Raw genomic sequence first — 144,179 nt, forward strand, 5'->3', positions numbered from 1 at the left:
CTTGGACCTTCACATTGACCATGAAACACAGAAATTGCATCGGGATCGAATTCAAAATGCACAATGCCGACTTAAGTACAAGAAGGGTGAATTTTCTAAGTGTCTGTGCTTGAGCGGCTCCTCGGCGTCCTGTATTAGATTTCGATGCATCAGTGCTGGTTACCTGTATCCCTTGGACCTTCACATTGACCATAAAACACATAAATTGCATCGAGATTGAATACAAAAGGGACAATGCCGACGGAAGTGCAAGAACAGTGAATCTTCTAAGGGTTTATGCTTTGAGCGGCAACTGGGAGTCCAGTATTAGATTCCGATGCACCAGGGCAGGTTTACTGTATCCCTTGGACCTTCACATTGACCATGTAACAAAGAAATCGCATCGAGGTTGAATACAAAATGCACAATGCCGATTTAAGTACAAGAAGAGTGAATCTTCTATGGGTTTGTGGTTTGAGCGACTCATGGGAGACCAGTATTAGATTCCGATTCACCAGTGCAGGTTTACTGTATCCCTTGGACCTTCACAGCGACCATGAAACACAGAATTTGCATCGGGATTGAATACATAAGGCACAATGATAACTTAAGTTCAAGAAGAGTGAATCTTCTAAGATTTTGTGCTTTGAGCGGCTCCTGGGAGACCACTATTAGATTCCGATGCACCAGAGTTAGTTTACTGTATCCCTTGGACCTTCACATTGACAATGAAATACAGCAATTGCATCGGGATTGAATACAAATGGGAGAATGTCAACTTATGTACACGAAAAGTGGATCTTCTAAGAGTTTGTGCTTTCAGCGGTTCCTGGGAGACCTGCATTAGATTCCGATGCACCACTGCAGGTTTTCTGTATCCCTTCGACCTTCAAATTGACCATGAAAGACAGAAATTGCATCAGGAGTGAATACAAAAGGGACAATGCCGACTTAAGTACAAGAAGAGGGAATCTTCTAAGAGTTTGTGCTTTGAGCGGCTCCTGGAAGGCCATTATTAGATTCCCATGCACCAGTGGAGGTTTAATGTATCCCTTGGACCTACACATTGACCATGAAACACAGATATTGCATCGGGATTGAATACAAAACGGACAATGCCGACTTAAGTACAAGTGGAGTGAATCTTCTAAGAGTTTGAGCTTTGAGCGGCTCCTGAATGTCCAGTATTAGATTCCCATGCACCATTGCTGGTTTACTGTATCCCTTGTACCGTCACATTGACCATGAAACCCACAAATTGCATCGGGATTGAGTAAAAAATGAACAATGCCAACTTTAGTACAAGAAGAGTGAATTTTCTAAGAGTTTGTGCTTCGAGCGGTACCTCGGAGACTAGTATAACATTCCGATACAAGTGTGCAGGTTTACTTAATCCCTTGGACCTTCACTTTGACCATGAAACACAGAAATTGCATCGGGATGGAATACATAAGGGGCAATGCCGACTTAAGGACAAGAAGAGTGAATCTTCTAAGGATTTGAGTTTTGAGCGGCTCCTGGGTGTCCAGTATTAGATTCCGATGCAGCTGTGCAGGTCTACTGTATCCCTTGGACCTTCACACTGACCATGAACCACAGATATTGCATCGGGATTGAATACAAAATTAACAATGCCGACTGAAGTACAAGAAGAGTGAATCTTCCATGGGTTTGTGCATTGAGCGGCTCTTGGTAGTCCAGCAATAGATTCCGATGCAACAGAGCAGGTTTACTGTATCCCTAGGACTTTCACATTGACCATGAAGCAAAGAAATTGCATCGGGATAGAATACAAAAAGCACAATGCCAACCTAAGTACAAGAAGAGTGAATTTTCTACGAGTTTGTGCTTTGAACGGCTCATTGGAGACCAGTATAAGGGTCAGATGCACCAGTGCAGGTTTACTGTATCCCTTGGACGTTCACATTGACCATGAAACACAGAAATTGCATCAGGATGGAATTAATAAGGGGCAATGCCGACTTAAGAACAAGATGAGTGAAGATTCTAAGAGTTTGGGGTTGAGGGCTCCTGGGTGTCCAGCATTACATTCCGATGCACCTGTGCAGGTTTACTGTATCCCTTGGACCTTCACACTGACCCTGAAACACAGAAATTGCATCGGTATTGAATACAAAAGGGACAATGCCAAGCTAAGTTCAAGAAGACTGTATCTTCTAAAGGTTTGTGCTTTGAGCGGCTCCTGGCAGACCAGTATTAGATTCCGATGCACCAGTGCAGGTTTACTGTATCCCTTGTACCGTCACATTGACCATGAAACCCAGAACTTGCATCGGGATTGATTACAAAAGGCACAATGCCAACTTATGTACAAGAAGAGTGATTTATCTAAGAGTTTGTGCTTTGAGCGGCTCCTCGGAGACTAGTATTCGATTTCGATGCACCAGTGCAGGTTTACTGTATCCCTTCTACCTTCACATTGACCATGAAACACAGAATTTGCATCGGGATGGAATACTTGAGGGACAATGCCGACTGAAGTACAAGAAGAGTGAATCTTCTAAGATTTTGAGGTTTGATCGGCTCCTGGGTGTCCAGTATTAGACTCCGATGAACCTGTGCAGGTTAACTGTATCCCTTGGTCCTTCGAATTGACCATGAAACACAGAAATTGCTCGGGATTGAATACAAGAGGGACAATGCCGTCTTAAGTACAAGAACAGTGAATCTTCGAAGCACTTGTGCTTTGAACGGCTCCTGGGACACCAGTATTAGGTTCCGATGCACCAGTGCAGGTTTACTGTATTCCTTCGACCTTCACGTTGACCATGAAACACAGAAATTGCATCGGGATTGAATACAAAAGCGACAATGCCGACTTAAGTACAAGAAAAGTTAATCTTCTAAGGGTTTGTGCTTTGAGCGGCTCCTGGGAGACCAATATTAGATTCCGATGCACCAGTGCAAGTTTACTGAATCCCTTGGACCTTCACATTGACCATGAAACACAGAAATTGCATCGGAATTGAATACAAGAGGGACAATGCCGACTTACGTGCCAGAAGAGCGAATCTTTTAAGAGTATGTGCTTTGAGCGGCTCCTAGGAAAACAGTATTAGATTCCGATGCACCAGTGCATTTTTACTGTATCCCTTGGACCTTTTTATTGACCAGGAAACACAGAAATTGCATCGAAATTGTATACAAATCGGACAATTCCGACTAAAGTACAAGAAGAGCTAATTTTCTAAGAGTTTGTGGGTTGAGCAGCTCCCGGGAGACCAGTATTAGATTCCGATGCACCATTGCAGGTTTTCTGTATCTCTTGGACCTTCACATTGACCATGAAACACAGAAATTGCATCGGGATTGAATACAAAAGGGACAACGCCAACTTAAGTGCATGTGGGGTGAATCTTCTAAGAGTTTGAGCTTTGAAAGGCGCTTGGGTGTCGAGTTTTAGATTCCGGTGCACCTGTGCTGGTTTACTGTATCCCATGGACTTTCACATTGACCATGAAACACAGAAATTGCATCGGGATTGAATACAAAAGAGACAATGCCGACTTCAGTCCAAGAAGAGTGAAGATTCCAAGAGTATGTGCTTTGAGCGGCTCCTGGGGGACCAGTATTAGATTCCGATGCACCTGTGCCGTTTTACTGTATCCCTCAGACCTTCACATTGACCATGAGACACAGAAATTGCATCGGGATTGAATACAAAAGGCACAATGCCGACTTAAGTAAAAGAAGAGTGAATCTTCTAAGAGTATGTGCTTTTCAGCGGCTCCTGGGAGACCAGTATTAGATTCCGATGCAACAGTGCAGGTTTACTGTATCCCTTGGGCCTTCACAGTGACAATGAAACACAGAAATTGCATCGGGATTGAATACACAAGGCACAATGCCGACTTAAGTACAAGAAGAGTGTATCTCTTCAGAGTTTGTGCTTTGTGCGGCTCCTGGAAAATCAATATTACATTCCGATGCACCAGTGCAGGTTTACTGTATCCGTTGAACCTTCACATTGACCATGAAACACTGAAATCGCATTGGGACAGAATACAAAAGGCTCATTGCCTTCTCAAATACAAGAAGAGTGAATCTTCTAAGAGTTTGTGCTTTGACAGGCTTCTGGGAGACCAGTATCATATTCCGATGCACCAGTGCAAGTTTACTGTGTCCCTTGTACTTTCACATTGACCATGAAACCCAAAAATTGCATCTGGATTGAATACAAAATGAACAATGCCAACTTAAGTACAAGAAGAGTTAATTTTCAAAGAGTTTGTGTTTTGAGCGGCTCCTCTGAGACTAGCATTACGATCCGATGCAAGAGTGCAGGTTTATTGTATCTCTTGGACCTTCACATTGACCATGAAACACAGAAACTGCATGGGGATGGAATACATAAGGGGCAATGCCGACTTAAGTAGAAGAAGAGGGAATCTTCTAAGAGTTTGAGCTATGAGCGCCTCCTGGGTGTCCAGTATCAGGTTCCGATGCTGCTGTGCAGGTTTACTGTATGCCTCGGACCTTCACACTGACCATGAAACATAGAAATCGCATCGGGATTGAATACAAAAGGGACAATGCCGACTGAAGTACAAGAAGACTGAATCTTCTAAGGGTTTAAGCTTTGAGCGTCTCCTGGGAGTCCAGTATTAAATTCCGATGCGCCAGTGCAGGTTTACTGTATCCCTTGAACCTTCACATTGACCATGAAACAAAGAAATCGCATCGGGATTGAATACAAAATGCACAGTGCCGATTTAAGTACAAGAAGAGTGAATCTTCTAAGGGTTTGTGGTTTGAGCGACACATGGGAGACCAGTATTAGATTACGATGCACCAGTGCATGTTTACTGTATCCCTTGGACTTTCACATTGACCATGAAGCACAGAAATTGCTTCAGGATTGAATACAAAGGGGGCAATTCCAAGCTAGGTTCAAGAAGACTGTATCTTCTAAAGGTTTGTGCTTTGAGCGGCTCCTGGGAGACCAGTATTAGATTCCGATGCACCAGTGCAGGTTTACTGTATCCCTTGTACCATCACATTGACCATGAAACCCAGAAATTGCATCGGGATTGATTACAAAATGAACAATGCCAACTTAAGTACAAAAAGAGTGAATTTTCTAAGGGTTTGTGCTTTGGGCGGCTCCTGGGAGACCAGTATTGGGTTCCGATGCACCAGTGCAGGTTTACTGTATCCCTTGGGCCATCACATTGATCATGAAACACAGATATTGCATCAGGATTGAATACAAAAGGGGCATGCCGAAATAAGTACAAGAAGAGTGAATCTGTGCAGAGTTTGTGCTTTGAGCGGCTCCTGGGATACCAGTATTACATTCCGATGCACCACTGCAGGTTTACTGTATCTACTGGACCTTCACATTGACCATGAAACACATAAATTGCATCTGGCTTGAATAGAAAATGCACAATGCCAACTTAAGTACAAGAAGAGTGAATTTTCTAAGAGTTAGTGTTTTGAGCGCCTTCTCGGAGACCAGTGTTCAATTCCGATGCAGCAGTGCAGGTTTAGTGTATCCCTGGTACCGTCACATTGACCATGAAACCCAGAAATTGCATCGGGAATGAATATAAAATGAACAATGCCAACTTAAGTACAAGAAGAGTGAATTTTCTAAGAGTTTGTGCTTTGAGCGTCACCTCGGAGACTAGTATTACATTCCGATGCAAGAGTGCAGGTTTACTGTATCCCTTGGACCTTCACATTGACCATGAAACACGAAAATTGCATCGGGATCGAATAGAAAATGCACAATGCCGACTTAAGTACAAGAAGAGTGAATTTTCTAAGTATCTGTGCTTTGAGCGTCTCCTCGGCGACCTGTATCAGATTTCGATGCACCAGTGCTGGTTACCTGTATCCCTTGGACATTCGCATTCACCATGAAACACAGAAATTGCATTGAGATGGAATACGAAAGAGACAATACCGACTTAAGTACAAGAGGAGTGAATCTTCTAAGAATTTTTGTTTTGAGCGGCTCCTGGGGGACCAGTATTAGGTTCCGATGCACCAGTGCAGGTTTATTGTATCCCTTGGACTCTCATATTGACCATGAAACACAGAAATCGCATCGGGATTGAATACAAAAGGGACAATGACGACTCAAATACAAGAAGAGTGAATCTTCTAAGAGTTTGTGTTTTGAGAGGCTACTGGGAGACAGGTAGAAGATTCCGATGCACCATTGCAGGTTTACTGTATCCCTTGTACCGTCACATTGACCATGAAACCCAGAAATTGCATCGGGATTGAATCCAAAAAGAACAATGCCAACTTAAGTACAAGAAGAGTGAATCTTCTATGGGTTTGTGCATTCAGCGGCTCCTCGGAGACCAGTATTAGATTCCGATGCACCAGTGCAGGTTAAGTGTATCCCTTGGACCTTCACATTGACCTTGAAACACAGAAATTGCATCGTTATGGAATACATAATGGGCAATGCCGACTTATGAACAAGAAGAGTGAAGCTTCTAAGTGTTTTGGCTTTGAGGTCACCTGGGTGTCCAGCATTACATTCCGATGCACCTGTCCAGGTTTACTGTATCCCTTGGACCTTTGCACTGACCATCAAACACAGAAACTGCATCGGGATTGAATACAAAAGGGACAATGCCGACTTAAGTGCAAGTTTGGTTAATCTTCTAAGTGTATGAGCTTTGAGCGGCTCGTGAAAGTCCAGTACTAGATTCCGATGCACCTGCGCAGGATTACTGTATCCCTTGGACTTTCACATTGACTACGAAACACAGAAATTGCATCGGGATTGAATACAAAAGGCACAATGCCGACTTCAGTACAAGTAGAGTGAATCTTCTAAGAGTTTCTACTCTGAGTGGCTCCTGGGAGACCAGTATTAGATTCCGTTGCACCAGTTTAGGCTTACTGTATCCCATGGACCTTCACATTGACCATGAAACACAGAAATTGCATCGGGACAGAATTCAAAAGGGACAATGCCGACTTAAGTACAAGAAGAGTGAATTTTCTAAGAGTTTGTGCTTTAAGCAACTCCTGGTAGACGAGTGTCAGATTCCGATACACCAGTGCAGGTTTACTGTATCGCTTGGACCTTCACATTGACCATAAAACACAGAATTTGCATCGGGATTGGATACAAAAGGGACAATGCCGACTTAAATACAAGAAGAGTGAATCTTCTAAGAGTTTGTACTTTGAGCGGCTCTTGGGAGACCAGTATTAGATTACGATGCACCAACGCAGGATTACTGTATCCCTTGGACCTTCACATTGATCTTGAAACACAGAAATTGCATCGGGATTGAATACAAAAGGGACAATGCCGAGCTAAGTACAAGAAGGGTGTATCTTCTACGGGTTCATGCTTTGAGCAATTCCTGGGAGACCAGTATTAAATTCCGATGCACCAGTGCAGGTTTACTGTATCCCTTGGACCTTCACATTGACCATGAAACACGAAAATTGCATCGGGATCGAATAGAAAATGCACAATGCCGACTTAAGTACAAGAAGAGTGAATTTTCTAAGTATCTGTGCTTTGAGCGTCTCCTCGGCGACCTGTATCAGATTTCGATGCACCAGTGCTGGTTACCTGTATCCCTTGGACATTCGCATTCACCATGAAACACAGAAATTGCATTGGGATGGAATACTAAAGAGACAATACCGACTTAAGTACAAGAGGAGTGAATCCTCTAAGAATTTGTGTTTTGAGCGGCTCCTGGGGGACCAGTATTAGGTTCCGATGCACCAGTGCAGGTTTATTGTATCCCTTGGACTCTCATATTGTCCATGAAACACAAAAATTGCATCGGGATTGAATACAAAAGGGACAATGGCGACTCAAATACAAGAAGAGTGAATCTTCTAAGAGTTTGTGTTTTGAGAGGCTTCTGGGAGACAGGTAGAAGATTCCGATGCACCATTGCAGGTTTACTGTATCCCTTGTACCGTCACATTGACCATGAAACCCAGAAATTGCATCGGGATTGAATCCAAAATGAACAATGCCAACTTAAGTAAAAGAAGAGTGAATTTTCTAAGAGTTTGTGCTTTGAGCGGCACCTCGGAGACTAGTATTACATTCCGATGCAATTGTGCAGATTTACTGTATCCCTTGGACCTTCACACTGACCATGAACCACAGAAATTGCATCGGGATTGAATACAAAATGGACAATGCCGACTGAAGTACAAGAAGAGTGAATCTTCTATGGGTTTGTGCATTGAGCGGCTCCTCATAGACCAGTATTAGATTCCGATGCACCAGTGCAGGTTAACTGTATCCCTTGGACCTTCACATTGACCTTGAAACACAGAAATTGCATCGGGATGGAATACATAGGGGGCAATGCCGACTTAAGAACAAGAAGAGTGAAGCTTCTAAGTGTTTGGGCTTTGAGGTCACCTGGGTGTCCAGCATTACATTCCGATGCACCTGTCCAGGTTTACTGTATCCCTTGGACCTTTGCACTGACCATCAAACACAGAAATTGCATCGGGATTGAATACAAAAGGGACAATGCCGACTTAAGTGCAAGTGGGTTAATCTTCTAAGAGTATGAGCTTTGAGCGGCTCGTGAAAGTCCAGTATTAGATTCCGATGCACCTGCGCAGGATTACTGTATCCCTTGGACCTTCACATTGACCATGAAACACAGAAATTGCATCGGGATTGAATACAAAAGGCACAATGCCGACTTCAGCACAAGAAGAGTGAATATTTTAAGGGTTTCTGCTCTGAGTGGCTCCTGGGAGACCAGTAATAGGTTCCGTGGCACCAGTGCAGGTTTACTGTATCCCTTGGACCTTCACATTGACCATGAAACACAGAAATTGCATCGGGATTGAATACAAAAGGGACAATGCCGACTTAAGTACAAGAAGGGGGAATGTTTTAAGTGTTTGTGGTTTGAGCGGCTCCTGGGAGACCAGTATTAGGTACCGATGCACCAGTGCAGGTTTACTGTATCCGTTGGTCCTTCACATTGACCATGAAACACAGATATTGCGTTGGGATTGAATACAAAGGGGACAGTGCCGACTTAAGTACAGGAAGAGTGAATCTCCTCAGTGTTTGGGCTTTGAGCGGCGCCTGGGATACCAGTATTACATTCCGTTGCACCGGTGCAGGTTTAGTTTATCCCTTGGACCTCCATATTGACCATGAAACACAGAAATCGCATCGGGATTGAGTACAAAAGCGACAATGCCGACTCAAATACAAGAAGAGTGAATCTTCTAAGAGTTTGTGCTTCGAGAGCCTTCTGGGAGACCAGTATTAGATTCCGATGCACCAGTACAGGTTTACTGTATATCTTGTACCGTCACATTGACCATGAAACCTAGAAATTGCATCGGGATTGAATACAAAATGAACAATGCCATCTTAAGTACAAGAAGAGTGATTTTTCTAAGAGGTTGCGCTTTGAGCGGCACCTCGGAGACTAGTATTACATTCCGATGAAAGAGTGCTGGTTTACTGTATCCCTTGGACCTTCACATTGACCATGAAACACAGAAATTGCATCGAGATGGAATACATAAGATGCAATGCCGACTTAAGTACAAGAAGAGTGAATCTTCTAAGGGTTTGAGTTTTGGGCGGCTCCTGGATGTCCAGTATAAGATTCCGATGCAGCTGTGCAGGTTTACTGTATCACTTGGACCTTCACACTGACCATGAACCACAGATATTGCATCGGGATTGAATACAAAATGGACAATGCCGACTGAAGTACAAGAAGAGTAAATTTCGTAAGTGTTGGTGTTTTGAGCGGCTCCTGGGAGACCAGTATTAAATACCGATGCACCAGTGCAGGTTTACTGTATCCCTTGGGCTGTCACATTGACCATGAAACTAAGAAATTACATCGGGATTGAATACAAACGGGACAATGCCGACTTAAGTACAAGAAGAGTGAATTTTTTACGAGGTTGTGGGTTGAGCAGCTCCAGGGAGACCAGTATTAGATTCCGATGCACCAGTGCTTGTTTACTGTATCCCTTGGACCTTTTTATTGACCAGGAAACACAGAAAGTGCATCGAAATTATATACGAAAGGGTCAATTCCGACTAAAGTACGAGAAGGGTGAATTTTCTAAGAGTTTGTGGGTTGAGCAGCTCCCGGGAGACCAGTATTAGATTCCGATGCACCATTGCAGGTTTACTGTATCCCTTGGACCTTTAATTTGACCATGAAACACAGAAATTGCATCGGGATTGAATACAAAATACACAATGCCAACTTAAGTAGAAGAAGACTGAGATTTCTAAGAGTTTGTGTTTGAGCGGCTCCTCGGAGACCAGTGTTCGATTCCGATGCACCAGTGTAGGTTTACTCTATCCCTTGGACCTTCACATTGACCATGAAATACAGAATTTGCTCTGGATTGAATACAAGAGGGACAATGCCGACTTCAGTACAAGAAGATTGAATCTTCGGAGGGTTTGTGCTTTGAGCGGCTCCTGGGAGACCAGTATTAGATTCTGATGCACCAGTGCAGGTTTACTGTATCCCTTGGACCTTCAATCTGACCATGAAACGCAGAAATTGCATCGGGATTGAATACAAATTACACAATGCCAACTTAAGTACAAGAAGAGTGAATCTTCTAACAGTTTGAGCTTTGAGCGGCTCTTGGGTGTCCAGTATTAGATTCCGATGCACCTCTGCAGGTTTACTGTATCCTTCGGACCTACACATTGACCATGAAATACAGAAATTGCTCTGGATTGAATACAAGAGGGACAATGCCGACTTAAGTACAAGAAGATTGAATCTTCGGAGGGTTTGTGCTTTGAGCGGCTCCTGGGAGACCAGTATTAGATTCTGATGCACCAGTGCAGGTTTACTGTATCCCTTGGACCTTCAATCTGACCATGAAACGCAGAAATTGAATCGGGATTGAATACAAATTACGCAATGCCAACTTATGTATAAGAAGAATGAGTTTTCTAAGAGTTTGTGTTTTTTGCGGCTCTTCGGAGACCAGTGTTCGATTCCGATGCACCAGTGCGGGTTTACTGTATCCCTTGGACCTTCACATTGACCATGAAACACAGAAATTCCATCGGGATTGAATACATAAGGCACAATGCCGACTTAAGTACAAGAAGAGTGAATCTTCTAAGAGTTTCTGCTCTGAGCGGCTCCTGGGAGACCAGTATCACATTCCAATGCACCAGTACAGGTTTACTGTGTCCCTCGGACCTTCACATTGACCATGAAACACAGATATTGCATCGGGATTCAATACAAGAGACACAATGCCAACATAAGTACAAGAACAGTGAATTTTCTAAGCGTTTGCGTTTTGAGCGGCTCCTCGGAGACCAGTGTTCGATTCCGATGCACCAGTGCAGCTTTACTGTATCCCTTGGACCTTGACATTGACATTGAAACACAGAAATTGCATCGGGATGGACTACATAAGGGACAATACCGACTGAAGTACAAGAGGAGTGAATCTTCTAAGAGCTTCAGATTTGAGCGACTCCTGGGAGAAAAGTATTAGATTCCGATGCACCAGCGCAGGTTTACTGTATCTCTTGGACATCCACATTGAACATGAATCACAGAAATTGCATCGGGATTGTATACAAAAGGGGCTGCCGACTTAAGTACAAGAAGAGTTAATCATCTAAGGGTTTGTGCTTTGAGCGGCTCCTGGGAGACCAGTATTAGATTCCGATGCACCAGTGCAGGTTTACTGTATCCCTTGGACCTTCACATTGACCATGAAACACAGAAATTGCATCGGGATGGATTACATAAGGGACAATGCCTACTTAAGTACAAGAAGGGTGAATCTTCTGAGAGTTGGAGCATTGAGCGGCTCCTGGGTGCACAGTATTTGATTCCGATGCACCTCTGCAGGATCACTGTATCCCTTGGACCTTAACAATGACCATGAAACACAGAAATTTCATCGGGATTGAATCCAAAATGGACAATGCCGACATAAGTACAAGATGTGAGAATTTTGTAAGAGTTGTGGTATCAGCTGCTCCTAGTAGACCAGTATTAGATTCTGATGAACCGGTGCAGGTTTATTGTATCCCTTGGACCTTCACATTGACCATGAAACACAGAAATCGCATCGGGATTGAATATTAAAAGCACAATGCCGTTTTGAGAACAAGAAGAGTGAATCTTCTAAGAGTTTGTGCCTTGAGTGGCTCCTGGGAGACCAGTATTCGATTCCGATGCACCAGTTCATGTTTACTGTATCCCTTTGACCTTCACATTGACCATGAAACACTGAATTAAATGGGAACCAATACAAAAGATACAATGTCGACTTCAGTACAAGAAGAGTGAAACTTATAATAGTTTGTGATTTGAGCGGCTCCTAGGAGACCAGTAATAAATTCCGATGCACCAGTGCAGGTCTACTGTATCCCTTCGACCTTCACATTGACCATGAAACACAGAAATTGCATCGGGATGGAATACATAAGGGACATTGCCGCCTGAAGTACAAGAAGAGTGAATCTTCTAAGAGTTTGAGCTTTGAGCGACTCCTGGGTGTCCAGTATTAGATTCCGATGCACGAGTGCAGGTTTACTGTACCCCTTGGACCTTCACATTTACCATGAAACACATAAATTGCTCGGCATTGAATACAAAAGGGTCAATGTCGACTTCAGTACAAGAAGAGTGAATCTTCGAAGGCTTTGTGCTTTGAGCGGCTCCTGGGAGACCAGTATTAGATTCCGATGCACCAGTGCAGGTTTACTGTATCCCTTGGACCTTCACATTGACCATGAAACTCGGAAATTCCATCGGGATAGAATACATAAGGGACAATGCCGACTCAAGTACAATAAGAGTGAATTTTTTAAGAGTTTCTGCTTTGAGCGGCCCCTGGGAGACCAGTATTAAATTCCGATGCACCAGTGCAGGTTTACTGTATCCCTTTGCATTTCACAATGACCAAAAAACACAGAAATCGCATCGGGATTTAATACAAAAGGGACAATGCTGACTTAAGAACAAGTAGAGTGAGTCTTCGAAGAGTTAGCGATTTGAGCGGCTCATGGGAGACCAGTATTAGCTTGCGAAGCACCAGTGCAGGTTTACTGTATCCCTTGGCCCTTCACATTGACCATGAATCACAGAAATTGCATCGGGATTGAATACTTAAAGCACAATGCCGACTTAAGTACAAGAAGAGTGAATCTCCTAAGAGTTTCTGCTCTGAGCTGCCCCTGGGAGACCTGTATTCGATTCCGTTGCACCAGTGCAGGTTTACTCTATCGCATGGACCTTCACATTGACCATGAAACACAGATATTGCATCGGGATTGAATACAAATGGGACGATGCTGATTTAAGTACAATAAGAGTGAATTTTCTAAGAGTTTGTGGTTTGAGCGGCTCGTGGGAGGCCAGTGTTAGATTCCGATGCTCCAGTGCAGGCTTACTGTATCCCTTCGCCCTTCACATTGACCATGAAACACAGAAATTGCATCAGGATTGAATACAAAAGAAACAATGTCGACTTAAGTACAAGAAGACTAAATCTTCTAAGAGTTTGTGCTTTGAGCGGCTTCTGGGAGACCAGTATCAGGTTCCGATGCACCAGTGCAGGTTTACTGTATTCCTTGGTCCTTCACATTGACCATGAAACACATATATTGCGTCGTGATTGAATTCAAAAGGGACAATGCCGACTTAAGTACAAGAAGAGTGAATCTCTTCAGAGTTTGTGCTTTGAGCGTCTCCTGGGATACCAGTATTAGATTCCGATCCATCTGTGCAGGTTTACTGTATCCCTTGGGCCTTCACAATGACCACGAAACGCAGAAATTGCATTGGCATTGAATACATAATGGACAGTGCCGTCCTAAGTACAAGAGGAGCGAATCTTCTAAGAGATTGTGTTTTGTGCGGCTCCTTGGAGACCAGTATTAGATTCCGATGCACCAGTGCAGGTTTAGCGTATCCCTTGGACCTTCATATGGACCATCAAACACAGAAATTGCATCGGGATTGAAAACAAAAGGCACAATGCCGACATAAGTACCAGAAGAGTGAATCTTGTAAGAGTTTGTGTCTTCAGCGGGTCATGGGAGACCAGTATTAGATTCCGTTGCACCAGCGCAGATTTGCTGTATCCCTTCACCCGTCACATTGACCATGAAACACAGAAATTGCGGTTAGATTGAATACGATCGGGACAATGCCGACTTAAGTACAAGAAGAGTGAATTTTCTAAGAGGTTATGGGTTGAGATACTCCAGGGAGACCAGTATTAGATTCCGATGCACCAGTGCTGGCTTACTGTATCCCGTGGACCTTCACATTGCCCATGAAACACAGAATTTGCATCGGGATTGAATACAAAAGGGACAATGCCGACTTAAGTACAAGAAGAGTGAATCTTCTAAGAGTTTGTGCTTTGAGCGGCTCCTGGGAGACCAGTTTTAAATTCCAAAGCACCAGTGCAGGTTTGCTGTATCCCTCGGACATTCGCACTGACCATGACACACAGAAATTGCGTCGGGATTGAATACAAAAGGTACAATGCCGACTTACGTACCAGAAGAGTGAATCTTCGAAGAGTATGTGGTTTGAGCGGCTCATGGGAGACCAGTATTAGATTCCGATGAACCAGTGCTGGTTTACTGTATCCCTTGGAACTTCTCAATGACCATGAAACACAGAAATTGCATCGGGATTGAATACAAAAGGCACAATGCCCACTTAAGTACAAGAAGAGTGAATCTTCTAAGAGTTTGAGCTTTTAGCGGCTCCTGGGAGCACAATGCCAACTTACGTACAAGAAGAGTGACTTTTCTAAGAGTTTGTGGTTTGAGCAGCTCCTGGGAGACACGTTTTAGATACCAAAGCACCAATGCAGGTTTACTGTATCCCTTGCACCATCAATTTGACCATGATAAACAGATATTGCATCGGGATTCGATACAAAAGGGACAATGCCGATTTAACTAAAAGAAAGGTGAATCTTCTATGAGTTTGTGTTTGGGCGGCACCTGGGAAACCAGTATTAGATTCCGATGCACCAGTGCAGGTTTACTGTATCCCTTGGACCTTCACATTGACCGTGAAACACAGAGATTGCATCGGGGTTGAATACAGAACGCACAATGCCGACTTAAGTACAAGAAGAGTGAATCTTCTATGAGTTTGTGGTTTGAGCGTCTCCTGGGAGACCAGTATTACATTCCGATGCAACAGTGCAGGTTTACTGTATTCCTTGGGCCTTCACATTGACCATAAAACACAGAAATTGCATCATAATTGAATACAAAACTCACAATGCCAACTTAAGTACAAGAAGAGTGAATCTTCGAAGAATTTGTGCTTTCAGCGTCTCCTGGGAGACCTGTCTTAGATTCCGATGCACCAGTGCACGTTTACTGTATTCCTTGGACCTTCACATTGACCATGAAACAAAGAAATTGGATTGGGATTGGATACAAAAGGGACAATGCCGACTTAAGTATAACAAGAGTGATTTTTCTAAGAATTTGTGGTTTGAGCGGCTCCTGGGAGTCCAGTATTAGATTCCGATGCGCCAGTGCAGGTTTACTGTATCCCTTGGACCTTCACATTTACCATGAAACACAGAATTCGCATCGGGATTGAATACAAAAGGCACAATGCCGACTTAAGTACAAGAAGAGTGAATCTTCGAAGAGTATGTGGTTTGAGCGGCTCATGGGAGACCAGTATTAGATTCCGATGAACCAGTGCTGGTTTACTGTATCCCTTGGAACTTCTCAATGACCATGAAACACAGAAATTGCATCGGGATTGAATACAAAAGGCACAATGCCCACTTAAGTACAAGAAGAGTGAATCTTCTAAGAGTTTGTGTTTTTAGCGGCTCCTGGGAGCACAATGCCAACTTAAGTACAAGAAGACTTTTCTAAGAGTTTGTGGTTTGAGCAGCTCCTGGGAGACAAGTTTTAGATACCGATGCACCAGTGCAGGTTTACTGTATCCCTTGGACATTCACATTGAGCATGAAACACAGAAATCGCATCGGGATAGAATACTTAATGCACAATGCTGACTTAAGTACAAGAAGAGTGAATCTTCTAATGGTTTGTGGATTGAGCGGCTCATGGGTGACCAGTATTAGATTCCGATTCACCTGTGCAGGTTTACTATATCCCTTGGACCTTCACATTGAGCATGAAACACAGAAATTGCATCGGGATTGAGTACAAAAGGGACAATGCCGACTTAAGTACAAGAAGGTGAATTTTCTAAGAGTTTGTGGTTTGAGCGGCTCCTGGGAGACCAGTATCTCTGAAACCACAAACTCTCAGAAGATTCACTCTTCTTGTACTTAAGATGGCATTGTCTTATTTGTAATCAATCCCGAAGCAATTTCTGTGTTTCATGTTCAATGTGAATGTCCAAGTAATACAGTAAACCAGCACTGGTGCATCGGAATCTAATACTAGTCTCCCAGGAGCCGCTCAAAGCACAAACTCTTAGAAGGTTCACTCTTCTTGTACTTACGTCGGCATTGTGCCTTGTGTATTCAATCCCGATGCAATTTTTGTGTTTCATGGTCAAATTGAATGTCCAAGGGATACAGTAAACCAGCACTGGTGCATCAGAATCTAATAGTGGTCTCCCATGAGCCGCTCAAACCACAAACCCTTAGAAGATTCACTCATTTTGTAGTTATGCCAGCATTGTGCATTAAGTATTAAATCCCGATGCGATTCCTGTTTTTCATGGTCAATGTGAAGGTCCAAGTAATGCAGTAAACAAGCACTGGTGCATCGGTATCTAATACTGGTCTCCCAGGAGCCGCTCTAACAACAAACTCTTAGAAAAGTCACTCTTCTTGTACTTAAGTCGGCATTGTCCCTTTTGTATGCAATCTCGATGCGATTTCTGTGTTTCATGTTCAAAGTGAAGGTCAAAGGGATACATTTGACGTGCACTGGAGCATCGGAATCTAATACTGGTCTCCCAGGAGCCGCTCAAACCACAAACTCTTTGAAGATTCACTCTTCATGTACTTAATTTGACATTGTGCCTTTTGTATTCAATCCCGATGCAATTTCTATGTTTCACGGTCAATGTGAAAGTCCAATTGATACAGTAAACCTGCGCAGGTGAATTGGAATCTAATACTGGTCTCCCTGGAGCCGTTCAAAGTACCAACTCTTAGAACATTCACTCTTCTTGTCCTTAAGTCGGCATTGTGCTTTTTGTATTCAATCCCGATGCAATTTCTGTGTTTCATGGTCAATGTGAAGGTCCAAGCGATACAGTAAACCTGCACTGGTGCATCGGAATCTAATACTGGTCTCCCAGGATGCGCTGAAAGCACAAACTCCTAAAAGAATCATTCTTCTTGTACTTAGGTCAGCATTGTCCCTTTTGTATTCAATCCCGATGCAATTTCTGTGTTTCATGGTCAATGTGAAGGGCCAAATGATACAGTCAACCTTCACTGGTGTATCGGAATCTAACACTGGTCTCCCAGGAGCCGCTCAAAGCACAAATTCTTAGAAGATTCACTCTTCTTGTACTTAAGTCGGTATTGTGCATTTTGTATTCAATCCCGATGCAAATTCTATGTTTCATGGTCAATGAGAATGTCCAAGGGATACAGTAAACCTGCACTGGTTCATGGGAATCTAATACTGGTCTCCCATGTGCCGCTCAAACCACAAACTCTTAGAAGATTCACTCTTCTTGTACTTAAGTCGGCATTCTGCCTTTTGTATTCAATCCCGATGCAATTTCTGTGTTTCATGGTCAATGTGAAGGACCAAGGGATACAGTAAAGCTGCACTGGTGCATCGGAATCTAATACTGGTCTCCCAGTGCACCAGTGCAGGTTTTCTGTATCCCTTGTACCTTCACATTGACTATGAAACACAGAAATTGCATCGGGATTGAATACAAAAGGGACAATGCCGACTTAAGTACAAGAAGAGTGAATCTTCTAAGAGTTTGTGCTTTGAGCGGCTCCTGGGAGCTAACTCATTACAATACACCCAGGAAGTGGAGAGCAACCCGCACTGAACACCTCAAAAGGCAGAACATTGGGAATTATTGTAGGTGTAGCTAAATGGAATATCTGAAGGGAAGTAACAAAATAATGTGTACTAGGAAGGGACAAACCTGCCCAAGTCCTCTACAATGGGTACCAAGGGTATAAATAATGTTTTGATAACATTTTGTATTTAAAAATATTTGTGTGTATAAATTGTTCATGTTGATGTAAAATTGGCAATTTAAGAAATGGTTATGCTTAGGAACAATGTAAGAAATAGGTGTTATGTAAAAGCCAGTGTGCTTTTGTTTGAAACGAAAATGGCCGTGGGGAGTGGAAAAGGTGCGAAAGGCGAATTGGCATGCTACCTTGAGCAAGTGCAGGAAGTAAGTCACACAGTCTGTAGGGAGCAGTGATTGAGGTAACTCCTTTGTGGAGCAGAAGCTTTGCCTGCAAATTTTCATAAAAATGCCTCGGTTGAATACTGCAAACAGCTTACAGCATAGCTGCGAGTTGTTGAGCTACTGTATGTAAAACTTAATGAAGCCAAGAAGAGAAATTGAGCCCATACAGCAAGAAACTTGCAGGCCGTAGTGTGGGTAGTTTAGCTGTCATAACTGTTCGCCACACCCAAGCCTACAGCCACCAGATAAGATTTTTTTCTATTTTTACCTTTTTACAGCATGAACCATTAATTTAAACTGTGTTTTAATAATCATTCTTGTACTTTACGGAAACTGGCTCACCCTGTTATTTCATTCTAATCATACATCTGTATAGGGTTCCTTCCTGGTGTTTGATTAATCCGAGTGTCCTGTTTTACAGACTTATGAAGTTCCAAGTTAATATAAAGAGGCACCATTTAAATAGCTTTAGTGTAAATAATAAAAATGCTTTCTTAACTATTGCAAAGTGTTGTAGTTTGCTTACATAAAATTCAATCAGAGTGAAGCCAAGTTACTAAAACCTGTTAGATGGCTATACCGAATTAGTTCAAAGAATAATAGCTTTTGAAAGTAAATTCCACCAAGAAAGAGGTTTTCTTTAAGTGAAATGTTCAGTTAAAAAGTGTGTACTTTAGTGTCTAAGTATGTTAGTTTCTTGATTATGGAAAGTGCTTTTCTAAAGGTTGTCCCCCCCACCCCGGCTAATTTTTTTTTACCTTCTTTGAAGTTATCTACTGGGCTTTTTCTTTTTTAAAAACATAATGTATAAAGATGTAGCCCAAAATTGTTTAAGTGGGGTAATTTATTTGAAGAGCCAAACTAAACAGTAGCAAGAAAGTAGGCAAAATTCACATTTCTGCTTCTCCAATACTTCACTATTTCATTGCCAGGATAGGTTGGTGACCATTAAGTACATGTTTTAAACCACTAAATGAACTTGGAAATGAGTTGTCCTAGCTTCAGTATATTATTATTCATACTGTGTTTCTATCTAGCCCCTGGGTAAGATCTTAGGAAAAGAAGTGAATAGTCCAATTTACTTATCCATTAGACGCAACACATGGTAAATCCTGTAAGAAGGATAACTCTGTTGATTATCTTTTCCTATAAACAGGACTAACCTTCCATAGTGTATTTTATTTGGAAACTATACTAAATTTTAGTCAGAGGGTTATACGTGGCAACATAGAGACAGGGTTTCTGTTATTTACGTAAAAGCATACTAATATCATAATGGTAGTGTTATAAGGTCCTATTAATGTGTGGGCATGACATTTGTTAAATGTCTCACCACATTCCTATTGAAACTATTTACTCTTCTTGTAAATAACACCTATGACAATTTTATACAAATGTCCACTAAGACTTTGCTCGTCAACTTTCATTTAGGTAACAGCGATCTTTTAGATGTATTTAAATCAGTACTGTTAAGAAATACTGACTAGCTTTATTTTCAAGAATCTCAAGTTATACATACTGTTATCCTCCAATAAGAATCATTGGCCGATTCTTCATTTTTGACAGGTTCAGCATGCCTGCAATGCAAAACATTATCTTTTGTATTAACAGATGAAATCCAACTTTTAAATTTAATAAATGCTTATACAAACATAAAGTTTCTTCAAAAAATGTATTTCTGACAACTTCCTGTCACAGATAATTTTCACTGAATGTTGCAACCCAGTTATATTGCTGATGAGAAGCAAATGTTGATCTTTTCCCTCTCTTCCTTCACCATCTCCTGTTTTGTTCACCTTGACATATTTCTACCAAAAAGACTACCCCAATGGATCCACTGCTTATATTTAACACACAGTAGATTCAGTTCAAATATTTCCTTAACACAGGATGTGCATTGACGAGCTTGAATTAATCAGAAAAATATAAACAGATACTAACCATTCCACAGCTCTTACAAAATACTTGCATTAAGTAATCATCAAAGCTACTTTTTGTACAGCAAGAGGACTAACAGTCAAAATGGTGCTACATGCTACAGACAGTGCAATACAATTTATTTTACTCATTGCTACAGCAATAAATGTACTTATAAAAATATTCAGATTTAGACTATAATCAAATACAGAGAGAGAAAATATTCTAACTAAAGAGATATAGCAGCCATAGGCAGATACAAATAAAAAAACTGATACTAATCTTAGCTTTGAGGATCAAAAGTTTCTTCATCTGGAAAATGTAAAAAGAGAAATGAGACTGTTCAAGAATTAAGGATGAAAATTCAGGATCTTGGGTCAAGGAAGATGGATGGTTAAATGAATGAAAAAACTAGACTGGACATGATGAAATTCAGTTGCGAAAGAGCAGCAGATGATGTAATTTTAAATGCTGAGAAATAAGATCTCTTCAAGAGGAGCCACCAAAAGGTCAAATAAGTGAAGAACAAGCTGAAAATACCGGTAAATGGGCTAAAATGGCGGCAAATAGATAAAGGAAACAGAAAGGAAGTGCTGAAGAACAGGCAACCAAACAACAACAACAACAACAATAATAATAATAACAGCACATTGTAGCAATACATAATAGCATTCCCACAACATCTGGAGGAAGATTTTCCACTAACAGAGCAATAAATTCATGAAGCCATCAAATCATTCCAAGACTTCAAAGCAACAAATGAAGACTCCACTACAGAAAAATTATTGAAATAGTCAGAACACACAAATGATCTACAACTGCTGTTTGAGAACATTTGGAAAGCTGAAGAGAATATGGAAAGCATTAATCCACAGCTATGAAAAAAAGGGGACACACAAAATGTCAACAATTGCAGAGATGCCTCACTTCTGCCAGTTGTATACAAAATATTATCAAAAATTCTCTGGACAGAGTTGTAGAAACTTTAGACAAATAACTGGGAGAATCTCAAGGAGCTCTAGAAAGGGAACACCCTGCACAGAACAGATGTTTATTAGAAAATCGATAATTCTCCACATACTGTTAATCACCAAACCTATAAGAGTATCATGTATTGGTTTCAAGAAAACATTTGATTTGGTAGGCAGAGAAATTATAGGTAAAATCATCAAAGAATTTTGTGTTAAAGCAAACATAATCCTCAAAACACTAGCAAATAGGATGACTGAAGCTAAATTTATGGGAGAAGTATCTCAACCATTTGAAATAAAAACTGATGTTAGACAAGGGGACAGTTTATCATCTTTACTGTAACACTGCATTCTAGAAAAAATAGAAAGTATCTGGAATTTGGAGAAAAAAAATCACAAAATTGAACCAATAATTTTAGGACGAATAACAAATGGAATTAAGGTAAACTGCCTGGCTTCTGCAGATGATTCTGGTATACTTTCAAAAAATCTGACAGACAGTTATTGAAAGAAATCTTTTGGAAGAAATGGCAAAGAGAGCTGGTCCCAAAATTTCAGCCGAAAAAACAACATTGATGACAATTTCAAACAATGCATCAACATTCTTAGAAAAACAAAAATGTAAAATAGCATTAGTAAGTAAATTTAAATATATTGGACAAACTGCACAACAAAATGGACTAGAAGAATTAACAGTAGATGCAAGAGTCAGCAAACTGGAGAGAGCAAATCGTTTGACAAAGGATATTTACAACAAGAAATGTACAACTAAAAAAACAAAACTAAAACACTATCCCACAGTGGTATGACCAGGATGTTTATATGGATGAGGATGCCTAATGATGAACTATAAGCTGGACAGAACAGAGGTTCCTCAAAGGAGCATTATTAGAAAATAATGGTTGCAATACAAGCTACAGATGGCTGTAAAATGAGAAGTAATGAGGAGATCTACAAAAATTTTGAGAAAATATCAGAAGAAATATCTAAAAGAAGATTAATCTTTTTTTTTTTTTTTTTTTTTTATTAGAGACCTCTACTGAATGAGTAGTTCTGGAAGATGGAATCAATGATAGCATGGATTACAGAAATAAGAAAGAAACAACATCAAACAATCAGAAATAATAGAAAGAAACCTTTTTACAGATAAAATACTGAATTTAAAAGGATCATCACCTCTCCAAGATCAAAATTAATTTCATCCCTCTCAATAAGACCATGAAAACCGGAAATAAAATTCATAAATATGATATTGCAAAGCTCAAAATCAATCAAAACATATTGGAACAATGCCACCAGTAACTGACAGTTGAATCCCATAAATGGGCAGACATTGACTCCATGATCCAACAAGCAGCTAATACTAAAATCCTGACAGCTAAAAAGAGGAATCATACATGGTGGAATGAGGTTTGTGGTGAGGTGGTGGCCCAAACAGCAAGTATATGGAAAAAGTGGAACTCTACCAGGAGACCTGATGATTTTGATGTATTCCATGAAGTTCGAAAATATGCAGCCAGAACTCTACGAAGGGCTAAGCAGTTGCATGAGAAACAGCAGTTAGAACAGATCGATCAGCATTTCCAGATAAACAATGTCAGAGACTTCTATCAGACGTTCAAATCGAATTTGAAAGGATACCAAGCCCCTAGTTTTTGTTTTAGAGACGAAAATGGAAAGCACAGTGTTGTGTGCATAGTTCCGCGTATTCAGCGCGTACACAAATTTCCTACTAGAGTGCGCCCCGCTAAGCACAACAGCGCAGGTGCAGCACTCGTCCATCTCCGCACTACGAGATGGCGCTGCCATAGAGACGGACCAAATTCTGCTTCCGCCGATCCGCGTATTAATATGTAACGCAGCCAATGAGATTGCTGCTAACATAGAACACTTTCTCCTCGCGCATCACACTCACGCAGTGATACATGAACGTGCGAGGTATTATAACGAGTGTAAAGACCTTCGATCAGTCAGTCTGCATTTGTCTGCACCAGTCTGCATTAGTCTGTACCAGTCTGCACGAGTTCTACAATTGTCTGTACCAGTCCATAGTCAAGATTCAGTCTGCGCCTAATAAAATTACCATATTCCTGTACATAGCCATGAAGATAAATGTATAGACACTTTTGTCAAGTATCCGAGATATATGTGAGAATAAGATTAATGTATCAATACCAAACGAACTTCAGATTGTCAATTGTAAATAGCATCCAGAACCAAGTTAAGTAATTTTTATATTTGTTATTATTTTAATAAATGTATGTGAAAATTAATCAAGTTCTGTTTAATGTTGGTCACCGTCAATCTGCTACTCTAAGTGTGCAAGTGGCATTTCTATCGTCTGACCTAATGGCAGAAGATAAACACACTATGATAAGACCACGAGACATATTGCTGACACTCGCTTACTTTGTTAGAGCAACAAGTCAAATAATCTGATGGTGTGTGTACTGAAGGTCTTACAGTACGCACACCACACTCGGCCTGACCAACAAAAAAACCTGCAAGATAATGTCTCGTCACTTTGAAAACCTACTTAATTGTGATGAACCAAAAGAAAGATTCCCTGTATGTGCCCCAATCCACAAACTACCCCTCATCTCCATCTAGTAAAGAGGAGACCAAAGAGATCATCAACAACTTTAAGAATAATAAGGCAGCTGGAGAGGATTCAATAGTGGTGGAACTACTGAAGCTGGCAAATAATGAAACTCTAGATATACTAGTCCAACTTTTTGAGGAGATCTGGAGAGCTGGGATGATACCAACTGAATGGCAGTCAGCTTTAATCCATCGTCTACACATGAAAGGTGATAAATACAATGTCAATAACTATAGGGGTACCTCATTAGTATCTGTTCCATATAAGATTCTCTCCAAAGTGATACAGAATAGAATAGAAGATCATTGTAACCAACTGATTGGGGACTATCAAGCTGGTTTCCGAAAGGGCGATTCTTGTGCAGAACAGATCTTTAACCTGAAGAACATCATCAGGTACAAAAAAAATTGGAAGAAGTAACTATGTAGTCATGTTTGTTGATTTTCAGAAAGTATATGACTCCATCGACTGACAGGCATTAATGAATATTTTGGAAAAGTTTGGGGTGGATAATACATCAAGAAAGCTGATCAAACAAAATCTTGCTAACACAGTGTCAAAAATTAATTTTATGGGTGAGGTATCTGAACCCTTTACAATCAGAATGGACGTAAGATGAGGAGATGGACTATCTCTCTCCTTTTCAATTGTGTCTTGGAAAAGGTGATTCGAGAGTGGAGAAAGTTATTAGCCCAAGAAGAAACAAATGAAGAGTGGTTCAGACTTGATCCTAAGAACAAAGGGGTGTGCATTGACTGCTTAGATTTTGAGACTGACCTGGCCATTTTTGCTAACAACATAGAGTCAGCAGTCAAGAAGATAAATAGGCTGTCAGAAATTGCTGAAAAAAGTTAGACTCCAGATCTCTATTCAAAAGACAAAATATATGACGAACATCTGTGATGGACCTGAATGGATGATAACTAACCTGGGAAAAAATCGGATGAGTTAAGAATTTCAGGTATCTCGGTGAAGTCATCCACCAGGAGAATGGATTAAAAGAAGAAGCAATTGTCGGGATGAGGAAGTTAGACCAAGCATACCAACTGACAAAGAATACTTATAACAAAAAGTCTATGAGTATATGGGCCAAGTTCCAACATTATAATACAGTTGTACAACCTGAGGGCTTATAAGCATCCAAAACTTTGACCACGAGTAGACAAGGTCAAGCTGAGCGGCTGGAAAAGCGTGAGTGTAGGATATTAAGGAAAATCCTAAGGTAATAGATGGGTCGATGGACAATGGCGAATGAGAGCAAATGAGGACTCGTGCAGCAAGACAGAACCTATCACAGCATCCATTACGAAGAAATGATTGTTATTTTATGGTCATCTCATGAAAATAGACGGTGATCGACTAACAAAAAGAATATGGATTTTCATCCTATCTAAGAAAACAAGGCCGATATGGTTCAAAGAATGTGAAAAAGATCTTAAGCAGATTGGTATCTCAGAGAGAAATTCCTGAAAGGAACAAATTTAGAAGATTGGTGACCAACTACCAAGATTTTAACATGGCATCAACATCCGAAAGACAGTGAGGACCATTATCTGAAGAGCATATAAAGGCACTTCTTGGAGGGGCTCAGAAGATACTGGCAGGAAGTCAAAGCTGGAGCAAGAACAAGACCTGGACACTAGAGTGAAGTCGGTTGTTACCACGCAGTCTGTAGAGACTCACCTCGATAAAAAAAAAAGTAAATAAAAATAAAAGGCTTTCAATGCAGAAGAAATACGGGATTGAGAACAACACGAATAGAATAAAGGGGGAAAAACATGAGGAGGAGATGGACAAGTACTGGAAAAACAGGAGACGACAAGGGAAGAAGAAGAAGTGAAGTTATTACATGACGAGAGATGGTGATTGGATTTGATTTGATTCAGTTTTCGTTACATACACCGAAAAAATGAGATGATTCTATAATGAATACTACCCTGATCATTTGTCACGAGATTGTCAAAATAGGTGAATACAATACAGTAAACTGGAAAAGCTAATATTTACATAATTAATACGCTGTCAGAATGAAACATTGTTACGCACTATTAATAAATTTATCATACACAAAATACTTAATATTGACTGTTGCAACCAAGTGCTGTCAAAACTTAAATCTAACATATTTTTACTTAAGCTGGCCTAACAGTCTCTGTTAGGATATTCATCTATAGAGTAGAAGGCATTGCCTATCAAAAAGTCTTTCAAACTCTGTTTAAACTGTGCTTTATCTGAAACCAAGTTTTTAATGGTTGCTGGTAATTTATTGAAAATGTGTGTTCCTGAATATTGGACCCCCTTTTGGACCAACATAAGTGATTTTAGGTCTTTATGTAGATTGTTCTTATTCCTAGTATTGATAATATGTATTGAGCTATTTGTTGGAAATATAGATATATAACTTGCAACAAATTTCATTAAGGAGTAAGTATACTGAGAAGCAATGGTCGGAATTCAAAGTTCCTCGAATAGGTTCTACACGATGTTCTTCAAAGACTGGTCCCAGATACTCCATTGCACGATTCACCAAACCTGATAACCCCGAGCCGTCAGTAACAAAAATTAAGTCTTGCTTAAGAGATTTACAACACTACATGCACTTGTTACCAAAGTCTCATTTACTTTTAGAGCTATCTGTTCCACTTCCTTTTTGGCCCCACTTCTCTCTGTCTTCACTGTATCCCATACAGTTCTTATTTTGTTGCCCTATACAATTATCTTTTTCTCTTAATAAAGCTACTTCGATTTCTGGATTACTTGATTCAATATTTTGCAGTATTCTTTGTAATGCATTACAATGCTAATATCAGAAATGTTCCTAGATAGTAGATACAGTCTCCTTTTTGCCCCACATGATATCTTTATTCCTTGTGTAATCCATGGTTTATCTTTTGACTTCTGTGTGATTTGAGATACCTTTAGGGGAAAACAATTTTCAAAAGAGGAGGTAACTTTATTAATAAATGCTTTGTATTTTCCATTTGAGTCAGGTAAACATCTCTCCAGTTCATGTCTTTGAGCAATTTCCTGAATTCCTCAATTTCTGGCTTATTTATTATCCTCCTGTACTCAGATTTAATATTTTTTTTATCCTGACAAGTTTCAACATTTAACACAAGATGCTGCACGTCATGATCAGATAGTCCATTTACTATTGGTTTTGTGATATGACTTTTTTCCCCTAGATTTGTTCATAAAGGTATTATCAATAGCAGTCTCAGAGCATTTACATATCCTAGCTGCAAAGTTCACAATAGGAACTAAATTGAATGATAGTGTTAAAAACACCAGCAACCACTATTTCCTCTTCTTCTTTTTTTTTTTTTTACACAAGCCATTCCTTTCGCTTTGTGAAATGAAGCACTGCCTAGTTCCAAAACACAGGACTACTATGACAAGATGAAATGTTCTCAGAGTGCTACATGTATGATAGTAAATGTAATCAGCACTATAGTTGTTTTCTGAGTAGTTATGCTGTGTGTGTTTCATTCAATCAGATGAAATGGAATAAAATCATCAATTTATTTATTTGGGCTCTTTATCACCAAGATACATTCAACGTTGGTTGAGGTTTATCTTTTGAATTCACTCCAGTGTAGATTGTCAAAATTTTATGAGTTGTCAAAGTACTTGTAACACAGTTTCCGAATTTACTGCCATCCAGGAAAGTCTCGCACTCAAATTATTCTCAGAGACTGAGAGCTGGCTGAAACCCATAGTAGAAAGCTCTGACATATTTAGTGATTAATGGAATATATATCGGAAAGGCAGGTTAGACACTGTAGGAGAGGGAGTGTCCATTGTCTCTATTGAGGTCAAAGCTGATTGTGACAGTGAAGTTATCTGGTTGCGTATAACAAGTCTAAGTGAAATCACGTTAATTAATGAATGTTTTAATCAACCACCCGGTTCCACTATGACAGTTTTGGAGCCATTCAAAGAAAGTCTACAGACAGCAGCACGTAAATACATAGATCATGCAATACTAGTTGGAGGTTAATTTAGCCTACTGAGTATAGATGGTAGCCTATGGCTTCATTGCAGGGGGTGCAGTCAATCTTGTTAAGCACTTTTGAATGTGGTTTTCGAAAATTGTCTTGAGCACCTAGTTTGGCACGCCACATGCAATGGAAATATCTTAGACCTTGTAGTTACAAACAGGCCAGATATCATCAATGACTTCAGCATAGAGATGGGGATTAATAATCATGATAACATCATAACAACTAAGGTTACAAAAATTAATAAATCAGTCAAGAAAGCTAGGAAAATGTTCATGCCAGAAAGAGCAGATAAGCAGATGTTAGCATCGCACTTAGACAGAACTGACATCACTTAGTTCCATTAAGATGGACGTAGAGAGATTATGGTCAAAGCTTAAACAGATCGTGAATTGCACTCTCAACAAGTCTGTACCTAGTAAATGAATTAAGGATGCAAAAGAGCCACTGTGGTTTAACAATGAAATTTGGAAAATACTGAGGAAGGAAAAGCTACTGCACTCTTGGTTCAAAAGAGAATGCCAAATGGCAACAAGGAAAGGTTACTACCACTGTCATACCTCAGCAAAAGATCTGGCTGAGAAGCAGGGGAAATTATTGTCCTATGTAAAATCACTAAGTGAGTCAAAGGTTTCCATCAAGTCACTTGACCAGTCTGGTGTGGCAGTAGGAGATAAATGTTTTAAATTTTGCATTTAAGAAATCATTCATGCAAGAGAATCATATAAACATACCGTCATTTGACAATAACACAAAGACACCTAACAACAATCACCACAAGAGGCCAGCACTAGCACAAGTTGTTCACATGAGTTTCGTTGGACTGTTGCCTGTAAACCCGTCCCATGTCAGTGCTCTTGGAAGAGAGCTGTGGCAGTGACATGGCTCTGTTGTTGTTCCTGTGCAGTGATCTGCAAAGACGCGACGATACGGGACGGAGGGTCGGGTCGAGATTCAAGCAGTGATTAAATACTTCATAAAGAAAGGTATGAAAGCGAAGGACATTCATGCCGATTTCCAGAATACACCAGGGGCTGTGCTCCTTTGTCTTCAACTGTTGCCAAGTGGATAAATGAATTTCAATTTGGTCAGGAGAGCTTATATGATGATCATCCATGAATAGGTCAGCCAAGATGTGTCACTACTCTAGAAATCGTTGCAAAAGTGCACATAATGATCAAGGAGGATCACCAATTTAGAGTGCATGAAATTGCTCACGCTTGCCAGATGTCATCTGAAAGGTATACACAAGATGGGTGCCGTGACTCTTGACGCTGGGTCAAAAACGCATGAGAATGGACATATCACAACAATGTTTGGCCTGTTTTAGGAGAAACAAACAAGATGTTTTGTGCTGGTTTGTGACCACGAGGAAACTTTGGTTTACTACTATACCCCAAGGACAAAGCAACAATCAAAGCATTGGAAACATGCTGAATCTCCGCCGCCAAACTCCTTCAGCGGGGAAGGACATGGCGTCAGTGTTCTGGGATGCGCCACCAAATTCCTTCAGCGGGGAAGATCATGGCATCAGTGTTCTGGGATGAGAAGGGGATTCTGTTTGTACTTTATCTCCCCACTGGGCAAACAATTACTGGAGAATACTATGCTAACCTTCTGGACAAATTGCAACAAAAGATATACAAAAAAGGCCAGGTTTAATAAGGAAGAAAGTCATCTAGCATCAAGCCAATGCACGCTCGCACGCATGTGCCATCGCCATGGTAAAATTACACAAACTAAGGTATGAATTGTTGCCACACGTGCCTCTTCCCTAAACTGAAAATTTTTCTATGTGGGTGAAGATTCACTTAAATGAAGAATTGATAGCCTGAGTTGACAACTATTTTGTAGGCCTGGAGGAAAATCATTGGCGAGATGGGGTAAAGGTATTGGAACACTCTTGGACCAAGTGAATTAATCTACAAGCAGGGTACATTGAAAAACAAAAAAGTTTCAGTGACATAAGTACTTTTTTTCTATTCTGTTTCAAGAACTTTTCAAACCACCCTCGTAAGCATTCCTGACACCTGAAATAATTAAAAACAAATAAGTCGCCAGTTGCAGATGGAATCTCAATTTGGTTTTACAAAGAGTGCTATATGGCACTGGACCCTTACTTAGCTTGTATTTACAGTGAATCTCTCACCCAGCAGAAAGACCTAAGCAACTGGGGAAAAAATACAGAGGCGTCTCCTGTATATACGAAGGGCGAAAGAACAGACCCGCGAAATTACAGACCAATACCCGTCCGTAACATCAGTTTGCTGCAGAATTCTTGAACATATTCTGGGTTTGAATCTAATCAGTTTCATAGAGACCAATAAGTTTATGTCCACAAATCAGTACAAAGCATCACTCATGGGCAACTCAGCATGCCCTTTTGTCATACAACGTCTGTTCAAAAAATTCCAGAACTTTGTCCACAAAATTTTCTATGCTTATCTTTTAGTTACTATGGATTGTCTCCTTCGAAATACTCTCCTCCACAATTGATATACTGCTCCCAATATCATTTCCACTTCCGGGAGCAGTCTTGACACACATCTTGCTGGGTTGCATAAAGTGCCGTCTGCGAATTATCTTCTATTTCATCTACCATTGCAAAACTTCATCCTTTTCACCTTTGGAAATAAAAAGAAGTCTGCAGGGGTCATACTATTCTCGCAAGGAACATCTCAGTCTCATTTGTGAGATCCAAAAGGTTTTGTTGGTCTTGACTCATGAGCCGTGGAATGAACTTCATGGCAAAACAATGCATTCCAAGATGCTGTGTCATTTGATAACATGATCCAATTTAAATGTTACATTCTTCTACAATCTCTCGGACAGTGAATCTTCGACTGGCACACACAATTTCGTTGACGTTCTTGACACAAGCATCATCAGGGGACATCTAAGAGCGTCCTGAACAAGGATCATTTTTGACTTTTGTAAAGCCATTTTTAAAACGTGTGAATAATATGTAACACCGAGTATGGCTTAAGTACTCATTGCTATAGGCTCCCTGCGTCATTTGGTGTGTCTCTGTAAAGGTTTTCTTGAGTTTCACACAAAATTTAATGCAGATGCATTGCTCCTCCAACTTTGCCATCACAAACTTCACAAACCCAGATTCCATATTCCTTGATTTCCGAGAAGCATTTGACATAGTGCCTCACTGCAGACTTTTAACAAAGGTACAAGCAAATGGAATAGGTTCCCAGACATGTGAGTGGCTCAAAGACTTCTGAAGTAATAGAACCCACTACATTATCCTGACGCTGAGTGTCCATCAGTGACTAGGGTATCATTAGGATCGTTCCAGGGATGTGTGATAGGAGCGCTATTACTCATATTTTCTATGAGCATAACTGATCTGATGGACAAAGTGGACAGTAATCTGTGGTTGTTTGCTGATGATGTTGTGGTGTATGGAAGGTGTCATCGTTGAGTGATTTAGGAGGATAAAAGATGACCTGGACAAAGTTCCCAGTTGGTGTGATAAATGACAGCTAACCCTAAATGTAGAAAAATATAGGTTACTGCAGATGAGTTGGAAAATCAAATCCATAATGCCAGAATCCAGCATTAGTAGTGTCATGAATGAAGAAGTCACATTGTTTCAATATCTGGACATAACATTGCAATGTGATATGAAATGGAACAAACGTGTGAGGGTCATGGTAGGGAAGGCGAATAATCATCTTTCGTTTGTTGGGTGGATTTTACTACAGTGTGGCTCAGCTGTGATGGACATCACATATAGAATGCTAGTGTGATCTCTTTTTGAGTACAGTTTGAGTGTCTGGGATCCGCAAAGGGTCAAATTAAAGCAGACATTGAGGTAATTCAGAGGCAGGATAATAGATTTGTTAACAGTAGGTTGAAACAACAACATACAAGTATTATGGAAATGTTTCTGGAACTCAAATGGGAGTCCCTGGAGGGATTTTGAGGAACACTGTGCTGACTGCAGAACAATTCTGCTTGCACCAACATACATTATGCATAAGGACCACGAAGATAGGAGACGACAAATTAGGACTCATAGAGAGGTATGTAGACATTCACTTTTTCCTCACTCGATTGGCAGATGGAACGGGAAAGGAACTGACTACAGTTGAAATAAAATTACTTGATAGTTGGCACTTCAAACGCCAATAAGAGTAGTCAGCGTCACACTTGAACTGTCTGCTGTTGCCAAACTCCACCAAAATTGGCCAGTCACTTCCAATTCCTGGTTCAGCATTCTTTCTTGATGTATTTGTATCCCGAATTACGAGCCCGACACTTTTATTATGTATTTCATGACACGCGATAGCTACACCAAAAACAACACACATTAACAATGCTAATGAAAGACACACATTTCATTCATAGCACTAACCAAACACTACCAAATAACTCAGCACAAGGTGTAATTCAGTATCATACATATAGTTATCATATTCACAGTGATCATCTTACATTAGATAAGCTTTTCACTACACTGCGTGAAACTGAAATTTTTAAGGTTGCAATTCATAGTTGCAACTGGGTCACTACATTCACATATATAAATACTTCATGCAGTGCTGTGGCATAGCACAATGGTTGGCAGAGTAATCTAATGTGTGGCATGTCGTAGGTTTGAATCTCATCAATGTAGCAAAATTTTTATTTCTAAATCTAACCAAAAGAGTGTGATTATTATTTTCATTCAATTAATTGGTTTAAATATATTTTTTTTATTTTTCATAATTTGCTGCATCATTTTTCATCATTGTTTTGACTGTTCTATTTGGTCTTATTTTTCTTCCTGTCATTATTTCTTCATTTGGAATCTGCCTCAGTCATCTATAATCCACGACCAAGTGCCCACATGGACTGTTCACTGGTTTCTAACATGGCAGCATGTGCAGCTAGTGTAAGGATAGTTACAGGTAACAAATGACACGGAGAAATTTCAATTTGCTTTCAGCCCTGAAACTGAGTTTTTGTTGTCTTGAGTTTACCCTTAAGGGTTAGCTTTAATCGCCATGAACAAAGCGATCATGATATTAGTACTGCTGCAGACTGTTGACCACAATTATCTCGGATGGGTTAGGACACAAGTTTACAGTCAGGGATACAAAACGGGTCGTCTGCCCCAGTTCAGTCACTGGTCACTTTAAATCAACAGTCGACAGAGTATCCAACATTTCTGACATACCTTGCACCAGCCACTAGAAAAATTCCTCTGTGTTAAACATTTAACATAATTTGTGAAGTGAGCTGCTTGTTTGTTGTCACCTGTAACCAAACGGTAGCTGGTAGCCAATGTGGCAACATTGTTGCAGCAAGTGATTGATGTCAACTATCAAGTAATTTTATTCAGACTATTGTAGTGAGACAGGGTACCTTCAGCCATGCACCATATGGTGGCTAGTGGAGTATGTATGTAGAAGTGCAATCACATCCCATCTGGAAAGTCAGCCCTTGATCTCCAGTTCTGGGTAACTTTCTCAAAATCTACCCTTTTTCCTAGACCTATCCTTCACCCCTCTTCCTTCCACTTCCACCCTTCTGCCTGAAGAATGAGCTACTGGCTCTGGAAGCTCGCCTAATTATAATCTTCTTTTATGTGTGTGTTCTGCCACCACTTAGCGAGTAGATTGTTTATCTATCCAATTCAATTATCATGTAATCAAAAGCTGCATTTAACACACCAAGTCTCTTTTACCAATCACTTTTAATATGTCCTACAGAATGTACTGTCTATCCTGTCCTTTTTTGAGATTACTGTTTTGTTGTACTTTTCTACAGGCATCATCTTACTTATTAGGACTCAGTTCCTTCATGTTGTTGTTGTTGTGGTCTTCAGTCCTGAGACTGGTTTGATGCAGCTCTCCATGCTACTCTATCCTGTGCAAGCTTCTTCATCTCCCAGTACCTACTGCAACCTACATCCTTCTGAATCTGCTTAGTGTATTCATCTCTTGGTCTCCCTCTATGTTTTTTACCCTCCACGCTGCCCTCCAATACTAAATTGGTGATCCCTTGATGCCTCAAAACATGTCCTACCAACCGATCTCTTCTTCTAGTCAAGTTGAAGAGCTGCATGTCCTCGGGAAAAATTATGGCTGTAGTTTCCCCTTGCTTTCAGCTGTTCGCAGTACCAGCACAGCAAGGCGTTTTGGTTAATGTTACACGGCCAGATCAGTCAATCATCCAGACTGTTGCCCCTGCAACTACTGAAAAGGCTGCTGCCCCTCTTCAGGAACCACATGTTTATCTGGCCTCTCAACAGATATCCCTCCATTGTGGTTGCACCTACGGTGCGGCCATCTGTATCGCTGAGGCACGCAAGCCTCCCCACCAATGGTAAGGTCCATGGTTCATGGGGGGAGTTCCTTCATAGTCAACAGTTAAGGAATGGGTGGCTGAATTCATATGTGGCATATGTCTCTGTAAGATGACTCATGAACAACTTCCTAGAATTACAATCAAATATGAAAATGCTGAGAAAGAACACAGTGTGATATTGCAAGATCAGTAATTAAAAAGATGTGCAAAACAGTTGATGCCGTCTCCATACCAGAAAGTGAGTGGCATGTCTGTTGAAGCCTCACTACAACCTAATGTGAAAAACAATTTGGGACAATCTGACGCACAACTGATTCTATGCACCAATCTGTTCCCGTGGATGAGAGATGACTGAAATGAAACAGCAGTTGCACAAAAATAGCCAAGGTGACTTCATCGGAGAGAAAGAGTGCTCATTGTTTTCTAGGATGCAAAAGGGATTGTATTTTAGATTAGCTTGCAAGACTGAAACAATACCTCACAAATACTATGCAAGTATTCTGACTCAACTGGATGCAAAAATATGGAGCCAAGACCCAGGGGGAAAAAAAAGTTTATCATCAGTGAAATGCATATGGTCACAAAGGCACTTTCACAATAGGAAAACTGGGAGTTTCAAGTGTGAAGTCTTCAAATATCTATTCCATTCTCCAATTTTTTCACATTCTGATTTTAGTTTCCTCTCCTTTTCTTTTTGTATGAATGATTCACTTAAGACTACATGCGTCACAGCTCAAAACCGTTTTGTGAGTCAACAACTGGATATGTTTTCACTGCTCTGTCTCTTGTAACTCCATTGGACATGGAGGTAGCAAATGAGGATGTAGGATGTCCATGACATACTGCTGTGCTGTCAGAGTGACCTGAAGTCATATCCGATGCTGCCTCACACGCCCTCTCCCTATGTCGTTGTCATACTCACTGACAACTGTCATCGCGGGTCTTGCAGGATGTGACTCACTGCTAATCACATGACAGGTGCAGGTGTGAAAGGGTTACAATGTGCTCAGCGTACTTACAGCAATTCTCCCATGGGCTCATCAGACATGGTCAACCGGAAGCTTGCTGACAAGCATGCCACCCTTACGTACCCAAGCAGTCCAACATGGGGACACTACCACATCTGAATGTCTCACAAATCTGCATATTGCATAATTCAATCAGCCTGGCAAATGGAGACACACAATTAGGCCCCTTCAAATTTTGTTACGTGCTGATAATGCTGACTCACAGAAGTACAGGGCATCTGTGTCCTTCACAGGGGTCACTCAACATCTTACGCTCTTCACATCTCTTATAGCTCCTACCATTCACGGTAATAATCCGAGACACAAACAAAGCTAATGCAATCTGGTGGCCTTTGAATCCATTTCAGAGAGTTGCGACTCTCATAATTTACCACTGGTATGCACACTTGTGAAACTACGTTGCTTCAGGGAGCTTCCCTTTTTTTTCTTCAAGCAGTTTAGTTCTTTGAATCCATTTTTCTTGTAGCTCAGAATAATTATTTTATTATGTAGCAAACTTACAGACTAACATTCTGGCCTGAGCTGTCGGAGTTGGCGGTCATGTGTGTGTGAGGTGTGCTTGCTTGTGTGAATGAATGGCGTGTATTTCTATTTCTTTTTCTGATGAAGGTTGTGGCCAAAAGCTTATGTGTAAATGTCTTAACTGTGCCTGTCTGCATTTTAACGTGCCATCTTTATGGTAATTAGCACTCTATCTTTTCCTACACTGCTGATATTCCAACCTGGAGTTTCCATTGTTTGAACTTACGGTCTACTGTTTTATGTTGCAGTGCACTTCTACAAGTGTAATACACAAATGTTGCCTTAGGAAAGAGTCACAATAACATCCATGTCTACCGTTTGCTATTTTTTACGAAATAGCATGTCACACTCGAAATTTAACTTAGCCAATGAAATAAATTTGAAGATTTATTGTGTGTAAAAGACACGAGGGCCCACTGTGTGGGAAATGTGGGAAGTTCTGTGCAGAGACGGAGTTATCCACAGACGTGGTAAGTCTGGGGAGCTATACGGGTGTTAAAACATCACCACCTGCTAGGATGAGGGGCCACTTACTCTGAGGTGGCGCTGTGCCAGCAACGAGCTCGACCCATTGATTAGCACCACAGATGACAATGAGCAACCAGCTGCTTCTCTGTGCAGAGAGATAAAATTTATCGATTTTGGACATCAGGTGACAATCTGTCACATGGATAACAGTGTTTACTCTGGCAATGTTAACACTAATCTAGTGTTCTGCAACATATTAATGTGAAATGTTGTCTATGATGTTGAGGAGTGTAAGTTAAACTGATATCTGAGAATTTGTTGTTTTTGTGGCACTATCTGGAAAATGACCTCTCTTGCAGCACCAAGCATAAATGTATAGTGAAGAAGAATAATTAGCACAGCACACTGGAACCAAGTAGGGATCCGGTTTACTGCTCGGCCACTAAATTAGCATATTGTGAGTACACCAGAAGAGACGCTGTACACACTTGTATATACTACATGCACAAGTACAAGCATCGATCAAGCTACTGTGAAACTGCACTCTGTGTGACTCATCACTACATCAGAATACTGTAAATGTGGTGATTCCAATTTCTTAAGGTCTCTTCCTGTTTGTTTTCATCAGTTGGATCTTATTTTTCAAGTATGTGGGAATCCAATGAGCTGCCTGTTTGGTTACATTCTTTCTGTATGTCCCACAAGTTGGATTCTTTGGAGACACATTGTAACAAGAGTTTTTAGGAATTTGCCTGGAGATTTCACACTGGGTTCTGTGTGATGTATTCCATCTTTTATTCTTGGACCTAAGATTTTTACTACAATTTTACATTCTTCTAATTCAGTTTGCTGTTTTCATGTCTTGTGTTGGACAAAGAGTCTCTCTCATGCATAAAGAAATTCTAATTTGATCACTGTTGTACAATGTTAGATTTTTGAGTTCCAGGAAAAATACTTTTAGTTAACTGAGAGACAGTTTGTATTTTCTGAATTCTGGATTCTATGGCCTTCTTTTCATTATGATGTTCAGTGGTCTTTTTCACCTAATTATTTAAACTCTTTAACACCGAATACTATGTCGTTGCCTATATAAGTTCACCCAGTGCCATTTTGGTATCAGCCAAGAATTTTTTCTCCAGGTGAAATTAGTAGTCCAATTTTCCTAGCTTGCTCCCTTAATATTTCAAATTGCTTTAGCACATCAGTGATGTTTTTGTCAATTAGTATTATGTCATCAGTATAGGTTACACAATATAATTCTATCTTTAAGTTTACGTTCTAGTCAGTGTAATAGTGCACCTGCTCTTCTCCATTACCTTACAATTTTCTTAGGGGCATAGTTGAATAGCAATGTGATATGCCATCCCATTTTCATATTCTTATGTCTGTCTTAAATTACACTGCTTGAAAAAAAGTGAGACACTCAGAAGGTGGGGAGAAAACAAATTGAAACATAGCTAATTTAGAGGGTATGTGATGTTATTTCAGTGATAACAAAACAGAGTCAAATTTACACAGAACTTATCAGTTTGAGCCCACTTATCAATACAGCAATGCACCCTGTCTGGCCTGGACAGTGCGGGAGGATGTCGTAAAGCTGCTGCATACCCTCCTGAGAAAGGTGATCCACAACTGTTGTAACTGGACATTGCAATCATGGATACAGGCAGTGGGATGGCGTTGACGTCCATGTTGGTCCCATAATGTTCTATCGGGGACAGATATGGGGACTTTGCTGGCCACAGGAGTATATCAACATCACGCAGACAATTTAAAGAGACACATACTACATGTGGACAAGCACTGGCCTGTTGAAAAATAGCACCACAATACTATTACACACTGCTGTACCATCAGAGTTCCCTCGGCCATTACAAGCCGTGACCTGAACTCATACCCAATGGCTCCCCACACCATGGGACTGCTTTGTGACCCTCCCTCCCCTCCCCCAAAATGTGGAAGAATGGGACCTCTCCCAATCTCCCCGGTTCACTGTCAAACTTCTCCACAATAGTCATTTGGAGCAGTGCAGGACTGGGACTCATTAGTGAACATAATGTGACACCATTCATTAGCAGTCCGTACTTCTCGATCATGGCACCACTTCACATGCAGTCATTTGCTTGGGTGTTAATGGCAGCCTATGCGCAGGACGGCAATTCCATAGTCTGGCTGCTCCTAGCTGTATGACACAGCATGTTGCAAGGAGTCTATTACAGTGAACTCCTGTTTATCCAAAATGATTGGGACGGTGGCCGGTTCCGATAACGAAAATTTCAGATAAATCAAAGTCCCCCTGTTTTCACATGTGAACACTCCAAATTTCATCAATATTGCGAAATACGATCATAAAACGTGGGTAGAGTATGTAAAACGTTACTGATACGGTTGCAAATAACCCTGCACTTTTTTACTGAAAAAATTGTGTTGACATGTTAAAAGGCACCAAACTATGATTGAAAACTCAAAGTTTTTAAATGCTGTATAACAAAGCTCGTTTATTTTGCATTCCTACAGAAAAAATCTCCCTTATTTGGCAGCAGGAAAAAACACTAGTTTTAATTTTATTACCTACTCTTTTGAGTAAAAAATAAACTACTGAACAAAATTATGAAACAAATCTAGAGATTACTCAAAGGAACGAAAAGTCAGTCTAGAGGAACTTTCTAGAAAATTAAAAAAGAAAAAAACTTTTTAAGTTATGGACATAGAAGTTCTAGGATGCTTCATTAGAGTTTATTTTTTGGTAACGAAGTCACAAATGTCTTTTTTTGTTTTGTTTATTTGCTTGAGAAACTATTGCTGCAACAATACATCTCCAACGTTGAAATCAAACTATTTCAGGATAAATCGTCTCCTCCTGTTGGCTGATGTACTTCAGGGCAGTTTGGATAACATCGTAAGAGAATGTGCGAGGAATATTTTTCTCTGATTCATCATCAGAAACATAGTCTTCTGACGCTTTATGATCGGTCACAATTTGGACGATTTCATCCTCAGTCACATGAAAAAATGCCATTTTCCATCCACTCTTCAATGTCTTCGAAGTGTGTGTCTTTACAACCAGCTTCTCCAGTAAAATCACCAAAATTATGTCAGCTTGAGTTTCGGTGTTGCCTCCTCCTTCCCACCACTTAGGTTGCCTTACGATCTAAGAGTTTTCTCCAAGACATAACAAGAGGAACTGGAGGAATTAGATTCCAAGCTTCAGCAATCAATGAATGACACTTAAAACATCGATTTTTTTAAGAGCTTCCACAAAATCATCTGGAGCATCAATCACACCTATTAAGTATTCCAGCATCTTGTGTCTGTAATGTTTTTCCATCGCCTCAAGAATACCTTGGTCCATCGGTTGACATAGAGATGTGACATTTTGTGGGAGAAATACAACTTTGATATCCCCATCTTGCAGATCACTTGGGTGATAAGGAGCACTGTACACAAGAAGTAGCGCTTTTCAAGGAAGTCCATTTCCTTCCATGTAATTTACTACAGTTGGAACAAACTCTGCCTGGAACCACTCTCTGAAGATGGCACTGTTCATACATGCCTTAAGACTGATTCATGTACCTCAGTGGCAAAGCTGGTTGGTTGGTGTCTAAATGCTCTTGGTGTTTTGGATTTGCCAATTAAAGTAAGACACAGTTTATGATTGCCAGTGGCATTACTGCAAGTGAGGACAGTAAATCTTTCTTTGATTTTCTTGTATCTGGAAGCCATTTCTTCTTCTTTAGAGGCAAGGGTTTTCGTTGGCATCATTTTGTAATTCAACTCAGTTTCATCACATTTGTAAAGTTGATTGCCAGTATAACCTCCTTTATCAACGATTGTGTACAGTTTCTTCTTAAAATCAGCGTAGCAGCTTCATCCCCAGATAATGATTTGGCACTGATGGCAATTTCATGAATGCCATGCCGCTTCTTGAAACGATCCTGCCGGCCATTACTTCCGAGGAATTCTTACTTCTTTCCTTCAATCAGCTCATCAGCTCATTTTGACAAAGTAGAGGACCTGAAACTGACACACATTTGGCTCTTATTTATTCGTGCCACAAAAATAATGCCTCTTCTAACTGAGGATGTGCACCTTTTCTCATTGTTTTTCAAGATTTCACTGCGCTGCCCAATGCTTGGATGGAACAAAATTTTTCAATTCCTGATCGATTTGTCTTCCGTTCAGTAATTGTACTCCTACTCTGCAGCAACTTTTGTGGGTGGCTCACCAGCATCAATTCTCTGCAAAGTGTGAAGCTCTTTTTCCAACAAGATCACATTCATTTTATGTTTTGTGCCCGTAGTCACGTTCAGTGTTCTTTTTACAGACACTCAACTGAGTCACTTATGGTTTTTGGCCCCTTTTATCTCTGGACACTTTAAGGCACATAGTGGGAGCACAAAACCTCAAATCAGAAACACACAGATGCATAACTTGACAACACTCGAGATGCACTAGACAAACTTTTGACTTTTGAAACCAGGCTGTGGCAGCCATCAAATGAAAGCATTCGATACATCTATGCCATTTCCTCTGTTCTACCCAAGCCCACGTGGCAACACAACAGGGTGTTGTACATTCACTGTTAAACACTCAGCTTTGATGTACCAACAACAAGTGGAAAGTGTTAGGCGGTGCACTCTAATTGTCGGTTTTGACAGGGCTACGTTGCGCTGCATAGAACAATACTGTATGTACTGTACTTCCAAGGAGTTCCAATAGGTGGCATGAAACCATGCAATGCGAATAAGAAACACACTAGAGCTTCAACAAACACATGCACGAATTGACGATACTTGGACTTTTGACACGCACCAGTGCACTGATTAGCAGTAGATTGCCAAAAAACACCAGCAAATGCTTGGCTCCAGGTGCACGCAAATTGAAACTTGTCAAGTGTCAATCTAGCTAGCCAAAAGTGTAGCTGCACGAGAGTTTACTGTACTTGTTCTGTGAGTGTTTCCTTTATGATGTTTTCTGCATTTTAGCTTTTTTTTAAAAAAGGAAAAAAAAGAAAGAAAGAAAGAAAAAAAAAGAGATTTGTTGCTGGAAAACTTCTGAAGTCCAATAAAGGAGTTACAACAGCCATATATGGTTATCTGGTGGACCTTGCAGAACCAAATTCTAGGGCTGAAATGTACTGTTGACCAATGGGCATTAATCAGAATGAATACTAAATAAAAATTAAATCCAAGTTACACAAAAAACACAGGTTCTATCACTGTTGTTTTTCGTTCTATTTTGCTCTTATGTTTGCTATGACTTGTTAAGCAGAAATTTTTTTCTATCTATAGAGTTACATTTGCTGTAATGTATCTTACCTCCATGTTGTTTCTTCTTTCTTCTCACTGCTGCCCCAATCATGGCAAGCAAGTCATCCTCACTGCATTTGCTTCGTATTGCATCTCTGAAACAACAGTTAAAACACCCGTTAAACAGTACCAGGCAATTACCACACAGTGAAATGTTGGTACACTAAAAAGGAAGAAAAACTTTGCAGAAATCTTCAACAGTAATCTTGTAGTCTGCAGTAGGCAACAGCAGGGAAACAAACCCACTGGACAAGAATGGGAAAGTCATGATAGAAGTTACTTTTATTTTTATAAATAAACAGGTATCTTACACAAATACTCAAGAGTATACATAGGATCTCGGGCTGAAGAGGTGGAGCAGAAACTGACATTAGCTTTGTTGAAGAGGGAGTACTGGAACACAGCACAATTTCTTGCAAAATGAAGCCAAATTTATTGATAAACTGTTAATTAATTGCCAAGCTCACTAATGCGACCATTTTACAACAGGTACTTACTGCTTGGAGTATATGTGACTTTTCAGACTTGCCTGATAGATCTGTTGCAAAAACACTTTGGGTTCCCCACCAGATAACATTATGCAAGTCCCTCCCTCAATATTTCAGTGACACAACATTTTGGCATCTTCAGGTGGTGGTGATTTCCACCATCACTGCTGCAAGATGCAACTGGCAATTTCCACATGACAGCTTTGAAATTTATCATGTGGATGACTATGACCATCATATTTAGAATTCAGAGGATTTCATAGAACACCTGAAGATGCTTAAACTAGAACTTTCAGATCTTTTAGTTAGCTCAAATGTTATATCATTACTTACAAAAGTGCCCCTGCAGCCCTCATTAGAGGTTATTAGCAGCAAGTTTGAGAAAGAAATTGTGGTGCTGTTTAAACATGTGCATACCTCATCCTATTTCTTATGTAACACCAACTACTTTGATCATCTCCCATGGGAGATCCTCTATTTCCCTTAGTAAATATCCAACATACCTCCTTCTGGCAGAATGCTGAAGAGACATTTGTGGTGTGGCCCACATAATACAGACACTACCTATGTCCCTGCAGCATTTGCACTCGTACCATCTGAATATTCAGTTCACTGTGGAAGTACAAAAAGATAGCAGCTTACCATTCTTGGATGTCACAGTTAGAAGAAAAGCTGACAGAACACTGGGGCATAGTCTCTACTGCAAACTGATACACGCAGAGTTATATTTGCGGTCCAAAAGTTGCCGTCACCCTGCACAATGTGGTAGTGTCTTACACTCCCTGGCATATAGAGCACACGTGATCTCAGATACTGACAGTCTGCCTGGTGAACTGTAACACCTAAGAACAGTGTTCCAGCAGAATGTTTATTCTCGTAAACAGATTTGCAATGTGTTCTGAGCAAAGCAAGTTCAGTGTAGGGATGTAAATGAAGATACTTAGACAAGCACTGCAAATGGCTTTCTTGCCATATTTCTGTGGCATGTTTTCAAAAATAGAAATAATTGCTAAGAGAAACAGAATCAAGTGTGTTTTTCGTCTACCAGCAAAACTAAGGAATTGTTTGTGTTCAGTTAAAGACAATCTTGACCTTAGAAAACACAGATCATATATAAGATCTGATGCCATTATGGGAAATCTTATATAGGGCAGACACCTCACATTGTGCAAGAACACTGTGTTCAACAGCGCTGACAAAAATGCCACCCAGTAAATTAGTGGTAGCAGAGCACTGCCTGAATACAGGACACCACATGTTTCCCAAGAGGACTGAAATTTTATCCTCAGCATCATCACTCTAGGATTGTGTTTTTAAGAATGAGGCATGTATCCATACAGTGGGCAATCTTACCAACAGGAATATGGAATTTTGACTAAGCACTGTCCAGAATCCAGCACTGACTGCCATGAAATTAAAACAGTAGAAACCAGATCCTCCGATGTATGACCTGATGCAGCACCTTGCAGAGAGTTAATTCAGCTTTTAACCACATGAGTGTCCAAAAGTGCAGTCATTGCCCACAACACATAAGCAGAAGGCTACCATGAATGGCATTTCCATCCAACTGGGAGTGCCTGTCCACACATCCGTACTCCTGCTTCTAGCCTGACAAATTTCAATTCTGCTGTGCGAATATCACCAGCCACATCTTGCAGCAGTGATGACAGGACCCACCACTACCTGAAGATGACGAACAGTTGTGTTGGTGAAATATTGTGAGGCTTGCACAAAGTTATTCAGTGGCAAATCTGAGAAGATTTGTATACATTATTTTTCTGTGACGCAGGTAACGTGCAGCAAAATGTGATAACTTTCCGCATTTGCCTTTTTGTACATTTCAAAATACCCCCAAAAATTGGTGAGAAACACTGAACATATGACGTAACCAGATGACATACCCCACAGCATGTGCAGCAGTCGGGGTTGAGTGTAAAGGAATGATTGAGCAGTGCAATACTTTCATTTGAGCAAACAGAGCAAATTTCGAAAACATTTTGTAAATATGATCTGTTGTAAATGTAGATGTTACAAAATTATTGTCCCTGCTGTAATCAAGCAAAAGCAGTTCTGATTTTGTGTTTTTTGCTTCTGTCACTTCTCTTTTTGTTTACAGACATTAGTTAGTAAGGAAAACAAAGGTCATTTAATGGCAATGATGCTATTCTGAAGTTTATACTCATCTACTTTTTATGCAATATGGTAGGTTTTCATTGTACTGTACTTTGCAAGAAATCAAGGAAACTGCAAGACCGGTAAATAAAATAATAAACTTCAATATAAATACATAATTGTTTAACACAATGAAAAAATACTGCCTGCCAGATGCAAGACTCAAATCCTGAACGCCATCACTTAAGTCGCACACGTGTGTCCGTAGCCACAATGATATGAATACTTGACTTGGGTTGGGATGATCAAGTGTGACAGACCAAGAGGCTCTACCACTGCAAGCATGGCAAGGTACATCATCTGGTGACATTTGTCATTCGCTTTTGACACATTTCCCAACATTTGTATCGTATCCAACATTTGTGATCCCATGTGTCTTGTATTAAATTACTTGTCTCAGGGTCATCTACAGTGCTTTGGAGGTTTTTAAATGTTAATACGCATCACTCTGTGTGTGTGTGTGTGTGTGTGTGTGTGTGTATGTGTGTGTGTGTGTGTGTGTGTGTGTGTGTGTGTGTGTGTGTGTGTATGTGTGTGTTTATATATATGAAACAAATACTAACAAAGAGATAGAGGGCCTGGCCAGTACTTACCTCAGCTCAGTACAGCCGATACATACACAAAACAGAACAGAAAATTGACGTATCCTAGCTTTCGGAACTTCGTTCCTTCATCAGGGAGGAGAGAGGGGAAAAAAGGGGAAGAAGGGAAAGTGGATTCAGTTATTCACAACCCAGGTTATGAAGCAACAGGGGAAAGGTAAACAGGGAGGGTAGCAAAGATGGAGGGATGGATGTCAGAGGGAAGCCAAAGATATTCTACTGTAATTACTGTGCCAGCTTCAAACCAAGGAGGATGAATACAGAAGTAAAGAGGTACATAGTATAAAGATAAACACAACTATGTAGGATGAAAAAATGCGTGAATGGCTAAAGAGGAAAGGGAAAGAGGAGAAGACTAAAGAGTAAATGGGAGTGAGGTTGGTTAACATAGGTTCAGTCCAGGGGGATGGCGGGATGAAAGGATGTGTTGGAGTGCAAGTTCCCATCTCCGCAGTTCCGAGGTACTGGTGTTGGGTGGGAGAAGCTAAATGGCACATATGGTGTAGCAGGTTCCTAGGTCCCTATAATTATGCTGGAGGGCATGCTCCGCTACTGGGTATTGGACATCTCCTAGGTGGACAGTTCGTCTGTGCCCATTCATGCACTCAGCCAGTTTAGTTGTCGTCATGCCAATGTAAAAGGCTGTGCAGTGCAGGCACGTCAGCTGATAAATGACGTGTTGTCTCACATGTGGCCCTGCCTTGAGTTGTGTGTGTTTTACCAGTAGCGGGGCTGGAGTAGTTGGTTGTGGGGGGATGCATGGGGCAGGTTTTGCATCGGGGTCGGTTACAGGGGTAGGAACCGCTGGGTAGAGAAGGTGGTCTGGGAATATTGTAGGGTTTGACAAGGATGTTACGGATGTTAGGGGGTCGGCAAAAGGCAACTCTGGGTGGTGTGGGGAGAATATTGTCAAGGGATGATCTCATTTCAGGGCTTGACTTGAGAAAGTCATATCCCTGGCGGAGTAATTAGTTGATGTATTCGAGGCCAGGATAATATTGGGTGACAAGGAGGATGCTTCTGTGTGGTCTGGGGGTAGTAACATTGTTGTTGGGTGGGGAGGAATGTATTGCTTGGGAGATCTGTTTGTGGACAAGGACTGCAGGATAGTTGTTGGAGAGGAAAGCACTGATATATAATATAATACAGGGAAACATTCCAAATGGGAAAAATATATCTAAAAACAAAGATGATGTAACTTACCAAACGAAAGCATTGGTATGTTGATAGACACACAAACAAACACACACACAAAATTCAAGCTTTTGCAACCCACAGTTGCTTCATCAGGAAAGAGGGAAGGAGAGGGAAAGACAAAAGGATGTGGGTTTTAAGGGAGAGGGTAAGGAGTCATTCCAATCCTGGAAGTGGAAAGACTTACCTTAGGGGGGAAAAAGGACAGGTATACACTCGCACACACACACACACACACACACACACACACACACACACACACACACACACACACATATATCCATCCGCACATATACAGACACAAGCAGGGTATATGTGCGGATGGATATGTGTGTATGTGTGTGTGTGTGTGTGTGTGTGTGTGTGTGTGTGTGTGTGTGTGTGTGTGGCATACTGATCTGAACTATGCAGCCTTAAAATGGAAGTTTTTTGATCACTCCTTATTTTTCTCCCTGCCACCTTGGCAATATGTACCGCAAATCATCAGACAGACGACCTTCCTGCATGCTTCGAGCATCCCCTGGTGCTGTTCCGAACCAATGCTAATCTTTGTAACTGTGATGAGCAGTGTGCAGATTGCATCTTTGTATCCCACAAAGAGGTGACAGTTCCCAGTGGCATGAATGGTTATTGTTTATTGACTGTCACTGAGTTGGTGAGTCATTTGCTACATTGTGGCCCACCTGTTCGCTGCTAAAGCCATGCTAGTCAGTGGTAACCCCTGTCAATGATATCCTGTTGCCCATAGCAGTTCACTCTGCTGATTGTGGTAGTATTTTCCTTGAATAAATCTGCTCACAGTACACCTTTGACACTGTGGTTTAAGAAAGCCCAATGACTACACACCCTTATAGAATAAGTGTCTCGGGTCATGGGTACCCACAATATGGCAGTGATAAAATCACCCTGTGATCAACTGTCACACTGCAGCTGTAAGCTGCACCTCCTTTTTCAGAATACTCAGGTTTATTAATTTGAAGTAAATCAGATCTTTTGAAGGAAGATGCACATCCAGGAAAGGATGAAACCATGTCCAATTAACTGGAACACAAAATTGATAATTAGTGGTGACAAAGATCCTCTGCAATAAAAAATAATGTCCACTTACTTCATGTATTAGTCTTCAAGTGACAGAATATATGTAACTGTGTCCTTCTTATTTACACTGATTAAACAATGGAAATTCCAGGTAGGAATATCAACAGTGCAGGGAAAGATAGATCACTATTTACCGTAAAGAAAACAAAGTTGCACACAGGCACAACACACAAGCAAGCACACCGCGCATGCACGCACGCACGCACACACACAGAGAAAAAAAAACTTCCAAGTCCAGCAGCTAGGGGCAAGCTGCTGGAGTTGGCAGTCATATGTGTGTGACATGTGCTTGCCTGTGTGTATGAATGTGTGTGTTTCTCTGTATCTCTTTTGCTGATGAAGGCTGTGGCCGAAAGCTTTGTGTAAGTGCCTTTTTAATTGTGCCTGTGTACAATGTAACATGTCTCCTTTACAGTAAGCAGCAATCTATGTTTTCCTATATTTTTCATTTACACAGATGTAATTAACAAATCAGAGTCTATTTATTCCAGAGAAGTGACAGTTTGTTCATGACAGTTCAGCACAAATCTGATTTTTTATATACAGCAAGGCTACCTATAAATTATTCTGTGTGCCAGTGTTCATGCTGACTATAGGGATTCACACTGATCATGTGTAATTTGACATCTGGTCCTGTAAACTTACTTCTGCTCAACGTGAAAAATTCTCCAATCCACATTTTGTAATTAACCTTAACATATCAAATAATGCACCCTTTGATATAACTGCTTATTGTCCACTTCCCATCACTCTATTCCCAATGTCAACCCAGCTGACCTCTACTTCTAATCCAAAAACCATGGTTGACTCAATGTTTGCTATTGCAAGCTATTGCTATTGCAACACAAAAGTGCCAGAGGCATCAGTAATGATATATAATTAAAAATATTAGAAAGTAAGGCTCACCGGTTAGTACATGCTAAGACAAACACTACAAGTGTCTAAGACACTGCGCTCTCACACAACAAGTACGAGGTCTGAATACATTCCATTTACGATACACTAAACTGTTTCGTTCACGGTGGCAATATACATACTCTCTCCCCATTAAACAGAATAGTTATAACTCAATTGTTCACAAGTGTATATTATGACTCTTGCCACAGCTATGCAGTCAGTATGCCACAGGTGTGCCATAGAAAGGGATCAGGTTCAATTCCTTGTAGAGCCAGGAAATTCTGCTCGGTGGACGGACTGGAATAGGGTACACTCTGCTTGTAGTTCCAGCTGAGGAGCTACTCAAGTGAGAAGCAGTGTCTTCAACTTCTGGAAGTTGATAACAGCCTGGAGAGTTGTATACTGACCCCCTAACTCTCCATAGATATATAGTAGAGGACATCTCTCGAAGAGCATTGCGTGGTCTTCTGGGCCCAATGCAAAGTTCCTTTATCAATGTATATTGTATATCACCACTCGTACACACTCATCAGCACAGTACCATATTGTCTCTTCACGTGGCAAATTTTTATTCCCTTGTTTTCAGATCAAGACTTTTCCTCTTCCTCTTCTTCGTTTTTTTTTTTTTTTTTTTACTACCATTACTTGTACCACACATATTCCACACGGTTTATGCTCACTCCTTCAATGATACTTCCCATCCTCCTCTAGTGTGCGAGTTGTCCCTGCTTTCCTGCGTGTTTGTTGGTTTAAACACCCTTGTTTCAAAAGAGAGTGACAGCTTAGATACAGTCTTGTCAACATTTTGTAATTTTATTTAGCAATTATTGTTTGAGCCTTATAGGCGAATGTCACAAGATATTGTCAACCACTGGATTCACTAGATTGGAATGGGGTTCATGGTAACTTATCAATTCATTTTTTAAGTTGCTGTTATCTTTTTCTTCCTATCTTGGACTAGCTTTTCCATACTTCCACTCTATTTTACGTAGTCAAACAGTTATCTGCCCTTGCAAACTTGCTCCTTTACTACCAAGTTAACTAATACTGGGCAGCCTAACAGAAGTTCCAATATCCAGTCTTTCACCACAATTCACCTACACACACTTTTCACTCACTGATTTTCTTTTTTCAATGTCATAAATATTTTGCTTTCACTGACTGCTGTGCTTTGAACATAAAATTGTAGGAACATCTGCCTCACATGTCTTTTTTTTTTTTTTTTTTTTTTTTTTTTTTTTTTTTTTTTTTTTTTTTTTTTTTTATTAAAGAATATGTTCCTTGCTTATTCCTATTTGCTTCTGATACATTTCCATTCTCACTTTTATTTTGTTTTGATCCATTTCTTTTTTCTTTGATAGACAAGTCAAACAACAACGGCAATATGTTGCAGCCCCCTGTGTTTCACCCTACTTACTACGAACTTATTTTCCTTAGCTTCTAATTTTATTAGTCATTTGGTTTTTAAGATACTTAAATTAATTGTTTGACCCTGTATTTTTACATCTTATTTTACCTTCGGTTGATAAAGGATTTCTGGTATGCTCACAAAGAGAGAGATGATTCTTCCCACCCCTCACCCCCCTTACCTTGTCCTGAAACAAACTTATCGCCAAGTATCTTGCAGTTTTTTTTCCTATTATTAATCTCTTAGTCTAGTCATCAATTTAAAAGTGTCAGTTGTTGGTCCCATTGTCTAATAATTTGTACATTTATACACATGAAGTTCCGATTTTTATTTGGAACATATAGACTCTGATAATCATGAATCACAGTTCAAATGGCTCTGGGCACTATGGGAGTTAACATCTGAGCCAAGGCAGGATTCAAACCTGCGACTGTAGCAGTCACGCGGTTCTGGACTGAAGCGCCTAGAACCGCTCGGCAACGGTGGCTGGCAAATCATAGTTACCATCACATGGACAGAAATACTGTGTTAACTTCATTAAACATAGGGACATAGCTAAAAATGTCTGTACATAATTTCCAGTTCTGATTACTTTCCTTTAATTTAATCTCACAAATAGGTTAGTGTAACATGATGTTGACAGAGGCAAATTATATATACTCACAAATTATTTAGCTAGAGGTATCTGGTTTGTATGTCTGGGAGGGAGGAGGGTGCAAGCTGAAAACTTCAAGAAAAGATTACTCATTTCATACCTGCTGGATTTAACTGCAGTTTATCTCTTCCATATACCAACCACATACCTAATGTGCATGGCAAACAGTTTGAAAGTATTATTCTATACTCAGCATTTGGAACTATCAGTTCCTTCATGAGAGAGGAAAGAGGGATAAGTTTCTGAAGGTCTGAAAGGTCACTCGGACTCCACGACTAATGTGAGGACAAGTGGAACGAATGTGTCTATAAGAAGTTTTGGAATTTCACCTCCTGAAGGTAAAATACTGATCAGTCTGTCAGTCTTCTAGTAATTTTATGGTTTCCTCGCATGAATTTTCACTTGGACATGATTATTCTATGTTTCATCACTCACCTGAGAGATATCTCTGAATTCCCAAAGAGACACACTTTCAAATTGCCATCAGCTGTTATCCATAAACGGTTGCACGTGCCACAGAAGTGTTCACTCATTGAGGTAATAAATCCCACATGTCCCTTGAAGCCCGGGACATGGTATGCCTGCAAAAAGAAATTGTAAGAAAATAGCTACTGCTGTTGTGAAAATACTATAAATGTGTTGCTCACCAAGTGGAGGAAGGAGAAAATGTGCATTAAGGGGAGTTTGAACGCCCTATCCTGACAATGTTAAATTTGGTGACTTAACTTCCCCGTATTTCAGGAACAACTGTAGCCATTGACAAGAAACTTTTACAGGACATTAAACTATATGTTCTGAGTCTTACAATAATTGCATTTCAGCCACTGCTTTTGGAAATACAATTGTTTAATTACACAGTTAAAATTTTGTGTACTTTTTTGTATGTTATTCTAAATAATTTTATTTGTACATAACATTATGTTCTTCTTTTAGTTCACAAGACTCAGGATACATATGTTATTACTCCCTGAAAATTTGAATTCGCTACTCGAAGTAGTTTCTGAGATTTAGGGAAAAATGCAAGAGAAAATGTAAATTTTCAGGAAGAGTTTTTAAAGTTTTAATAGACTGTAACTCAATATATGCTTAACATTTTATTTTTAGTCACTCAGAAGCACCCTGCACCATACTGTATATCATCCTCTTGATCTTTTTTAAGTTTTTTCTTGTTTTCTTCTTTCTGGACTCCGTAGTGGCCAACTGTGCTGCATACTCTGCTTTACCAGTGCAAACCTTGTCCATCCATTCAAATTCTCTGATGCAGTTTGCTCCAGAATTAATTCCCATATGTTGTAGCACTTTCACGCTACCAATGTTGCCATCATTAAAAGCAATAACAGCATGACTGACCCCCACTTTAGTGTCTTCATTACAAGAAAAACATTTTTTGGTCTACATCTACATCTACATCCATACTCCTCAAGCCACCTGATGGTGTAGGGTACCTTGAGTACCTCTATTGGTTCTCCCTTCTATTCCAGTCTCGTATTGTTCGTGGAAAGAAGCATTGTCGGTATGCCTATGTGCGGGCTCTAATCTCTCTCATTTTATCCTCATGGTCTCTTCGCAAGATATACGTAGGAGGGAGCAATATACTGCTTGACTCCTCGGTGAAGGTATGTTCTCGAAACTTCAACAAAACCCCGTACCGAGCTACTGAGCGTCTCTCCTGCAGAGTCTTCCACTGGAGTTTATCTAACATCTCTGTAACTCTTTTGCGATTACTAAATGATCCTATAACGAAGCATGCTGCTCTCTGTTGGATCTTCTCTATGTCTTCTATCAACCCTATCTGGTACGGATCCCACACTGCTGAGCAGCATTCAAACAGTGGGCGAACAAGTGTACTGTAACATAATTCCTTTGTTTTCGGATTGCATTTCCTTAGGATTCTTCCAATGAATCTCGGTCTGGCATCTGATTTACCGACGATCAACTTTATATGATCATTCCATTTTAAATCACTCCTAATGCGTACTCCCAGATAATTTATGGAATTAACTGCTTCCAATTGCTGACCTGCTATATTGTAGCTCAATGATATGGGATCTTTCTTTCTATGTATTCGCAGCACATTACACTTGTCTACATTGAGATTCAATTGCCATTCCCTGCACCATGCATCAATTCGCTGCAGATCATCCTGCGTTTCAGTACAATTTTCCATTGTTGCAACCTCTTGATATACCACAGCATCATCCGCAAAAAGCCTCAGTGAACTTCTGATGTCATTCACAAGGTCATTTATGTATATTGTGAATAGCAACGGTCCTACGACACTCCTCTGCAGCACACCTGAAATCACTCTTACTTCGGAAGACTTTTCTACTTTGAGAATGACACACTACATTCTGTTATCTAGCAACTCTTCAATCCAATCACATAATTGTTCTGATAGTCCATATGCTCTTACTTTGTTCATTAAACGATTGCGGGGAACTGTATCGAATGCCTTGTGGAAGTCAAGAAACACAGCATCTACCTGGGAACCCGTGTCTATGGCCCTCTGAGTCTTATCAACGAATAGCTCGAGCTGGGTTTCACACGATCGTCTTTATCGAAACCCATGCTGATTCCTACAGAGTAGATTTCTCGTTTACAGAAAAGTCATAATACTCGAACATAATACATGTTCTAAAATTCTACAACTGATCGACGTTAGAGATATAGGTCTATAGTTCTGCACATCTGTTCGACGTCCCTTCTTGAAAACGGGGATGACCTGTGCCCTTTTTCAATTCTTTGGAATGCTACGCTCTTGTAGAGACCTACGGTACACTGCTGCAAGAAGGGGGGCAAGTTCCTTCACATACTCTGTGTAAAACTGAACTGGTATCCCATCAGGTCCAGCGGCCTTTCCTCTTTTGAGTGATTTTAATTGTTTCTCTATCCCTCTGTCATCTATTTCAATATCTACCATTTTGTCATCTGTGCGACAATCTAGAGAAGGAACTACAGTGCAGTCTTCCTCTGTGAAACAGCTTTGGAAAAAGACATTTAGTATTTCGGCCTTTAGTCCATCATCCTCTGTTTCAGTACCTTTTTGGCCACAGAGTGTCTGGACATTTTGTTTTGATCCACCTACCGCTTTGACATAAGAGCAAAATTTCTTAGGATTTTCTGCCAAGTCAGTACATAGAACTTTACTTTCGAATTCATTTAACGCCTCTCGCATGGCCCTCCTCACATTACATTTCGCTTCGCGTAATTTTTGTTTGTCTGCAAGGTGTTGGCTATGTTTATGTTTGCTGTGAAGTTCCCTTTGCTTCCGCAGCAGTTTTCTAACTCGGTTGTTGTACCACGCTGGCTCTTTTCCATCTCTTACGATCTTGCTTGGCACATACTCATCTAACGCATATTGTACGATGGTTTTGAACTTTGTCCACTGATCCTCAACACCATCTGTACTTAAAACAAAACTTTTGTGTTGAGCCGTCAGGTACTCTGGAATCAGATTTTTGTCACTTTTGCTAACCAGATAAATTTTCGAACCTTTTTTAATATTTCTATTTACGGCTGAAATCATCGATGCAGTAACCGCTTTATGATCGCTGATTACTTATTCTGCGTTAACTGTTTCAAATAGTTCGGGTCTGTTTGTCACTAGAAGGTCTAATATGCTATCGCCACGAGTCGGTTCTCTGTTTAACTGCTCAAGGTAGTTTTCAGATAAAGCTCTTAAAAAATTTCACTGGATTCTTTGTCCCTGCCACCCGTTATGAAAGTTTGAGTCTCCCAGTCTATATCCGGCAAATTAAAATCTCCACCCAGAACTATAACATGTTGGGCAAATCTACTCGAAATATTTACCAAATTATCCTTCAGGTGCTCCGCCACAATAGCTGCTGAGCCAGGGGGCCTATAGAGACATCCAATTACCATGTCTGAGCCTGCTTTAACCGTGACCTTCACCCAAATTATTTCACATTTCGGATTTCCATCAATTTCCTTCGATACTATTGCACTTCTTATCACTTTAAACATGCCTCCCCCTTCACTGTCCAGCCTGTCTCTGCGGTATACATTCCAATCTGATTTTAGAATTTATTACTATTTGAATCGGGTTTCAGCCAACTTTCTGTCCCTAGTACTATGTGGGCATTGTGACCATTTATTAATGAGAGCAGTTCTGGGACCTTTCTATAGACGCTCCTGCAGTTTACTATTAGCACATTAATATTGTTATTCCCTGTTGCATTTTGTCTACTCCTACCTTGCCGCATCTCAGGAGGTGTCTTGTCGGGCCTAGGGAGGGAATTCTCTAACCTAAAAATCCCACATGTGCACTCCACACATACTCCGCTACACTTGTAGCCACTTCCTGCATGTAGTGCACGCGTGACCTATTCAGGGGGACCCTACATTTCTCCACCCAATAGCGGAGGTCGAGAAATTTGCACCCCAGATCTCCGCAGAATCGTCTGAGTCCCTGGTTTAAGCCTTCCACTCGGCTCCAAACCAGAGGACCACTATCGGTTCTCGGAACGATACTACAAATAGCTAGCTCAGATTCCACCACGCGAGGCTTTCCGCCTTCACCAACTCCGCTAACCGCCTGTACGAACTGAGGACGACCTCTGAACCCAGACGGCAGGAGTCATTGGTGCCGACATGAGCAACAATTTGCAGTCGGGTGCACCCAGTGCTCTCTATCACTGCCGGCACAGCCTCCTCCACATCTCGGATGAGACTCCCGGCAAGCAGACAGAGTGAACACTGACCTTCTTCCCCGACCTTTCCGCTATTTCCCTAAGCGGCTCCATCACCCGCCTAACGTTGGAGCTCCCAATAACTAATAAACCCCTCCCCCCATGTGCCTGCTCGGACCTTGCTGAAGAAGTGGCCACATGTCCACTCACAGGCAGAACGGGCGATGCCACACAGCCAGCCTCCACACTGACCCTCTGCCTCGTGCGCCACGAATGCCGCTGAACCCGCCACTCCCCTTGGGAAGAGGGTGGCCCAACCGTGCCCGGTACCCGCAAAGATGTGTCGACAGAAGGGTCAGTGGGTGAAGCATGTAACACCTGGGGTGTACCATGCAAAGCACCAGACTCCCCACTGCCGCTACACTCCGAGGCAGCAGCCTGAAGACAGCTAACCGATGCCATCAACACGTTCAGCTATTCGCGAACAGTGGCCAGCTCCTCCTGTGTCCGTACACAGCAGTCACACATCCTATCCATCCTAAGAAATCAATTTACTGTAGAGAGTTAATCAACTTATAACTAGACTGCTAATTCACTAAAGGCGGCTGATAGTTGACTAAACTGTGGTTACTAGACACTTCCTGTAGAAAACAATGAAAATAGCACTACCTTTCTCTGGCCTGTATTGAAAACAAACACTAGCACTACTGGCACTATGGCTTACTAAACGGACTCTCTCTGACTGTATTCAAAACAAACACTAAATCTATGGAACACTATTACTAGCACTCGACAATTAAAGCTTCCTAAAAGCAAAAACACACGGAAGAAGAAGTGACAAGTAAGAAAAATAGAGTTAATACTTATATTAGCGTAGCTCGCTGCACAGCAGACATGACGCAGATGGCAGTTACGACAACACTGACACTATAAGATTATTGAACGACTCATTGGGATTTTGAGTCTGACAATGCAGACACTTCTTCAATAATTCAGGATTGCCAAGTCTCTGTAAACAGGTTTTATGATATCCACAACTGCTGCTGGGATAGAATGTATGTGGCTGTATGACCTGTTTGAGTACTGGGCATTGCGGTAATTGCACCATGAACCAGATCCAGGAGGGCAAAGATGGTGTACTGGTTTATCATCAGCTGACAGTCTCTGGAAGAAGGTAGCCCATACTGCCTGCTTCATTTTCAACAAATCATCAGTATTATTTCTATGGCAATCTCATAATACTGTTGTAGTTGATCAATCATTTTGTCTGTCAGCCTGCTTCTTATGGTCTTACCACCTGAAAGTTTCTTGTATCTCAAACTTTGTTTCAACTTCCTCAATCTGGTACCCATCCTCTTCTGGACATGACCAACACATTCCAGTTCTGTGATAAGCTTCTCACCATAAGGCTGAGTGGCTACTACACTGTTATATGCATTTGAGTCTGCATAACCTAAGAACTTAGTGTAACACACTCCCATTTAGTTTACAGATCGATTATAAATTTCAACAGCTGCACAGGCCTCTGTACGACTAGTTGTCCTTCATAATTTCTGTCACAGATATGCCCTTCTTCATTCCCTGATTTATACTTATAACAATGTTTGGTTAAAATCTGGAAATCTATTAGCTTTCCAGTATCCACACTGGTCACTGTAGCAACAGAATTCTTAGAACTGCAGCTGCGCTTCTACCAAGTGCGCCAAAAGCTACGGATATGTCAATCATACCATCATTTATTTCAGCAGCTTCGTTTGCAGCACCCTTAATTGACTCACATGCAGCAGATTTCACAGCAGCTCCAATAAATCCTGCATACTTGTCCATTTTACAAAGTGGGCGTGGCATATACATCATGACACACATTGTTTCTGCTGCAGTGTGTCCTTTGCCAATATCTCTCAATCCATAAAACCACCTAACATTTATTTCAAAATAATTGTCTTTACAATTATCAGAACTCCAAAATGAATGAGTATATTTACAACCGGCAGAATTAATGATAAGTTTCCTGGCTAGTCCATTTGATACCTCAATGTCTTCATGTAAACTAACTGGCCCTCCACATACATACAGCACACACATTCAAATAACACCCCTGTTAGGATGTGTAAATGTATCAGAATATAACCTAACCTACCATTTACATGAGTTTTGTTTTGAGATAACTGTGTTATCACTATGTTTCATTTTAATCTTCGAAGCACTAATGGGTGTTTCGCTAGATACTCATGAGTTTGCCAGTATTTCATTGTCTGTAACTTCACACACCACATGCTGAACACAATGTTTCTCTTTATTCAAAAATTTATTACCATGAAACCCACATTTCTTAAAAACACTTCATTTTGGAGTCATACTTTTTGAGAGATTTACCAGTTTATTCGTCACTTTTCCTCGGAAAAACGTTAGCACTTCGATATACAAAGCATGTTTATACTATGAAAAGATATGATACTATTTTTGACAGTGCTACCAATACAAACACATAATTTAACATTTATAACACAGCAATCCACAGCTTTCTACAGGGTGGTCCATTGATAGTGACCGGGCCAAATATCTCACGAAATAAGCATCAAATGAAAAAACTACAAAGAACGAAATTCATCTAGCTTGAAGGGAGAAACCAGATGGCGCTATGGTTGGCCTGCTAGATGGCACTGCCATAGGTCAAACTCATATCAACTGCATTTTTTGAAAATAGGAACCCCCATTTTTTTATTACATATTCATGTAGTACGTAAAGAAATATGAATGTTTTAGCTGGACCACTTTTTTCGCTTTGTGATAGATGGGGCTGTAATAGTCAAAAATGGTTCAAATGGCTCTGAGCACTATGGGACTTAACTTCTGAGGTCATCAGTCCCCTAGAACTTAGAACTACTTAAACCTAACTAACCTAAGGACATCACACACATCCATGCCCGAGGCAGGATTCGATCCTGCGACCGTAGCGGTCACGCGATTCCAGACTGTTGCGCCTAGCACCGCTCGGCCACTCCGGCCAGCTGCTGTAATAGTCACAAACATATCAGTATGTGGTATCACATAACATTCCGCCAGTGCGGATTGTATTTGCTTCGTGATACATTACCCGTGTTAAAATGGACTGTTTACCAATTGCGTAAAAGGACGATATTGTGTTGATGTATGGCTATTGTGATCAAAATGCCCAAGGGGCGTGTGCTATGTATGCTGCTTGGTATCCTGGACGACAGCATTGAAGTGTCCGAACCATTCACCGGATAGTTACATTATTTAAGGAAACAGGAAGTGTCCAGCCACATGTGAAACATCAACCACGACCTGCAACAAATGATGATGCCCTAGTAGGTGTTTTAGCTGCTGGGGCAGCTAATCCACACATCAGTAGCAGACAAATTGCGTGAGAATTGGGAATCTCAAAAACGTCGGTGTTGAGAATGCTACATCAACATCGATTGCACCCGTACCATATTTCTATGCACCAGGAATTGCATGGCGATGACTTTGAACGTCATGTACAGTTCTGCCACAGGGCACAAGAGAAATTACGGGATGATGAAAGATTTTTTGCATGCGTTCTATTTAGCGATGAAGCATCATTCACCAACAGCAGTAACCTAAGCTGCCATAATATGCACTATTGGGAAATGGAAAATCTACGATGGCAGCAACAAGTGGAACAGCAGCGACCTTGGCAGGTTAATGTATGGTGTGGCATTAAGGGAGGAAGGATAATTGGCCCCCATTTTATCGATGGCAATCTAAATGGTGCAATGTATGCTGTTTCCTGCGTAATGTTCTACCAATGTTACTACAAGATGTTTCACTGCATGACAGAATGGCGATGTACTTCCAACATGATGGATGTCCGGCACATAGTTTGCGTGCAGTTGAAGCAGTATTGAATAGCATATTTCATGACAGGTGGATTGGTCGTCAAAGCACCATACCATGGCCCACACGTTCACCGGATCTGACGTCCCCGGATTTCTTTCTGTGGGAAAAGTTGAAGGATATTTGCTATCGTGATCCACCGACAATGCCTGACAACATGCGTCAGTGCATTGTCAATGCATGTGCGAACATTACGGAAGGCGAACTACTCACTGTTGAGAGGAATGTCATTACATGTATTGCCAAAGTCATTGAGGTTGACAGACATCATTTTGAGAATTTATTGCATTAATGTGGTATTCACAGGTAATCACGCCGTAACAGCATGCGTTCTCAGAAATGATAATTTCACAAAGGTACATGTATCACATTGGAACAACCGAAATAAAATGTTCAAATGTACCTACATTCTGTATTTTAATTTAAAAAACCTACCTGTTACCAACTGTTCATCTAAAATTATGAGACATATGTTTGTGACTATTTCAGCACCATCTATCACAAAGCGAAGAAAGTGGTCCAACTAAAACATTCATATCTCTTTACGTATTACATGAATATGTAATAAAAAATGGGGTTCCTATTTAAAAAAACACAGTTGATATCAGTTTGAGCTAAGGCAGCGCCTTATAGCAGGCCAACCATTGCGCCAGCTGGTTTCCCCCTTCGAGTTGACAAATTTCGTTCTTTGTAGTTTTTTCGTTTGACACTTATTTGGTGAGATATTTGGCCCGGTCACGATCAATGGACTACCCTGTACATAAAAAATTACCGATTTTATTAGGTCTTGAAGTAAAGCATGTAAAAATTTTAACATTTTCAACTGGTGTAGATTACATTTTAGAAAATAAAATAAAATACTTCCCACGCAAGTTTATAAGTAATATACATTTCATTTTATTTGGAAAATTGAAAATTTTATAATCAGATAAAAACCCGAAAAAGTGAAAAAGAATGTTTTCCCCTTCTAACTCCCCTTAAAGTTACGGAAATGTGCAAACTTTTGGAGTCAGTGGCTTCTTCTTCTGCCAGAAACAATGAAGGGGAAGGAAAAGGGAAGAAAGAAAAGGATTGTCAAGGTTTAGGAAATGGGGAGAGTTGCAGAAAAGCTGCAGAGAAACACAGGCCAGGACAGACTTACTGAATGGGATGAGAAATATGTAACTAAACCAGTCCATCTCTCATACCACCAGCAGATGTGAAGTATTCTTGTGATTGGTAGTAAGTCATAAACATTAAATTATTTTCAATGTATGTTCATATGTAATACTGCACGTACCTTTGAGGTATCATTGGGCCCATTGGGAAGAGGATCAAAATCAGGCCACTGCTTTCTAATTATTTGGAGCATTTCGCTAAATGAGACCATCTTCCCATCGTTCCATTTGTTGCCGCTGAAAGGCATGTACTCGATAAATCTTACATCAACATTTTTCCCTTTTGTTAACTCCACAAAACTGCACACTTCATCTTCATTAAAACCTCGCATTTCAACACAATTTATCTGTGGAAGAAAGACACCATTAAAAACTTGGTATCAGATAAAGCATGGTTTAAACAGAGTTTGAAAGACTTTTTGATTGGCAACTCATCCTACTCTATAGATGAATATCTTAACAGTGGCTGTTAGGCCAGCTTAAATAAGAATGTCTGTTAGATTTCAGTTCTGAGAGCACTTTGCCATAACAGTCAAGATTATGTGCTTTTTGTTTGATAAATTTATTAATAGTGCATAACAATGTTTCAGTCTGACAGCGTATCAATTCTGAAAATATTAGCTGTTCCAGTTTGTATTGTATTCACCTAGTTTGACAATCTCCTGACAAATGATCAGGGTATTCAAATGTTTTATATTTTTTATGTTATACTTTCTGGCATGTTACTCACCCATGAGAATCATCTCATGTTTTGGGTCTTGGAACAAAAGCTGAATCTAATCTAATCTAACCTACAAAATAATGGTTCTACAAGTCTGTTGTTATATTTGTATACCTCACTGATTCTGTTAAATTAATCTTTTTCTCTCTTTTTAGAGAATGTGGGAATTTATCTTAGCATGTGAAGCTGTTAACCTTCTTCACAATTTAAGAAAATTAAACTACATACATCTCCAATCCTTTCTCCCACTCCAACGCACACATCTTTTGCTGAAGGTATTATTTTAACTATTACATTAAATTATGAAGCTTTCTTGAAACTGTGCTGCCTTTTGTGAAACAAAGTTAAAAGTGTTCTCAAGATAAAAGGTCTTCACAAAAGGAGCATTTAGTATCTGTGCAGGTGGTAACACTGACAGCCTTCATATAAACAAGCCCAAATGGTATAACATCCTGCTTTACACATACACGCAATGGCAGAAAAAAGGAAAAGAGCACACCTTTCATTCAAGCATTGAATATATAAACTGATGAGACAAAACACTATGACCTCCTGTTTGATAATGTGCTTGTCCACTGTTGGAACACAATACAGCAGTGATTTTGTGTGGGACAAGTTCAACAAATTTCAGGTATGTTCCCAGCATTATGTGAGGTATGTTCCCAGCATTATGCAGCACCGCATGTCTAAGCACAGGTCATGTAATTCCCATAAATTGGAGATCAGTGGTTTCTGGGTGCAGAACTGGTATCTGATAGCATCGCAGATGTATTCCATCAGATTCAGAAGGGGTGAATTTGATTCTGGCCTCGTGACACTGAAAGTCATATTGTTGAAACATGTCACCTTCATTAGGGACAGGGTGCGGACAGTGCACAATAATGTTCACACAGAACAAAGCTGTTATGGAGCCTTCAGTTACTACCAAAGGACCCACAGAAGACCAGGTGAATGTCCTCCATAGCATAATATTGCTCCCACTGGCCTAAGTCCGTAGCAAAGTGCACCTTTCAAGCACCAATTCACTCTGTTGACAGTGTATGTGCACAAAACCGACAAGCAGGTGTAATGCGAAACACGAATGATTCAACTAGATGACACATTTCTATTGATTCACTGCCCAATCTCAATGCTCCTGAGCTACAGAAATTGTAATTCAACAGTGTTGTCAACATGGGAACATACAGGGGTAGTCTACAGCAGAGCCCTATTTTTAACAATGTGCAATGAATGGTGTGCTCTGAAATACTCGTGCTTCCACCAGCACTGTGTCATCAGATGTGCCACAGAAATTAGCTTCCTCAGCTGAATGTCATCTTTTTCAAAGGAACCATCCCAGCATTTGTCTTAAATCATTTAGGGAAATCAAGGAAAACCCAAATTTTGGTGGCCCCATGGGACTCGGGTCCGTTGTCCTCTCGAAGGCAAATCCACTGTCTGACCACTGTGGTGGCATGACCTAGTCTTAATTAAGCCAGAAAATCCTGGGAAATGCTGACATACTTATTGATTTAAGATATAACAATTTAAAACAATCCTTTCATGAATTTCACTACAATTTTCTGCTCTTTTGAAAAACAATTTCTTTTGACTGTTTTGATGTTGTTTAGTATGTTTAAATAATAATGGCAGTCTCTATAACAGGGCAGTTTGACTTTTAAGTTGAGTTATACTGTTTTAAACTACATCCCTCATCTATTTGTCCACCCAGAAGTGCTATAGGATATAACTTGAAGACTATGGTGAGGTGGTGGGGGACAGTCATGTGTTGAGAAGGAGGTGCTGCCAGAAATGAAGTGTGTGAGGTGACGTTATTGACACTGCATACAGGGAGAATAAAAATACTCTATTCCACATTCATTTACAATCTACATCTGGCCCCCATATGGTTTTACTTTTCTCCAATAAGAAAAAAAGAAATTGTCAGTAACTGTCTTTATAAGGTCTTAAAAGGAAACAAACAATAGAAAATCTAGGCTGGAATAATGACCATATTATAAAAAAGATACATTGCTATTCACTGTATACAGGAGATGTTAGGTCACAGACAAGCACAACAAAAAGACTACTAAACATGTAAGCTTTCGATCAGAAAGTCTTTTTCCAAAGTGGACAAAACACACACACACACACACACATGCACACACACACACACACACACAGACCCACACACACACACCCACGACCGTTGTTTCTCCCATGATGCACAGTTGCTCCCAGTCTGGCCCTAGCAGCCAGAGACGGTGGTCATGTATGTGTGATCTGCATTTGCGCGCATGTGTGTGTGTGTGTGTGTGTGTGTGTGTGTGTGTGTGTGTGTGTGGGAAAGGGGGGAGGGGGTTTGCACCAAAAGCGTACGTGTTTAATAGGTGGTGTCTTCCCCCCCCTGCAAGCAACACATCTACACTATACAGTGAGTGCCAATCTATCCTTTTCATAATACTGTCGTTACCACCTTGCCAAGAGGCATATTGTGGAGTAATCCGAAGGGCTCTACTAATTTGTACAAGAGGAAGGAGAGCACAATCTCAATGTAAGTTTTTAGAAAACTGGTATGTGCATTACTTCTGCAAACCTTTCAGAAAGGACACGGTATGCACTTCATTCAGCAAGTTGAGTAATAAACAATATTAGCAATACTGCATCAAACTTGTTCACTTTCATCTTTGGATTAAACATTCGATTTCAGAGAGTACAGAATTTGGCAGAATCAAATTTTCGGGATATGTGGAACTGGGACAATGGCATATTTTTTACCCATTCAACAAATTAAGCACTGCTGATTGCTACTTTTATTGTGTCTGCTGTTGCAATGCATATATGAAACTGTAAGTGCAGCATCTATGATGGAATAAAATGTTATACAAATGAAACAAACAGGTACAGTGAAATAGAGTAGTATGGCTCATCATTTCAGTCTCACAGATTAGCAGGTATTGACTTGAAAGATAATACTTAAGAAGCTGAATCCAAAGGAAAGGATGTACCGTTTTTACTCAAATCTAAGCCGCACTTTTTTTCCGGTTTTTGTAATCCAAAAAATCGCCTGCGGCTTAGAATCGAGTGCAAAGCAAAGCGAAGTTCTGAAAAATGTCGGTAGGTGCTGAAACAACTAACTTCTGCCATCGAATATATGTAGCGCTACACAGGCATGCTTCGTAGGCACAAAGATAAATACTGGCGCCAAAACCTCTGCGTCCATAAATAAATTCAAAAAAAAGGTGGAAGACAATTTTCATACATTATCCAACGAAGTAAATACAAATTCTGTATTGTTCATCTTCGAATGTAGCAGAACTTCAATGTATTACGAAAATCCGACTGGCAAGGCTGTTTGGGAAGTTTGTCAATATGGCCATCTCTACGTTCTGAATTTTTTCCTACCTGTGAGAAGAGATGGTTGCTAATAGGAACCTGATGAAATGTGAATCACATGCAGTATTCTCTTCATCATAAGAGTAATACGAATATAAACATTTTGCCACGTATTCTTTCGTGTTTGCTGCTATCTTATTTAAATCCTGTCTGCCTAATAAACTACGAAACTAGAGTGAGACAACAGCAAATGCAGAAGAATATACGTATCGTGTCATGTTTATATTCGTATTACTCTTATGCCTAATAGTGATACAGTCAGAAATGAAGCACGGCAACTGACTAAACTGACTAGATTTTTATATCTAAGATGACTCTAATTTCTGTGCAGAATTTGATGTACTAAAGAAGCGGCCGCAAAGATTTTCAAATGGAGAAAAATTTTCGCCTAACTCTCGTTCAGAACATGTTCTATCATACGCAGTCTATTATTTGGTTCTTGTTGATCATTATCAAAGAAAGCAGCAGTGTAAGTAACAACAAATAGTAGTCTCTTGCCATTGTTTCGCTAATGAGATGATTTCTCTCTCTTTTTTTTTTTTTTTTTTTTTAATTGTACGCAGCGGTAGCGTGCACAAAAGCAAGCCATGCCGCGAGCGACGACAGGCCGCAAACACGCACTATCAGAATGCGACAAACAATGCATGACACAGTACAGTAATGCATTTTCAGCTTAGAGTGACATAAACGCCTATAACAAGGAAAACGGCACTTATGAGATCAAAGCAAAATAAGCAATCGATTCAAACCAGACGAAGCACGTGAAAAAGGAAGGGTACCAGTATAAATACGGACGGAGCGCCTGACGCATAGCAAAGGCTACCTGGTAAAGCTTAAGTGCTAAGCTTACGACTCGAACCAAACTACTGTAGCTGTATCGTCATTCATTCGACCTAAATTGTGTCTCATATTACAATGGACTGACTTTGTTTCGATTTGGAGGTGCAGCCTAAAACTTTTCTCTCCCCTTTAACTTCGAGTCTCAAATTTCAGGTGTGGCTTAGATTTGGGAATTTTTTTTTTTTTCCTTCCCTTATTTCGAGTCTCATTTTTCAGGTTTGAGTGCGGCTTAGATTTGAGTAAATACGGTAGGTGGTATTTCAACTAATTCTGACTATGAAATAAAACAAAGTACAGCAGGGCGCTCTTACGAATCAAAGAGCAGCGATGAAGATTCTGATGAATAGTAAAGTATGAGTTAAGTAATAAGATGCTACTGAGATCGTAAATTTTTGTTGTGTTGATGAATCTGTTAACAAACATATTCAAAAATGCACTGAAACATTGGCACATGTAGTGTTGGGAGGTGATAAACTGTTATTACTGTTAGAGGAGCTACGTATTTCTTGCTGTTCTACTCCTACATGACACTGTATCTGAAGGTATAGAATGAATCTTCACTGGCTAGAGAAATGGGTAACACAATTTTACAAGTCTCTGCTGTCATGTAATCTCTTCAGGGAAATCATGACTGTACTACGATTCGGTTTGTGGTTGACAAGGTCAGAGTCATTAAGAAATGCAAGGCAGCTACCATGTCAGTCCTAGAAGAGAGAGACGTAGCAAACTGTCAAAGCATGTACATTCCCGGTCCATATGTTTGTGATGATGTACTAACCAAGTAATACTGAAGTGTGATCCAAGTCGCACAAATATGGCTTTAATAATAACCTCCGAACAATATGCCTCTAAGGACTCAACAAGACACAGAACATTGACGTGCACATTACAAACTAGAATCACACAGAGAGTCAGTCAGCACTGTTCCACACTTATATATGTGCAAGTCGCCAGCAGATGGCACGGCAGGGACCGCACGGCACGCTTGGCTCCCAGAGACGGCCTCCAGCAGCCAGCCTGCAATGATCAGTCAGTGACCAATTTAAAGACACATGTACGGCAACACCACTCTCGGTGCACTCACACTGACATGTACTAGTTGCACGATACAGCAGTGATGAGCAGTAGTACCCCTCCTGTCTTGCGCGCCTTTTATCTGGCTCTACAATTTACTTTCATAGACCCACACAAATGCCTGATCCTCCTAATTCAATTTGCTCTGCAGACTATTTAAAATTCATAAAGAAAAAGGAGCCACAATTGCACTTTGTGTGCCAGTTACTTTCCAATACATTGGCACCAGCTGATCTTATTTAAGAATACTCAACTTTCGTAGCCATACTTACAGCACATCCTTTGCTTCCTGGTCTAAATCCAAGTTAACTCCCAGCCCCCCCCCCCCCCCACACACACACACGCCCCTCCCCCCCCCCCCTCTCCCCCCTCCCAATCAGCTAGTTGTGTGCTGTTATCTCATGTCACACCCTAGTCTATGAGTGCCCAGCTGTCAGTCGCCTGACTCCTCTACCTGCACCCCTAGCTAGCCCACAGATGGCTCCACGAGCCACTAAATGCTTCCCTCCAAACCCCTCCCATCTTTCTCCATCCCTCACATTGCCTCAACCCACCCCATCCTACCCCACTCTATAGCCCCACCTCACTCCAGAACACTCAACGTGGGCCAGTAAAGAGCTGGCAGTTGAGCGACCACAACATAAGGAGACATGCATGCGCATGTGAGTGTGTGTGTGTGAGTGTGCGTGCGTGCGTGCGTGTGTGTGTGTGTGTGTGTGTGTGTTTGTGTGTGTGTGTGTGTGTGTGTGTGTGTGTGTGCGCGCGCGCGCGCGCGCATGTTTTCCCTACAGCTAGAAAAAGAAAGTGCATTCTGGAAGCTCGCCAAGCAACGTACCTTTTAGTTTGGAAGGTAGAAGACGAGGTACTGGTGGAAGTAAAGCTGTGAGGTCGGGTCGTGAGTCGTGCATGGATAGCTCAGATGGTAGAGCACTTGCCCACGAAAGGCAAAGGTCCCAAGTTCGACTCTTGGTCCGGCACACAGTTTTAATCTGCCAGGAAATTTTCATATCAGTGCACACTCCACTGCACAGTGAAAATCTCATTCTACATACCTTTTGTTCATGTGCCTATCGATGAGACAGTGCTTCTGCCTTTTGGTGAGCCATCTCCTTTATTCCTAAATAATTCATAATTTTCAACAGAAACTTTCCGTACGTTATTATTGCATCCTACATTATAATATGCAATTTCCACAATATGTGGTCATCTATGAATATAATGGGGGTAACAACTGTAGGAGACCAAAAACTGACTGCAGTAAGCAAGTTCAAGTTATTGTACGCTGCAGTAGTTATGCAGAGGTGAAGAGGGTCACACAGGATGGGCTAGCATGGGCTACTCTATGAAACCAATCTTCAGATGGAAGATCACAACAATAAAAACACTTGATTCAGCATACACCAGACTCCAAACAGCGTACACAACCTGTATGCTCAAAAAACACAGAAAATCATATTGGTTCCATCAGCAGGAAACTTCAGCCCGTAATTGTTATGGAATACTGCGGCGATTTTGTTCATTAATAAAACCCATAACTGGGGAGTAATAAGAGAGTATTGTTGTAACTTCTTATCAACCTGGTTACCAAAATACATATTAAGAAGACTGGTAAAGTGTTATTTTAAAGGGGTCACTCCAAAGCGCCACGAAAGTATTTGAGCAATGTATAAAATTAGAGAATCAGTGCACAATATTGAAAGCCTATCTACATTATCTATATCTGCATGACTAGTCTGTAATTCACAATTAAATGCTGGCAGAGGGTTCAGAGAACCACCCTCAACCTATTTATCTACCATTCCACTCCCCTACAGCATTTGAGGAAAAACAAACACTTCAATATTTCCGTACAAGCTCTCATTTCTCTTATTTTATTACAATGATCATTTCTCCCTATGTAAGAGGACTCTAACGAAATATTTTCACATTCGGAGGAGAAAGTTGATGATTGAAATTTTAAGAACCTGCTCCAGCAAAATGCTTTCGCTTTGATGACTGCCACCCCAATTCACATGCGATATCTGTGGCATGCACTTTCCTGTTTGCCAATAATACAAAATGAGCTGCCCTTCTTTGAACTTTTAAATGATGTCCTCTGTCAGTCCTATCTGGTAATGATCCCACACCATGCAGAATACTCCAAAAGAGGACAGACAAGTATAGTTGTAGATAGTCTCTTTAGTAATCCTAATCTTCTAAATGTTTTACTATTAAATCACAGTCTTTTGTTTGCTTTCAAACCACATTATCTATGTGAGCATTCCAATTTAAGTTATTTGTAAATGTAATTCCTAAGTATTCAGTAGACTTCACAGCCTTTAGATCTCCGTGAATTATCATGTAACCAAAATTTAGTAGATGCCATTTACTACTCATGCGGATGACATAACAATTTTTATTATTTAAGGTCAGTTACCACTTTTTGCATCATATGGATAGGTAGCCTAAATCATTTTGCAGTTCATTTTGATCATCTGATCACTTTACAAGACAGTAAATGATTTGCAAGACTGTAAATGATAGCATCATCTAAGAGGACTGCTCAGATTCTATCTTAAATTGTTAATGTAGATCGGCAACAGCAGGTGGTCTATAACACTTCCTTGAGGAATGTCAGATATCACTTCTGTTTTACTTGACGATTTTCCATCAATTACTATGAACTGTGACCTTTCTGACAGGAAACCACACATCCAGTTGCACAACTGAGACAATACGCCATAGGCACACAATATGATTAGAAAATGCTTGTGAGGAACTGTTTCAAAAAGTCTTCTGGAAATCTACAAATATGGAATCAATTTGAGATCCCCAGTCGACAGCACTTATTACTTTGTGTGACTAAAGAGCTAGCTGTGTTTTAAAAGGTCGATATTTCTCATACTATCTTGGCTATTTATCAATGAATCTTTACCTTTCAGATAATTCATAATATTCAAACACAATATATGTTCCAAAATCCTAATGCAAATCAACATTAGTGATATGAGTCTGTTATTTAGTAGATTACTCCTCTTTTCTTTCTTGAGCATTGGTGTGACCTGAGCAACTTTTCAGGCTCTAGGTATGGATCTTTATCAAATGAGCGGCTATATATGATTTCTAATGGAGCTATTGTATCAGCATTCTCTGAAAGAAACGTAACTGCTTCATTACACCGAGGAGAGCTACTACTAAGTTACTCACAGTTGCAGTTGTTCTTGATTTGAATACTGCAATATTTACTTTGTTGTCTTTGGTGAAGAAATTTCAGAAATCCATGTTTAGTAACCCTGCTTTAGTAGCACTGTCATCAGTAACATTACCACAGCTATTGCGCAGTGAAGGCATTGGTTGTGTCTTGCCATTGGTGTACTACACATGCAACCAGAACCTCTTTGGATTTTCTTCCAGATTTCAAAATGAAGTTTCACTATGGGAACTATTAATCACATCTTGCACTGAAACCCACCCTAAGTTTCGAGCTTCAGTAAAACATCGCTAATCTTGGAGATGTTGCATTCTTTTAAATTTTGACATGCTTTTTTTCATTGCTCCTGCAGCTGAGTTTTGACATATTTTGTGCACCACCCTTTTAATTTATTTGGTATCCTTTCAATTTATTTGGTATATATCTCTTAATTGATGTCGATACTATTTCTCTGAATTTAAACCATCTCTGGTCTACACTTACATAGTCAGACATGAAGGAGTAGAGACTTAGTAGAGACCGTCTCCTTGGAAGGCATCAAGTTAATTTTTATCTGCTTTATCATTAAATGCCCTATTGTGTACGGCTGAAAATTAATAGAGATAAGGCAAACAGAATGTGCAAAGTAAGTGGAAATTACTCGTCTCTTCCCCGATTACAGTGCAATAGAAGATACTACAAGATGTTGACAGATTGCCATATCTCGGTAGCTTTATATGTAATAATGAGGTCACAGATGCAGAAATCACCAGCAGAACTGGAAAATCAGTCCATATGGTAATTAGGTCTGTAATATGTCAACAAAGCTTTGACTGTACTCCTTTATCATTTATATGTGTGAGACTTGGAAAATGTCAGTAAAATCAGCACACAGTCTCCATATTTTTCACCAACAATGCTAGAGATGAATTCTGAAGATGTTAACCCAACCAAGTTACAAATGAAGAAGTGCTGAGAATACGAGGTCTACACAGCCTGCACAAAATTATTGTTGAAAGAAGACTGAAGATTGCAGGTTATGTTCTACGCATGTAAGGTGGAAGAATCCCAAAATCAACACTGTTGTGGAAATCAATGGACACATACAGATGTACAGGAAGACCTTTTAACACCTGGAACTTTTGCAATGAATCTTCAATGCATGGACACAAACTTGGAGGAAGGTGAGAACTTGGCAGCTGATCGAGTGAACTAGTGGAAACCAGTTCCTTGTATGGTACACAGCAAATCTGGGTAAGTTAGTAAGTAAGTAAAGTAAGTACAACTGGGGATTTTGCAAAACTGTTGGATGATCGATATTATTGTCTAGATTTGACACTGATGAACTTCTACCTTTTCCTTGATGTGTATTCTTCAAATTGTGAGTTTTATGAGAAAGCTGATAAGTAATTACCAATCAACCTTCCCTCACACGAACTGACATTGTCTCTTTATAAATTCTACTGTGCTAACAATTATCTACTGAGAATCCTCGACTAGGTCTCCGCAGCTCAAATGAGCCAGTTTCTTTTAAATTTCTGTCTTTGGCTATAATTGTCTTCCAAGTATGGTGACACAACATCCTGTCATGAAACTTTTGCCTTTACACTTATTTACTTTTCTGGACACTGCCTTTTTCTGCACTGTGCACTAAATACACTATGTGAGTAACGCCCAATCTCCAACAACCAATCGTGAACTGTAAACAGTTGTAAACTCTACCAGGGCACATAACAAACAATTAACATTTGCGTTTTAGTGTTCTAAGCTGTGAGGTCATCAGCGGACAAATAATTTAGTACCTATTCCTGGACAGCCGGAGTGGCCGTGCAGTTCTAGGTGCAACAGTCTGGAACTGAGTGACCGCTACATTCGCAGGTTCGAATCCTGCCTTGGGCATGGATGTGTGTGATGTCCTTAGGTTAGTTAGGTTTAATTAGTTCTAAGTTCTAGGTGACTGATGACCTCAGAAGTTAAGTCGCATAGTGCTCAGAGCCATTTGAACCTATTCCTGACATGCTGTTGCTTGGAACAACAACTGACATGATCCAAAATATTACTTTCTTTTATTATAGCTTCACTTTTATTTTGTCTAATGATTACTAATTTCAGTATCAAATTCCATCATCAAGCCACTATATGATCAGAAAGCATAGTGTATCGTTAAAATATTGTTTAATAAACAGATTACCATTATATCATCATTCCTTAAAGTAATGTCCAAAGTGGAAGGACAGATGATTAATTTTGAGTATATACTAAAGTCAGAGTACTGAACTGGATATGAAAGAAGGAAAACCAGAAGGGCAGTGAGAGACGGGTGCCTTCTATCACCTTACTTCCTTAATATGTTCATCAAGGAAGTAATAACAACAACAAAGAAAAGATGACAAGAATCAAAAGGTAATTTCTGGAATACTGCAAGGAAATCATTACATTTACAGTGTATATAAATGATCCAGTAGAAAGTGTCAGAGGCTCCTGAATATTGTTCACAGGTACTCCACTTGTCCATCAGAAAGTAGCAACAACAGAAGGCAGTATCAATTTGCACAATGACCTGCAGAGGATTGGTGAATGATGCAGGCTCTGGCAGTTGACCCTGCACATAAATAAATGTAACATATCACACACACACACACACACACACAGGAAAAGAAATCCAATACTGTACAACTTCACTATTAATGACAAATTGCTGGAAACAGAATTTACCGTAAAATATCAAGAAGTAACTATCCAGAGCAACCTTAAAATGGAATGACCACATAAAACTGCAATAGAAAAGCAGATGCCAGACTAAGATTCACAGAAAATCTTAAGTGAATGTAAATTACCCCTGTGTCCTTACCCAGTAGGACTGACAGAAGAGAGAAAGAAGATCCAACGAAGTGCGGAGTGTTTTGTCACACGATCATTTAGTCACTGTGAGATCATTACAGAGATGCTCAGCAACTCCAGTGGTAGATGCCATAAGAGAGCAGTTGTGCATCACGGAAAGATTTACTACCCAAATTTTGAGAGAGTAGTTTCCGAGAAGAGTCTGACAACATAATAGTTTCTCTCATATACAATTCACGAAATGATCACGTGAAGAAAATTTGAGAAGTTAGAGATAATACAGAAGCATACTGACAGTCATTCTTCCCAAGCACTGTTCACAAGTGGAACAAGGCAGAGGGGATCAGTTGGTGGCATGAGACGTACCCCCTGCCACACACAGTTAGGTGGTTTTTGGAGCATGATGTCGATATGGAAACTTAATTGCATGCATATACACTGCAGATTGATGACATCACAATAGTAAATCAGAGTAGGAACTAAATAAAATGTTTCAGGCCTTAAATCAAGAAATGGTAAAACTAAAGCTAAAAATGAATACAAAGAAGGCAAAAGTTATGGCTACAGACAAGAAAGGAGGTGGAGTTAGGACTGACACAAGAACAGGCAATGAGCAACTCAAGAAAGCAACTGAAATTCAATATCTCAATAGCATTTTGCAAGAAAACAATCAATATTTCAAGGCATTCAAGAAAAGAATAGCACAGGTGAAGAGTTCCTTCCAAAATAAGAAGAAGCTGCAACTGAATAAACATATCAGCTTCCACATTAAGAAAATATTTGTAAAGACCTTTGTGTGGAGTGTTCTGACACACAGATGCTAAATCTGTACATTACAAAAGCCAAAGGAAGCTTGCCTCAAACCTGCTGAAATGTTGTTCTGGAAGACAAGTACAAGAACTAGCTGCATTGACAGAAAAATTAAAGGAAATAGGAGAGGAGAAAGAACCACTGAAAGTTATAGGCCAGGGCAAAGCAAAATACACTGGACACTTAACTGGAGATGATTATCTGAAGGCAAGATCATAGGTAAGAAAACAAGGGGATGACTGAGAACATCCTGCTTAAACAATATGATCAATGAATGGGATTTTCTTCACACATGGAGATGAAGACAACTGCTGAAGAGAGGAAGCTGTGGCTGCAGAGACAAGGTTTAACCTTTTGGAAGAGTAAGGACAAACTAATACAAAATATGAGTCCGCATGGTAGCTACATATGGAATAAATGGCAACTTCTTGTGTGCAGTCATCAAGTCACTTACCCCAGTAGGTGTCTTATCTACTAAGAGTAAAGGTCACTTTTGTGCTTTCAATAGATGTGAACTGCACCCTGAAAATGGTATGTCTAGTTTGCAGTTGTACAGAAGCTTTTTATTTTGCAAAATGGTTCAAATGGCTCTAAGCACTATGGGACTCAACATCTGAGGTCATCAGTCCCCCAGACTTAGAACTACTTAAACCTAACTAACCTAAGGACATCCCTGCCTGAGGCAGGATTCGAACCTGCGACCGTAGCAGCAGCACGGTTCCGGGCTGAAGTGCCTAGAACCGCTTGGCCACAGTGGTCAGCTTATATTTTGCAAAGAAATTTTTGATAATAAGATGAACTGATGCTGGTACTTGCTACTGAAACCAGTAGTACTTAGACACAACAAAAGTGTGACTATAGAATTAAGAATAATTTTTCCAAACAATCGAGTAATTTTTTCAAAACAACACCACAATAGGGAATACATATTTTAAACTAAAGACACAAAAGAAAAAAAGAGAAACTGTAAAGATCTTGAGTTTTATAAGACTCTCTTGGGAGGAAAATATAAGATACCAATTAGAAATTATTTGTTTCAGTTCCTTTAGAATAATTTCCTGTTTCACAGGTGCCTTGAAGAAAATAAAAGATCTAGAAAGTGTCTTAATGACAACCGATGGCCTCATGTTGACAATAATTGGTAAACTTGCAAGGCATACTTTTTTATGTAGTATAAACTACGAAACTGTTGGCATCGTCAGCTAAAATTTACTTCTTCTGTCTTAATATACCTTCCTTCACTTACAGCTGCAGTGTGGAGACAGGGGTGAGGGTGGGAGCGGGGATGGGGGCGAGGGTGAGGCCGTACTGCTTTAAAATGGTGATTCTTGTATTGATATTCTTAACAACAGATTTATATCTTTTGCTTATGAAAGTCTGCATGTGATGACAGCTGCACTAGTAATACCTTCACAGGTTCGTATTCAAGTTGCAAGGCTAGATCTATGCCAGCCATTACATGCTCCCAGCCTTTCCTCCTTGTGATCTGGTTGTAGCGTCGGGACTGCAGGGTGTCTAAGCTGATGTTCAGACCGTCAAGCCCTGCCCTCTGCAAGGCAACCAGCTGTCTTGTCAACATGAGGCCATTGGTTGTCATTAAGACACTTTTGAGATCTTTTATTTTCTTCAAGGCACCTGTGAAACAGCAAATTATTCTAAAGAATCTGAAACAAATAATTTGCTACATTGCTGCTGCATATGAAACAAAACTCCAGTTGATAAATTGAAAATACAAATTTCTTAAAAGTTAACTGTACATTTGCCCTAATACAAAGAGATATGAAGTGTTAATAAACTGAATTGAAGAATGCAAGTTAAGATAGCAATGAAAAAATAATTAGAGGCATAAGATCACCTACTGCAACAGGGAAATGGGAATCAATATGAACCATTACCCAGCTACTATCACCTGATTCCATGTCTCCATGCACACTGTATAAACCACTGTTGGTTTGTCCGACAAAGTACATTGTTGTACCACACATTATGGTTTTTCCCCATTCAATGCTCATGTAGAATGTGGGAAGAATGATTCTTTAAATGGTTCTGTGCATGCTGTAATTAATCTTGCCTTCATGGTCCCTATAGGAGTGATACATATGTGGTTATTGTATAATCCCTAAATACCTCGCTTAATACTGGTTCCTGAAATTTTATAAGTTGGGTTTTGTCATATATTTGGCGTCTATCTTCACTTGTCTGGCATTTCCAATTTTTAGTAGCTTCTTGATGCTCTCCCATGCATCAAATAAATCTATGATCAATCATGCTACACTATTTTGTATACATTCAATGTCTGCCATTAGCCTTACTTGTTATGGGTCATACTTAAGCAATATTCTAGAATGGGCCACACAAGTATTTTGTAAGCAATGTCCTCTATAGACTGATTGCATTTTCCAGTATCTTACCAATGAATTAAAGTCTGCATTCTGCTTTGCCTACAAGTGAGTCTATGTCACCATTTCATTTCATCCAGATATTTGTATTAGTTGACCAATTAAAACTGTGATTATTTGATAATGTAGTCATACAATACTGTCTTTTATTTGTTTTGTGATGTGCTCCAATTTACATCTCTGAAAACTTCAACTCAGTTGCCTATCTTTGGACCAATTTGAAATGTTATGATCTGACTCAAATTTGTGCAGATTTTTTTCCGGTAATAATTCATTATAGACAACTCTATCATCCAGGAAAAGTATGAAGTTCCTTATAATATCGTCTTCCAGAACATTAAGGTACAACATCAATGTAATGGTATAAATTACTATAACTGTATAAATAAGTTTATAAGTGTGTAAAATACATTGAACTATTTGTTACAACAAAACATTGTACTGGTATACTCAGCAAGATGTTAAATCAGCAGATAGCTACATTTTATGTTCAACATTTTGTGTACAGCATATATGCTGGAAAGGATCTATACCCAAATTAAATAAATCTGAAGAAATGGTAGTGTGTCTCTGGAAAAAAAAAATCCATAAAAACTCATACAGTCCAATTTGCTATTATGTCACTGTTACTGAAATATAATACAAAGTAACTGAATTCGATGAACATTCTCAGAGTGCAATATGCCTCAGAGTGAAATGCACAGTAATGTCAACATTATTTTTCAAGGCTATGTTTGTGAAAATGGATGAAAGCAAACCACACATTTTGTTCTCAGTCTGCGGAAGCATTATGCACTGTGAAACATTGTACTGCTGTTCTACATAAAAGCTGTCTCATTGCCAACATCTTTCCCCTGCTGGCTGTTCTACACTTCTCATCACTGATTCAACACGTTGTAAGATATTTTATGCTGTATGACACCACAGTCCAGTCTGGTTAGGACAGCATAAAAATAATATATGAATTTCAGTATTGAAAGTGGAACAGCAGAACAGCTCTCATCACACTGGATATCAAATCGAGGTTGGATTACAGCCATGGGTACATCATTTCATGCTACTCAACTGTATGTCATATGTCAGAGTTCATCAACTGTAGTGGATGGCGACTGGTGGCTGGCGACTGGTGGCACACCCATCTCTTGGCATCCTGTGAACAGACTTTCTCCACAGGTGACAGATTTGAAGAAAATGCTGGATACGGCAACAGTGGAACACTCTCTGTATCGAGGTAGCACAGTACAGCTCAGGTGATGTGTAGTATTGCATTATCTTGTTAAAAGATAACATCACGGAGCCCTTGAAAATAGGGCACAGCGATAGGCCTTAACAAAACACAAATGCAATGGCTGCTGTCCAAATAACTGGCTATGTGAACCAGAGGTTGTGACATGTATCCAGTTGCACCCCATACCATCACATCACATGCTGGACCCGCATGTGAATGACAGGTACAATCTGGCCAGGTCTGTTGGCATCAGAGCCTCCACACACAAGTACATCAATTGTGACGATGTTGCAGAACCGAGACTCATCTGATACGATGACACAGTGCCATTCCTGTGTCTGGCATTGTTGTCAGCTGCACCGCTGTCAGTTCACCTCTCTCTAGAGCTGCATTAAGGGCTTGACAGTCTGTGCTGCTCCAGATGCCATCACATTGTCTGTGTGGATACTTGTCTCACTGTATACAAGCCCACTTCCTCACTAAATGTACACAACTTCACTGCAGGATCACGTACGCATGAGCGGACACTTGTCTGCCCTCTCAGGTGCTAGTTGGGTGGCACTACTGAGGCCCTGCAAGGCATTTAGCATGGCCCACCTGAACCTACCAATTCTATGTTTGCACAAAATGAGATTCTGTGCAATGCAAGCAGCAATATAGTGAAACAATAAACCAGAGTCTCAGCAGACCATGAGCCTGCCACTGCCAAATCTGGAATGCTGATAAACATTTCTCCTTGTTCCATTATGCTTAACACTGAAATAGAATTTCTGAATGAGAAACCTGCTCCATAAGCTTTTCTTGCATACAGAATATGCATGGGAGTGCTGAAAAGTAATGCCTCTGAATTTTTTATTCTGTTCTCAATATCGGTCGAGGTATGACACGTCACGCATATTACTTGGTCAACTTTCCCACTTCACTGACTCATGGCACACCCACCTCCCACAAACAGATGGAGTCGGAATAGGCAGCCCAATCTGACCAGAGATTGTGAATATGTTTACGGTGCACTTCGAGGAAGAGGCCCTGATGTTATCCAAATGGAAATCCATCTTCTTCTTCTTTTTCTTCTTCTTCTGTTATGTGGATAACACACTTGTCATCTGGCCTCTTGGAAGAGACAAACTTCTTGACTTCTTTGTACATCTGAACTCCACACGCCACAAAATCAAATTCACAATGGAGACCAAAGAAGAAGGAAGACTACCATTCCTGGACATCATAGTCAGGAGAATAACGGACAGCACCCTGTGCCACAGCTTGTATCTGACTCTATAAAACACATAAACTCAGTTCTCCCTATGGCACTGTGAATAATTTCAATAACAAAAAGTGAGATGAATGTTGCAGCGTACATTTAATTTCCACTTTGGCTTTGCATTCAAGATCAGTCTTACCTGAGAGTGCAACATTACATCTTTGGTTAATTTAATTATATGTTCATTAGATTTTGGTTATAAAGCATGTTTTGCTGCCTAATGTTTCATCTCCAAATGCTGGAAACAATCCATGGAGGAAGAGGAGTATGTAAGACATTGGTGGACCAGGTTGGAAGAATCTGTGAATTTCAATACTCTGTAGAAGAGCTCAATCATTTGAAAATAACTTTCAGACCTTGTGGCTATTCTAACAGATATACATAGGGCACTACATTCTAAAATATTTGCATCTTTCAGTGAAAAACAAGCAACTAGAGGAAAAGTTCTCTTGCCACTTGTAAAAACAGTCGCAGATGGCGACCTCCGAGTGCTATAAAGAGAAGGTATTGACGCAGTGCTTAAACCAAACTGAAGACCAGAACAGCAGCCATACTCAAGCAAATTGCTGTGCAGTAGTTCCAGTGAATTTGACAATGATGTGGCTGCTTTCATGGTGGCCCAGTCATATTGTGGGGTAGGGAATGCCAGTGACAGAGCTGGAATTGTAGGTGACAGATGGGTTTTTGGCAAAGCCTTGTATCAATACCTCCTTAATTATTGAGCTGAAAAACTGTAAAAAACATTCATACAGTAAAATCACACAAAAAAATTTCCTATTTCTGCAGGTATTGTGCCTTCTGTTTCTTTTTCATTACAAAAACATGTTGATTCAAGTTTATAAAGTCACAACTATGTCACTGTGATTTGTGTAACACACATTCTGGAACATGTTCCAGGAATGTCATGAAACAAACAGCTTTAAATACTTACTCTAGCTCATCTTTCAAGACTTGCATGCCAAAAACAACACCATCTGTCCAATCTGTTTTTAATTCACCTTCATGTAAAAATTTCTCCACAAAGGATATCATCTGCCATGTAGGCAGTGCAAGAGGAAATTCCACACTCACATTTGGGTAACCAAGTGGATTCTGTGTCTTGTCAGAACCAAGTACAATCAACCCAATTTCATCTTTACCACTGGTAAATATCTGGAAACATATTAAATGGTAAAAATAAGTTTTGTTTATAACAAGTTGTATACCAATAAAAACATCATGCACAGATACCCTTTATAAATTATTTAATTCGATAGATAAAAAATCTACTCACCAAGCAGTGGCAGAACACACACATAAAAGACTGTTGTGATAGGCAAGCGTTTGGAGCCAGTGACTCCTTCTTCAGGCTGAAGGGTTGCAGGGGAAGCAAGAAGGGTGTAGGAAAAGGACTGGAGAGGTCTAAGAAAAGGGGTAGATTTTGGGAAAGTTACCCAGAACCATGGGTCATGGGTGACTTACCTTACAGGATGAGAAGGAAAGACTAATTGTTGGGGACTGCATCGGGCAAGATTCGGAAACCTGAGAGCTTAAAGGTGGAAGACAGGGTAATATGCAAGACAGAGATTACTACTAAAACTGTACATGAGTTAATAAGAGTGAGAAGCTAAGTGTATTGTATGCAACAACTGTGGGAGGGGGCAGTGAAAACAGACGGGAAAGACAATGAAAGATGTAGAAAGCTAAAACAGTGTGAAGCAAAGAGTAATTACAGTAAAGAAAAGCTGAGAAAGGAGAAATTAACGTAAATTAAGGCGAGGTGGGTGGTGAGAACCAAGGACACGTTGTAGTGCTAGTTCCCACCTGCAGAGTTCTGAGAAACTGGTGTCTGGCGGAAGAATCCAGGTGGCATGTGTGGTGAAACAAGTGCCGAGGTTGTGTATGCCATGTTGTAGAGCATGATCTGCAACAGGATATTGCGAGTTCCAGGTATATACACTTTGCCTATTCCCATTTATCCTAACTGATAATTTGGTGGTAGTCATGCAGATGTAGAAAGCTGAACAGTGTTTACATAATAGCCGGTATATGACATGTGTCGTTTCTATTTTTCGCCTGATCCACAGTTCTGTGTGACTTTCCCAAAATCTACACCTTTTCCTGGAACTCTCCAGGCCTTTTCCTTTACCCTTCTTCCTTCCCCTTCAACGCTTCTGTCTGGAAGAGCCACTGTCTTTTATGTGTATGTTCTGCTGCCGCTTGGTGAGTAGATTTTTTATCTATTCAGTTAAATAATTTTATCAATAATTCATTGTTTTTGTTGTTACAGTTACTCTTTATAACCTACTTAAAATACATCATGTACCCTCCTCTCCACAATTCTTCGGACACATAGTTTTGCCTTTTGTAAAAAATCACTGCGTTTCTGTATAACATACTTGGAGTCAAAGTGTCCAACATCTGTTACAATTATAAACAGATGAAAGAAAGTCATTGTATTTATTGGCAGTATTACGCAAACAAATATTTTGAAAGAGTTCCAGTGGTATAAATTTACAATATCTTACAAATAAATATATACGTTTATTCTTTAAATCAATTCTTAGCAATAACATAATAGTATAAATTGCAGAATCAATATAGCCAATTTTAATGTAATGACTACAATACAAATACAAAATAACAGTGGTAAGTTATAACAAATGAGAGAGAGAGAGAGAGAGAGAGAGAGGGAGAGAGAGAGAGAGAGGCATTTAGACAATGTTTCATTACAGTGTGAAACTTATTAGAATTAAAATGAAGCCATAGTGAATTATTACATTCCAAAAATAATAATTATTGTGTTCTTTCACCCCAAAATAATACATTCATTAGGCAGTATATACTTTTAATTTCAGAAAATTTTACAGCAGCTCTGAACTTCACTGCTTCGATGAATTTATTACATGTGTCAATGAATGAGGGTTGATAACACTGCTTTAGTCATTCAATTGTTCATCATGTGATATTCGCAATGTTCTTAATAACTTCTTATGCAAAGTTCTGTCATCAGAAAGATAATCTACGTAAGTTTTAAAAGTCGCGAATCTTTAAACAACAATTTGAAAATGGGTATATCAGTATTCTGTATACATTCTAGCATTGCTAGATTTACTTTTAAATTTTAAAGTATATGAGCAGATTGAGCGAATTTACATCCAGAAAATTTGGTGTTGGCAAGACCTCACTACAAAGAAAAATGGTCTTTCCGGAGTCAAATGCAAAAAAATTCATAAATACCAGCATTGTAAGTGATACAAACAGGTATTAAGCACTGGGCATAAATATCGTTCTGCTTGATGAGAAAAAAAGTAGGTAGATGAAAGAGTAAATTGGGTGCAAGGATTGAACATAAACTCACCCAAATTGCAAAGGTTAAAAAAAAAAAAAAAAAAAAAAAAAAAAACAAGAGGGTCACTGCTCAAGAAGTGAGAACTGCCCCCCCCCCCCCCCCTCTTTTCTTTTACAGGTTTGTTTTCACTTTTCAGATGAGACCATGTCCCCCATATGTGAAGGAAATAGCCAATATGTAAAGAGAATTACAGATAAAGAGTTTTCTAGAATGAGATTTTCATTCTGCAGCATAGTGTGCACTGATATGAAACTTCCTGGCAGATTAAAACTGTGTGCTGGACCAAGACTCAAACTTGGTGATCGTAACCCCAGACCTGTGTTGCCATTTTGGGAGGTAGATCTCGTATCTGGAAAGAGGAGATGACAGTTAGGGTACTATGGGTGAGCAGCTGCCATCAATTTTTGATGGTGCAGAACCCACAATAGTGGAACTGCTGCCTAGTCCAAAGGCACCTGTTACCAGTCTTACCCCACAATAGTGTATCAAATCCAGACGTAATGTTGAAGCTGATAAAAAGTCATATGAGAGTTTCCTGTAATCTAGGTGTGACTGCACCAATGCTGCATACAGCCATATCAAAGTAGAGTGGACCACACCGTGGTCGGTGTTGCTGAGGCATAGAAGTGCATTCAGGTGCGACCTACATGTCTGCTTTAGTTGACAAAGACGGGGAAGCCATGTCAACTAGGCATCAAAGACTGGTCCTAAAAAACACAATGACAGAAATGCATAACGTAGGTCATGGCAGCCAAAAAATGGATGCTATGAGTGAAAGGCCAGGATTGTGCTTGGTGTATTGCTCCCTGCATTCTGCCTCCAGCAATAGCCGTTGTGGATGAACAGAAAAGATGGGGACACCAAATGTCATGCAGCTGCTGGCAGATCATTGATAGCCACAAAAAGGAGAGCGACACTCAAAACAGAACCTTGTGCAAGCCCCTTCTCCTGCAGGGGGGGATGCTACAGGAGGCACCAACCTGTACCCAAAAAGTGTGACATGGAAGAAAGTTATGGATAAAAATCAGGAGTGGGCCATGGAGGCCGCAATCCTTTAAGGTGGCAAGGACGTTATGGCACCATGTGGTATCATAAGACATATACGCAGATCAATGAAAACTGCAAGAAGGAAATGATGCTGAGCAAAAGCTGTTCAGATAGCACACTTCAAGTGGACTAAATTATCTTCAGTAGAGCACCCTTGGCAAAAAGCACCCTGGATCGAAGCCAAAAGATCCGGGGATTCAAGGACACAATACAGCCTTCGACTAACCATACGTTCAAGTAACTTGCAGGACACTGAGTAAACAATGTGGACGGCAGCTGTCTGTTTGAAGAGGCAATTTATCTGATTTCGAAATTGGAATAACGGCATTTTCTCGCTACTGGGAAGAGAATTCTGCATTGCACCAGGGATGGTTAAAGAAAGGCCAGGTACACTGACGGAAAAATTTGCAACACCAAAAAATAATTAATGTAGAGTAATTAAATACCAGGAATATATTTGTTGAGACAACGTATGTAAAGTGATTAACGTTGCAGGATCAGAGATCAATGTGAGTGTGAGATACGCCACTTCAAATGTAAATGTAAATGCTGGTACGCTGTTGTACACGTGTCATGTGTCAGTTTGTGGCATGGAGTTCCATGCCTGTTGCACTTGGTTGGCCAATATAAGGACAGTTAATTATGTTTGTGGATGGGTTGAAGCTGTCATCAGATGATGTCCAATATGTGCTCGATTGGAGGTAGAGCTGGTTATCGAGCAAGCCAAGGCAATATGTTGACACACTATAGCATGTTGGCTTACAACAGCAGTATGTGAGCAAGTGCTATCCTGTAGGAAAACACCTCCTGGAATGCTGTTTGTGAATGGCAGCACAACAGGTCAAATAACCAGACGGACATACAAATTTGCAGTCAGCGTTCGTGGGATTCATACAGACAGTTTTGTCAGTGGAAAAGCGAAAGCCATTGTTGATGCTCCAGGAGTAAAGACAATCAAGACATTGCTGAAGATGCCACTAAGTGAGACAGGTTCATAGAGAACTGCAATAGAAGGCAAAATTGTCAAAAAAAAGGGAGCCGGAGATGCCCAGTGGGAGACAGGCCATTATAGGGTTAATGGCGATAGCAAAGAGAATGACACTCAGAATGGAACCCTGAGACACACCATTTTCCTGGATAAAGGTGTCCGACAAGGCAGACCCTTCATGCACCTCGAAAACTCGGTCTTTTAAAAATGTCTGAAGGAAACAGGGTAGGTGGCCACGGAAGCATTACACGTGAAGAATATGGAGGGTACTAGCTCTCTAGCAGGTGTCATAGGCCTTCTCCAAACCGAAAAACACGGCGACAATCTGGGATTTCTGCAGAAAACCATTCATGACATGGGTGGGCAAAATAATGAGACGGTCCACTGCAGAATGACGTGTTGAAAGCCACACTGTGCATTCATCAAAAATTGTGAGACTCGAGCCACCATATCATCCGGGCATGAATCATATTTCCCATCACCTTGCGAACACACTGGTAAAAGAGATGGAGGGGTAGCTAGAAGAAAGTGTGTGTGTTGTGTGTGTGTTTGTGTGTGTGTGTGTGTGTGTTTGTGTGTGTGTGTGTCAGAGAGAGAGAGAACTAATTTCGGCAAGAGCTGGATTTCAATCAATAAACTGAGTTGAATTCTGCTTTGTGGTCTTCATCCAACTACTGCTTTGGTGCATCTCACCAGCCTATTCCAGCCTTTGTAAGCCTCTTAATCTCTGCATAGTATTTCAACCTAAATCCACTTAGAATGGTGAACCACCATTCAGAGAATAACATTTTAACAACACAGTTTGACTTCTGTAAAGGCTTCTATACTGAGAATCCACAAATTCAATTCCAGTAGAATTAAATAGTGGAAATTATCCCCTCTGTCATCTTGCCAAAGCGTTTGACTGTTTAGATTAAAAAATTCTGTGAGGGGAAGCTAAAATAGTATGGCATTAAAAGTCTTCCCCTTGCATGGATTGAGTTGTACTTTAACTACAGAAAATGGAAGGTCACATTAACAAATAATAAGACAGGAATAAGATTAAACTCAAAAAGGGAGAACATAAAATATGGTGCGGCACACAGTGTTTGCTGCCAAGTCCACAAAAATGATTTACTTGGGGCACTGGAGGGCTTTGGAAAAACTCTAAGGTTTTGCAGTGTCACAAACTTATTGATGCAAGATCTAAACTCATCCATACCAAAAACATCCAGGAGAATAACAGAACAGGCTTGTACTGATCCACAGGTACCAGCTTAATGCCTAAAAACTTGTATTGTGCAGTTCTAAAGAAATAAAAGTGATTTGCATGGATTGAGTTGTACTTTAACTACAGAAAATGGAAGGTCACATTAACAAATAATAAGACAGGAATAAGATTAAACTCAAAAAGGTAGAACATAAAATATGGCGTGGCACACAGTGTTTGCTGCCAAGTCCACAAAAATGGTTTACTTGGGGCACTGATAAGAATATCAAAAATAGGGATAAATGGGCAATTAGGCTCCTGTGTTCTAAGTACCTGGGTATGCAGATACCACTCACGTGTGAGACCAGCATGTGAGTCAGTTAACCGAGAAGCTCAGTTCTGACCAATTTGTGCTTAGAAATCTCTTACTGAATGAAACTGGACAAAGGATTGCTAACACACTTTCACTCAGTTTACTCATATGGCATAATCTTCTGAGGTACTTCAGCTAAGCGGAAAAAAATATTTATTCTACATCTTGAAAAAGCTTCTTCAGGGACCCATGGATTCTCACACTTACATGCCTATAGAAGTTATATTCCCTAATGGTATTTGTGATTAATAACAAGATTTAGTTTAAGATAGACTCAGCAATTCAGAACTGCAATACTAGAAGCAAAAGTAATTTCCATATATAAAAACCTAAAATCAGGGTTGCCACAAGTTTCTCCAAGTGAAATTCCCTGATATTTCTCTGATTCCACAGACACATTTTAGAATTTTTCCCCAACAAATTTTGAGGTCTCAAGGGGAGGTAAGGACATAAGTTGACAAAAGAATGTAAGGGCTTTGTATTTCTCCCCCATTTTGTTTTAGGGCACAAAAACAACTAGGGTCATATGTGTCCATGCCAAAACTGTGAAACACAAAGATGAAGAGAGGAGTTAAAAATGATTACATGTCAACGTTTAATGACAGGAGAGAGGACAGCTACAATCATGGATGTGGAGAAAGGTCTATGAAGTACACAATAGGGAAATGGAGGCCCAGAACTAAAAATTAAATGGCCTTCACCATATTGCTACAACTGATAAAAAGTAAAACACGGTCGACAGCCCACGCATTGTTCACTAAAACGGCCAATAACTCAGATGGCAAACCCAAATATGAACGTAAACGGTAATAAAAAAGGGCATCCCCTCAGGAAACAGCAGACAGTTAAAAGTTGGGTGCAATGTACACAAAGTAGTGGGGGAGCACCACTTAACAAATGGTTATGGCTAAAAAGGCAGTGCCCAATATGCAACCTAGTTAAAATGACCTCCTCGCCACAGGAGGACTGAGAGGAGGTTGTCCAAGCCACTGGAAGAGGCTTAAAACCCAGAGCTTATTCCTATGAATGGAGGACCAGTGGCGATGCCAAAGTGACACCACCTCCTGACAGAAAGCAACAAGAGATCATCAGAGGGAATGCAAGAATTATTGGGCTGATGTACGAGGAATGCAGCTTTGGCAGCAGTGTCAGCAACCTCTTGGACCGATATGACCTTGGAACCGACGTAAACATCACAGTGGCTCCACAAAAAGTGAGCAAGTGGAAGCTTACCTGGAACCGGTGCACTAAGGGATGGACAGTCTACAGTGCACAGAGGCTTTGAAGGATGCCAAGAGAGTCTGAGCAGTGACACAGTTGAAAAGAGTATGTCACCAGATGTACTCCATGATCTGATACAGGGTGAAGAGCTCTGCTGTAAATACTCAGCAATGTGCCGGAAGTCAGTACCAAAAAATGTTGGTTGATGTTGAAGGCACACCCGACACCATGGTCAGTCCAAGAGCCATCAGTGTACACAAAGATACTGTTGCGAAATTCCATGCATAGGTCGTGAAACTGAAGGCAATTGAGCAAGCCTGGTGCAGTGTCTTTAGAAAGTGAATGAAGGTCAAGGTGAAGATGGGCTGCCGCACGAAGCCAAGATGGTGAAGGGTTCACACCCATCGAAAAAGCTGAAGGGAGCATGAAGTGGGAGGACCAAGATAGTTTTGTATAAAGCACGAGCCTCAGGAATTTTGTAGTTTCAATGAATGGAAGAGCAACAGGCGCAAGATGTAAAAATGGTGGGAGAAACCAGCTGTGCTGCCAGAAATTCATACAAATGTTTTTGTCAGTAGAAAAACAAAAGCCACTGTCAATGCTCCGTGAGTAAAGACGATCGAGACATTGCTGAAGACACCACTCAATGAGACAGGTTCATGAAGAGTAGCAGTAGATAGCAAAATTGTCAACAAAAAGAGAGCCAGAGATGCCTGGCAGGAGACAGGCCATTGTAGGGTTAATGGCGACAGCAAAGACAATGACACTCAGGACAGAACCCTGAGGTACACCATTTTCCTGGATAAAGGTGTCCGAGGAGGCAGACCCCATACGTACTTCGAAAACTCGTCTTTTAAAAATTCCTTAAGGAGATGGGGCAGTTGGCCCCATGTGTAGAGAGTACAAACGATACTAGTCCTCCAACAAATGTTGTAGGCTTTCTCCAAATTGAAAAAAAAAGCCAGTCTGGGATTTCCACAGAAAACCATTCATGACATGGGTAAACAAGGTGGGTGATAGCCAGAAGGAAGTTGTTTGTCCTTACCGGGCTTAGGTGTGGGTATGACAGTGCCTTCACAGCAGTTGCTGGATAACATGCCCTCTGCCCAGGTCTGGTTGTACGTATTAAGCAAAAAGTGCTTGCCCACAAGAGAAAGGTGCTGCAACATTTGAAAGTTAACAGTGTCTGGTCCAGGGCGGAGGATTGAGATGAAGTGAGAACGTGATCTAGCTTCCTCATAGTAAAAGCAGCACAGTAACACACACGATTCTGAGAAGAGGAGGGTATTGCCCGAGTCTTGTCTGCTCATTTCCAATAGAGGTAGGCAGGATGATAGTGGGAGGAGCTCAAAATTTCTGCAAAATGGCGACCCAAGGTGTTGGAGATAGCAATATGGTACACGATGATATTGTCTGCTACTGTCAGGCCAAAAATTGGGGAATGGATCTTGCTCCCAGAGAACCGTTGGAGATTGGTGCACACGATGGAAGAGGGGGGTGAAACTGTTAAAAGAACTAGTGAATGAAGTTCAGCTACCTTTTTGGTTATCCCAAAGAATGCGAATTGCATCGCAGCAGGCTTCAGTCCGCCAAAGGACTGGGACACAGCATGGTAAAGAGGAAGTGTGAGGAGTGGAATGTTCTGTGATGGTAAGGATAATGTTTGTAAGAAATTCCACCTGGTCGTGACAACTGCAGAAATCGTGTTCGTTGAAGGTCGCCAGGTAGGGGTAAAGTCTCCAGTCAGCCTTAGTAAGCTGCCATTTTGATGTGCATGGAGGTGGGGTAGGAATCAGCAAATGGATAGCACACAGGAAATGGTCGCTCGAGTAGGTGTCAGAAAGAACGGACCGTTCAAGATGATGTGCAGGACGGGCAGTGAAGACGGAAAGGTCCAAATGGGAATAGGAGTGTGACGAGTCTGAAAGCAACATGGGTGCTTCTGTGTTAAAGATGAAAAGGTTAAGTTGATTAAGAATGGCAGCGAAGACGGCACCTCTCGGATAGGTTCGGGAAGAGCCCCAAATGGGATGGTGTGCATTAAAGCCCTCAAGCAGCAGAAATCGGCGAGGAAGCTGTCCAATAAGCTGGAGGAAGTCGAACCTGGTGACATCGAATGACGGAGGGATGTAAATGGTAGAAAGGGAAAAGTTCAAGTGAGGAAGGAAAAGACAGACTGCAACAGCTTGATGACAGGTAGTCAGGGAGATGGATGGGTTGACTATGAATGTCATCCCATATGAGCAGCATGACTCCCCCATGAGACAGAATGCCAACCTCGAGCGGAAGGTCAAAACAGACCAGGAAGAAATGCGAAAGCTCAAAGCAGTCGTGAGGATGCAATTTTGTTTTCTGAAGGCAGAGTACAAGTAGAAGCTGCGATTCTAAAAGCAGTCATAAATCCTCTTTGTTGGATCAAAGGCTGCAAAAGTTCCATTGGAGGACAGTCACGATGAGGACAATATGAAGGAGTGTCACCTCGGCAGCTGCCGAGTGCCAGTCTGCGAAAACTCGCTGCTACAGGGCACAGAGGCAAGAGGATCCTGCTCCATGAGGTCCTACAGAAGTGTCGGCTTTCTTCTGCTGTCGACATGAGGAATCCAGGGCATGATGTCTGTAGTTCAACAATGCCTAGATGATCTTTACTACAGTTCGATTGCATCTGCATTATTACTTTGTGCCAAGAAGGGCTCTCAGCAAGGGTAGCGTCCAGGCATCGTGGAGTGAACCGTGGCAATGTTGTTCGGGCATGGAGGAGATACAGAGGGACAGGAACTGTCAGTGACATACCTTGCTCAGGCCACCCGAGGGCTACTACTGCTGTGGGTGCCTGCTACCAATGGATTATGGCTCTGAGGAACCCTGACAGCAATGCCACTGTGTCGAATGATGCTTTTCGTTCAGCCACCGGACGTCACGTTACAACTCAAACTGTGTGCAATAGGCTGCATTATGTGCAGTTTCACTCCAAACATCCATGGTGAGGTTCATCTTTGCAACTGCAACACCGTACAGCACGGTACAGATGAACCCAATAACAAGCTGAATTGGACTGCTTAGGATTGGCATCACGTTGTCTGCACCAATGAGTGTCACATATGCCTTCCGACGATTGTCAGATATGTGTTTGGAGGCAACCCAGTCACGTTGAACTCTTAGACACACTGTCAAATGAGTGAAGCAAGGTGGAGGTTCCCTGCTGTTTTGGGTGGGATTATGGGGGGCTGATGCACACTGTTGGTGGTCATGGTAGGCACCATGACAGCTGTGCTATAAGTGAATACCATCCTTATATTAGAACAAATAAGCCCTCGGTCACAAATATTAAGTCAAAATTGACCAGGTTTCGATGCTACTATGAGCGTCGTCTTCAGAATTAGACTAACTGTTCTAAAACATATTAGGTATATAATACATTAATAAAATTAAAGTTTGTACTGACTGGAAAAGATGAAGTACAAACTTTAATTTTATTAATGTATTATATACCTAATATGTTTTAGAACAGTTAGTCTAATTCTGAAGACGACGCTCATAGTAGCGTCGAAACCTGGTCAATTTTGACTTAATATTTGTGACCGAGGGCTTATTTCTTCTAATATAATTCTGACACGGGCACTGAACCTTACCAGCTATGTTCAAAGTTTTACGAATGCCATCCTCCGACCAATAGTGCAGTCGTATTGGCAACATATTGGCGAGGCATTTGTCTTTGTGGATGACATTTCGCATCCCCATTAGCACATCTTGTGAATGACTTCCTTCAAGATAATGACATTACTAGAGTGGCCAGCATGTTCTCCAGACATGAACCCTATCGTACATGCCTGGGATAGATTGAAAAGGGCTGTTTATGGGCAATGTGACTTGCCAACCACTCTGAGGGATCTATGCCTAATCGCCGTTGAGGAGTGGACAATCTGGACTGACAGTGCCTGGATGAACTTATGGATAGTATGGCACGACGAACACAGGCATGCATCAATCCAAGAGGACGTGCTACTGGGCATCAGTGGTACCCGTGTGTACAGCACTCTGGACCAACACCTCTGAAGTCTCCCTGTATGATGGTACAACATGCACTGTGTGGTTTTCATGATCAATAGAAAGGGCGGAAACGAAGTTGATCTCTATTGCAAATTTCTGCACGGGTTCAGGAACCGAGGTGATGCAAAACGTTTTTTGATGTGTGTATGTATGTATGTATGGGATGGGCATCAGTTGTTTGGTAAGTGGTGCTTAGGTGTGTGTGTGTGTGTGTGTGTGTGTGTGTATGTGTGTGAGTGAGAGAGAGAGAGAGAGAGAGAGAGATAGAGAGAGAGAGAGAGAGAGAGAGAGAGAGAGAGAGAGAGAGTGGAGGGGGGAAACTGTGGTTGGTAAGACCTTTTTTCCTTTTTGTAAGAGTGTAGTGGATTTGTTTACGGTTCATTGAGGTAATTTATGTTTGATTAATTTGGCATTATTTTTTGGGGGTATTTATTTGCTTATATAGGTGGGTTTTGTGGAGTGTGGTCTGCTGTTGTTGATTTGTGGCAGTTGGTAGTATTGTGCACCTCGGTTGAGCTATATAGGTCAAGTGAAATTTGCAGTACCAGGTTTTTGTGTCTGGTTTCATGGTATCTCTGGCTATGTTTGAGCCGTATAGACCAAGTGAAAGTTTCAGTGTATGTGTGGGTTTCTAGTATCACTGTCTTCATTGGAGCTGTTTAGTTCAGGCAAAATGTATGATACCAATAGCTGTTTTTCGCCGTTTTGGGGTGGGATGATTGTTTAGGGTTTGTTGAGTATTTTGTGTGCATAATTTTTGGTTTGATATTTATTTTGGAATGGTGTCATGATCCTTATTGTTGTGTGTGGTGATTGACACTGCCCAAAACCCCTACTTCGAGCGGTTCCCCCATTAGTTTCACTTTATTTCTGGTGTTAAATATTCCACTTGTTAGGGCCTGTTTATGTTTGTTCATGGGTGTAGTGATAGATGTCATGGTCTCCATATTGAAAACGCTTGAAATAGGAGTGTCACCATCTTGAAGATGCCACGGGTTAAAGCAAATAAGAGAACAAGAACTTTTGGTAATCCCCTGCTGCCTATGTCTGTAAAATATGCTAACAACAAATTATGGCTAGTGCTTCTCTGCTCGAATTGATAATTATGAAATTACTTGTAGATTTGTTATGTCAGCGGTAAAACAGCGATTTTGAAAATATCCACTGCTTGTCCTATACTATTTAGCTGCTATTTTTATATAATACTTCAAACAAAACATTCATGTAATGGGACACAGACTACTGTCAGCTCTCTATATATGCGTAAGGTCAGGATCTATATAATACTATTAGTATGCAGAATTTACCTTCTGGAGCCCAGGTATTCTTATAAATTATGGACACCTTGTCTCATGGGGTATTTTTTTACTTCATTTTTAAGGATTTGGAAATTTTTGTTGGCCTGTCCGTCTCTTGTCATACTGTTACACTTTTGTAGCAGAATATAAAGCTGTAATCTGAACCGTATGGAGAGGTGCACAGTCAACATGGAAATATGCCATTGGTACTTGAGGGAACATAGATATATCAATGCTTAAATTCACATCATTGATTTTCCACAATAGTATTTGTTTTATAGTCTGTTATAAACCAGCTTTTGGCATTCTGTGTCATCCTCAGACAATTTCTGATGATGTCCTAAAAAGCCAAAATCTGATTCATAATGAACTGTAAAATAAATGACTTTGATCATGCTGAGCACCACAGCTGAGACCAATATTAATGATTATATGTGTTATTACATATTTATCATGTTGCAGTTGGTATCACTGATTGAACATGTTCAAATTGCCCATTTGTGTCATGACTTTGCACATGTAGGTCACCTGAATATGTTCAGTGAACAAATCTGGTCATAACACAATAAATGTGTAATAATACGGCTTAGATGGTTATTAATATGAAATAAATATTATTATGGCACATCAATCATGTGTATTTCCAGGGTTGCCACATGTTCTGGAAATCAGGGAATTTCAAATGTATCAGGAAAATTTGAAAAGAGCACTGGAAAAATCTTGTTTTTGTCTCAGTAGATGAAATGGTTTGTTTACTGAGATGTCACGTGTCATCACTGGCTGGGCGCAGCTGAGTACGTGCGTAACTTCCCTACTTCCTTATTCTTACTGCTTCTCCCCTTTATACCACTCCACTCGAGTTGCAGTCAGTACCGCCACCACTTCTTGCCACTAGCCTAGCAGCTATCGACGAGAGACAGGGAGGCAGGAGGAGTGGTTATTTGAATCTGATTCTCAGAGATTGTTGACGCAGCAGCCAGAGGTGGTGATCACGTACACATGAGTTGTGTCTGGGTGACTGTCTGAATATCTGTGTGCTCTTGTTTTCTGACAAAGGATATGGCGAAAGTTTAGTTGTGAGAATGTTATTGTCCTTTTTATATGCCTGGATGTGGCTCAGCAATCATCTTTACCGTGAGTTGCTACTATCCTCATTAGTGTTGATTCTCAGAGTATTTGTGCAACTCACCAGATACACAACCGGCAGGCCGGAAAGGACAGAAGGAAGACTCCCTTGAAGACTTGCTACATCCCTCCAGCCAATCAACACATGAGTCTCCCTCTGCCAACTGGAAAGGCTCGAAAAAGTCCAACAAAGGCAAATGGTCTTCTCTTTCGCTGACCCAAAAATCCTCTTTGACAGTGTCGCCATGTGATACCTTCTCCTGGCCGGCCTCCATGTCGCCAGTGTGCCCCACCTTTCTTGTGCCCTGGATTCCTCATGTTGACAGTAGAAGAAAGCCGACACTTCTGTAGGACCTCATGGAGCAGGATCCTCTTGCCTCTGTGCCCTGTAGCAGCAGTATCAATGTGTACACTGATGGCTCTTGGACTGACCATGGTGTCGGGTGTGCCTTCAACATCAACCAACATTTTTTGGTACTGACTTCCGGCACATTGCTGAGTATTTACAGCAGAGCTCTTCACCCTGTATCAGATCATGGAGTACATCTGGTGACATACTCTTTTCAACTGTGTCACTGCTTAGACTCTCTTGGCACCCTTCAAAGCCTCTGTGCACTGTAGACTGTCCATCCCTTAGTGCACTGGTTCCAGGAAAGCTTCCACTTGCTCACTTTTTATGGAGCCACTGTGATGTTTACGTCGGTTACAGGTCATATCGGTCCAAGAGGTTGCTGACACTGCTGCCAAAGCTGCATTCCTCGTACTTCAGCCCAATAATTCTTGCATTCCCTCTGATGATCTCTTGTTGCTTTCTGTCAGGAGGTGGTGTCACATTGGCATCGCCACTGGTCCTCCATTCATAGGAATAAGCTCTGGGTTATTAAGTCTCTTCCAGTGGCTTGGACAACCTCCACTCAGTCCTCCTGCGGCAAGGAGGTCATGTTAACTAGGTTGCATATTGGGCACTGCCTTTTTAGCCATCACCATTTGTTAAGTGGTGCTCCCCCACTACTTTGTGCACATTGTCGTTTCCTGAGGGGATGCCTTTTTTTTAACTGTTTACATTCCCGTTTGGGTTTGCCATCTGAGTTATTGGCCGTTTTAGTGAACAATGCGTGGGCTGTCGACCGTGTTTTACTTTTTATCAGTTGTAGCAATATGGTGAAGGCCATTTAATTTTTAGTTCTGGGCCTCCATTTCCCTATTGTGTACTTCATAGACCTTTCTCCATGTCCCTGATTGTAGCTGTCCTCTCTTCTGTCATTAAGCGTTGACGTGTAATCATTTTTAACTCCTCTCTTCATCTTTGTGTTTCACAGTTTTGGCATGGACACATATGACCTAATTGTTTTTGCGCCCTAAAACAAAATGGGGGAGAAATACAAAGCCCTTACATTCTTTTGTCGACTTATGTCTTTACCTCCCCTTGAGACTTCAAAATTTGTCGGGGAAAAATTCTAAAATGTGTCTGTGGAATCAGAGAAATATCAGGGAATTTCACTTGGAGAAACTTGTGGCAACCCTGATTTTAGGTTTTTATATATGGAAATTACTTTTGCTTCTAGTATTGCAGTTCTGAATTGCTGAGTTCATCTTAAACTAAATCTTGTTATTAATCACAAATACCATTAGGGAATATAACTTCTATAGGCATGTAAGTGTGAGAATCCATGGGTCCCTGAAGAAGCTTTTTCAAGATGTAGAATAAATATTTTTTTCCGCTTAGCTGAAGTACCTCAGAAGATTATGCCATATGAGTAAACTGAGTGAAAGTGTGTTAGCAATCCTTTGTCCAGTTTGATACGGTAAGAGATTTCTAAGCACAAAATGGGTGGAACTGAGCTTCTCGGTTAACTGACTTACACGCTGGTCTCACACGTGAGTGGTATCTGTATACCCAGGAACTTAGAACATGGGAGCCTAATTGCCCATTTATCCCTACTTTTGATATTCGTATCTGTAAGTCACTTTTATTTCTTTAGAACTGCACAATACAAGTTTATTGGCATTAAGCTGGTACCTGTGGATCAGTACACACCTGTTCTGTTATTCTCCTGGATGTTTCTGGTATGGATGAGTTTAGATCTTGCATCAATAAGTTTGTGACACTGCAAAATATTAGAGTTTTTCCAAAGCCCTCCAGTGCCCCAAGTAAATCATTTTTGTGGACTTGGCAGCAAACACTGTGTGCCACACCATATTTTATGTTCTCCCTTTTTGAGTTTAATCTTATTCCTGTCTTATTATTTGTTAATGTGACCTTCCATTTTCTGTAGTTAAAGTACAACTCAATCCATGCAAGGGGAAGACTTTTAATGGCTTACTATTTTAGCTTCCCCTCACAGAATTTTTTAATCTAAACAGTCAAACGCTTTGGCAAGATGACAGAGGGGATAATTTCCACTTTTTAATTCTACTGGAATTGAATTTGTGAGATATTATGTTGGATTCTCAGTATAGAAGCCTTTACAGAAGTCAAACTGTGTTGTTAAAAAGTTATTCTCAGAATGGTGGTTCACCATTCTAAGTGGATTTAGGTTGAAATACTATGCAGAGATGAAGAGGCTTACAAAGGCTGGAATAGGCTGGTGAGATGCACCAAAGCAGCAGTTGGATGAAGACCACAACAGCAGGCTTCAACTCAGTTTATTGATGGAAATCCAGCTCTTGCCGAAATTAGCTCTCTCTCTCTCTCTCTCTCTCTCTCTCTCTCTCTCTCTCTCTCTCTGACACACACACACACACAAACACACACACACACACACACACACACACACACACACACACACACACTTCCTTCTAGCTACCACTCCATCTGTCTTACCAGTGTGTTCGCAAGGTGATGGGACATATGATTCATGCCCGGATGATATGGTGGCTCGAGTCTCACAATTTTTGATGAATGCACAGTGTGGCTTTCAACACAGCATTCTGCAGTGGACCGTCTCATTATTTTGCCCACCCATGTCATGAATGGTTTTCTGCAGAAATCCCAGATTGTCACCTGCTAGAGAGCTAGTACCCTCCATATTCTTCACATGTGGGGCTTCCGTGGCCACCTACCCTGTTTCCTTCAGATATTATTAAAAGACCGAGATTTCGAGGTGCATGAAGGGTCTGCCTTGTCGGACGCCTTTATCCAGGAAAATGGTGTGTCTCAGGGTTCCATTCTGAGTGTCATTCTCTTTGCTATCGCCATTAACCCTATAATGGCCTGTCTCCCACTGGGCATCTCCGGCTCCCTTTTTTTTGACGATTTTGCCTTCTATTGCAGTTCTCTATGAACCTGTCTCACTTAGTGGCATCTTCAGCAATGTCTTGATTGTCTTTACTCCTGGAGCATCAACAATGGCTTTCGCTTTTCCACTGACAAAACTGTCTGTATGAATCCCACGAACGCTGACTGCAAATTTGTATGTCCGTCTGGTTATTTGACCTGTTGTGCTGCCATTCACAAACAGCATTCCAGGAGGTGTTTTCCTACAGGATAACACTTGCTCACATACTGCTGTTGTAAGCCAACATGCTATAGTGTGTCAACATATTGCCTTGGCTTGCTCGATAACCAGCTCTACCTACAATCGAGCACATATTGGACATCATCTGATGACAGCTTCAAACCCATCCACAAACATCATTAACTGTCCTTATATTGGCCAACCAAGTGCAACAGGCATGGAACTCCATCCCACAAACTGACACATGACAAGTGTACCACGGCATACCAGCATTTACATTTACATTTGCAGTGGCTTATCTCACACTCACATTGATCTGTGATCCTGCAACGTTAATCACTTTACATACGTTATCTCAACAAATATATTCTGTTGTGTCTAGACAAGACACCCTAGACACAATGAGAGGAAGCCGAAAGGCATGCGCTACGCTCACGCAGATGGGCGTGAGGTCTGAAACAGGATACGTAATGAACGCTATAAAGAAAAGTACGTAGCTTCTGTAATACTTAACTTTAATCCATCCTTTTGGTACATCTGGAGATTGTGGCGATACAAGTGAGATTCTTTAGATACATGCAATGTTACTAATGGTGCCTTGCTAGGTCGTAGCCATTGACTTAGCTGAAGGCTATTCTAACTATCGGCTCGACAAAGGAGCGAGGCTTCGTCGCTATAGTCGCTAGCTACATCGTCCGTACAACTGGGGCGAGTGCTAGTCCGTATCTCGAGACCTGCCTTGTGGTGGCACTCGGTCTGCGATCCATGACTGTGGTGACACGCAAGTCCGACATGTACTAATGGACCGCGGCCGATTTAAAGCTACCACCTAGCAAGTGTGGTGTCTGGCGGTGGCACCACATTCCTCCCCCGCAAATCGGCGAACGGTCGTGTTACAAGGCTTCCGCCCACCGTGGGGAGGACCCCATGTTGACGTATGCAATGAGGTGAGGAAACTAACAACAGGCGAAGCTGTGCCACCCGAACCCGGCCATTCGGTCCGAGGGGATCTAGGAAACGCCTGAAAACCGAGTCCAGGGTGCACGTCAACATGTGGTGTATGCGCCCGTAAAGAGACAGGAGGGGCCGAAGGGTCGACCTCCATTGCGTCGGGGTACCCGACGCGCGAAGACGCCATGTGGTCCGGAGCGGGCAAGAGTTCCATGGCCGAGGACAGCTGGTCACGGGAAGCGATCGGCGGCGCGTGACCCAGGGAGGCGCTTGGCGGCTGCAGCGAAGTGTCCACTGTGGGCGGCGCCAGCTGGAGGACAGGCGGCGGCGGCGGAGGCGGGAGCGGCGCGTCGCCATGGGGCAAAATGGAAGGCATCGTCGGTAACACCTGGGGATGAGGTGAGCCAGTAGATGGCTCCCCAGGGCGCTGACCGGACGCAACCTTCGCTGAAAGCAGACGGGCAGCGGCAGAACCCGTGCGACGATAGAGGCGCAGCTGATTGAGATGCCGATGCACCTCACCAGAGGCCCCCAAAACCAAATACATCGCGCGGCCGAGGCAGCAAAGAATACGCCCTGCGAGCCAATGCCGTGAACCTCGATAGTTGCGATAAAATACAACGTTGCCTGGAGCAAAATCAGAAGTCTGCTGCTGCACAGGAACCTGATGCGGCGGGTGCAGCAAAGACATCAAAGTTCGATGAGGACGACCGTGGAGCAACTCAGCCGGCGAGCGACCATCTTGGGGCTAAGAGCGATACGAAGACAAAAAGAGCAACAACGCGTCCTCCCGAGAATGCGACTCTTTCAACTTCAACATCTGTGACTTGAAAGTCCGGACCAATCGTTCAGCGGCACCGTTTGACTGAGGCGACAACGGCGCGGATGTCAGATGTTGAATACCATTGGCCTGGCAGAATGACTGAAATTCTGCGGACATGAATTGTGGGCCATTGTTGGAAACAATAGTCTGCGGAAGACCTTCAATGCAAAAGATAGCAGACAACGCTTGGATGGTGGCAGTTGACGTCGTGGAAGACATCCGGACAACAACAACAAAATTACTGAAGGCATCTACCAGAACAAACCACCGAGCATTCCAGAATGGACCAGCAAAATCGATGTGCAAGCGTTGCCAAGGGGAAGTGGCTTTTGGCCATGCAAAGAATTTCCGCGGCAGTGCTGATTGTTGTTCGGCACACACCATGCAAGAAGAACACATATTCGTAATCGCAGCATCGATGCCGAACCAAGTACAGTGCTGACGAGCAAGTTGCTTTGTTCGCACTATACCCCAATGTCCTTGGTGAAGAAGCCGTAAAACAGAGGACTGTAATGAACGTGGGACCACGACTCTGGATTGATCATTATCAGAACGCAACAACAAAACACCACGTCGAACAAAAAGTGTCTCCTTGTGAGCAAAAAATCGGCAAACCAACGGATCCTCGATCCGAGACTTTGACAAAGGCCATTGCGTAGCAACAAAACGCAAAACGGTAGCAAGGACCAGGTCAGCAGCTGTGGCTGTAGCTACAAGACGAAAATCAATCGGAAACGATTTGACCACGTCATCGGTTTCCGAATCAATGAGCATACAAGCAGGTTTGGAAGAGTCGAATGCTCTATCCTCAGCAACAGGCAAACGGGACAACGCATCGGCGTTTCCGTGCTTAGCAGTGGACCAATACAAGATATCGTAGCGGTACTGCGAGAGGAAAATAGACCAGCGAATGAATTTCTGCGCTGTACATGGAGGTACAGGCTGGTTCACTGATAGGACCTGATTTACTATAGACATGTTAAACAACTGAAATAAATCTAAACCAAACAAGTTCACTGCAGTAGAAGAACGAAGAACGTAAAATGACACAAGTTTTGTTTGTCCCTTGTATGTTGCAAGAAGGGTGCACTGTCCTAACACAGGGATATTCTGACCTGAATAACTATTTAACTTAACATTTGCGGCACGCAACGGAGGTTTGTCCAGTTGTTTGTACGTGTCATGATTGAGCAATGAAACTGCAGCTCCGGTATCGAGCTGGAATGGTATGACCTTGACATTTAAGTCCAAATCTACAAAAAGTTTATTGTCCTGGTGACGACAAGAGCGACTGTCTCGTGCAATTTGAACTGACACTGGTACAGAAGCACTTGCAACTTGACGCGAGTTCCGGCAACATCGACGCACAGTATTTGTGGGACGAACACAGTCACTGTTAGAGACAGTGGCACTGGACGAAGTGGAATTACCTACATGAATGTCCATGGGCGAAGGTGCACGAGCCTGAGTATTCTTGGTTCGATTCCGGCGCGAAGCAAAGGGCCTGGAATGATTAAGAGTGTCTGATCTGAGCTTTTTCTGGCAAACACTTTGAACATGTCCTTTCTTATTACAGTAAAAACAAATAGCTTGACGTGACGCGCAATTTTCTGGGGAATGTCTAGTAGGACACCGCGGGCATGATTTCACTGCAGTTGTGTGCTGTCGCGGCACACCTGGTTTAGAGCGAGGCGGCAGCTGCGCGGACGCGTGCGAGGGCAGTTTATCGGGCCGTGCAGCGCGCCCGGCGGACCGGGTAAATACTTTTCGAAGTTGGACCTAGCAGATGCGTACTTGCAAATCCCAGTGGACGCCGAATCCCAGCGCGTCTTGGTGGTTAACAGGCATCTTGGTTTGTACCGATTCAAAAGACTGTCATTCGGGTGTGCATCCGCCCCTACATTGTTTCAGCAATATTTACAAACTGTTTGTGCGTCGGTGATGATGGTAAAGTGATGATCATACAAGAAATCATGGAACTTAGTAACACCAAACACGAGAGCGAAAGCTTCTTAATGTGGTGTCACCGCCAGACACCACACTTGCTAGTCGCTAGCTACGTCATCCGTACAAATGGGGCGAGTGCTAGTCCGTATCTCAGGACCTCCCTTGTGGTGGCGCTCGGTCTGCGATCCCTGACAGTGGCGACACGCGGGTCCGACATGTACTAATGGACCACGGCCGATTTAAAGCTACCACCTAGCAAGTGTGGTCTGGCGGTGACACCACATATTCCTGGTATTTCATTACTCTGCATTAATTATTTTTTGGTGTTGCAAATTTTTCCGTCAGTGAACCTGGCCTTTCTTTAACCATCCCTGGTGCAATGCAGAATTCTCTTCCCAGTAGCGAGAAAATGGCGTTATTCCAATTTTGAAATCAGATAAATTGCCTCTTCAAATGGACAGCTGTCGTCCTGATTGTTTACTCAGTGTCCTGCAAGTTACTTGAACATATGGTTAGTCGAAGGCTGTATTGTGTCCTTGAATCCCCGGATCTTTTGGCTTCGATCCAGGGTGCTTTTCGCCAAGGGCGCTCTACTGAAGATAATTTAGTACACTTGAAGTGTGCTATCTGAACAGCTTTTGCTCAGCATCAGTTCCTTCTTGCAGTTTTCATTGATCTGCGTATATATCTTATGATACAACATGGTGCCATAACATCCTTGCCACCCTAAAGGAGTGGGGCCTCCAAGGCCCACTCCTGATTTTTATCCAGAACTTTCTTCCATCTCACACTTTTTGGGTACAGGTTGGTGCTTCCTGTAGCATCCCCCCCCCCTGCAGGAGAAGGGGCTTGCACAAGGTTCTGTTTTGAGTGTCGCTCTCCTTTTTGTGGCTATTAATGATCTGCCGGCAGCTGCATGACATATGGTATCCCCATCTTTTCTGTTCGTCCGTGACGGCTATTGCTGGAGGCAGAATGCAGGGAGCAATACACCAAGCACAATCCTGGCCTTTCACTCATAGCATCCATTTTTTGGCTGCCATGACCTACGTTATGCATTTCTGTCATTGTGTTTCTTAGGACCGGTCTTTGATGCCTAGTTGACATGGCTTCCCCGTCTTTGTCAACTAAAGCAGACATGTAGGTCGCACCTGAATGCTCTTCTATGCCTCAGCGACACCGACCACGGTGTGGTCCACTCTACTTTGATATGGCTGTATGCAGCATTAGTGCAGTAACAACTAGATTACAGGAATCTCTCATATGACTTCTTATCAGCTTTAACATTACGTCTGGATTCGATACACTATTGTGGGGTAAGACTGGTAACAGGTGCCTTTGGACTAGGCAGCAGTTCCACTATTGTGGGTTCTGCACCATCAAAAATTGACACCCATAGTACCCCAACTGTCATCTCCTCTGTCCAGATATGAGCTCTACCTCCCAAAACGGCAACACAGGTCTGGGGTTACTATCACCAAGTTTGAGTCTTGGTCCAGCACACAGTTTTAATCTGCCAGGAAGTTTCATATCAGTGCACACTATGCTGCAGAGTGAAAATCTCATTCTAGAAAACGCTTTATCTGTAATTCTCTTTACATATTGGCTATTTCCTTCACATATGGGGGACATGGTCTCATCTGAAAAGTGAAAACAAGCCAGTAAACGAAAACGGGGGGGGGGGGGGGGGGGGGGGCAGTTCTCACTTATTGAGCAGCGACCCTCTTGTTTTTTTTTTTTTTTTTTTTTTTTTTTTTTTTTTTTTTTTTTTTTTTTTTTTTTTTTTTTACCCTTTGCAATTTGGGTGAGTTTATGTTCAATCCTTGCACCCAATTTACTCTTTCATCTACCTACTTTTTTGTTCGTCAAGCAGATCGATATTTATGCCCGTTGCTTAATACCTGTTTGTATCACTTACAATGCTGGTATTTATGAATTTTTTAGCATTTGACTCCGGAGAGACCATTTTTCTTTGTAGTGAGGTCTTGCCAACAGCAAATTTTCTGGATGGAAAGTCGCTCAATCTGCTCATATACTTTAAAATTTAAAAGCCTCTCTCTCTCTCTCTCTCTCTCTCTCTCTCTCTCTCTCTCTCTCTCTCTCTCTCACTCATTTGTTATAACTTACCGCTGTTATTTTGCATTTGTATTGCATTCATTACATTAAAATTGGCTATATTGATTCTGCAATTTATACTATTATATTATTGCTAAGAATTGATTTAAAGAATAAACGTATATATTTATTTGTAAGATATTGTAAATTTATACCACTGGACCTCTTTCAAAATATTTGATTTCGAAATACTGCCAATAAATACAATGACTTTCTTTCTTCTGTTTATAATTGTAATAGATGTTGGACACTTTGACTCCAAGTATGTTATACAGAAACGCAGTGATTTTTTACAAAAGGCAAAACTATGTGTCCGAAGAATTGTGGAGAGGAGGGTACGTGATGTATTTTAAGTAGGTTATAAAGAGTAACTATAACAACAAAAACAATAAATTATTGTTAAAATTATTTAATTGAATAGATAAAAAATCTACTCACCAAGCGGCAGCAGAACATACACATAAAAGACTGTTGTGATTGGCAAGCTTTCGGAGCCAGTGGCTCCTCCAGACAGAAGCATTGAAGGGGAAGGAAGAAGGGTAAAGGAAAAGGCCTGGAGAGTTCCAGGAAAAGGTGTAGATTTTGGGAAAGTCACACAGAACTGCGGATCAGGCGAGAAATAGAATCGACACATGTCATATACCAGCTATTATGTAAACACTGTTCAGCTTTCTGCATCTGCATGACTACCACCAAATTATCAGTTAGGATAAATGGGCATAGGCATAGTGTATATCCTGAAAACTCATAATATCCTGTTGCAGAGGATGCTCTACAACATGGCATACATAACCTCGGCGCTTGTTTCACAACACATGCCACCTGGATTCTTGCGCCAGACACCAGTTTCTCAGAACTCTGCAGGTGGGAACTAGCACTACAACGTGTCCTTGGTTCTCACCACCCACCTCGCCTCAATTTACGTTAATTTCTCCTGTCTCAGCTTTTCTTCACTGTAATTACTCTTTGCTTCACTCCTTTTTAGCTTTCTACATCTTTCATTGTCTTTCCCGTCTATTTTCACTGCCCCCTCCCACAGCTGTTGAATACAATACACTTAGCTTCTCACTCTTATTAACTCATGTACAGTTTTAGTAGTAATCTCTGTCTTGCATATTACCCTGTCTTCCACCTTTAAGCTCTCTGGTTTCCGAATCTTGCCCGATGCAGTCCCCAACAATTAGTCTTTCCTTCTCATCCTGTAAGGTAAGTCACCCATGACCCACGGTTCTGGGTAACTTTCCCAAAATCTACCCCTTTTCTTAGACCTCTCCAGTCCTTTTCCTTCACCCTTCTTGCTTCCCCTGCAACCCTTCAGCCTGAAGAAGGAGTCACTGGCACCAAACGCTTGCCTATCACAACAGTCTTTTATGTGTGTGTTCTGCCACTGCTTGGTGAGTAGATTTTTTATCTATCCAATTAAATAATTTTATAAAGAGTATCTGTGTGTGATGTTTCTATTGGTATATAACTTGTTGTAAACAAAACTTATTTTTACCATTTAATATGGTTCCAGATATTTACCAGTGGTGAAGATGATATTGGGTTGATTGTACTTGGTTCTGACAAGACACAGAATCCACTTGATTACCCAAATGTTAGTGTGGAATTTCCTCTTGCACTGCCTACATGGCAGATGACATCCTTTGTGGAGAAATCTTTACATGAAAGTGAAATAAAAACAGATTGGATAGATGGTGTTGTTGTTGGCATGCAAGTCTTGAAAGATGAGCTAGAGTAAGTATTTAAAGCTGTCTGTTTCATGACATTCCTGGAACATGTTCCAGAATGTGTGTTACACAAATCACAGCGACATAGTTGTGACTCTATAAACTTGAATCAATATGTTTTTGTAATGAAAAAGAAACAGAAGGCACAATACCTGCAGAAATAGGAAATTTTTTTGTGTGATTTTACTGTATGAATGTTTTTTACAGTTTTTCAGCTCAATAATTAATGAGGTATTGATACAAGGCTTTGCCAAAAATCCATCTGTCACATACTATTCCAGCACAGTCACTGGCATTCCCTACCCCACAATATGACTGGGCCACCATGAAAGCAGCCACATCATTGTCAAATTCACTGAAACTACTGCATAGCAACTTGCTTGAGTATGGCTGCTGTTGTGGTCTTCAGTTTGGTTTAAGCACTGCGTCAATACCTTCTCTTTATAGCACTCGGAGGTCACCATCTGCAACTGTTTTTACAAATGGCAAGAGAACTTTTCCTCTAGTGGCTTGTTTTTCAGTGAAAGATGCAAATATTTTAGAATGTAGTGCCCTATGTATATCTATTAGAATAGCCACAAGGTCTGAAAGTTAGTTTCAAGTGATTGAGCTCTTCTACAGAGTACTGAAATTCACAGATTCTTCCAACCTGGTCCACCAATGTCTTACATACTCCTCTTCCTCCATGGATTGTTTCCAGTATTTGGAGATGAAACATTAGGCAGCAGAACGTGCCTTATAACCAAAATCTAATGAACATATAATTAAATTAACCAAAGATGTAATGTTGCACTCTCAGGTAAGACTGATCTTGAATGCAAAGCCAAAGTGGAAATTAAATGTACGCTGCAACATTCATCTCACTTTTTGTTATTGAAATTATTCACAGTGCCATAGGGAGAACTGAGTTTATGTGTTTTATAGAGTCAGATACTCGCTGTGGCACAGGGTGCTATCAGTTATTCTCCTCCCTATGATGTCCAGGAATGGTAGTGTTCCTCCTTCTTTGGTCTCCATAGTGAATTTGATTTTGTGGTGTGTGGAGTTCAGATGTACAAAGAAGTCAAGAGTTTGTCCCTTCCATGAGGCCAGATGACAAGTGTGAAGAAGAAGAAGAAGAAGAAGAAGAAGATGGATTTCCATTTGGATAACATCAGGGCCTCTTCCTCGAAGTGCACCGTAAACATATTCACAATCTCTGGTCAGAGTGGGCTGCCTATTGCGACTCCATCTGCTTGCGGGAGGGGGGTGTGCCACGAGTCAGAGAAGTGGGAAAGTTGACCAAGTAATATGCGTGATGTGTCATACCTCGACCGATATTGAGAACAGAATAAAAAATTCAGAGGCATTACTTTTCAGCACTCCCATGCATATTCTGTATGTAAGAAAAGCTTATGGAGCAGGTTTCTCATTCAGAAATTCTATTTCAGTGTTGGTTGTTTACACGAAGACCGTGTTAAGCATAATGGAAGAAGGAGAAATGTTTATCAGCATTCCAGATTTGGCAGTGGCAGGCTCATGGTCTGCTGAGACTCTGGTTTGTTGTTTCACTATATTGCTGCTAGCATTGCTCAGAATCTCACTTTGTGCGAACATAGAATTGGTAGGTTCAGGAGGGCCATGCTAAATGCCTTGCAGGGCCTCAGTAGTGCCACCCAACTAGCACCTGAGAGGGCAGACAAGTGTTGGCTCATGCGTACGTGATCCTGCAGTGAAGTTGTGTACATTTAGTGAGGAAGTGGGCTTGTATACAGTGAGACAAGTATCCACACAGACAATGTGATGGCATCTGGAGCAGCACAGACTGTCAAGCCCTTAATGCAGCTCTAGAGAGAGGTGAACTGACAGCGGTGCAACTGACAACAATGCCAGACACAGGAATGGCACTGTGTCATCATATCAGATGAGTCTCGGTTCTGCAACATTGTCACAATTGATGTACTTGTGTGTGGAGGCTCTGATGCCAACAGACCTGGCCAGACTGTACCTGTCATTCTCATGCGGGTCCAGCATGTGATGTGATGGTATGAGGTGCAACTGGATACATGTCACAACCTCTGGTTCACATAGCCAGTAATTTGAACAGCAACCACTTCATTTGTGTTTTGTTAAGGCCTATTGCTGTGCCCTATTTTCAAGGGCTCCATGATGTTATCTTTTAACAAGATAATGCAAGACTACACATCACCTGAACTGTACTGAGCTACCTCGATACAGAGAGTATGCCACTGTTGCCGTATCCAGCATTTTCTTCAAATCTGTCACCTGTGGAGAACGTCTGTTCACTGGATGCCAAGAGTTGGGTATGCCACCAGTCTCCAGCCACCAGTCGCCAGCCACTACAGTTGAAGAACTCTGACATATGACATACAGTTGAGTAGCATGAAATGATGTACCCATGGCTGTAATCCAACCTCGATTTGATATCCAGTGTGATGAGAGCTGTTCTGCTGTTCCACTTTCAATACTGAAATTCATATATTATTTTTATGCTGTCCTAACCAGACTGGACTGTGGTGTCATACAGCATAAAATATCTTACAACGTGTTGAATCAGTGATGAGAAGTGTAGAACAGCCAGCAGGGGAAAGATGTTGGCAATGAGACAGCTTTTATGTAGAACAGCAGTACAGTGTTTCACAGTGCATAATGCTTCCGCAGATTGAGAACAAAATGTGTGGTTTGCTTTCATCCATTTTCACAAACATAGCCTTGAAAAATAATGTTGACATTGCTGTGCATTTCACTCTGAGGCATATTGCACTCTGAGAATGTTCATCGAATTCAGTTACTTTGTATTATATTTCAGTAACAGTGACATAATAGCAAATTGGACTGTATGAGTTTTTATGGATTTTTTTTTCCAAAGACACACTACCATTTCTTCAGATTTATTTAATTTGGGTATAAATCCTTTCCAGCATATATGCTGTACACAAAATGTTGAACATAAAATGTAGCTATCTGCTGATTTAACATCTTGCTGAGTATACCAGTTCAATGTTTTGTTGTAACAAATATTTCAATGTATTTTACACACTTATAAACTTATTTATACAGTTATAGTAATTTATACCATTACATTAATGTTGTACCATAATGTTCTGGAAGACAAAATTATAAGGAACCTCATACATTTCCTGGATGATAGAGTTGTCTATAATGAATTATTGCCTGAAAAAAATCTGCATAAATTTGAGTCAGATCATAACATTTTAAATTGGTCCAAAGATAGGCAACTGAGTTGAAGTTTTCAGAGATGTAAATTGGAGCACATCACAAAACAAATAAAAGACAGTATTGTATGACTACATTATCAAATAATCACAGTTTTAATTGGTCAACTCATACAAATATCTGGATGAAATGAAATGGTGACATAGACTCACTTGCAGGCAAAGCAGAATGCAGACTTCAATTTATTGGTAAGATACTGGAAAATGCAATCAGTCTATAGAGGACATTGCTTACAAAATACTTGTGTGGCCCATTCTAGAATATTGCTTAAGTATGACCCATAACAAATAAGGCTAATGGCCGACATTGAATGTATACAAAATAGTGTAGCATTATTGATCATAGATTTATTTGATGCATGGGAGAGCATCAAGAAGCTACTAAAAATTGGAAATGCCAGACAAGTGAAGATAGATGCCAAATATATGACAAAACCTAACTTATGAAATTTCAGGATCCTGTATTAAGTGAGGTATTTAGGGATTATACAATAACCGCATATGTATCACTCCTATAGGGACCATGAAGGCAAGATTAATTAAAGCATGCACAGAAGCATTTAAAGAATCATTCTTCCCACACTCCACATGAGCATTGAATGGGGAAAAACTGTAATGTGTGGTACAACAATGTACTTTGTCGTACAACCCACAGTGGATTATACAGTGTGCATGGAGACATGGAATCAGATTACAGTAGCTGGGTAATGGTTCATATTGATTCCCATTTCTCTGTTGCAGTAGGTGATCTTATGCCTCTAATTATTTTTTCATTGCTATCTTAACTTGAATTCTTCAATTCAGTTTATTAACCCTTCATATCTCTTTGTATTACGGCAAATGTACAGTTAACTTTTAAGGAATTTGTATTTTCAATTTATCAACTGGAGTTTTGTTTCATATGCAGCAGCAATGTTACAAATTATTTGTTACAGTTTCTTTAGAATAATTTGCTGTTTCACAGGTGCCTTGAAGAAAATAAAAGATCTCGAAAGTGTCTTAATGACAACCGATGGCCTCATGTTGACAAGACAGCTGGTTGCCTTGCAGAGGGCAGGGCTTGACGGTCTGAACATCAGCTTAGACACCCTGCAGTCCCGACGCTACAACCAGATCACGAGGAGGAAAGGCTGGGAGCATGTCATAGCTGGCATAGATCTAGCCTTGCAACTTGAATACGACCCTGTGAAGGTATTACTAGTGCAGCTGTCATCGCATGCAGACTTTCATAAGCAAAAGATATAAATCTGTTGTTAAGAATATCAATACAAGAATCACCATTTTAAAGCAGTACGCCCTCACCCTCGCCCCCATCCCCGCTCCCACCCTCACCCCTGTCTCCACACTGCAGCTGTAAGTGAAGGAAGGTATATTAAGACAGAAGAAGTAAATTTTAGCTGACGATGCTAACAGTTTCGTAGTTTATACAACATAAAAAAGTATGCCTTGCAAGTTTACCAATTAAATATTTTATATTTTCCTCCCAAGAGAGTCTTATGAGACGCAAGATCTTTACAGTTTCTCTTTTTTTCTTTTGTGTCTTTAGTTTAAAATAAGTATCCTCTATTGTGGTGTTGTTTTGAAAAAAATACTCCATTGTTTGGAAAAATTATTCTTAATTCTGTAGTCACATTTTTGTTGTGTCTAAGTACTACTGGTTTCAGTAGCAAGTACCAGCATCAGTTCATCTTATTATCAAAAATTTCTTTGCAAAATAAAAGCTGACCACTGTGGCCGAGCGGTTCTGGGCACTTCAGTCCGGAACCGTGCTGCTGCTATGGTCGCGGGTTCGAATCCTGCCTCAGGCAGGGATGTCCTTAGGTTAGTTAGGTTCAAGTAGTTCTAAGTCTGGGGGACTGATGACCTCAGATATTAAGTCCCATAGTGCTTAGAGCCATTTGAACCATTTTGCAAAATAAAAAGCTTCTGTACAACTGCAAACTAGACATACCATTTTCAGGGTGCAGTTCACATCTATTGAAAGCACAACAGTGACCTTTACTTTTAGTAGATAAGACACCTACTGGGGTAAGTGACTTGATGACTGCTCACAAGAAGTTGTCATTTATTCCATATGTAGCTACCACGCAGACTCATATTTTGTATTAGTTTGTCCTTACTCTTCCGAAAGGTTAAACCTTGTCTCTGCAGCCACAGCTTCCTCTCTTCAGCAGTTGCCTTCATCTCCATGTGTGAAGAAAATCCCATTCATTGATCATATTGTTTAAGTAGGATGTTCTCAGTCATCCCCTTGTTTTCTTACCTACAATCTTGCCTTCAGAAATGTTTTTTAAAAGATTATCATCTCCAGTTAAGTGTCCAGTGTATTTTGCTTTGCCCTGGCCTATAATGTTCAGTGGTTCTTTCTTCTCTCTTATTTCCTTTAATTTTTCTGTCAATGCAGCTAGTTCTTGTACTTCTCCTCCAGAACCACATTTCAGCAGGTTTGAGGCGAGCTTCCTTTGGCTTTTCTAATGTACACATTTAGCATCTGTGTGTCAGAACACTCCACACAAAGGTCTTTACAAATATTTTCTTAATGTGGAAGCTGATATGTTTATTCAGTTGCAGCTTCTTCTTATTTTGGAAGGAACTCTTCACCTGTGCTATTCTTTTCTTGAATGCCTTGAAATATTGATTGTTTTCTTGCAAAATGCTATTGAGATATTGAATTTCAGTTGCTTTCTTGAGTTGCTCATTGCCTGTTCTTGTGTCAGTCCTAACTCCACCTCCTTTCTTGTCTGTAGCCATAACTTTTGCCTTCTTTGTATTCATTTTTAGCTTTAGTTTTACCATTTCTTGATTTAAGGCCTGAAACATTTTATTTAGTTCCTACTCTGATTTACTATTGTGATGTCATCAATCTGCAGTGTATATGCATGCAATTAAGTTTCCATATCGACATCATGCTCCAAAAACCACCTAACTGTGTGTGGCAGGGGGTACGTCTCATGCCACCAACTGATCCCCTCTGCCTTGTTCCACTTGTGAACAGTGCTTGGGAAGAATGACTGTCAGTACGCTTCTGTATTATCTCTAACTTCTCAAATTTTCTTCTCGTGATTATTTCGTGAATTGTATATGAGAGAAACTATTATGTTGTCAGACTCTTCTTGGAAACTACTCTCTCAAAATTTGCGTAGTAAATCTTTCCGTGATGCACAACTGCTCTCTTATGGCATCTACCACTGGAGTTGCTGAGCATCTCTGTAATGATCTCACAGTGACTAAATGATCCTGTGACAAAACACTCCGCACTTCATTGGATCTTCTTTCTCTCTTCTGTCAGTCCTACTGGGTAAGGACACAGGGGTAATTTACATTCACTTAAGATTCTTCCTGTGAATCTTAGTCTGGCATCTGCTTTTCTATTGCTGTTTTATGTGGTCATTCCACTTTAAGGTTGCTCTGGATAGTTAGTTCTAGATATTTTATGGTAGATTCTGTTTCCAGCAATTTGTCATTAATAGTGAAGTTGTACAGTATTGGATTTCTTTTCCTGTGTGTGTGTGTGTGTGTGTGTGTGTGTGTGAGTGTGTGTGTGTGGGGGGGGGGGGGGGGGGATGTGATACGTTACATTTATTTATGTGCAGGGTCAACTGCCAGAGCCTGCATCATTCACCAATCCTCTGCAGGTCATTGTGCAAATTGATACCGTCTTCTGTTGTTACTACTTTCTGATGGACAAGTGTAGTACCTGTGAACAATATTAAGGAGCCTCTGACACTTTCTACTGGATCATTTATATACATTGTAAATGTAAAGGTCCTATCACATTTCCTTGGCGTATTCCAGAAATTACCTTTTGATTCTGGTCATCTTTTCTTTGTTGTTGTTATTACTTCCTTCATGAACATATTAAGGAAGTAAGGTGATAGAAGGCACCCGTCTCTCACTGCCCTTCTGGTTTTCCTTCTTTCATATCGGTTCAGTACTCTGACTTTTGTATATACTCAAAATTAATCATCTGTCCTTCCACTTTCGACATTACTTTAAGGAATGATGATATAATGGTAATCTGTTTATTAAACAATATTTTAACGATACACTATGCTTTCTGATCGTATAGTGGCTTCATGATGGAATTTGATACTGAAATTAGTAATCATTAGAAAAAATAAAAGTGAAGCTATAATAAAAGAAAGTAATATTTTCGATCATGTCAGTTGTTGTTCCAAACAACAGCACGTCAGGAATAGGTTCAAATGGCTCTGAGCACTATGCGACTTAACTTCTGAGGTCATCAGTCGCCTAGAACTTAGAACTAATTAAACCTAACTAGCCTAAGGACATTACACACATCCATGCCCGAGGCAGGATTCGAACCTGCGAACGTAGCGGTCACTCGGTTCCAGACTGTAGCGCCTAGAACCGCACGGCCACTCCGGCTGTCCAGGAATAGGTACTAAATTATTTGTCCGCTGATGACCTCACAGCTTAGAACACTAAAACGCAAATGTTAATTGTTTGTTATGTGCCCTGGTAGAGTTTACTACTGTTTACAGTTCACGATTGGTTGTTGGAGATTGGGCGTTACTCACATAGTGTATTTAGTGCACAGTGCAGAAAAAGGCAGTGTCCAGAAAAGTAAACAAGTGTAAAGGCAAAAGTTTCATGACAGGATGTTGTGTCACCATACTTGGAAGACAATTATAGCCAAAGACAGAAATTTAAAAGAAACTGGCTCATTTGAGTTGTGGAGACCTAGTCGAGGATTCTCAGTAGATAATTGTTAGCACAGTAGAATTTATAAAGAGACAATGTCAGTTCGTGTGAGGGAAGGTTGATTGGTAAGTACCTATCAGCTTTCTCATAAAACTCACAATATGAAGAATACACATCATGGAAAAGGTAGAAGTCCAACAGTGTCAAATCTAGACAATAATATCGATCATCCAACAGTTTTGCAAAATCCCCAGTTGTACTTACTTTACTTACTTACTTACTTACTAACTTACTCAGATTTGCTGTGTAGCATACAAGGAACTGGTTTCCACTAGTTCACTCGATCAGCTGCCAAGTTCTCACCTTCCTCCAAGTTTGTGTCCATGCATTGAAGATTCATTGCAAACGTTCCAGGTGTTAAAAGGTCTTCCTGTACATCTGTATCTGTCCATTGATTTCCACAACAGTGTTGATTTTGGGATTCTTCCACCTTACATGCGTAGAACATAACCTGCAATCTTCTGTCTTCTTTCAACAATAATTTTGTGCAGGCTGTGTACACCTCGTATTCTCAGCACTTCATCGTTTGTAACTTGGTTGGGTTAACATCTTCAGAATTCATCTCTAGCATTGTTGGTGAAAAATATGGAGACTGTGTGCTGATTTTACTGACATTTTCCAAGTCTCACACATATAAACGATAAAGGAGTGCAGTCAAAGCTTTGTTGGCATATTACAGACCTAATTGCCATATGGACTGATTTTCCAGTTCTGCTGGTGATTTCTGCATCTGTGACCTCATTATTACATATAAAGCTACTGAGATATGGCAATCAGAGAAATAGTATCGACATCAATTAAGAGATATATACCAAATAAATTGAAAGGATACCAAATAAATTAAAAGGGTGGTGCACAAAATATGTCAAAACTCAGATGCAGAAGCAATGAAAAAAAGCATGTCAAAATTTAAAAGAATGCAAAATCTCCAAGATTAGCGATGTTTTACTGAAGCTCGAAACTTAGGGTGGGTTTCAGTGCAAGATGTGTTTAATAGTTCCCATAGTGAAACTTCGTTTTGAAATCTGGAAAAAAATCCAAAGAGGTTCAGGTTGAATGTATAGTACACCAATGGCAAGACACAACCAATACCTTCACTGTGCAATAGCTGTGGTAATGTTACTGATGACAGTGCTACTAAAGCAGGGTTACTAAACACGGATTTCTGAAATTTCTTTACCAAAGACAACAAAGTAAATATTGCAGTATTCAAATCAAGAACAACTGCAACTGTGAGTAACTTAGTAGTAGCTCTCCTCAGTGTAATAAAGCAGTTATGTTTCTTTCAGAGAATGCTGATACAATAGCTCCATTAGAAATCATATATAGCCGCTCATTTGATAAAGATCCACACCTAGAGACTGAAAAGTTGCTCAGGTCACACCAATGCTCAAGAAAGAAAAGAGGAGTAATCTACTAAATAACAGACTCATATCACTAATGTTGATTTGCATTAGGATTTTGGAACATATATTGTGTTCGAATATTATGAATTATCTCAAAGATAATGATTCGTTGATAAATAGCCAAGATAGATTCAGAAATATCGACCTTTTAAAATACAGCTAGCTCTTTAGTCACACAAAGTAATAAGTGCTGTCGACTGGGGATCTCAAATTGATTCCATATTTGTAGATTTCCAGAAGACTTTTTGAAACAGTTCCTCACAAGCATTTTCTAATCATATTGTGTGCCTATGGCGTATTGTCTCAGTTGTGCAACTGGATGTGTGGTTTCCTGTCAGAAAGGTCACAGTTCATAGTAATTGATGGAAAATCGACAAGTAAAACAGAAGTGATATCACTCCTGTCTTTACTTTGAATGGTTCATAAATCTCTCCCATGAACTTCACTTTCGATATTGCATTTTTCATGTTTCTTGTCATATTAACATCAAAGATAATGATAATGTGCAAGAATAATGTAAGGCTAGCATCTTTTTAGTCACATGTTTCTGCTGATACAGCTTATATTGTACACCTGGAAATACAATGTCAATTTTGTTCTGATGACAACACATGCCACCTGGGAATAGTAGATGTACTGGCAATGGTTTCAGTGTCATCCGCCAACAGATAGTGTAATGGCATAGCTATCAGAGTGCTATATGTGTCTACCCTTTAATAGGAAATGCTCACAGCCAGTGTGATGCAGACATGTGAAGCAAGCAGGCAACCATGCCAGGAAGGCACACTCGTGATTCTTATAGCCAACGAGTGAGTTTAAAAAGGGGTCAAATTGTGGGCTTCCGAGTGGCAGGATGGTCCTTTCGGGGGAATTGCCACACAAGTTGGACGTGCTGCGTCAGCAATGCAACGTTGCTAGTATCAGTAGTAACGTGAACATTATCACACACGTAGTCGAGGTTCTGGACATCCACACAGCACAGATGCTCACTAGGATTGTTGTACTGAAAGGGCAGCAGTTGCAGATTGTACGGCTACCACAGCACAGATAAAAGGTCTTGTGAGCCCCAGATGTGTCAACACAAACTGTTGCGAAGCAGTTATGGCCAGTTGCATTACGGATGTGCACACATCTGTCCCATCTTCCAATCGTGCCTCATCACTGACATGCATGGCTCGAGTTGTGCCATCAGAGGATCTCTTTGAGGATGGCATGGCACGCCATGGTCGTAAGTGATGAAAGCAGATTCCGCTCGCACACAAGTGATGGTCGTATCAGCAAATGACATAAATCTGGTGAGCACTCTCTTGTAGAGTGCATTTGTCCAAGATACAGTGGCCCCATCCCAGGTCTTATGGTCTGGGGTGCGATAAACTACAACTCTGATTCATTTGTGGTGTTTCTGCACTTGGTACATGCAGAATGATGTTACACCCGTTATTTTTGCATTCTTGCAACTGGAAGGTAATGTACTGTTCCAACGGTATAGTGCGGACCCACACGCTGCCCATGAAACTCAGTGTTCTCCGAAAGATGAGCAGTGACTTCCCGGGCCAGCATGTTCAACGAGTTTGTCTCCAACCGAGCACATGTGGGAACATGGGATGAGAAGTGACTCATGCAACTTGTCAACCAACAACTCTTACATAACTATGTGAACAGATTGAGCATGTGTGACATAATTTATCTCAGGACAGTTTTTGCCATCTGTACTATCGACTGAATGCCATAGTCAGTGCCTGCATTGTCACCAGTGAGGGCTACACCACATACTAATGTGTGTGTTTTGGCACGGGTCGATACATGCTAGCTGAGAAGCATTTGCAGTATTGATCTGTAAATGTGATCATTTCATGTACTCCATATGCACTGTTGCAACATTGAATTTAGAGTCAATTTTCTTCTGGCAGTGGACACAGACTTTTACCTCACAAATTTGATACATTTTACTTTTTCTTTTTCCTAGTCTTTATCCCCTGCTATCACAGTCTAAGCATGTTAATGTGGATTTGGCAGTATTAGTGCCTTCCAACCCACACCAGAATGAAAGTTATGTACCCTGTATCTGTATGTATCTAATATTATCATGTGTGAAAGTGTGAGAATGTTTTCAAAATGTTTGTGGATCATGTAACTGATGTGGGGTGTGCATACCAGTCTGCTATTCATCTAGTCAGATGTGGACAACAGCCTAAAAACCATGTCCACACTGGCTCTAGCTGCATGCTAACGTTGGCATCTACCCAGGAGTATTACAATTTAGATAGAGTACAGTAGAGTTTTAATGATTTATACAATACTTTTATGTCATGAATTTTAGAAAATTGATTGAAGATGTCTTCCTGTTGTTGTTTAATTTATGATATAGCCGCAACAGAAAATCCAACAGAATATGTTAAATATTCTGGTCTTGTTCATTTCCGTATTTGTTCTGTGTTAAAGTAATTGTTCAGATGCATACAACATAAAAGTTAAAGTAAGGTCTATGATGACAGGCAGTGACTGGGCTGTTGTCCTGACAGCAGGTAGGTTGCAGCCTTTGTTCACCGTGGCACTAGGAGGGAGAGGGTTATGGCCTATCACCCCAGCTTCCTTTTACCCCTGGGAAATATCCCCAGGAGTCACCTGATAGCAGGTTGGCGTCACCTGGGGCCATCCTGCAGTCACTGGAACAAGGAAAAATCCCCACCTTTTATGTTTTATGGGGAATCGAGCCCAGGACCTCCTGATTGGAGTCTAGTGCGCTACCCATTAGACATCCACAACCACCGTGCTCATGGAATATGAAATGTCTGCATCTATATGACTACTCTGCATTTCACAACTCAGTGCCTGACAGAGGATTTATCAAACCACTTTCATACTGTTTCTCTACCGTTCCACTCTTGAACAATGTGTGGGGAAAAGTAACACTTAAATTGCTCTGTGTGATCTCTGATTTGTTGTGTTTTATTATAATGATCATTTTTCCCTATGAAGGTGAGTGCTATGAAAATGAAAATGTTTTTGCATTTGGAGGATGAAGTTGGAGACTGGAATTTTGTGAAAAGATCTTGCCACAGCAAAAAAGTATTTCTTTTTGTGATTACCATCTCAACTCGCATATCATGTCCGTGACTCTCCCTCTCCTAATACTTTACAATAATACAGACTGAGCTGCCCTCATTTTGACTTTGATTTCCTCCATCATTCGTATCCCATGGTGTACTTGTGCATTGTCATCTTGAAACACACCCAATGATCATCCAAATGTCGACTATATGACAGGACAGTAGGTTCGAGGATCCTATCATCATATTGCACAGCTTTCAAATAGCCTTATTAGAAATGAGATGTGTCTGACATCTGTATACCATACTGGCCCAAAACATGACCGATCCATCTGCCTGCTAAACTTAAAAGACTGGACTGCAGGTCTGAAACTCATTTTTCACTGGAGCGGACAAAAATGAACAAGAATTCTCTATGGCCCTGAACAGTAGCTGAGCACAAGCAGACACCATTCTGTTGCATTTGGTTAGCATTCACAGGTGTTCACTCATGTTCTGCCCATTATCAGTCTTTCGATGAACTGTCAAACGAAGTCTCCATCATCTCTGCATTGGTGAGAGCAGGAGAGAAAGAGCTAAATTCTTGTGTTTCATCAGTGAACTTTTGTCTTCAACTCAAGATCTTTGAGCAGCAGAATGGTCTGAAGAGAATGTAATGTTTCTGATAACAGAATAGATGCTCGTGAATTCCAAGATGTCCACACCATAAATGCCAAATAAAAAGAAATACAATTGACAGAGAGTTTCCAAGGTACTGGGAACATGAGAAAGATGATAATTACGTTAGATACTTTCATCAGCCAGGAATAGAGTGAATAAGCACCAGCTTCGTATTTGTTTTTATTAAAAAAGAACAGCACAACGAAGTTCCTTGAAAGTAAACATGTACAAAAATGTATCTATCATGCTGATTAAAATTATGTACATACCCCACATGAGCTTTGTATTTGTTTTTATTAAAAAAGAACAGCACAACAAAGTTCCTTGAAAGTAAACATGTATAAAAATGTATCTATCATGCTGATTAAAATTACATACATACCCCACAAGCCACCTTAGTAATTTCTTGTCCTGTTCTACTGACAAATAGTGCTAGGAAAAACGATAGTCTATATGCCTCTGTAGAAGCCCTAATTTCTCTTGTCTTTGTGGCCTTTACATTAATTGTAAATTGGTGGCTGTAGGATCGTCCTGCATTCAACTTCAAGTACAAGGTACCTAAATAGTTTAATAGTGTTTTGTGAAAAGAATATCATCTTCCCTCCAGGGGTTACTATTTGAGTTCATGAAGCATCTCTATAATACTTATGTGCTGGTCAAACTTACTTGTGATAAATCTCTGAATTGGTTCAATGTCTTCCTTTAATCCAATGTCATGCAGATCCCAAACACTCAAGCGATGCTAAAGAATGGGTCACACTAGTGTTGTGTCCTTTACAGATAAGCTACACTTTCCTAAAATTCTTGCAATAAACCTATTTGGCCATTTGCCTTCCCTACAACCAATTTTGCTTGTTTCATGTCGTACTGCTTTGCAACATTATGCCTAGGTATTTAATTGACGTGACTGTCAAGCAGCATACTACTGATGCTGTATTCAAACATCATGGGATTTTTTTCCTTCTCATCTGCATTAACCTACATTTTTTTAATATTTACAGTGAGCTTCCATTCATTTCACCAATCACAAATTTTGTCTAAGTCATCTTATATCCTCCTATAGTCACTCAATGGCGACATTTGCTCATACACAATAGCGTCATCAGCAAACAGCCTCATAGTGCTGGCCACGTTGGCTGTCAGATCCTTAATGTACACTTATTAGCCAAAACATTATGACCACTGCCCACTGCGAGTTGGATGCTGCCTGGTGGCATTGCGGGCATGTGATGCGGTCACAAAAATATGTAAATAGAGCAGACACAGATGGGGTCTCACTTAGGTAAGATATGGGTGGCAAATGGGGAAATCAGTTGAGATAAGTGATTTTGATAAATGGCAGATTATTATTATGCAAAGCCTGTGACACACATCTCAAAAGCGGCAATGCTGGTCAAATGTTCATGTGCTATCTATCACTAGGAGCTGAATGGTTAGACATCCATGACTCTTCACAGTACTTGGGGTTTGGCGGCATGTCTGGCTGCAATGTTGGATAGACGGTGATTTGTAGCAACTCTGCTGAAAGAGCACAATGCTGGTGCACGCACAAGTGTTCCATAGCACACTGTTCATTGTAAATTCTGGAACACGGAGCTCCACAGCAGACCACTCCTACATGTTCACATGTCTACCCAACAACATCATCGGTTGTGATTGCAGTGGGCACAGGACCATTTGGATTAAACCATCAATCAATGGAAATGTTGGCACTTTGGGTGAATCCCATTTCTGCTACACTAGGTTGATAGGTGTCTCCACAAAAAACATCATTGAGCTGAATGGCAGCTCCAAATGTGCAGCACACCACGGATGCTGGCTGGTGGGAGCAGCATTATGCTTGGGAGACATTCTCCTGCACTTGCATGTAGTAATCAAAGACATGCCGACAGCTGTGAATCACCTGTGTCCCTTCATGCTTGATGTCTTCCCCGACAGCGATGTCATCTTTCAGCAGTGTAAATGTCTGTGTCTCAGAGCCAGAATCATGCTACAGAGGTTTGAAAAGCATTATAGTGATGTCACGTTGATGTCTTGGTGGCCAAATTTGCCTGATGTAAACCTAAAGAACCCATCTGGATCACTATCGAGCATCATTACCACGTATGCAAATCAGTGATATGTTATTTACGTGAATTACAAGACCTGTGTGTAGACATCTAATGCTTCATACCTCCTCAAACCTAACAACAAACTGTCTGATCCCTGATATGCAGAATCAGTGATGTATTTTGTCCCAAAGATGGACAAACAAGCTATTAAGCAGGTCATAATGTTTTGGACCACAAGTCTATACAGGATGTTACAAAGAGGTACGGCCAAACTTTCAGGAAACATTCCTCACACACAAAGAAAGAAAATATGTTATGTGGACATGTGTCCGAAAACGCTTACTTTCCATGTTAGAGCGTATTTTATTACTTTTCTTCAAATCACATTAATCATGGAATGGAAACACACAGCAACAGAATGTACCAGCAGGACTTCAAACACTTTGTTATAGGAAATGTTCAAAATGTCCTCCATTAGCAAAGATACATGCATCCACCCTCCGTCGCATGGAATCCCTGATGCGCTGATGCAGCCCTGAAGAATGGCGTATTGTATCACAGCCAACCACAATATGAGCACGAACAGTCTCTACATTTGGTACCGGGGTTGCATAGACAAGAGCATTCAAATGCCCCCATAAATGAAAGTCAAGAGGGTTGAGGACGGGAGAGTGTGGAGGCCATGGAATTGGTCTGCCTCTACCAATCCATTGGTCACCGAATCTGTTGTTGAGAAGCATACGAACACTTCGACTGAAATGTGCAGGAGCTCCATCGTGCATGAACCACATGTTGTGTTGTACTTGTAAAGGCACATGTTCTAGCAGCACAGGTATGAAATCATGATAACATGCTCCATAGAGCATAGGTGGAAGAACATGGGGCCCAATCAAGACATCACCAACAATGCCTGCCCAAACGATCATAGAAAATATGTGTCGATGACGTGATTGCACAATTGCGTGCAAATTCTCGTCAGCCCACTCATGTTGACTGTGAAAATTTACAATTTGATCACGTTGGAATGAAGCCTCATCCGTAAAGCAAACATTTGCATTGAAATGAGGATTGACACAATGTTGGAGAACCATTCGCAGAAGTGTGCCTGTGGAGGCCAATCAGCTGCTGATAGTGCCTGCACACGCTGTACATGGTACAGAAACTACTGGTTCTCCCGTAGCACTCTCCATACAGTGACGTGGTCAACGTTACCTTGTACAGCAGGAACTTCTCTGACACTGACATTAGGGTTATTCAACTGCACGAAGAATTGCCTCGTCCATTGCAGGTGTCCTCGCCGTTCTAGGTCTCCCCAGTCGCTTAGTCATAGGCTGGAATGTTCCGCGCTCCCTAAGACGCCGATCAATTTCTTCGAACGTCTTCCTGTCGGGACACCTTCGTTCTGGAAATTTGTCTCGATACAAACATACCGCGCCATGGCTATTGCACATTGCTAATCCATACATCAAATGGGCATCTGCCAACTCTGCATTTGTAAACATTGCACTGACTGCAAAACCATGTTCCTGATGAACACTAACCTGTTGATGCTACGTATTGATGTGCTTGATGCTATTACTGTAGAGTAATGAGTCGCATGTCAGCACAAGCACCGAAGTCAACATTACCTTCCTTCAATTGGGCCAACTGGCGGTGAATCGAGGAAGTACAGTACATACTGACGAAACTAAAATGAGCTCTAACATGGAAATTAAGCATTTCCCGACACATGTCCACATAACGTATTTTCTTTATTTGTGTGTGAGGAATGTTTCCTGAAAGTTTGGCCGTACATTTTTTGTAACACCCAGTATAGAGAGTGAGAGTGGTCCTATCATACTTCCCCGGGGCACTCCTGAGAATAACCCCAATACCCCTGCCTCTGATGAACACTCACCATCAAGGATGACATTCTGGCTTCTACTACACAAGAAGTCATCTCGAGCCATTCACATATCTTGAAACCTAATCTGTAATTTCAGACCTTCATCAACAGTCTGCAGTGGCGCACTGTGGCAAACACTTTCTGGAAATAGCAATGTGGAATCTGTCTGTTCCCTTCATCGCTGATTTGCAGGATATCTTGTGAGAAAGGGGCAAGTCGAGTTTCACACGAACGATTATTTCTAAATCTGTGCTGATTTGTGAACAGAAGCTTTTCTGTCTCGCGGAAATCAAAGTGAAAATACATTCAAGAATTCTGCAGCAAACCAATGTTAAGGATATTGGTTTGTAATGTTGTAGGTCCATTTTTTTACTCTTCTTATATACAGGAATTACCGTGCTTTTTTCCAATTGCTTAGGACTTTGCATTAAGCAGGAAATTACAATAAATGCATGCTAAGAACAGGACCTATGCCATAGTGCACTATTTGTCGAGAGACCCATTGCTGAAATTTTGACATTATGTTGGCTAGACAGTAGGTTGGAGGATTCAGTTCTGATACTGCACAGCTCTCAAATTATACTTACTAGTTATTAGAGGCATTTGATATCCATAGGTGACACCAGACCAAAACCAGACTGACTCAACTATGTGCTGAATCTGTGGGTCTTCACACTTGAGACATGCATTGGTACCTGGCCATTTCCGCACCCTTCTACAAGGATCATCAGGTATCAGAGAAATGCTTCACTTATTGTGAAAGGAATACAATACCACTGACCCAAGTTCCGCTGGAGGACACCCTGTATCACCACTAGTAATTTCCTTTCTTGTTGCACCACAAAGAGAGTGAGGGCAAAATGACTTGTCTATATGCCTCTGAATGAGCCCTAATCTCTCTAAACTTGTCTTCGTGGCCCTTACATGGAATGTACATTAGTCGCAGTAGATTGTTCTGCAGTCAGTGTCAACAGCCATTTCTCTAAATTATCTCACTAGTGCTCCTCAAAAAGAATGTCGCTTTCCATCCACCGGTTTCCATGTACACCACGATTCTTTGTGCACTACATTCCCCAGGGGTTTGTACTGTAGTACATAATGGACACCTAGAGACCCCACTGAATGTGTCGAGATGGTTGTGTACCGTGTGAGTCAACACAGCTCTCCCCATTATCTGCAAAAAAAGGCACAGTGCAGTTACAGTAAGTTCCTGAGGTACTACCTGTCAGCTATAATTTGAAGTTAGCAGTCGTCAGCTGTTGTTGGCTCTGAGCAATCTCTGTAGTGCCGATTTTTAACATTTTGTTACTGCAAATGCTGTGGAATGTTCATATGGCGTCGCTGTAGCATTTGCCAATTGTGTGGTAACTTTCCATGCTGACAAACATTCTGACTGTAAAGTAACAATGCTTGGGCAGTCTTTAAGCATTAACGCTTTAATCCCTTTGCAAAGTCAAATTTTTTGATGTTATATTTGACATGTGATCAGTTTGTTTATTTATTTATTTTTGTAATTTTATTTTTGTGGTTTAGGAAAAAAAACTGTAGTGGTAGTGTATTTCTCCTAGAGCCCTTATGTGAGCTGCTATTTTCCACTGTGAAAATGAGGCAATTTTTTTTTTTCCAACTACACAAGTGACGATAGTAGTGATCTGACAACAAACAAAAACTGTTTGTTGTAGCAATTTTTATGCATCTGGTACAGTGTACTATCACAAGATACCAGGTACATCTACAGATGGTAATATATATATTCCCAAAAGCTTTGTAAAACCACTAAGTGGTTGGCAAGTACGCTTCCCGAGATTCACAAAAGACATAATTGTGTAATACCGTATTTACTCAAATCTAAGCTGCACTATTTTCCGGTTTTTGTAATCCAAGACACCGCCTGCAGCTTAGAATCAAGTGCAAAGTAAGCGGAAGTTCTGAAAAATGTTGGTAGGTGCCGCCACAACTAACTTCTGCCTTCGCATATATGTAGCACTACACAGGCATGCTTTGCAGGAACAAAGATAAATACTGGCGTCAAAACCTCTGCGTCAGTAACCAAATTAAAAAGAAACGGGGGAGGGCGGTGCGGCGGGGTGGGGGGGTGGGGGGGTGGGGGGGGTGGAAGACGAGCTTTTTTCTCTGCCCCGAGTTTTGACCACTGCATTTTCATACTTTATCCAACAAAGTAAATACAAATTCCATATTCTTCATCTCTGAATGTTGCAGCCTTTCAATGTACTATGAAAATCCGACTAGAAGACTGTTTGGGATGTTTGTCAATATGGCCAAGTCTACGTTCTGAATTTTTGTCCTACCTGTGACAAGAGATGGTTGTTAATAGCAACTTTTATGAATTGTGAATAACATGCAGTATTCTCTTCACCATAGGAATAATACGAATGTAAACATTTTGCCATGTATTCCTACGTGTTTCCTGCTATCTCATTTAAATCCTGTCTTCCTAATAAACTACGAAACTAGAGTGAGACAACAGCAAACGCGGAAGAATATATATATCATGTCATGTTTATATTCGTATTATTCCTATGCTGAATAGTGATACAGTCAGAAATGAAGCACGGCAACTGACTAGATTTTTAAACCTAAGATGGCTCTAATTTCTGTGCAGAATGTAATGCACTAAAGAGGCGTCTGCAAAAATTTTCAAACGGAGAAAGTTTTTCGCTAAACTTTCGTTTGGAACATCTATCATATGCAGTCTATTAAATGGTTCTTGTTGATCATTATCAAAGAAAGTGGCAGTGTAAGTAACAACAAATAGCAGTCTCTTGCCATTGTTTCGCTGATGAGACGATTCCTCTCTCTCTTTTTTTTTTTTATTAAAATTGTAAGCGGCAGTAGCGTGCGCAAAAGCAAGCCATCCCGCGAGCGGCGACAGGCCGTAAACACGCATAATCAGAATGCGACAAACAATGCATGGCACAGTCCTATAATGCATTTTGAGCTTAGAGTGATGGAAACACCTATAACAAAGAGAACGGCACTTATCAGATCAAAGAAAAATAAGCAATCAATTCAAACCAGACGAAGCACGTGAAAAAGGCTCTCTAGTATAAATACGGATGGAGAGCCTGACGCAGAGCAATGACTACGTGGTAAAGCTTAACTGCTAAGTTTACCACACGCACCAAACTACTGTAGCTGTATTGTCATTCATTCGACCTAAATTGTCTCATATTGCAATGGACCAACTTTGTTTCGGTTTGGAGATGTTGTCTAAAACGTTTCTCCCCCTTGAATTTCGAGTCACAAATTTCAAGTGCTGCTTAGATTCGGGAAAATTTTTTTTCCTTGATTTCGACTCTCATTTTTCAGGTGTGGCTTAGATTCGAGTGCGGCTTGGATTTGGGTAAATACAGTAAGTGTACTTCCCAAACCATTTTGAGAAACTATTTTGATGGAAAGCATATTTTCCAAGAGCCATTAAAACACTGTTATTTGGCGGGCTGTATATTTCTCACAGCCCTAAAAGCTATATTTCATAACAAGAAGAAAATAAACTGGTGCAGCGGACTATCACTGGATGCCAGGAGCAGGCAGAAGTGGTTCAATGTATTCCCATAAATGCAGTAAAGAAACACAGCTACTGCTAAGTATATCTCTCATGACCAGTAAAAGCCCTAAGTGACTCTTTGCAGCAGGTCGACAGACTGTACAGCCCATGTGAGTCACACTGCCCCATTAACGAATGGAGACACAGTGCACTCTGCTAAAGTAAATGAGAGTGCAGGTTCGCTTTCACCTACATTACACAGTCAGTTGTACTTAGTGATTTCTGGTGGACAAAAGAATATTGAGAAAGGAGAAATGAAGGAAGATAAGTGTTTAATGTCCCATACACATTGAGGTCTTTAGTGTCTGAGCACAAACTCTGATTGTTTCAAGGATGGGAAGGCTATTTATTGTGCCCTTTCAGAGAAACCATCTCGGCATTTGCCAGTACTGATTTAGAGAAAGCTCAGGAAACCCAAGTCTGGGTGGACTAGATGGAGCTGTAGAGAGCAAAAACTGTAGAGGAAAACAGAGATTGGAATACATCCAGCAGATAATTGAGGCTGTATGTTGAAAGGACTACTCTGAGATGAACAGGTTGCCACAGGAGAGTAATGCATGGACTTTAACTGTTAGTCGCCCTGAATGTAAGTCCAGTGAGCTCACCACTGTGCCACCTCGCTCGATATATTGTGAGAGAAGTTCCTGATTTAACCATTTCACAGGATGTGGGAAGTGTACTTACCATCAACTGTATTTCTTTACTGTATTCCTGAGAACACATCATACGAGCTCTGTATGCACCTGGCACCTGATGTTAGTTTGCTGCACCAGCTGAACTTTCTGTCTGTTATGAAATTCAGCTTTTAATTGTCATTAAATGTCACTTGTTCCTTTCAGAAGCAGTTGCAAATATATGTGCCACCAAATAATGTTGTTTTGAAGGCCACTGGGAAGTATGCTTACTACCAAAGTAATTTTTCCATGATACAAGGGGAATATACTTACCACAAAATTAATTTTTTTTTTTGGACTGCAGAAATGATACTTACCACCAACTGACCGTACTTACCACTAATTTAGTTGTTTTACTATGCTCTTGGGAAAATGTTGTACCTCCTCTGGATGTGGTTGACCTTTTGTGATAATATGCTAAACAACTGGTGTCTGTTTGTCATGACATCAGTGCTGTTGTCACTTGTTACAACAGAACACATTGTTTCATTCTGCAATATATGCTATTGTGACTTGTCTCAGCTCGTTTCTTTAAGTAGTATTAAATGAAGTTTCTAGGATTGTAAAATAGATAGTCAAATAAAAACAGAAAATTCCTTTTTTTCACATCTAGTAGTAACTCATAACAGCTTACTAAAGACAGTGGGAAGTATACTTACCACTATAGTTTTTTGCTCCTAAATCACAAAAATAAAATAATCAAAAATTAAATGTAGTTGAAACTTCTAAAATGATACCAAAACAATTAACTTTACAGGGCTGCTACAACAAATGTGCCTACAAATGGGTTAAAAACAAAGTATGCAAGCCGTGGGGGCAGTGTGAAACTTTTTTAAGCACTGTATTTGAAAAATATTATTCATTTTGTTCCACTTCTAGAATCTTAGGTTTTGTGGATTTTTGCCTGTACATTAATGGGTGTGGATGCGTTCAGTGGAGGCAAGTGTGTCGTGTATGATTTTTCTCAGTAAATATGTCCTACTGACGTTGCAGTATATCTCCAATGTTCTGGATGCATCAAATGAAGTTTAAAAGACAGCTAACTGCTGCTGCTGGTATGCCTCTTCATGTAAATGTCAGAGTTACTATTATTATTCAATACAGAAAGGAAGATTACCAGCTTAGCAATTTGATGAAAATGAGTCCATTAAAGGGGAATATTACAATTAACATCCTGTTAGCGGCAAATTAATTAGAGATGGGAAGCAGCCCCAGATTGGAGAAGGAAATTGGACGGATAGCTGACTCCATAAAAATTAATACATTTCATACTGTGCTCGAGCACAGGCAATAAAAAACAGTGAGCAAACATGATGTGTGTACTTGTTGCCTCATGGTCTCCTGCGAAACTGAGGTGCTTGAGTAAACTACATCATACAGCTTCGTTGTGTGCTTGTTGTCAAGCCAGTTTATGAAGTACACATCCCTCTTCATTTTTATATAACTTTGTTTTGAATGCACTGTACAAGAATATTGAATACCTTGAAAATTATCGAGTTCAGCCATTCATTCACATGTAATATTCCAACAGCTCCATCACCGATGAGAGCCTTCAGGGGTGTAAAACGAGTAAGTGAGAAGTGCCACTGAACTACTAACAACCATTTTCATCTACTACTAATCTGCTCACATTAATCATTATTCAAGGGGATCAGTTCTGCATCATTTTATTTTTATAAATATACAGAGAAGCAACTACTTGAAAAAAGCGAATGCTCTGCAACTTAAACTGCTCTGCCAGTATTTTGATTTAATACTTCATGCTAAATGGGCATTTAATTTTACACAGGACACTGTCATCTAAACTTATTCTGATAAATTCATATACTTCCTTTCCTGTGCAATGCCCTTTATGCTGTCAATGCCACGTTGGGACCGGTACAGTAGTTAATGTTCCATGGAGAACCAACCGTACCTGCACATAGGCTATTATTATGATGGAATCACCACTTCAAAAGGCATTCCTGTCTGCTCCCAGAGAATATGTTGCATGGCTAAATATGGTTTTCTGTTAGAAAGTGTTTGTGCGTTGTGTATTTGAGGTGGGACAGGTAGTTAAATTCACATATCCAGGTAAATTATTGGTGGACTGGCTAATAAAACATTTTTTGCTTTAATTTTGAATATTTGGGGATTTCCAGATTGCTCCTAATGTCGGCTGGCAGATGTTAAAAGGGTGTTGCACCTGAATATAAAACAGTTTTCTTAACCCTAAGCTTCAATGCATATTCTCTATGGAAATTATTTATATTGTGATTGTTATGGTTGCAAACTTTGCAATTAATGCTAAATTCTCTCTTGTCCATTTGAGCAGCTCAGAGGTCAGCATATCTTGCTGCTATGTGGAGGACCCAGGTCCAATTCGTTGTAATGCCTTTTCTTTTAAGGGGCGAAGCTACCCCACACCCACACTGACATGGTGACCATCACCAAAGTTCTACCATCACCTCCGTTTGCTTCGTTACAATTGAGAAGTGCACAGGATGTGGGGTCATGATGTTGTCCGTAGGATTACCCACTAATACAGGCACTTTGAGGCGATAGAAGTGGTCGAGAAGTGAGCAGAAGGTAGCAGTTTTAAGGGCAGGGGGAGAAAAGTGCCGAGGCAAGCACCAAAGGAAAAGAACTTCTGCAATAGTCTGGACAGATAGTAAGAGCAGCAACAGTTTCTTTCTGTCTGCAAGGGTGAGGTTGTCGTTAGTTTTGGGTATCGTGCGATGCTCGATACCATTGTCGCAGCTTAAAACACTCTTTACGAGTGTCAGGCCTATTGAGGAGGGGTACTCCTGGGCTGTGCACCTGAGTGTCTCCTGTGCCACCTGCAGCACCTGTACTTGTAACATGCCAAGGTCGTTATACGAGTGGTCAATTGGCCATAAAGAGGTTTGGTTGGATATGTTTATGTTTAGTGTGCAATACTGCTTTCCCGTATTGACAGTTGGTCAGCTAGATATTTGCAGCTGGTAATGCCATTTAGTTTTGCTGTAATGCAGGGATTCACCAGTGTTTATTTTGTCTGTGAGCTTGTGCTGTCAACAGGTGATTAATTGTCCCTAGATAGAAGTGTTTTTCAGCAGTTGTGTTTTCACCTGTGGTTGTGGTCGTAGTTTCCCAGGTTAAGAATGAAGTGATTGTCAGAGTGTCTCAAGTTCCTTTACAGTCGTGTGGTGAGTTTTTTGAATATCTGTGTGTGAGTCTCAAGGCCATATTCTCTGTGAAGGTCGACAGTGTGTGTGGACTGTGGTGCACTTCGTTCTGTATCACCTGTAGGCGGCACATGTGGTCAGAGCCAAATAATCCCAGACTGCAGCTGCATGTATCATCATGGATCTAATCAGTATCATGTACACGGACCTCGATACCCTCCTATTCAGTGTGCTTTACCTGTTGAGCTTAGAGTAACACTGTTTGAGCCTTGCATTTGCTCAGTTGGCCTGTCACTGAAGTGTTTGACTTTCACACTGAAACGTATTGGGCGTGTGTGTAGTGTTATTTGTCTGCAGTCTTAATGTGGGGTCCAGCCCACTCATCTTGTATAGGGTGCCTAAAGGATGCTGCATTCTCAAAATGCTATACAACAATTCAAGCAAACAACATTAATAGTTTTTATTACAAATAAGAAGCTTGACAATGCTTAACCTGGAATTTACAATGGTGTCGCAAGCAATAGGCGACATGCAGTATAAATCTGAGTCCTTTGCTATATACAATGTTTGTGCAAGTTTGACACACAGTTTGTGGATCACTAATAACTGTTATTGTAGCATTCAGCGCTAGGCCTGTCCGTATACTGTCCTAATCCTGTCCAAATACTGAGTGGCCGAGGCTGGCAGGAGCGGCACTTATATTCTCTTTGTCTAGGGGCCTGCTCCCGTCGTGGTGTGGTCCTTGCCAGTGGGCTATTGGCTGACGGTGTGTTCACTGCCTTCTTTGCTCTTGCGATCTTAATTTTCATTCCAGAGCTTGTGGGTATGCCAGAACACTTAATGTTTGTGCAGTTGTTATGGTTTGTCAGTGAACAGAACTGCTTCACACTTGTCAGCATTTGCTTTAACACACTGTCGTTCCAGCTAGGCAGTTTTGTTTGCAGTTGCGAATTATGCCTGATGGTTTCCAGTCTTGCACTAGGTTGGTAGTGTCATCTGCGTAGATGGTTGCCATTGTGTTTTGTTCAGTTGCAAAGTCATTGACGTAGAGATTAAACAAGAGGGGCCCTTGGATGCTGCCTTGGGGTACTCCCATTTGTATACTGTGTTGTGTTGACTGTTTGCCCTGAACGTCGGTGTTGAAGCTTCTGTGGGTGAGATATGAGTGTGTAAGATGCATGAACTCATTGGAGAGACTAGCAGTGCAGAGTTTGCGAATGAGACGATTGTGCCGTAGATGCCTGAAGACCAGGAACAGCGCTCCTGTAGCTTCGTTGGTGTTGGGGGTGTGTGTAATATGTTCTTCTACACCGAGGAGTTGTTGTGTTGTGGAGTGGTGATTGCTGAATCCAAATTGCTCCAGTCTCAGCGAGTCATTGGTGTTGCAGTGCATAGTAAGATGTTTGAGAATCATCTTCTCAACAATCTTATTCAGGGAGCTCAGCAGGCTGATGGCTCCGTAATTTTGTGGTTGGGAGTGGTATTTCCCTGGCTTCCTGAACATCAGGACAGGGAAGTGTTGATGTTGTAGAATGGTATTCGTCATATGTGTGAGATGCTCTATAGCTTTATTCGTGAACTCCTGGGTGACACGGTTTTGAAAGTGATTGGGACCAGGAGCTTTTCTAGCTGTTTTGTGCTTAATAACCTGTGTAATTTCATGTGTAGCTGTATGTATTGTTACATTGCACTTGGGCTGGGTTACAAGCCATGTAACCTCCTGGTTCATTTCAAGTAGCAGTGCTGGATTGGAAGGAGCCAGATTCAGTGTGAATGATGTTGCTAGTGTTCTGGTCATCAGCTCATGCTTCTCCTCCATGGAGTATGCTGGTCTGTAAGGCGGTGGTAAGGGCTTTGACAGTTTCAACAAGTTTCCTGCTTTGTGTAACTTTGGGAATTTGTGGGATACGACTTTTCAAGCATTTCCTTGAACAATGCCCAATTCACACGCTTGTAGCTCAGTATCCTGTGAGATTCATCATACTGCTGTGTTTCTTCCAAGTAAAGTATTACAGGTGTTTGGTGAGGCCAAATCATGTATAATTTCAATGTTGATTGTGACTATAATGCGCATCACATCTAATGTCTATCACATTTAGTCTCTGTTCCCTGTTTTACGTGTCACCTCAGCTGGCACTAGTGTAATGTAGTTTGGGCGCAGTGCATGTTTGCATAGTTTTTTTGCTGTTGGTGTTTGATCTTTGTTAGTTCCAAGCAGAGTGTTTAGCATTAAGATCACCAGTAGCTTTTAGTCACTATGCTATGTTGAGTATTGTGCTGAAATCGCTTGTTATGATGTTACCAGATCAATTGTATATCGATATCAATGTAGTGTTCACTCAGTTGACTTGACCCTAACAGCTGTGGCTTCTAGTCTTTCAGGTTCAGGGATCTTAATATTTGTGTATTCTTTGTCTCAATATATGATGATTGCTGTTCCACCCACAGTTGTGCCTTCAGATGGACAGTACAGTACATGTGATATCTTGGGAAGAGTAGTTGTTTGTGTGACTGGAGCTCAGCTTCGTTCATGAGAGCAATCCAGATTCCCTTCTCCTCCATAAATGCAGCTAGCTCTGCCCTTTTGTTGCCAATCCCATCTGCATTCCAGAATAGCATCTGGGTCAAAGTACTGTTGTTTGTGTTTTGTGGTGTATTATCTATGGAAGAGTGTGGGCAGTGTGGTGATAGCAGTTTGTATAGCAGCCACGCACTGGCTGGGTGTAGCCGTCATGAGTTTGTGCATGTGTTACGATGAAGAGCCTCAAGAGGATCTTAAGCCACGTGAGTGGGGAATAGTGTATCCACTATGCCTCTGATTGTGGTGAGAATGTTTGTTATGTCAGCCAAAGTGTTGGCGGTGGTGTTGGTGGCTGGTGGTCCTTATGTTGGTGTACTGGATGGGCTGGCTTGTGTGTTATTCATGGTTCGTATTTCATCTGGGGTCACCTGTGTTATTGCTGTGGTGAGGGGGGCAAGAGTGTGAGTAACAGTTACATTGTTCCTTTGAATGTATTCCTATGTTTGTCAGGTCTGTTGTGGGTGTATTTGTTGTGGTGTGATAGTGTCCCCTCTTTTGTTTTTTGGGTACCTTCATTTCATATCGTGTTTTTGAGGTTGCCCTAGTTTGGGTGTGTCTTCTGTGATCTCGCGAGTGTCACAATCTGGCCTAGACAGAGTTGACTTGGTGTTGTCTGGGACCGGCAGTGTTGTCATCAGTACAGGGGCAGTTTCTAGCATTGCAGGTGTGGGTTGTGGTTCTGTTGTTGTGGGAATGTGCCATGAGTTTGTGGAGCTCTGTGCATCCTCAGTTCATCCACTTCCACTGACAATGCCAGTAAAAGAGATTCCACACCTTACTGGTTGGGGGGTGGGGAGTGTCTTGGAGCTGTTCTGGTTACCACTTGTCTGTCTTTGGCACTTTTGCACCTTAGAGCTTCTTTGTATGCTGCACACCATCTGTTGTTTGCACATGGACCCCTCCACATTTGGTACATTTGATAGTTGTACCAAGTTTAAAGTGTCGTGCTACACGGTTACCAGTGCATTTGCAGCACCGTGTGCCAGATCACATCGGGTGCCGCACGGCCAAACTGCTGGCAGTGGTGGCACTGTTACGGGACATATGGAGGTGTGTATATTTCTGCTGCGACCATGTGAAGCAGGAGCATCTGCGTCAGAAAGTTGCAGGAGTAAGCTGTGTCGTCCAACTCGACTAAATAGTTTGGCTGCAGTCTGTGTGTCACAAATCCCAGAATTCATCTCATGCTCTCACAGTCCCAGCTGAGAGCTGTGATTATACCATGAAGAATGTCATTGAGGGTTGTGGTGTCAACTCCTTTCACGATGTACATTCGAGTTTTTCCCCCTTGGGTGCTATATTTATGATACTCAATTCCCCCAGCTTTGATGAATTTCAGGAGATTTGTGCAATCTGTTTTGTTGCATACATACAGTGATACATGGTCCCTTGTGAGTTTTGTGTTTGGTATATGGTGGGGAGTCACATTCTACAAATGTATTGTTTAGCTCGCCGAGGCAAGTGTAATTGTGTATTATGACCAGTGGGAAGCCAGTCGGTGTAGTGTTCTGCGTAGCGGCTGGGGTAGTGTTGTGTAGTTGAGGTGCTGCAGAATTGTTTGTATGGTCCCTCATATTACCGATGCTCAGAACTGGTGTTGGTAAAAGCACGCTGCATTTGCCGTGTGAGTCAGTAGGCGCAGTTGTTCATGTATGTTGCTGCTGATTGCATTTTGGACCCACCAGCTTCCAAGGTCCATCTTTGTTCCACGGAGCTGTCACTTCCAGCTCGAGGACTACTGCGGTGATATTGAGGGCCTCTCTAGTATATTCACTGGTGGTGTGACTGGTGTTGGTGTTGCTGTTGCTGTTGCGTTGCTTCCACCCGTCAGTTGGACAATGAGCTCATGCTGTCTCCGAGCCATTGCTTCTTGATTTGTGGCAGCAAAGTCCAGATTTAGCTGGTTCATCACTTACTGATAGGTGGCAAAGCAAGACAGAAACGTTGAAGGGAACAGATGGCACTCCTGCCTCTTGTGCTGCAGTCTTGCTACGGGTCATCGGGTGGAATCTGCTTGGTGGATCTGCCGTCTCCCAGACATAAGGATACTTTTAAGGATAGAATGTGGATATGAGACAATTTTACTTTTTCGTCTGAAAAGACAATTTTGCTTTTTTAGTGTACATACAGAAGAGGGGAGTCCTTATGACTCACTTGTGCAAGATTCAATGCACAGTGCAAGAGGGCACGGGTGGAAGACAGCAGCCTGTACTGGACAGTGATGTCCAATGTGAACGTGCCCCATACACTGAAATACCCTAATAAAGAATGGGAGAGTCACACTGGGGACGTTTCAACCACAGTTGCAGGAACTTTGAGCCAGAACTCTTGGCCACCTAGCACTGTCAAGTGTGTAGCAGCGTGTGCTTGTTAGTAACACTCCAAAGAGTGTCCTGTGGCATCTACGCCAGTTTTAGCGTATGTGTAACACAAATATCCTCTCGCAGCTACTGCAGGGACAGGGGGAAGGCAGCTGCTCAGCTGTGACTCACCCGTAGTACTGCCCGTGGTTTTTCTTGGTGGGAGGACTGGGACGAGGTGCACCAAGCCTTGTGATGAACATTGAGGAACTGTTGGACTGAGGCGTAGTGACTCTGAGGTCAAGAAAGCTGGCAGTGACCAGAACAGGGAGTGCTGACTCACGCCCCCCCCCCCTCCCCCCCCAATACTGCTTTCAGTGATGCCATTGCAGAGGATTACACTGTGGTTGGTCATCTGGTTTTGATGTGGCCCAGAACATGAAGCTTTCCTTTGCTTTTTTTTGCTAAATTGACTCTTACTTCTGGACACAAACACCTATACAGAGCAAATGTATTGGCATCCAGGGTTTGGTTATTTGGGGGGGGGAGTGACGGTTTGTTACTGTTTCCACCCCCCATCGCCCAGCTTCCCTCAAAAATGCAACTCGCTAGCAACCTCGCTGTTAGCATACGACAGACATCTACAATTTTAATAACAATAATAAACACACAAAAATACATTAAATTATTCAATATAATAGTAACAATACAAATAGGTGGATCAAAGAAGGGAGAAAAAATAGAACAAACAAAAGAACTTCAGAAAGTGTACAAACTGACATGGACACACTATAATAAAAGAAACATTTCAGTACAAGGCAAACCCATGCGCTACAATACAGTTATTGTATCAGAAGCACTCTTTGCATCAGAAATGACCACAATCTGAGGACCAGGCACCACAAAGCAGAAAGAATACAATGCAAAATCCTCAGAAAATTTTTTGGAGCAGTGCACAGAGATGGCATATGGATGAAGAGATCAACCAGTGAATTATAAGAACACAGAGGCAGACTCAGTCACAATCAGAAAACACCGACTAACATTCTGTGGACTCATACACACAATGAACAGCGACAGATTCACAAAGGGATTTAGGATGTAGTAAATGCCTTAATCAAAATAACCAGTTGGTTTCAAGAAATAGAAGTAGGCTAAAATGAGCAGGAATCAGAATGGAAATGATGAATGAAAGAGACAAATTCAGAAACAAAATTATGAACATAAAACTTGAAGTAAAGGGAAGGAAGAAAACAGAGAAAATATGTACATATCAAAGGAAACAAGAACACAGTCAAAGAATGAAAAGATTTTGGGAAGAGAAAAGGGAGGAGGAAAGAAGGAAAAAGCTGAACAATCACGTAACAACCAAGTTGAACTCTGTCAAAGTGCGTGCTCACCATCATTATTTCAATAAACATTATGACTGAACAGAGGTCTGCAAACACATGTGAATGAGGGGAATACTGTTTCTATCAGTGATTTCCAACTGTGTTCGGGAAGTCATTCTTTCTGTTGTTGTTGTATCGGATCTGTTGTTGACAGCTGGTATGTTCAACCCAGTGGTGTGCAGCTTTACCCGGCTGTAATGTTGTCAATCAGACCAAAAGCATGTCCTTGTGGGCAGACCCTAGCACGAGCAACTGAAAAGTGTCCTTTATTACATGTAGCTTGTCATTGCTGGAAGAACTTGGCATTTTTGACACACTTCTGTTTCCACGCTACCTCCTTCTCCAAAAGTTATGTGTGCATTTGGAAATTGGTGAAGTAAAAAATATAAAGACATCGTGTCATTCTGCCACATCTGTCTGTAGTGTGCATTATGGGGTGCGTGTATGATACAAGGCATTTAGGTATGGTGAGGTTACTTAGCCATTAGTGTTCACAGTGGCTGGCACAAAGGAAACATGACAAGTATTACATTAGAAAGCAACAGCGATAGCTTTCCGACCGCATAAATTCTACTAGGCAGAGTCAGAAGCAGACACAGTGGCCTGTGCCAGATACGAGGGTTGGAAGTGGCTGAAATGTGAGTCGTGGGATAGAGAGAAAGAGAGAGAGAGAGAGAACACACAGACAGCACCATAAAGCATTCCCCATCTCTTTCTGCACAGAATGCACCACACTGCTGCCTTCAAAGGGCACCCCAGTATAATATGTTGTTTGGGAAGTGTTTGGTAGTTATCATCATTGCTATGACCTCCCCTTGTATCCACTCCTGCAAGATTGTGAAATCTACAGCCACTGAGGAGATTTATGTGAGATGTTCCTATCAACTTTATGTAATATTCATATTGCACACTTCTGCAGACAAAACAGATTTTCGACCTTAGCTTAGGAAAGAAAAGAATCATCACAGATCATTAAGGTTCAAAGAACTTGTCTTGAACACTGTAAGGGATCCGTGATCCCACAAACATAGATGCTAGAATCTGACACCCAGGTCGATAGCGGACAGGAGTCGATTGTCGAGCGCTGCAGTAGGCAGTAAGACTAGTGCTGAGTGCGCAGTAGTATGGTAGAGTGTCGAGTGAGAAGTAGAGTGGGAAAGATGGGCAAGAATGGTGGTCGAGTGAGTTGTAAACGGTAAAATTCACTGGAGTATGATGAGTGAGCACGTCCCCCTGATCGTCGTGGGGTTGACTCTCACTAATGCCGATTCGCGAGTGATAAGAAACAGAAAGTGACAAGTGCCGAATTACGTGTTTCACGTCAACCGCGTCGGCCAGCAACAACCATGGATTGCAGTGAGGATTGTTGTGAATGTTAAACATCAGCATTGCGTGTGACAAAGTACTGAAAATCAGCAATCAATAAAAAGAGATAACCGCAATTAGACGTGTAAGGCAAAGGTAGCAACTGCCTCAGAATTTGTGTGTTAGTAGGAAATATATATCAGTTGTACATCACAACCTTTGTGATACTTAACAATAGACAAACTTTCAATCATTAGCTGTTCCGTCTCAGAACAGCCGCATTCGGTTGAAATACTCCTGAAACCACAGCAGAACAACCAATAGCCTTTCATCCATTAAGCACACGGTCATATATCATAATAATTAACTGTTTGGTGGCTTCGGTAAATTACCCAAAATCCAGTAAAGGAATTAATCGGGGGTGTTTCAACACAAATGCTTAAAAATTCTTTTGTAGTTAACCTATTTTCAGATCATGAAGAGTTCTTTGTTACAGCTTGTATTTTTGTTCCAGGTGGCACTGAACTTGATGGCTGTAGTGATGTCATGAAGACACAAAGTCGGAAGTTGTTAAACCTTCAGAAACAAGATTTTCAAAAGTACTTCTTCTTGGATATCAATATTTCGCCCCTGTTTGTGTCGGATACACAGATGTCTCAGTTGTTGTCACATAATTTGAGTGTAGTGACTGAATCTAGAAAACAGTTTCTTTTGCTTCCCTGTACCCCAAGCATTATGTGCAATGCAGGACTCCTAACTAGACAAACACACAGAGCACAGCCCTCTGTCTTCTCTTGCCATTTCTGCAGTTTGGGAGCACAGTACGGAAGTCTGACTCATGTTGACCGGACCGGCAGGGCGAAAATGGTCGACGTGGGTTTGAAGCTGGTGACAGAACGGACTGCTATAGCACGAGCAAAGGTTTTTGTGGGACCCGAACTGATGAAACTCGTACGAGAAAATGGTCTGAAGAAAGGTGACGTACTTAGCGTTGCTCGCCTGGCGGAAATTGTGGGGGCCAAGCAGACGTCCAGCATTATCCCTCTGTGTCATAACATATCTTTATCCTCTGTGGCTGTGGACATTGAACTGGACTCTGCTCTCAACTGTGTGATTATAACTGGCACGGCAAAGTGTAGAGGGCAGACGGGCATGGAGATGGAAGCTCTCACTGCTGTATCGGTGTCTGCCTTAACAGTGTATGATATGTGCAAAGCTGTGAGTCATGACATTGTGATATCTGAAATAATGATTCTGGCCAAAAGTGGGGGAACTAGAGGAGACTTCCACCGGACATGAGCATCTGTGTGGGTCAGTGAAATAAGTTAAGTATACCTGGTGTGATGTAGGCAAATTTCAAAGTCTGTTCGTAGTTATCATAAATTATATACACATCGAATTGGCCTGAATATAAGTTGCACCTTTAATTTCGAAAAAGAGAGAAACTTAATTAAAAATAATTTGTCAAGTTGCCCATTTACAAAAGCTTTTCAAAATGTGATTTACCCTTAACCACTTTTTTTGTAGTACACTGTAGATAAATTACACACAAAAACAAAGCTTTCAGTTGCAGTATCCATGTAAGACACTCTTAACTTCACTAACATTCATTGTTTTGTCACTGTCAGTATTTTTGTCACTCTCCTCCCAAAGTACAGTGCCGTCGCTACAATCCCGGGCATTGCATGTGCAGCATTTCTTGAACCGTACCTTTAAAAAGCACATCTGTTAGATGAATAACTGTGAGTTTGAAATTTGCAACGTAACTGTACCGAATTCCAAAATTTTCTCTCAATGTTGTGCTTCATTGGTGAAGAATAAATTATATTCTTTAGTTAGAGAAAAACTGTGCCTGTCCCATTGTCTAAAATAGTGAAACTGTGAGAATGGTAATACAGAGGGGTCCAGAAAAATGTAGACTCTCTTTGATAGTCAATATTGATGGAACAAAATGGCATAGTGTCAAAATTCTTGCATGGGAGGAAGATCATTTTGTGTGTTCAAAGTGACACCTGTTAGCAGCCAAGCAACATCAATGTTGCTGAATTGTTGACTGAAGTACAGCTGTCAGTGTTGCCAGTGTGGTAGCTGCACAGGATGGCTTGATGGTTCCTCATATCTCATTCAGTGTAGCTGGGTTCTGTTGGTAAACTTTGTTTGTCGAGGTCCCCCATTGGTAGAAGTCGAGAATTGTAAGGTCCCGTGACCTTGGTGGGCACTTGACAGCTCCTCTTCGACTTATCCGTCGCCCACGTAGATTTTCATCTAAGAGGAATCTGATATCTCTGTGGTGGTGAGGCGGAGTACAGTCTTGTAGGTAAAAATCTTTTGTTTCCAAACACCTCTTGGATGGCTAATAAAATCAATGTTTGCAGCATATGATACACCTCACCAGTTATGTACCTTCAAAGAAGAATGGGTCAGAGAAAAAATACTATGACGGACCACACCACACATTAACACCAAGTGAAGTAACATGTTTGTCCATGTGAACATGAGGATTTTCAGCAGGCCAATACACGCAGCTATGACAGTTTACATCACCATTCAGGTTGAATTGTGCCTCATTAGGCCAGATAACCTTCCCTGCAAACCATTCATCTTCGTGAAGAATGCCTTCAGACCACTCGTAGTGCTCCATCCTTCAATTCGGGTTGTCCTCATTCATAGTGTGAAACAATCTTGGAATGTACACTTTCCACTTTGCAGTCTTCAGAAAGTATCATGCACTTGATCAGCTTATCCCACTTCCCCATACACCCTGCTTCATAGATATTTGAGATGATCTAGAAAAATGTTGCAATACAGCAGTGTTGGAACCTGGAGGTTGATGTTCTTGTTCGGAGGACCTTTCCTTGTGCACATTTTAAACAGTATTGTCGGCTTAAAATTTATACCAAATACAATAAATTGTTGTTTCAGTACAGCCTTGCATTGCTCAAACAATAGTTGTATTTCATTCAGTGCTGCATTGTCATCTGCTGGAAACCCACACGACAAGATCTGTTGGGAAAACAGTGGTTTATGCTACCACTCAAAATTGCAGCCATATAACACTTTGTTCCAAAGGTAATGACTATCAGAGAATGTCTACATTTTTCAGGATCCCTCTGTAGTCACTACCTAAATGGGATATCAACAAAGAGAATGTTTGCATTGCTACCTCATACACAACAAATGATTTACAAACTGTAGTGATATTTTTGTTTCAAACTTAAGAAGAAGCACTACAGTTGAGGTTTCTATGATTCATAAAAGTCCCAGTTTTTATGGGGTGTGCTGTATACTTTAATTTTTTTGGAGATTTTTTGTAGAAATGGTGTATCTTATATTCAGGCCAGTATGGTACCTGTTTCCATCCTGTTTTAAGCCTTAATTCAAAATGTTTATCTTTCTTTTTCCAATACCTGATCAATTTGAGAGAGATATTTGAAACAAAATATAAGCACTAGCAAGTACGTTAATTTGCTATTGTTAAAACTTTTTCTCGTGCATGTTCTCTACAATTTTGATATGACACCACCTGCACTCTTATCTTGTTGCCAGTAAAAAGTGAGTAAGTAGGTCATTAAACTCTCTCTCTCTCTCTCTCTCTCTCTCTCTCTCTCTCTCTCTCTCTCTCTCTCTCTGTGCCCTCCCCCAGCTGTGTGGTAGTGTCCTCTGTGTTGCTCTATTGTTTCAATTTTTGATGGTCCCGTGCTGTGAAAAGTTGAGGTGAAGCGATCATTCTTAAATAAATAGTGTGTATCAGCTCTTTTCTCCTAGGATCAGGTAGTCATTGCTGTGTTCATTGATGTAAAATGACACTTTTTTTAACAGTTCCTAAAAGGTGCACCACTTCATTGACATTTTTGCTCAGGTGTAGAGCATATTGGCCAGACCAATTTACATGTTTCAGCTTTACACTGTATGGTACCCTCTTTTTTAAAGGCCTATTATCTTTCTTGTGTGTGACTTGTCCAGAGATTGAAAATGTTTTATTTTGTAAGTTACCAATCCAGAACAGGTTTCTGTCAATTTAATTCTTCAGGTTTTTCCAGAAGTTTGCTGAAATTCCCGAGTTGTCCTTTGCACAGTCGGACATCATTGTCTTCCTCGCATATTTCGGTGACATTAGTTGTTGCTTTTACAAAGTGCTACTTGAGACTGATCATCAGATGGAGCAGGTCTGTAATTTGTTCCCTCTGCCTTCCTGCTTCATCTGCAATCTGCCTTGACAGACACCATCCTCGGGTATCCGTGTTGCGTGATATTCCGAGTGCCATCTACACTCACGGGCACGATCCTTGTGTGTTATGTTTTCAGTCCAAGCTGGCTGGTAGAATTCTGTTTGCGGGCTGTCCCCATTTGGGGACAAGGATCGGCAGGGCATGAAACCCTAATCTTTCATCTTTCAGTTAACTCAAATGTCGAGTGTCACGTTTTTCATGTACTGCGGTTACAAATATAAGAAAATACAATATGAAAATTTCTCAACATAGTCATGTTTCTTTTCAGTATGTTTCTCAGATCAGTACACTGCAATGTAAATATTCCATTAAAAGAATATATTTTTGATTGTTTCTTCAGTCAAAGATGCATTGCCTTTTTGACTTAACAATCAATGTCAAATCATTGTCCCTCAAACAATCCTGCAGGGGTTTGACAACGTGAGACCATGGCTTCATGGAGGATCACCTAGAATTAGCTGCCGTCTTTCCTGACATGATTTTAAATCAATGCTATCATCACTGTTTCTTTTGCTTAGGGTTTTGAGTCTAGGAATGATGCAAACAATCAGCAGTTTGTTTCTTTTTTACGTGATCTTTTTTCTCCTCCCTAGCCCCCTTTCTTCTTTCATTTGGTAGCCTCGAGCAAATTGAATATTCCTGCTTTTGTTTGTATTTATTAATCTGTTTGTGATCCTAATTCTTAAAAGACTTCATTATGTCACTAATACTCTGAAGCAGCAAATTTGGGGAAAAAGAGCTGCATTCATTTATGCTGTTGTAAAATGGAGGAATTGGTTGTAGTTGGAAAAAAAATCTGCCTTTTACAGCTGCTGATTTTTGTCATTTATTTTACGTAGCCCACCCATGATCTACAATCAGGTCTTCCTTTTTATGTTGTATTTTTCACAAGAATGTTGAAATATAGATGATTGTTATGCATCTTTGCAGCAGCTAAACTTGAATATTGTACTTAAAAATGTTATTTGTTGTCTTTTTTAAATTAAATTGTTATGTTTAAGAAGTAAATTAAATAATTGTTATCTGTGACATAATTTTGTAGCAGCTAAAATTAAATGCTGGTCTTCGATATTTTAACTGTTATAGTTTGGGGTATGATTGTTGTAATTAGAAAATGAATGAGTGCCTTGTGCACTATGTTGTAACAGTAATTTGGAGTTTATTTTGTACATCATCTGGTTTAAATTATAAGAATTTAAGCAACAACTTCTGTCTCTCAACAGCTTTCTTAATAACACTATTCCAGTAACTGGATATGCATATTGAAATATCTGTATTGTAAATTACATTCTATGACCTGTACCGAGGCAATATTTTGCAGTTGCAAATTTTCTTGACTATTATTAAGTGCGTGTGTGTGTGTGTGTGTGTGTGTGTGTGTGTCGCTTATGCCCTACATACGAGTCCTCCAAGCTACTGATGATCTGACCAATGTACGACATGCCAAAATGCTACAGCTGCATGGGGAGATACAATTAAATCCCATCCCCCCGCCCCCCCTCTCTCTCTCTCCCCCCCCCCCACTCTCTCTCTCTCTCTCTCTCTCTCTCTCTCTCTCCCTCTCTCTCTCAAAGATCGGCAGGTTCAGGAATCTAACACAGAAAGAATTTAATCTCAGTTTCTTTTTCATCTCTATCATACAATGTAGTCCAATTTTTTGCTAATACAGATATAACATTTTGTGACTTATGTTGTGTACTCTTCAAAAGATCTAATGATGTCCTCATTCCTTTCTTATAAACAAAACAAGAAGAAACTGACAATAATTGTCATTAAAGTAAAACACAGAACAGTGTCTCCATAGCATCAATGAGCACGTCCTTTCAGCACCTTTGACCCAGGCAGTGAACACAGCAGCGGTCAGTCTATGACTTGCAGCAGGTGAATCCCAGTCAGCTGCATTGCTCATGCACCCCACATAAATAATAATAAACAAAATCTAACAATACACATAACCAAGTCTTGATTTGTGACAGAATACCGCTGATGACGAAAAAAATTAGACCCAAAGATTTTGAGATGTGGTACAATATAACTTTTGCTCTAGTTGAAGCGGTAAGATACAAATGTTGTATTCACACTTTTAAAAAGCTCAGAAAAGTGTTATAACTTTTTCAGAAGTCTAAATCAAACTATGGAAACTCTCGGTAGGAACTTAGAAATATAGGAAATGATAGAGTGCTACTTACCATAAATACATGTTAAGAAGTCTATTTTTTTTTTCTTTTAACAAATCTAGCACTGCATATTACTGCCAAATTAGTCATTACCTATGATTGCCCCAGTGGCAGAAGTATGTATAATAATGTCAAAACATTTGTGACACTACACACTAGGAGAAGATCAAGTTTCAGATACACGTTGATTGCGTTCTTGATGATGCTATCTACATGTTCATCCACACTCTGCAAACCACTATGAAGAGTATGACAGAGGGTACATCTCACTGTACCAGATATTAAAGCTTGTTCATGTTTCAAGACCATTTAAATCTTTCTCTGCATGCTGTAATTAATCTAATATTGTCCTCACGGTCCCTATGGGAGCAATAGTTACAAGGTTGTAACTTATTCCTAGAGTCGTCTTTTGGTAAGCATACTTTCTTAGGATAGTGTACATCTTATCTTGAAGCGTCTGCCAATTCAGTTATTTCAGCATCTCTGTGACACTCTCCCTTGGGTCAAACAAACCTGTGACCATTTGATCCTCCCTTCTCTGCATGCGTTCAAATCACCCATTAATCCATTTTGATATGGATCCCACACATTTGAGCAATATTCTAGGATGGATCATACAAACCATTTGTAGAATTACTGCATTTCTATGGTATTCTACCAAAAAAAATCTAGCTCTTTTGCCTGCCTTACCCCTGAGTGGGCCTATATGACTGTTCCATTTCATATCCCTACAAAGTGCTCCACCCAGGTAATTGTATGAATAGACTTAATCCAAGCAAGACACCCTGATACTGTAGTCATACCACACTGTGTTTTCTTCATTTTGCAAAATGCACGATTTTACATGTCTGAACATTTAAAAGAAAGTTTGAAATTATCAAGATCTGACGAATGTTTGTACAATTTCTTTCAGACTGTGCTTTATTCTAGATAAATGCACTATCTGTGAAAAGAGTGCTTTACTATTAATATTGTCTGCAAAGTCATTAATGTACATGAACATGAACAGCAATGGTCACAACATACCTCTCTATGACACATCTGAGGTTACTTCTACATCAGATGATGACTCCCCAGCCAAGATAACATGTAAGTCATTCCTACCAAAATATCCTCAATTCCAGTGACAAATTTCACTCGATACCCCTCACAGTAGCAATTTTGATAATAAGCATCAATCTGGCACTAAGTCAAAAGCTGTTCAGAAATCGAGAAATACTGCCTGCACCTGTCGAGTCAGGTAGACGAAAGTTTGAAGGTCAGGTTGACAAAACAGATTTTTAATACTCTTGGAAACAACCTTAAAGTTTCTGACATAGTTCAGGGGAATGACAAAGAGATCTTTGACAGGCTGGATTAAATCTAGGCGGCATCTCAGACCGACCAGAGTTACAACTTTAAAGGCTTCTACGCTGAGCAAATACAACGGGCTGTTGGAGGAAGAATGCAAAGGCAGCTTCTAGTAATGTGCAATTGCTATTCTGCATGGTCTTTAATGGCCATTATCAAATTTTAAATAATTAAGAATAACAATAACACAGTACACAACAGGAAGGGTACAGCGGACTTTCCCTGATTGTTCCTTACATTACCTTTCCTTGATTTTTTTTTTTTTTTTAAATGATAATGTTTCTAAGTCTTTCCTGGTTTCCATTGAAAGGTTTGGATTGTTTCAAAGATTAATTTACACATTTTTTAATATTTTATGTATTCTAGGACAGGAACTCAAAGAGCACAAGTATGAAAAAAACTGCATGTAGGACATTCATGTAAAGCTTCCCATTTTTAACTACAAGGTAATGCCAGTCTATTTTGTTACAAGAAAACGAATCGGGACTTAGTTCTCCAGAGCTGATACTATTATAAGGAGTTGTGATGGAAGAACATGAGTTCCAAACAATGGATGCCTTGGATCTGTTTGCTGCTGCTTCTTTTTAATCTCTGCTGCTAATCCCATGAGTGAAAGATCTCTACCAATGAAAAAGTAGATTTGAATGACATCAAGTTTCTTCTCTTGTCTATAGTTGTTTCTACTAAAGAGAAATGAGTCTGGTCATCTTTGTCCATTTGCAGTAATTTAAAGGTGTCGTAGCACCTGGCATGTATGCTTGAAAATAACAAACGATCAAAATTGTAATTAACAAAAGTATTGACAGCAGTAAGCTGTATTTATCACATTCAGAAAGTTTGTAAAAGCTGTGGACCCTTGTTTTATCATGTCAATCCATTTGTGTCAATGGCTAACAGAGTACCATTCACCATCATGTCAAGTGGCAATAACAGTTTGCTTGCATCATAAATATTGAGTGTCAAAAGTTAATTCTAACAATATGAAATAGGACAGATTGCTACTCACCAGTTAGAGCAGGCAATGGGCAGCAGACAAGCATACTGAAAAAAAAAAACTGTCAGATACTATATACTCAAAAAAACACTTAGGTACTGAAGGAATTATCCAAATACCAAATAGGGCTGAAATCAGTAAATGTGACATACATGTGAAGACAGAAAAATAATTACAGTTTCAGAAAAAACTGGATGATTTATTCAAGAGAAAGAGCATCACAAATTGGATGAGATGGTCCACCTCTGGCCCTTATACAAGCTTGGCTCTGGCTGATAGAGTTGTTGGATGTCCAACAGAGGGACATCATGCCAAATTCTATTCAAATGTCACTGTAGATAGTCAAAATCCCGATGTGGTCTAACGGCCCTGCCCATAATGCTCCTTACATTCTCA

The 144,179-nt window shown here is 40.8% G+C and overlaps 2 protein-coding genes across 2 annotated transcripts; one reads left to right on the forward strand and one right to left on the reverse strand.

Annotated features, from left to right (window-relative positions):
- Positions 1 to 19,889: 19,889 nt before the first annotated feature.
- Positions 19,890 to 101,176, reverse strand: LOC126460036 (molybdenum cofactor biosynthesis protein 1-like). Its single transcript, XM_050095897.1, has 7 exons — positions 101,129 to 101,176; positions 78,344 to 78,564; positions 73,933 to 74,188; positions 59,817 to 60,041; positions 50,442 to 50,587; positions 41,502 to 41,587; positions 19,890 to 19,945 (listed from the first exon to the last, which is right to left on the reverse strand). Exons 1-7 carry the CDS (start codon positions 101,174 to 101,176, stop codon positions 19,890 to 19,892), a joined length of 1,038 nt encoding a protein of 345 aa, XP_049951854.1.
- Positions 101,177 to 135,897: 34,721 nt separating this feature from the next.
- LOC126460052 (molybdenum cofactor biosynthesis protein 1-like) lies at positions 135,898 to 136,332 on the forward strand. Its single transcript, XM_050095898.1, has one exon. It carries the CDS (start codon positions 135,898 to 135,900, stop codon positions 136,330 to 136,332), a length of 435 nt encoding a protein of 144 aa, XP_049951855.1.
- Positions 136,333 to 144,179: the final 7,847 nt, after the last annotated feature.

Source organism: Schistocerca serialis, chromosome 1 (genome assembly GCF_023864345.2).
Source record: "Schistocerca serialis cubense isolate TAMUIC-IGC-003099 chromosome 1, iqSchSeri2.2, whole genome shotgun sequence".
In the NCBI taxonomy this organism is placed as follows: Eukaryota; Metazoa; Arthropoda; class Insecta; order Orthoptera; family Acrididae; genus Schistocerca; species Schistocerca serialis.

Excerpts from the sequence above, each read along its gene's own strand:
- LOC126460036 (XM_050095897.1), bottom strand. The coding sequence starts at position 101,176 with ATGGTCTCTCCGGAGTCAAATGCTAAAAAATTCATAAATACCAGCATT. Across the intron at positions 78,565-101,128 it reads AATTCATAAATACCAGCATT|ATATTTACCAGTGGTAAAGA; the intron begins GTAAGTGATACA and ends ATATGTTTCCAG. Across the intron at positions 19,946-41,501 it reads AAAGAAGAAACAACATGGAG|GCATGCTGAACCTGTCAAAA; the intron begins GTAAGATACATT and ends TTTGCATTGCAG.
- LOC126460052 (XM_050095898.1), top strand. The coding sequence starts at position 135,898 with ATGGTCGACGTGGGTTTGAAGCTGGTGACAGAACGGACTGCTATAGCA.